At 32.8% G+C, this 144,179-nt stretch overlaps 6 protein-coding genes across 12 annotated transcripts; 1 reads left to right on the forward strand and 5 right to left on the reverse strand.

The window, feature by feature from the left end:
* Positions 1–410: 410 nt before the first annotated feature.
* On the reverse strand, positions 411–16,616 carry LOC146527805 (sorting nexin-13-like). Of its 3 annotated transcripts, XM_085204761.1 has the most exons (24): positions 16,369–16,616; positions 16,160–16,271; positions 15,838–16,052; positions 15,137–15,357; positions 14,741–14,893; positions 14,261–14,433; positions 13,729–13,845; positions 13,265–13,379; positions 12,859–12,987; positions 12,119–12,339; positions 11,442–11,509; positions 11,318–11,361; positions 10,820–10,981; positions 10,097–10,189; positions 9,845–9,958; positions 9,359–9,492; positions 9,054–9,266; positions 8,347–8,443; positions 7,745–7,824; positions 6,362–6,480; positions 6,118–6,186; positions 5,316–5,422; positions 2,937–3,050; positions 411–2,800 (listed from the first exon to the last, which is right to left on the reverse strand). In XM_085204761.1, exons 1-24 carry the CDS (start codon positions 16,482–16,484, stop codon positions 2,694–2,696), a joined length of 3,093 nt encoding a protein of 1,030 aa, XP_085060887.1. In that variant the 5' UTR covers positions 16,485–16,616; the 3' UTR covers positions 411–2,693. The 3 variants fall into 3 exon arrangements, with proteins under 3 accessions (XP_085060887.1, XP_085060888.1, XP_085060889.1); XM_085204762.1 differs by lacking the exon at positions 10,820–10,981; XM_085204763.1 differs by lacking the exon at positions 16,160–16,271 and having other exon boundaries at positions 16,369–16,536.
* Positions 16,617–17,116: 500 nt separating this feature from the next.
* On the reverse strand, positions 17,117–26,379 carry rogdi (rogdi atypical leucine zipper). Of its 3 annotated transcripts, none has more exons than XM_085205406.1 (7): positions 26,218–26,378; positions 26,053–26,124; positions 25,725–25,856; positions 25,490–25,647; positions 24,714–24,834; positions 24,071–24,277; positions 17,117–20,896 (listed from the first exon to the last, which is right to left on the reverse strand). In XM_085205406.1, exons 1-7 carry the CDS (start codon positions 26,251–26,253, stop codon positions 20,828–20,830), a joined length of 795 nt encoding a protein of 264 aa, XP_085061532.1. In that variant the 5' UTR covers positions 26,254–26,378; the 3' UTR covers positions 17,117–20,827. The 3 variants fall into 3 exon arrangements, with proteins under 3 accessions (XP_085061532.1, XP_085061531.1, XP_085061534.1); XM_085205405.1 differs by having other exon boundaries at positions 24,071–24,280; positions 26,218–26,377; XM_085205408.1 differs by lacking the exon at positions 25,725–25,856 and having other exon boundaries at positions 24,071–24,280; positions 26,218–26,379.
* Positions 26,380–28,386: 2,007 nt separating this feature from the next.
* On the forward strand, positions 28,387–47,328 carry Tbc1d8-9 (TBC1 domain family member 8/9). Of its 2 annotated transcripts, none has more exons than XM_085205409.1 (20): positions 28,387–28,577; positions 28,691–28,857; positions 28,958–29,125; positions 29,240–29,336; positions 29,624–29,887; positions 30,588–30,852; positions 32,073–32,272; positions 32,734–32,866; positions 32,965–33,244; positions 33,547–33,740; positions 34,408–34,602; positions 35,189–35,338; positions 36,084–36,272; positions 36,573–36,752; positions 37,192–37,394; positions 38,068–38,174; positions 42,158–42,316; positions 42,654–42,760; positions 42,948–43,180; positions 43,966–47,328. In XM_085205409.1, the coding sequence occupies exons 1-19, from the start codon at positions 28,534–28,536 to the stop codon at positions 43,164–43,166; spliced, it is 3,321 nt and encodes a 1,106-aa protein (XP_085061535.1). In that variant the 5' UTR covers positions 28,387–28,533; the 3' UTR covers positions 43,167–43,180; positions 43,966–47,328. The 2 variants fall into 2 exon arrangements, with proteins under 2 accessions (XP_085061535.1, XP_085061536.1); XM_085205410.1 differs by having other exon boundaries at positions 32,746–32,866.
* Fuca (alpha-L-fucosidase) lies at positions 47,319–50,794 on the reverse strand. Of its 2 annotated transcripts, none has more exons than XM_085205412.1 (7): positions 50,621–50,794; positions 49,885–50,142; positions 49,670–49,808; positions 49,118–49,584; positions 48,806–48,946; positions 47,975–48,333; positions 47,319–47,682 (listed from the first exon to the last, which is right to left on the reverse strand). In XM_085205412.1, exons 2-7 carry the CDS (start codon positions 50,126–50,128, stop codon positions 47,587–47,589), a joined length of 1,446 nt encoding a protein of 481 aa, XP_085061538.1. In that variant the 5' UTR covers positions 50,129–50,142; positions 50,621–50,794; the 3' UTR covers positions 47,319–47,586. The 2 variants fall into 2 exon arrangements, with proteins under 2 accessions (XP_085061538.1, XP_085061537.1); XM_085205411.1 differs by lacking the exon at positions 50,621–50,794 and adding an exon at positions 50,231–50,370.
* A 631-nt stretch (positions 50,795–51,425) lies between these two features.
* Positions 51,426–53,133, reverse strand: LOC146527809 (uncharacterized). Its single transcript, XM_085205413.1, has 2 exons — positions 52,622–53,133; positions 51,426–52,536 (listed from the first exon to the last, which is right to left on the reverse strand). The coding sequence occupies exons 1-2, from the start codon at positions 52,946–52,948 to the stop codon at positions 52,021–52,023; spliced, it is 843 nt and encodes a 280-aa protein (XP_085061539.1). The 5' UTR covers positions 52,949–53,133; the 3' UTR covers positions 51,426–52,020.
* Positions 53,134–53,954: 821 nt separating this feature from the next.
* Positions 53,955–76,547, reverse strand: Pc (chromodomain protein polycomb). The gene is made up of 3 exons (XM_085204931.1): positions 76,388–76,547; positions 75,383–75,784; positions 53,955–56,404 (listed from the first exon to the last, which is right to left on the reverse strand). The coding sequence occupies exons 2-3, from the start codon at positions 75,449–75,451 to the stop codon at positions 55,637–55,639; spliced, it is 837 nt and encodes a 278-aa protein (XP_085061057.1). The 5' UTR covers positions 75,452–75,784; positions 76,388–76,547; the 3' UTR covers positions 53,955–55,636.
* Between the last annotated feature and the right edge of the window lie 67,632 nt (positions 76,548–144,179).

Here is a 144,179-nt window from a genome sequence, read left to right on the forward strand (position 1 = left end):
TAAATATTGTCCACGCTCCCAAGTTAAACTTGGGAAGGCCGTGTTAGTCGTTACAACTTTATTTTTTCATTTTTATAGAAACATTTTGACTAAGCTATTCTGGTTTAATGTGAATGATGTTTTTATATAAATCTATAATTTACTCAATTATTTGCTTTACTTTAAATTTTTACTCGCACATTTATTTAGTGCTTTCTATAAACATACTGAAATTTGAACGTAATAGCATTTGAACCATCCAAGAATTTTAACGAAATAACAATTCGAAATGTGAATAATATAACCATGGATTGATATCAAATATAACAAATATGTAAAATATATAAAATATTATTCTCATCTGCTTAAACAGATTTTTGTATTTAATTAATTATAACTAAAAGAAAGGGATCGTAATAATAAAAACAATATTCAATTTGACATTTAATTATTATAAAAACCTAAAAATTAAGTCAATAAATAGTCATCTCAATCGGAATGTTACCTACAAAAAAATTGTCTAACTATTAACAAATTTTATATTCTACTTTTATAATCTTTATGTAAATACTAGTCACAATAAAATTTTAAATATAATTAATATTAACCGCTACATCCTAACTCACAATATCGATACTGACGGATAGAAAATGCTAGTAACAACTCATATAAGTAAAAATATTTTAATATTAAAATATAAATTAAGTATGTAGTGAAATAAAAGAAATGCAGCGAAATTACAATGAGTGAAACAACCATTTAGCACGGTATACATTTAAAATAGCTAAATTAAATGGCTTTAGAGCATTTTAGAACGTCTCTTATGTGTATTTTATATTTTTACAAAACAAGCTAATGTAAATTTACTATACGTTGTTTCTATTTTGTATTCAGTTTTATATTAGACGTGCATAAATAATGAAATAGCCTGTAAATCGCTTTCACTTGAAACAATTACGGATTATGGATGGAAAAACAAACATAAAAAAAGAAGGAACTGAAAGAAGTTAAGTTTTCAGTATACAAATTAGGGAAAGCTAACACAGTCAATAATATAAATAAATATTAACATAAATATAAATCGTGGTATACATACATTCCTAACAACCAAGGTACAGTCATAATAAGTTCAAGTTCTGTTTATAATAAATCCTCTTTATCATGATCTAATGACTGTTTTAGTTTCTTATAAACGATATTCGATGAGACAAGGTCAATATAATTCTCCTAATATTTCCAATACAAATAGGCACTATGAGAATAACATGATAGTTTATTCGATGCCTTTTTATTATTTAGTATGGATTATATAATTTATCCACTTAAAATAATACAAATTTGCGGTTCTAACCAAAACATTTAAGTTAATTTAAGTCGATTATTAAAAAAGCTGCAAAGCAAATGTTAAAAACAATTGTTTTTTTCGAGTTTAACACAATATGTATAATGTATGCGAATATAAAACGATTTTTATGTGATCTTTTTAACCATCACTAAAACTGTACTCTTTTTATCTAAAAATACATATTATTAAGTCAAACGAAGTCATTATAAATTAAAAGTCATTAAATATTTGTAGATATCATCATTACTGTTTAATATATTTATTGAGACCGAGCTTTGTGACAATATAAATATATTTGTTATGATAATTATGATAGCATTAAAATTCCGTGTAATAGTTATAATATTACTAAAACAAAATATTTAACTAAACTAAGGTCTAGTTATTTTTTATTAAATTTTTACAATTTATTTACAAAATTTTGACACATTAGAAAACTTTACTTTAAATCTTTTAATACGATTCAGGTATTCCAAATGCAATTAAGGTACGATGTATCACATACTTATACTAATTATTAATAGCGAATTACAGTTATTTACCGTTGTTTAGCACTATTTATGAATATAAATAAATTAAGTGAAGCAAGGCATAATGTTGATATATATTAAAACATATAAACTTTAAATATTTAATTAACAAATTATATAAAAATATTTTGATTTATAAGTTAAATTTACTAATAATATACATACATTATTAGAAAGTAAGATATAGCCAAATATATTTTATTCAAATCAACCACCATTTATGTATACGTACTACGTCATACCTGATGTCAATTCCGTACCTTTATTGAGATTATTCTAAATAATAATAATACTAAGTCGTCGGCACTAAAAATATAAATTCTAATTGGTCTAATTTTGTTACAATTAAGTAAAGCTACAATATAAAAAACTATTTTATACATGAACCAACAATTTTATATATTATATATACTATATAGCAACACATTGTATCCCGCGTAAGCAAGGTACGTAGAGGGAAACTAGTGTTAAGACACTCCGTTCTCCACGCACCAACCAATTAAGGAGACATTGTATACCGAGTGGCAGAACTCAACCCCGCGCTTCGTCTTCTAATTCATTTCCGGAATCAAACCGACAACCGTCGGATATACAGTAAAGCGCTGTTCTACTGCGCCACAACAACCTACATTTATATATTAAAATCGCCCATTTAAATTCACGATTACTACAATTACATTATATAGTAAAAACATGTTCATTTAATAAATTATTAAGAAAATAATTTAATAATTACAACATAAATAATATTGTTTTTAACATTAAGGCAGTTAAATAACATTTGTTATAACAAAACTATGATATCTAGTCTATATTTAATTACAACCAAAATATATTTTTCATACATTAACCGATTTCTTAACAACGGGGACACGTGGTGAATGAGAATATAACTTTTTGAACATATCTTGCATTTTATTATCCGGAAATAGGTTGCACAGCGTCGCTGTAACAAAAAGAAACATTATGATTAATAATACTTTTATTAACAAAAATAAAAAATACGTTTTTAATGTCTATTAATATAAAATATTAAACACTTAAAACATCCGAGACACCAAAATATTAATTATAATAATTACCTTCAAGCAATACTAAAAGCAAACGTCTATTTATTTCCTGAGTTTGGAACAAGTCGAATACAGTGAGAAGTCCTCGTCTTGCCGCGTCCGTACCAACTATGTGTCGAAGATCATCTGTAAGAAATTGTGTTATTATATTACAAAAGAAGCGAAAGCTTCCGAAACTTATAGGGAATATTGTATAAACAAAAAATAAAGTATGTAAAACATTATATTAAAATAAAATAAAAACTCTATATAAGCCTCCAATTATGAGAAACTGAAACTAAACAGAAGATCTATAAAAAAAATCAAAATCATTGTTATCGACAAAGTTACAATCGAGTAACAAGAAGCGAGTCAAAATCTTGCAAAGCCCGATTTTATTGCATTCATTTATCCTAAAATATAATATAAACAGATAGATAGAGCGAGGCGAACATAATAAAATTTCTAAAACTTAACAAAATATAATAAATTTAGTAATTAGGCATGTCTAATGTTATCTAAACATTTCGAATAGACCACAGCATATAGCTAAAGTGGATAGATACATAACATGGAGGCTATATAGAAGCCAATATTTTAAAAACACAGTAAATTAGTATCAACCGCACAATGGCGTGTCTCATATCGCATTGATAAAGCCGAAACATTTGGCCGACGGCCAAATTAAGAATCGCGTAACTCAACCATAGTTCAACCTCAAAATTCTATATTCGGCCATTTTCATTGAATTAACGAAATGAATTTTTGTGCTTAATCTACACTGTTGGACATTTCTCTCTTGACACAAGTGAGGATGCATTTTCGGTGGTAAATGTATTATTACGCTTATTGCAACGTTTTGGGAAATTTAATTAATGTGAATTATTATGGACTAGTGGGCCCGGACGCGGCTACGCCCGCGAAAATATAAGCCTAAATCATTAAAATAAGTTAAAAAATAATAATAAGTGGAGATTTATTATTAGAAAAAATATCTGAGTAACCGAAATGAACAAACCAAAGAAGTAAAAGTAACTAAAGGAAATTCTTAATATTAGAAAAAAAAACCTAAAGTTTGCTGTGCGCGCGTACTAAACATTTTTCTATATTAAAAAATTATTAATTTTTGCGAACAATATTAAATAAAATCTCAAATGATTAAAATTATGATATTTTAAGTGTATAACATTGGTATAGATAACCGAACTGAGATAAATTAATTATAAGCAGCAAATAATTACATAAAAAATAATAGTAATTCGACAATCTATAAAAATTTACAAAATCATCAAAGTCATCCGCCCGTTCGCGTCGGTCATACTCATATTATGCCGCCCGAAGGCTAGGTCATTTGGAATCAGTCACATCTTAATTATTTATTAGAATGTTATACAGTAAATTATAATTTCCATCTAGATGAAATGCTAAAAGTGACTATTATATTTATTTTCATAAGGATGAATATCAAATTATAGAAATCATCTAATTTTTGTTAATGACAAATCTCTTTATACAAAATAAAGAGATTTGTATAAATCTATATCGGCGCGCACCATGTATGCATTAAGCAAAGTCACTGTGGGTGACGTTTTCTTAAAACAGCAAACTTTGCAAGCCGTTGCTTAGCAACGCGTAGCGACGATTGTTATTAACATGGCGGAATAAATTCATTGTCAAATTAATTATTTTAAAATATTGGTATATAACGAAAATATTACAAATATGAGAAAAAAAAGTATCCTATGTTCATCCCGGGACCCTCAAGTATCTCTATATGAGTATTTTATCACAATTAAATTAGCGGTTTGGCCCTGATTGCGGAAAAGACAGACAGACAGACAGACAGACAGAGTTACTTTCGAATTTATAATATAGGTATGGATAAGTTGGTGTGTTATATTTATGAGATTTGTAACATTTTAAAAATATTATTCGACAATTAGGAAAAGAAAAATACTTTTGTATACTAATAAATACTAATATTAACATCGTAAAGGATCGGTGTATGTACCTATATAGAAGATATATAAAAAACAATGTTATTGTTGGAAAATATTGGTAACTTATAGATAGTATAGGCAGTGTTAGAACTTTTAAGTTTCTATTTGTCTTTCATATTTCTTTATAATGTGACATCACACACCTCATTGAATATAATAATTTTAAGATTTCTAGACAGAATCATTTTAAGATTTTTTCAATTTAATAGATCACGACTAGCATATTATAAATGAGTGCGGCGTGTCGTCTAGACGTGTTTAAAATTTCGAAATAATCTTGATTCTTGGTGGACTCTTGACTAGTTTTTTGATCACTTTGTGTTTTATAATTTTTTTTTTATATAATGTTAAAAATAAATATAAAAAAATCTACTGTTAAAAATAAATATATAAATATAAATTTTGTAATTACCAGACGCAGCTGAGAGCAAGGCGACCTTCGCCGCCACTCTCGTCCTCGCCTTAGTTGCGGAATCCCTCGATACAGTACTTGGATTGTTTCGATTAGTCAGCCATTGTCTATAAACATTTAAATATGTTGATATTTTTTTTAGTTTCTTGAATTATCCCAGCATGATATAAGAATAGACAGAAGAAACCGAGTACAAAGACTCCGTTCTACACATTCCTAATTAAGGTACAAATTAAACCTACAACGATCATTTTTACAGTACCACTGAGCCCACTGGGCTATATTTACATAAATATTTATAAAGTAAATCAATGATTAATCAATCATCATAATATATATACTATACTAGTGGACCCGGACGCGGCTACGCCCGCTTGAACTATACGAATATTTATTAAATATATTTATGAAATTATTTTCAATTTTCAATTGAGAGGTGCGTTAAGCAAGCTCATTTTGGGTGACGTTTTCTAACAACAAACTTTGCAAATCGTTGCTTAGCAACGGCGGTTGTTATAAACATGGCGGAATAAATTGCATGTCAAATTAATAAGTATTTTAATATATTGCTACATATCGAAAAAATTACAAATATGAGAAGAAAAGGTATCCTATGTTCATCCCGAGATCCTCAAGTATCTCTATATGAGTATTTTATCACAATTAAATTAGCGGTTTGGCCCTGATTGCGTAAAAGACAGACAGACAGACAGACAGAGTTACTTTCGAATTTATAATATAGGTATGGATGGATATTTTTTTCTATACATTAGTGTACACTTTTAAAAAGATTCATACTCACTTAAAAGTTTTCAAATACTGCACAACATTTCTCGGTGATGTCAATGATGAAACAAATTCTAATACCTTCCTGTAAACAACCATTTTTTATATATTTTTTGTTACGGAAAACAACGCTGAAAGTTTGTCTAGTCTATACATTGCTTTTCCAATGTCTTTTATAAATAAAACAATTACTAAACGCCATGTACAACCAGGCTACTCCCAATTGTGCTAGCAATAACATATTACAATTAAATACATACTTGTTAACTCTATCCGCTATAATAGTTCTAAGCGGCGCCAAGAGCCGCCGTCTCAACCATAGGCCTCGTATCCCAAGCACTTCTTCTAACAATCGCAAAGGCACGCTTTCATCGCCGTCCTATTGATAATATTTCACAACATATAAAATTAATGTCCAGGATAACTTAACTAGTCGATGCCAGTATTGGCGCAGGGGCACTAAATGTAAATCGACTGGTTGTGGGTTCAAACCCTACTCGAAGAAATGAATATTTATTCAAATGTATATTAACATGTCTTCGCTCCGGTGGCGAGGCAAAGCGCGACTTTGAGTTCGGCCACTCAACACGCAATGCCTCCAGAATTCGGCGGACAGTGGGGAAAGGAGTTTCTTAACACCAGTTTCTCTTTGCCTACCCTGCTACGTGCGGGATACAACGTGAAGCTGCTAAAAAATCTCTGAAAAGAAATGATTAACCTGATAGGTACATCAATTTACGTATTATCAACGATAAAAAATAATATTCTGATAAAAAAAAACATTATTGGGAGGGTTTTTTTTTAAGTAAATAATGCAAAACTAGACATAAATATATAGATAGATAGATCAAAGCGCATTAAAAAAGCTAGTAGTTCCCTAGAGACATTAAAAATCGTTTTCAAAATATTTTTCTTAAAATAATTTAAGAAAAAAAAATTAAAAACTATACCCGACTATAACGCTGTTTTTGTATACTAATGCTTTTTTATAAAGTTGGCCAGAGTATATTACCAAACGATTCTCATTCTAAGTCATGCGAATATAATCTTCGAGATAGATATTTCTAGCCAGGTCCAATTTCGATGTTATGCACGAAAATTAAATCGTTTCTTCAATATCGTATTCAGAAATCGGAATGTAATCCATAACAGATTTACTGAACATGAAAATCGTGTTTTTATACGAGCCGTAAAAAAGAATAGATAAATTTCGAATCGCGAAAAAACATATTTTATACAACTGATATCTTAACTTGTGACTGTAACGCGACGGTTGTGAGTTCGGCTCCCTCTCGAGGGAAGTTTTTCCTTCTTATTGGCCCGGCATTGAATTCCGCCACTCAACACGCAATGCCTCGAAAAATCGCCGAAAAGTGGGGAACGGAGTGTTTTACACTAGATTCTCTCTGTCTACCCTACCATATGCGGGAGACAAGGTGATGCTGGATACCTTAATCGCACTAGGAAACACGTTAATACAAAAAAGAATATTTAACATTCAAATAAAATAAGCCGATCTTAATCGATCCATTTTTATTTGTGTATCGTACCTAATAAAACTACTGTTTTATTTGCTAGCCAGTTATAAAAAAACACTTTATTACAATTTTTACAAAACAAAAGATCATAGAGTAGATACTTACGTCTTGTACATCTGAAGAATTTCCAGGCTTCAAATTTTCATAGCTCTCACTATTCTTTCCTTGAAAAACTTTCGATATACCTGGACATAACATTAAACAGTTCAGTATATTAACTAATACCGTATGGTATACATATTATGTATATGTATACCATATGGTAGGGAGAAACATCCATTTTACAATAATTCTTTATGTATAAAAATCTTGTGTAAAATATTGTATACATTACTTAGAAATACAAATGTATTACAAAATACTGTAATTACTTTAATTAAACACGAATAAATCTCTTCAGCATTCATACTGCATTGGTATACTATTTCTATGCCTTCTGAGTGTAATCGCGATGTTTGTGGGTTCGGAAATGATTATTGTTAAAATAATATTTTCATTTGCGCGTTCCGCTAGAGCTAAGAGCTTCTAGACACCAAGACTAAGAGGTCCTTTAACTCAGATCGCAACTTCTCGAAAATTGCTTGGAACAGTGCCTGGGGAACGCAGTATTTTGACACTAAGTTTCGTCTGTATACTCTGCTTGTTATATGGAAAAGAGCGTGAAGCTGTTTTATTTTAAAAAAGATGCAACCCCTAAACATCCTTACCGTCCATCACTCCATCAACTGTGTTCGCGAATTGATCGGGCATGCTTTTCAAGGTCCTCATGCCGGCTTTTATGGAATTTACTAGAAGGGCGTCGATCTAGAATATTTTTAAAAAGTTTTTTTTATGGAAGGACAAGGCAACGAACGTACGGGTCACCTAATGGTAAATTATCACCGCCACCCACGATCCCGTGTAACACCAGAGGAGCTACAGGTGCGTTGCCGGCCTTTACGGCAGATATAGTATGCATGGAATTGAGAACTTTCTCCACTTGTTTCTTAGGTTAAAAATTATGAAAACGTTGCTTTTCTTAGTTATGGGCCAACAACTTTGTTTTTTGCATGATATTATTATAGTCTGAGAGCGAGCGCCAATTTTTGCATAGGTATTTGAGGCAAGCCTAAAACTTATCACATATTTCTCCTATTAAACCCTATTATAGATTTTTTTAAAACACACTTTTTTTTAAATACTGAGCATGATATAGTGAAACGAAGTTACTAAATAAAATGTAATAGCTACCACTCCCAGGGCTGTGAATCATATTTATTTTGCCACTCTGTCTATACTATACCTAAATTGAATGTAAGGTTTTATGTAGGGTAATTGTAAGGTTACAAAGTGTTCTTACACTACCAACCCTACTATACGCGAAATAAGGAATGAAGCTGATTAATAAAAATAAAAAAACACATAATAAACTCACCGAATTCCCATGTCTCTCAGTCTGTATCTCCGGACTGAGGAATCCGCCTAAATACTGCGGCGACAATAGAGCCAAGTACCTTGTATCTCGAGCAATACTTGTTAGACTTTGCAAATAACTGTTCAGCATTCTCTTCCTATTTTCTAGAACACTCCGCGATGTATTTTGAAATGTTTTTTTGGCTGGAAACGGTAAGTGACCCAGTTCTGGCCACTGGAAGAAAAATTATAAATATGGTTTTATCTAGACCAAATTCCAACTGAGCTACGATGGCTTCTATGTAGATATAAAATTTGAAAAAATACCTTTTCTTTTATAGATATATGTAGATCGTAGAAATCGCTATATCGCCTGTAAATGTGCCACACTTCGTTGTCTGACGCTCTAGTAACTGCTATTGCGTATATACCAAACGTCCGACCCTTATCTTGGACTAAAGCTAAAAAATTATAACTATAATAAATACACCTTTGCTGCTATTATTCAATTAATGATAAATTACTATTTTTTACCCGACTACGCGATATAAAGATAATGTGTATATAATAAGTATGTATATACATTTGTATATACATACTTATTAACACATTATTTGTATAAGGACCCAATGGACCCAGAGACCAAATGTAGACAGATTTTGATGATTGTTATGTCATAAAAAATCCTGTAAAATCATCTTGAATGTGATTCATCTAAATAAATATGTGACTGCGTTGAAAATGGTATTTTTTTTTAATATATTATTAGAATACTCTACAAAAAAATTACGCTGTTTGACTCATAATATTTACCTGTCTCTATAATGTACGCTGACAATGGCGACATCATATTCTTGGCATTTTGACTTATGGCTGAGTGGGATAAGGACAAGCTACTTGTATTAGCTGATTTTAAATTAGATGGACCTGAAACAAAAATTTTTTTTGAAACATTAAAGCATATAATAATATTAACATGGTTCTATATGAAAACCTTAAATTTATAACAATTTATATATAATTTATATGTTTGTATAAATATTGGTTTGCTAACTTTCAACTTACCCGCATTATCATTTACATTTTTTTGGGCAAAACTACCTACGATATCTGACCTCGACCGATTATGCCTCGCAGTCACCGGCGTCACCGCATCACCTGTCGTACAAATAAACACACAAATGACAACAAAATTGCATATACTTAGAGGGCCTGTCCACATATTACATTATTTTGGTACAATAAAAATTGGCACATCACTCAAGTATGTTTTTCATAAAAACAATATTTAACTAAACTAAATACAAAATATCTAAATCACACACAAAACAATATGGACAGTCCCCGTCCATAATAAATAATTACACTACGGGAAGAAAACCTACTTCATACCAAACAGGGATGTTATGGATCACGATAACAGTAACTAGCGGGTATACGAAATAGACAATCCTATATAATTGTCAAATAATTTCTCGATATAGGCGGAGTCTAAATTTTGAGATTTCTTATAGCAGATAATTGATTAAACGGAAGTGTCACACACCGACTTAGCTGACATCATTATAAGACTGTAAAAAGAACGAGTTACATCCGTAATATCCCTGATATGAAACAAACAAAAAACAGAATATAAATAAATCGACCTAATAGTGTTATTCAAGCGAGGACTGATATATTAAGCTGAAGGTTGGGTTGGGTTTTAAAATACATAATATAATATAAGAAAAACAAAATAATTCGAGAAAATTCTAGCCAGTTCTAGAAATATAATATACAACTACCCACAGTTACATTTGGGTATAGTATGGTTCCTGCTCGTTTGTACACGCCGAGTCAGAGAACGGGGGAAAGTTGATGACTTGTTCGCTAAAGTATGTTTATACTTCGTTTTATTAAATAATTTTGGCAACTGGCTGAGACATGTCTTCATTATTTTCTTGCATTTTTCTGTTGATGATATTACGTTTGTTAGTATGCAATGATTTTTAATCTGTTAATATGTAGTTTGTCACTAACTGTGGTAATTGTTATGCCAGTTTGGAAATAATTTGTGATTAATCAAAATCAAAATTTTACTATAATACTTAAAATATATAGTTCTATAAGTAAGAGTAATGTGTTAAATGTTTGGTGATTGTATAAACATTCTAACATTTTCGTTAAACAAACAACATGACATTTCAGTTTAATAAGCAATCTACTGGAATATGCCAAATTAACATCAATAAATCTGATAATGCAATATAATATATTAGAATACGAAAATAATGAAATACAACTTACCACTATATTTCGGATTGTCTAATTTGATGTCTCGGTTAAATTCGCTGAAAAATAAAGTAAATTTAAATGTAAATAACTAATATAAATATAAAAATTTACCGCAATTCTACAATAAATATATTACCTGTTTATTTTATCGCTAACATCTTTTTCATTGTCCATCATAAAATCTGCCTGCCATGATGGATCGTCCTAGAAATCATTTTAAGTGTTTAACCAAGTTCAACAAAATTAACGTTTTGGTTTATAAACATTTCTTAAATATAATTAAAATTCCGGAAATGATTAATCATATAAAGATAATATAAGGATACGTAATAATTTATCTATAATTGAAACAACGGAACTTAATAATTAAGTCTGAATAAACACACCTCTTAAAAATGAAATTGCATCTATTATTTCATAATTTAACGCGAAGAAAAAAAGCATTTATTTCTATAATAGATTTTTCAGTACTATTGTTATGTTTTTTGACATACAAAAAATACTTAGATTATATTTAGTTCAGAATTACCATATATTGTGTAATTAGTTCATGAAAAGTATTCGATAGGCTTAGCAAAAGTACACTTTTTTTACAGATTTTTGCTAGATCTTTGCAAAATTCCTTGTGAGCCATCTTCATGGCTTGGTCGTAACCGCCATTTCCTTCATCTATATTGCACATCAATCTTGATGACTTCGACCCGGCAACAGTGTCATGATTACCATATTTGAAACTGCTCAAAAAGCCGCACTTTAATAACTCGATAAAGCATTCACGCTCGCTCAGAAAACCATAACTAAAGAAGCACCCACCTCCAAAGCGTCACACACGCACTTCTGCACGTCGTCGAAGCACGCCACCGGGTTGTTGCAGAACTCTTCGCCTTCAGTGGTTATCTTGCGCACCATCTCAGCATGACAGTGGTCAGGAGTTCCCAGGACAGGGGGACGGTTGGGAGCTAGATAAGTATCGCAGAGCTCTAGGGCGGATGAACGGAGATTGTCAATTACGGCTTTGGATGTTTGAGGGGCATCTGTAAACATTAGTTTATATTATTGTTATGTATCATGTATTAATTTTGATTACTGTTTTTATATATTATAAAAAAATATTCTGAAAACTAGACAATGTTTATAAATTTTAAAAAATATATTTATCAAGGAAACTTCAATTAAACTACAAAAGTTTTATCAAGTCTAATCACATTAGTAGGTATAATATTATTTGCATTAATTAGCTTTTTTTCTAGACATAACATTTATTTTTAACCGACTTCCGTAAGGAAGAGTATAATGATTTTTTTTTTTATTTTAAAGCTGTTGCTTTCTGTGTCACATTTTAATTTCGTTCATTCCTGACAATTATCCATGAGGATATTACATGTTTTAAATTTGCATTGGGTTGGACGTTTCGGTCTTTTGGCGTGACGGATTATAGATATTGTACTATATTTATAATTCTTAATTGTTATACTTGTCAATTGTCACGATAAAAAAATAAAAGTTGCTGTATCCTATTAGGTTAAGAAGATTATATTTTTATTACTTTTTACCTGTTTCATTTAACTCTATTTCGAGTAAATATTGAGCATTGGATTTCCAAGCTGCGATAGCTCTTATGAATTTTAATGTCCTTAAAACTTCCTCGGATACTTTTTCGGTAGCTGTGTTAGTTGAAGCGCCTAAAAATTAAAAATTATCACATATTATTATCGATCACTGTGACGCAGTGAGATAATATCTGACTATAAACAGTTGTGAGTTCGATCGCAACTCGAGAAAATAATTATTGTCTTTTCTCTCCTGTTAGGACAGAGTATGGTGATAGGTTACACAAATTAACACAGTGTTTCAATTCCAAAAAATATCTTGGGACGATCGAATCCACAACCAAAGTGAAATCAGTCAATGACTTCAAGATTAACATGTACTATATTTAAATGATAATAAGCAAAATACCTTCCTGGGGTCCCAAAGTCGCACGTCTAGCTTGAATTATTCTACAAACATATTGTAAAGACGAGAGCTTTTGTCTGTCTTGCAAATCCCATTCTCCGGCACTGTCTTTGGAATGCTGCAAAATATTAATATTAATTAAATAATAATTCTCTTCTACTCTACTACTCAACTCTATCTGCTTAACAAACATGTCAAAACTGAATATATATTATAACACAACTACATATGTTTTAGCTTGCCAAGGGCTCAAAAATACAATCCCACAAACAGGCAGGGTAAGCTGAGAGAACCTAGCGTCAAGACACTTCGTTATACGTCTGAATGAGAAAAATGGCGTTGAGTGACGGAACGTAACACGTCTTACCATCGGTGTATTTACAGTCTGATGCGTAACCACTGCGTCTCATGTCATATGATAAAATAAATACAAAAAAAAACGAAAACTTAAATGCCAACAACATTACCAGTTTCTGTATATCTTTCTGTACTAGTTCAAGAGTAGCGTCCAGTTCCTCTGCGTCACTGCACGACCGTATTACTAATAGAAATAATTCCGACGACAAGCAGGAATCTTTACAACACTGTAAAAATACATAGGAACATTTTAATGATTCGGCACCATATAAAACCACGGTGTAACACAGGGTAACAAGAGACAATCTAGTGGCAAGACTCTCGGTTTTTCACTTCACGCCTATATCCGAGACCGGCCGTATTCAAGGTCACACTTTATTTTAACAGAGCGGGTAAAAGAAAAACACATTCAATCCCCAAGTGGACATCAAATCCACAGCCATCACGTTTACGGCCAGTCGCTATTCCACTGTGCCACAATTACATAAAGCTAATATTAATAATAAAACAATGTATATTAAAGCAAATATAAATTAATTAGCTTTAATACTTAGACCAAGTGGTGCTTGGTAATATTTGTTAAGTTTGTTGGTAATAGTTGATAAAAATTGTTAAGAAAACCATTATTTCAATTACACTTACAGATCTAATAATAGTTCTATTTATGTTATCTGGATCACTTAAAATATTTATCAATGGCTTCAGTACAACTGATGATAAAAGATCTATAAGAATAAGTTTTAATGCATGACACTTCCACACTTCCTCTGCTGCTATTAAATATAATATTGCTTCTGAAATTTCATTAAGTAAGGCTGAAAATAATAAGTTTTAATTAGTTAATAATAATAAAGTTTTTAATTAGTAATTGGAATAATGTTATTGTGGTACAGCAGCACAGCGTCAGACAGTAAAATGGATGGTTAGTGGGTTCGATTCTCACTTGAGGGAATGAATTAGTTAATATTTCTTTGTTCTAGTAACAAGAATCCCGGTGTTGAGTTTCGCAGTTTTGCCACTTGAGATGGTACTGAATGCACCAATATCATGTTTATAATCAGACATTAAATTAAATTAATTAGATAAAGAAAATTATAATACATAATAAAAAAATATCCTTACCAGTTTCTTTTTCAGGGTCACTACAATAAATATCTCTACACATCTGTTTGTTTTCTACAGAACATTCTAGATCAAAAAATAAATCTTTTAAACTATTTCCACTTATATTTTCTGAGCTGCTGTAGAATTTTGATTTACCAAATGTTTGTGCATCTGAAAAAATACATATTATATGTATTTTCACTTGTATTTGGAGTAAAAAAATGTATTAATTTTAATTAACATTTTTCTTGGACATCTACAATATTCACACACAGAAAGAACCTTGTATCAAAACATTCATATCTCCACATTCTGCCAGAATTTGAGACACTGTCTCATAAGTGATAGAGACAACACCACACTTTATCTTAGAGAATCTTAGAAAATCGGTTATAGAATTGATATCAAATTTACCAGGCAGCCAATTCAAATCAGTTTCACTCTTATTCCTTCTATGAGTTTTCTTATCATCCTGCTTTTTGGGACTTAACTTGGAAGTTCCATTTACTTCTTTGGCACTTAATAATTGTATGTGTTTCAATCTAACTCTTGATTGCTTATATAATTTCAAGTGAGTTGTTAATTCTTCAGGAAACCTTGTTGATAACAAGTTAATCCAGTCTACAGTTTTAACTCTGAAAAATAAAAGTTAAATTACTAGTAAACTGAATTAACAATAAAAAAAAATTGTTTAATGTGAATATGTTTAAAAAATCAACAATATTTTTCTTAATCTTTATTTTGTACCACTTAGTAGTAATTAAATATGCATACAAAGTAGTTTATCAAGAGTGTCAATAACATTTTCTTTTATCTGTTTACAATAAAATATTCCACTGTGTACACACTCACTAGTAATTAAATAAAATTGTACCATAGCCATAGCTGATTATGAAAGCAACATTGTTGATTAGATTCAAACTTATTGAATAATTTCCTTATTCCGCCGTGGTAACAAGACAAACAACATTGATCTCCCCAACTTGGCACACTGTAGTGGGGAATGGAGTGTCTTAATTCTAAATTCTCTGTGCCTACCCTACAATATGCTGGCTTCAACTACAATATGCTGGTTTATGATGGATTCAGCATGAATCTGAAAAAAAATATCTTACCTGTTAGATACATTTGCTCCTGCAGATATTACAATTTTTTTAATGGCATGAGAAGTAAACTCTTGATCATCAGTTATTATTTCATACCATGTTGTCACATAGTCATTAATTATTATAGATATGATTTCATTTAGAAATGAATCTACTGTTTCACTACCTGTTATTCTATTGTCAAATTTTGGCAATGGTTTCTCACTTCTAAATAGTTCTAAAATCTGTAATAAGAAAGCATATATAAAAAAAATATTTCTTCCAAATTATTAATTAAATGTTTACATTTGTATATGTTTAATTTATTGATATATATTTTAAGCATACATACCTTTGGAGATTGTATAGAAAAATTAGTTTGTTGTAGTGGATCATCCAAGCAATCAATGTCAGTCGTAAATATTTTTTTATTATCATAACTTAAATACAATATTGTTAATACACTGAAAGTAACATACAAAAAATTTACGACAAAATGAGGGATATATCCATATTTTACGATGGAGACCTGTGTTTACATGAACTTAATTAAGAACTCACCCAATTAGAAATGAAACAATACATGTTAATAAAGATATATACAATCCAAATCCAAGCAGCGCAATAGTAATAACGGATACTAAGCTAAACCATCCTGCAAATCTATAGAGGATCATGATATAAAATATAAGACTACAATTTATAATAATAACGAGAAATAAATTAACAATAAGAAAAACAAAACTGCAATCCACAAACACGTCAAAAATACGAGTCAACTGTCATTTGTCAAAATATAAATAACAAAATAAGCGAATGACGTTTACGATTCCTTATTAGCAGTAATTTTTGTTTATGGAATGTAGTGAAATACTCGTAACTATAAAAGTCCGTTTAGAAATCATAGACTAAAAATAATATTAAATAGAGTGATGGATACTCCTAAATACACTTATAAGTGTTACATTTATTTTGTGTTAAGTATTTTTTTTAAAGATTTCACGTAATGTAAAAAAACAATTTTAACTGGAGTAAATCTACTGTAGTGTTCGTACACTAATATCGTTAAACTAGTTTATGTAAAAATATGTGTATATATAGCAATATAACATAGTATTAAAGTATTTGTGAACTTCTGACATTTTACAGTGTGATATTTTGTTTTTTTTGTTGCAGGAATTAAACAGAATATTCTTTATAATTGTTGAGGCTTTTCACTGCTTTCTATTATGTATATACATTGTTGAAAATGTATTAACTTAAGTCTTATTTGACAAAGAACGGAAGATGTAACATAAAAATAAAACTATTTTTAACAGCGTTTCACTTTATTGAAATACAACACGACCACAAGAATTGTTATGTAATAATATATTTTTTTAAACTACTTACTTAGTAATACTACACAATTATTTTATTGTCAAACATGTCAAATAAATAGTTTCCTTTACTGGCCTTAACATAAGTTTGTGTGAGATGCATACAAGCGCGATTCCACCATTGCGGGTGTAATAAGCATTAAAACAAGTCATAAAAGACTATTAAAGTCAAGAGTAAAGAAAAAAATAATTGTGCTTAATTGTTTTTTAGATAACAAAATCTTGGACATAGAACAAACAATCTCTTGTGAAAAATACTTGTATAAATTTATTTTAAAAAAATTGGGTAATATGCCCACAATTTTGTTTTGAGGGATGCATTCGCACCTGTATGCAAATCAGATGAAAGCTGCATAAAGATGATATTGACATGAGATGACCAATATAATAAATTAAGTGGAATTTCCATGGAAAGGAAACCATAGAATCGTTGACTTGTGAATAAACCTACCTACTAGTATGATATCAGAATGTGCTTAACCAAATATAATTAATATCCGTGTTTCAGTTTAAATAAATATTTAAGATGTGCCAATTCCTTATATACTTTAAAATAACAGTATATTTTTAATAATAATTTAAACAATTGCATTTTTAAATTTAGATGCTTATCAAACAATAAAAATTGTTATGTTATTTGCTGAAGTTATCAATATAAGCAGTAATAGATTAATTATTGATATAGATAAAGGACAATTACCAAATGTTTCATCATCACTTACAAATATTATCACATTTTTATCCACCATCACTATAATTTAAAAAATGCAATATTTTACTTGTTTCTGGTATTTCACTTACAGTAGAGCATCGTTATTTTTGTTTTGAATATATAATATTTTGAATATTGCATATAATAATTTGCAAACTATTAATAAACATGTGAGGCCATCCATAAATTTCATCACAAGCTATCGGGGATGGAGGGGGTCAACAAACTATGACACTGTGTGACAACGGACGGGGAGGGGTCCTAAGTTTAGACATAAGATTTTAAAATGAAAATACATACAATTTCAGAACTACTGTTATAATATTAGATTTTTTTAGCTTCATTATTCCAGGAATCTAGTGTTAATACACTCCATTCCCATTAAGACATTTTCATTTCCCACTTTCCACCGAATTCACGAGACCTAGCGTGTTGAATGGCGGTACTCAACGCCATGCTTTGTCTCGTAAAATGTCTGACGACACGACAGTATGATTCAATTTATAGATGGCTATGTAACTAAATGCAACTAGACATAAATTATTAAGGGCCTTTTATGACAATAAGACAGGACAGACATATTTTCGTTGACATGGAAGGCCCTTGATGAATACATACACATATAAGGAAAAGATTTAAAAATTAAAATGTGCGCCACAATCTTAATACACTATAATTTAATAAATATAGAAGGAGAAGAAGTTTATCATTGAATAGTTATTTTTTTTTAATAATTATACAGATAATAAATTATGTAAGATATTAATGCTAACATTGACATCTCATGAGATTATATTACTATTAAAATTCAAACAGACGGCAGTTACAATTCATTTTTTATATATGGAACTCACATTACGTTACATATCTATGTATATATTGTATATGAATATATTTTATTATATTTTTTTATATTCTGTTATCAGCTTATATATTTAAGCAGACAATTCCATTTTATAAATATATACATTATATTTTGCGTTATAATTAACCAGTATTGTTTTTATCTCGAAAATCGTAAACGCAAGTGTAAATAAAGAAATGGTAAAATAATAGGTATTTTATTGGATAGAAATGTTGATAGCACCAAGCTAAGCTGATATGTAAGATACACCAATATATATGTATTTGTGACGTTAAGCACAGCTCTAAACAACCATATCAGATATTTAAAGTAAATATGAGAACATAAATATCTTTGCATAAGTGCTTTAAGAATAGACATATAAATATATAAAATATTTTGACATTTCTTCACACACTCATTATGGTATTTCACCATATTAATCTTAACAATTATAATCAGATCTAAAAAAACTCATAAACTGTATTTTACACAACTAAGCTGTATATTCCTTAGTTAAGATTAGATGCACTCTAGTTTCTTATACACAAAATAAATTACTGAATTACACAAAACATATTTTTTCACACTTTATAAGGATTATTACAACTAAAAAAGGTAATTTACTTGGAATATTAGATTGCTTAATTATATATTTTGGTATGGCTGCCTGTTACTTTAATAGAACAATTATAATGCTATGCTCAAAGCCTTTATTTAAATATAAAAACGGGAAAAACAACACTGTTTTTTATTTAAAGATATATTTTATTTCTGTGCCTTATTCTTCATTTCTTATAAACTACGTTAATAAAAGAATTCATAATTCACACTTTACTTTGGGTTACCAATTTAGTAAAGCAACTTAAATTGATTGAATTAAATCAAAACTATGAATAATTTCTAAATGTGTAATATATGGTACATCTTACATCACAAGCCTCGTTTCAAGCATGAGGTGGGACCCGTAGATTAAGTCACACGAATCTCAGGGTTCTTTGACCCCTCCCCTGTCCTTGTCACCTCGGGGCCATATTTTTGACTCACTTTGCTTAGAGTGAAGTCACATATTTTAAAATTTTGCACTCAATAATATGTTTATATATCATATTTTGAACGACGTCGATTGCGAAATTTAGGTAGGTCCCCTCCACTATAGTGTGACGTAATTTAGGGATATAAACCCTTATATAAATTTGGTTATCGTTACATTTCTGTTCATCATTTGTTAATTTATTTTCTTAAAAATCTACAGAGATTAATTATTTTATTAATACTAATCATAGAAAATAGGAAAATTCATATAGATAAGATGTTAAATATTTTAACAGCTTTTAAAGTAGTAACAGTTAAACATATAAATATGTTAAATATGAAGAAGGTAATATAATAGACTTTTGGAAATATTTTTCAAACACGTGAATAGTATAGGATCATCAGGAAGTATTTATCATTTACACAATGAAACAAAAAGTAAAATTACACATTTCTCATTAGGAAAATTCAGGCATTTTGACTACATTTTCATATTATACAGGTCGGTGATACAATATATAATAATTAATATATTATATATATTCTGGAAAGTTACATAAAAGCAATTATAAATTAAATCAATGTATGAATACTAATATTTTTGTTGCAAATTAAAATAATATATGAAAATTCCATTTTTCCTCATATCCTTCATATGCTATCATAATAATATAATCTTACATTATCTAAAATATACATTATGGTACAAATATTACAACAAAGTCAACAAGAATATCAACAATGGACTCGATAACTTTATTAAATAAATACGAGCGAACGTTACACTTGTCAATACAGTTTGATATTGGACTTTTCTAGTAAGACATCTAATAAGGACATCTAAGATTCTAACGTGTTTAATGCTATATATGAAAAAAAAAAAAACTTGGATAGCTGTCTATTTATTATACTTTCATATTTTTCTATTACATTAGCAAATTTTAAAAAAAAAGTATGCCTAATAATGAATAAAGTCTATTGAAGAAACTCCATAATTTAGCCAAATGTAACTTTATTGACAAGTGTATTAAAGTAGATAAGAATATATTTTTAATTTAATACCATAGAAGCAGATCTTGATCCAACAGTGAAGTCTTTGTATTGAGAGAAGACACAAAGCTGCAAATAATAAAAATTATCAAATTAACTCAAGTGTCATGTAATAAATATTAAAATATAATAATTATTCTGACTCAACTGATTGTATATTATCATTATAATATAATATGATCGTATAAAGTTATTAAATATGAAGTATTATCGAGGATTATCCAATATCTATATATTATGATAGAAAATAAGACTTGTCAACACACCAATAGAAAAGAAAAGAAATAACTAAAAAATTATATGACTCATAGTACAGTAGAAATATTATCAATTACAGAAATGAGGGGTTTTTTTAGGAAAAATTACAGTTACATAATTGTAGGGCCACTATTATTTAATTTTTAAGACTAAAAGAAACACATCGTGAAATAAAAAAACTATTTACAACAATATAACTAAGGAAAACTAAAACATTTAAATAATAAGGCGTAGTAAACTTGCCCCATGGCTCATTGATTCTAATTTCACAGTAGATTAAACTTATCTAAAATGTATGAAGGCATATATATTATTGCCTATTATCGAAGAGGTCATCTATACTAATCTATACTAATATAATAAAGCAGAAGAGTTTGTTTGTTTGTTTGAACGCTAAGATCTCTGGATCTACTGGTCCGATTTACTATGTTTTTGTTTTGTATGAAAGCTGCATTCTTCAGTAGTGCTATAGGCTATATAATATAACATTACACATATGTACTAATAAATTAAAATACTTTCTAATTTGACATGCAATTTATTCTGCCATGTTAATAACAACCGTCGTTGCTAAGCACCGGTTTGAAAAGTTTCTTTGTTGTTTAAAGAAAACGTCACCCAAAATTAACTTATATTTTGCTATTCATCCTTATAAAAATAAATATATTATATAATATTTAATAAATATTCTTATAGTTCAAGCAGGCGTAGCCGCGTCCGGCTCCACTAGTGTTTATATAATAGCTTAGACACTTATATAAAATGCATATGAATGATTAGATTCAATGCTACTGCTAGATAATAAACAAATTAGCTGATCGTTATTGCCGCTGTCCTCTTTAACATCATTTGAAATTGAATAAGTACTTATATAATTTGTAGTTGTATACTTCAAAATGTAAGGTTTATTTTAAGTACGTACATTAATTTATAATTAATTGCACATTTGTTTTTGTTTAAATTATAGTTTTCTTTTTTCTTTTAATGTTTTTATACTATTTAGGATTACAGTTTTATATATCTCGATCGATCTAAAAGATTATTATCAAATAGACTCGCAAAAAGATCTTATTTTCCTTTTCAATGCGACCAAGTAATTTTTAAGGCTTCATGGAACTTTAAAACGAGATAACACAAACGAGTCATCACTATTGCCCTATTTAACATTACAATGTAACCTATTTATTATTTTTCTTTAAAATTTATATACCTGTAAAAAGATATAAAAACATATCGTGAAAATATTACTTAATGTTTATTTTATGTTGTAAATCCACCTAATATATTATTTTTCTATAACGTTCTTAGTTACGTGCAATGGTCCGATAAAGTATTTCCGGATGTGGAAACTCTTTCTGAAGGTACCTACAGAAACTTATTGAAATACTAGGTTAAAAATATAAAAGACAGCACACACACAGCTTCTTGATATTTTAATAAAATATTACCTAGTCTATGTTTAAAAATAAAATGTTAAGAAAAACATAAATAAACTTTTACCAAGTTCCATTAATACGATTAAACGCGTATACAAAAATTCAAAAACTGCCAACTTATAACAGATAATCTCAACTAAGTATTTCCTATAGAATACAATTAATTACTAAAAAAAAATTCATTAATTTATTATTATTTCGTAGTATTTTATAATTTACTTATATAGTACCTATTTAGATAATATTATGCCAATCGGTATAATAAATACGTCACAGACCATTTTTAATGATATACCTACCTACCTACTTTTATCTTCACGAAAGATGGCACGTTATTGATAATACTAAACGTAGGTTATATCAATTATTGGAATCTTATCGTGTTTGTAATAAAAAAATTAGGTACATCATCGCCATACAACCAATATTCCCATTAAACAAATTTCCGGTATTTATTTTCATTGTACTGATGAAAAATATGTTATTTTATTTTAAATTATATAATTTTATTTAATATGAAATTATATTATATTTCAATAAATTTCTTAGATCCGGTACAAATTGGGAAATATATTCTCTCCCAACCTTTTAGTTCAATGGTATTGTATATATTTGTTTTTGTTCTTACAAAAACAAACATATCAAAAACAATCCTATGATCAAACAAACAGTTTCTACGTAAGGAGTTATCTATTATTCGCTGCACTCTTCATTATTTAAGATGGACAAGTCACGATTATTCACTTACAAGAACCTACTGACTTAAGTTCATATCTAGGTTTTTCACTAAATCTTATTCGATTTTCACATGTCATATTTTATTTTACATATTTTAATGTCAGTTATATAAAATATATCAATAATGCGAATTATGACAATAAAAAATAACTATATATTATAATGCCTTTATACTCAAAAGGTATATATATCGAATAGTCGGGCGTTTGCTCTAGATGAAGTGATCTTGACCGATATATTCAAGGTGCTATCACCTTATCTTTTAGTTTTACTTGTAAGTAGAATATACATATTATAATAAAGAAATATCTTACATAAGTTTGTTATCAATAGATATTTATGAGCGGCCATTTATATTATTGGGAATTGGAACTAACACATACTATTTGTTATAACAGCAATAAATTATTCATAGTATAATTATATAAGTAATTTTGAGGATTCAACTAATACCATATCGTCATTACGAAATATATGTAAAGAAATTAAGTGTTTTTTTATTTCATTTTTAGCTTCAGCATGTTTTATAAACATTATTTTATAAACGAAAATCTAGTGTTAAGACACTTCCGCTTCCCACTTCCCGCCAAATTATTGAGGCATTGCGTGTTGAGTTTAGTGAACTCTACACCACTCTTTGCCTCGTCACGAAAGCCATGAATTGAAAATTAAATTAAATATTTTCTCTACCTAACCTGCTACGCACCCTTTGTCTGGCCTTCTTAGTTCCCTCTTCCTAACCTGCTCTATACCGAATATATGTATTTGAAGCCTAAACAAAACATAAGAAAAGTAAACAATATACACTAACCTTATCCTTGAGTTGCTGACACATATGCAGGGCAGCTGTCAACATGAACAGCACATCACTCAACCACGGCACCGCACAGTCAGCCTGACAGGAGTCTATACGCATTGTTCCATGCACTGAGCTGAGTTGGTATGCAACAAATATCAGCTTATGAGACTGTATGTAGAAGGATATCGCTAGATCTTCTGGTAGGTTTGGTGATAGAGCCTTCTGGAAGGGAATTTGTTATTATTGTTTTAATAAATACTGATCTATTATTGTAATTCTTTTGAAGATGACATTAACTGGATAGTTGGGGTAGATATGAGACACAAAATGTTAATTTTTTTATCAAATATAAATAAATAATTAATACAAAATAAATATTTTTATATTAGGCCTTAGAGTAGATTTATTAATAGAACTTATTTTAAAAAGGTTGTCAAAATATGAATACATAATTTATAAAGTTGCTTTTAGTTTATGGAAGCATGAATTAACTATTTTAAAATTTTAAAAAAATTGGAAGATGTATTTAACATATTTAAAAGAAAGAAAAATACTTTTCCAACATTCCAACCATTGGAGTGATTCCAAGAGGCACGGGTTCAAATCCCACTACATTAAAATTTTTATGTTTGTAAAAAAATGGAAGATATCTTACCATATTTCTACTCTTCATGAGTTCATCGATTGCTTTCTTTTTAGGTAAAACTAATGCTGTGCGAGCTCTTTGCAATGAACCTATTAAACACTGTATGATGTGTAATACTTCTTCTGAAGATCTATGGAAAAACATAAATTTAACTATATATTTTTATTAGTTTTTCATTGTCTCCCACTTGTACATACTGAGTGGTGGAACTCAAGCCACACTTTGTCTTTTTACCAGAGCGAGGAAATGCAATAATTTATTTACCTAAGTGGGAATCAAACCAAAAACCTTTTACATTCAGATAGCCCTAACTAGAATCTAAATAAAAAAATAATAATAGGCTTATCTTATTAGATTAAATATATGAGTAGTATTTCTAAAATACTATAGTATTTTAATGTAAAATAATTTTATCACAAAATTTTTTTTCTTCTAGTTTATATTTATATTTCAAAATTATAAATATAAACTAAAAGAAAAAGTAAAATCTTTGCACTTTCATTATCAATGATAAGCAATCACATGAGAAAAGAATTTTCAATATTTGATTTAATTTGATAAAGAGTAAACGTAAGAAAACCAAATAGTATATTTTTTATAATATTAATAATATAATTTTCTTTTCACAAGGATATACTAGATCTATATATTTAGAAGATATATATTTTTTGATAATTTATTGTTACGCACAGCAAAATATTTTAGCATTATATTAAATAAATTTAATGTGTGTAATAGTGCAATAAGCATGTACATTTAAAAAATTAATACTTAAAATTGCTTACCTAAAAACATAATGCTTATCTACATTATCAATATAACCAATAGCCTGTTGTAAATGATTAGCAGCATCTTGGATTTGTTGAAGTTTCCAAGGTCCATCCTGATTGATTGATGTCCTGCATATTGTATGCATCTGCCTTAAGACTTTAAAGCTAATATCCTGTAAATAAAATAAATATAAGTACTTGAAGAAGTGTAATTAAGTATTTCAGTGTGTTAAAGGAGGCTGTAACTTACAGCATGTGTTATACTATCGCCAGTCAATGTAACAATACATTTCAGTTGCTCAGGCTGTGAAGACAGTATAAATTTATCCTGCTTCTGGCCTTCATTCCCATATAAAGGTACAGGAAATCTATGAGCACATTCCTATAAATAAAAAAAAACTTTACTAGAACCATTCATTACAATATTTAAAATACATATTTCAGATTGCATGTAATATTTATTATTTATATATTTTCAATGTTAAATACAATAAGCACAATATTATTCGTATGATATGGAGAAGATCAAAAACTAGTAAAGCTTTTTAAAATATTTTACTAGTTTTGTTACCACTTACCACTAATACTGAATGAAGCTGATGTAATATAGCATGAACTTCCTCACGAAGGACCCATTCAAACTCCTCTTTCTAAAATAAATTTATATTGTATGAGTAACAGCACAATCATTAAGCTAAACTTAACATTATAATGGATGACGTATGAATAAAAATAATATTAACCAAATTTGCAGCCTCTTCTTTTTCGTTGTCATTCATTTCAATGAGTTATTTTGTATTTTATTAATTAAAATTTCGTAATTTTAAATATACGAAATATTGCTAATGTAAATGTCTCCGTATTCACTTACTTTACTCAGCAACAGGGTTGCCAATCCTAATATGATAAAATACCCTTAACATCACTACTATAATCCCTAATTGTGGGCAAAGGAGACGCAATTTGTTTTAAATTCATAATCTAGTCTATTTGATTAAAAATTACATCAATTTAAATAGAATAGAAACTTAAATCTAAAAAAGCCATTAATTGGAGTCGAAGCATTTATTGATAAATGTACTAAACACACTGGTGTCAGTAAAAAATATAGTACGGTAACTAAGTATTTATTAAATTTTAAATATTTTACAAACAAAGAAAATCATTTTTTTAAAAAAAATAACGAAATACATATTTTGAGATCAAGTGAGGCTTAATTAAATTAATTATGGTAATTTTATAATAATTATAACTTTATAATAATAATATATGCTGAATAGTGTCCTCTAGGGTCAAAATTTACTCCACGAATGTAGTTAAGTTTTATTTATACAGAGTTAAATTAATATTTTATTTCAATTCAATACTGCCTTCTACGATTAATATTTAATTAACAAAATATAAAAACGATTTGCATATATACTTTTTTGTAAATAAGTATAAGTATTTAAAATAAATATATTTATCAGTAAGCAAAGAAAACGTCATTGTATTTTATATACTTAAACCAAGTTTTAAGCCATTCATAAACATTATAATTCGTGGAAGTACTTAAGCCTATAAATAACTAGTTCTTTTTAAATATTATATTATTGAAATTGCATAATGGTTTTTCCAAAAGTCATGCAAGCCTTATATACTAAGCTAGAGGAAATTTTTCGTGAACGTGGTTATATAGCAGGGTGAGAATATGTAAATTATTATGCATTATTTATAATTGCGCACAGCAAAGTATTTCAAATGGATCAGACACTTTTTTAGCGCAAACCACTTGTAAACTTGACACCATCAAAACGTTCTGTTGTGATTATCCTGTATTACTATTCGAGCACTTATTCTTTGATAATATATTATGGTAATAGTCAAACCGCAAATACTAGTCATAACATATTTTTTCTACAGAAAATCTGGACGGCATATGAAGTTTCCCTATACGTTTTCAGCAAAAGTAGCACAGTTTCCTTATTTCTTTTATATGAAAAATAATAACATATGGATGTATTACCCACTGGGCTTCATAGTGTCACTATATGTGTTTAAGCAAATACATGATTTAGCAAATTCAGAAGGAAATATTAGATCTTGGGCAGAAACTCAGAGAAGAGCAGCCGAAAAAGAACATCACTAATATTAATATAACAAATTACAAATTATTACATAAATACAAAATAAAATGTGTTTATTTCTTCCAATTTCCAAGTTAAAAGTTAATTTTCATTTAATCTATCTTAATTTAAATTCGGATCGAAATAATCGTTCATTTAAATTCTGATGTATATTGTGGCGCTAGCTAGCAACTATACACGTAATAAAATATATGATATTTTCAATTTCACTTCCGCGTTCTGGTAACGATTGCCTCGTAGCACGGCGCTAAGCTCCGCCAATACAACGCAATGCCTCCATAAGTTGGCTAAAATTTGGAAAAGGAAGTGTCTTAATGGGAATGAGGTGTCTTATTGGACAGTTTCTTTGTTTCAATTATTTTTTTTCCTTCTATCCAAGATACTGATGGGTTTGTAACTAGAGAGAAGGTCGGCAGGTTTCTTCGGTTTCTGAATATCTTTACCTATTGCTGATTTCCACTAGGAAAGGAGCAAACTACTAATATAATAGCTTCACACAGTATCCTGTACATAGCAGAGTAGTCAGAGAGAACCTGGGAACCTTCTGTTAAGACACTATCGTTTCCCGTTATCCTTCGCATTAAGACACTTTCGTATCCAGTCACACTAGGCATTCCAGTTACTGCTAGTCTGCTGTTATCGAATTTCAATATACATGTAGGAACCCGTTATGCTTTAAGAGATGAAAACGTCTGCCTATACTGTGGCTAGTGCCCAACCTGATTTTTCACTTTAAATATCTATATAAACTAGCAACACTTAATTTTACTGTCATTTTGTCAATTGTCAAACGTACGAGAAAATTTGTCATTCCTTCGAATATAATCCTGTTTATTTTATTTTGATTAATTCTATTTGAAAGAGTTAAAGTTTTAAAATATTAAGAGTTATGTGTAGCTATGTTTGGTTTTTATCTAGTTAATAATAGATAAAATGTGGGTAAAACCTCAAGAAGTATTTGTGAAAACTCCTCTGTGGTAATACGAATGTTTATTTATTTGTTGCTTATCTTTTACGTGTACTAATATGCGTTACAATAGAAACTAGCTGTTGTTCTTGGTAAAGTGATTAAATATTTATTATTGTTTAGGGACAACGATGAAAATACCTTATATTTTGTTCTCCAAAGAAGAAAGGGTCATGGTAAATCAAAGGGTTTTTCGTCACTTCTTGTGGGTACATTAGATAGTGTACGTGACACGAAACCAGCACCATTCAGAATTTTACATCAAACGCCAAATTCTGAAATATACTATGGTAACTATAAAATATTGAATGAAACCTAATGAATAAATATTTTACATTTATAATATGCTAAAAAATCATATTATATTTATATAAATATATTTATTTCTAGTAATAGCTACAGCTCTAACTGAGCAAGAAATTCGACAAGATTGGCAATGGCTCTTTGAAAATGTATCTCCGACTCTACACTCCTTTGACACTGAGGAAGAAGTTACAGAGTTTGTTTGCTGCAAAATTAACTCAGTTATTGCAACTGAACAAGAAAATTTTACAGAAGGTAGAATATGTTTGCTAATTTTGATACACACAATTTTATGAAAATATAGTATTTTTTACATTAAAATTAAATTGTGTGATAATGGTGTGATTGAAAAAGTGATTTCATTTTCAGATGAAGATACTATTATGTATAAAAATGTTGATTATGAATTTCACCAAAGATTTTCTATGCCAAAAGATGAGAAATTGGTGTGTTACTATTCTTGCAGGTAACTTACCATAAAAATATTAAAAAATATCCCCAGATTTAAATAACAAATATAGTTTTACTTTATATGATGAATGATGAATGATTGTGATTTCAATTTCCACTTGGGCAAATAAATTATTTTCATTTTATCTCTGTAATAATCTCTGCCTACCCTGGCCTAATATATGTGGGATACAGTAGAATAAGCTAAAATAAATTTTCAAATCATTCTCTACTAGCTGCAAAAGAACTTGTAAATCTAGTATTTTATAGTAACAAATATTAATATGAAATATTTTTTTATAGTTACTGGAAGGGCAGAATGCCACGTCAAGGCTGGATGTATCTATCAGTACATTACATGTGCTTCTATTCATTGATTTTTGGGCGTAAAACTGCCTTAAAGATTCGTTGGGCCGAAGTAACTGAACTCACTAAGACAAATGGCATATTGTTTCCTGATTCCATAAAAGTAGTGACTAGAGATAGTGAGCATTATTTCACTATGTTTCTGAAGAAGAATGAAACATTTACTCTAATGCAACAACTGGCTAATATAGCTATGAAACAGTATGTATTTGTTTTTATTTTGAAGTTTATTGATAATTTAAGTTTATTTCAAGAAACAACACTTAACACTTCTTAATTACTTATGACATTATATACAAGAAAAGTTATCTGTATTATTTTTAGGGCATGACTATATGATAATGGATGGAAACCAACAAAAATATTATATAACAAATGAATTTATGCCATTATGCTTTTTTTTAATTACTTACTAATAGGTTATATAGAACTTAAAAAAAATTAAACTTTTATTGTAGGTTTTATAACAGTATCAAAATAAAAAGTTTGATTTGGATTATTTGAAATCATGGCTAAGAATTATTTTCAGGCGGGTTATATTTAAAAGATGAGCATGTTTATTATTTAGGTTGGTAATTGATCCATTTACGTGAATTTATGTTATTAGTGGTCTTATCTTCAAAATATAGACTCTGCTTGTTTAGAGTTGACCTGCAAAATATTACTTACGCAAAGATATTGATAATAATATTATATTACACAAATAAGAGTGTACTGACTAAGCCATATTATTTTTTATAAATATTATTTAACCCTTAACATTTTTAAAGTATTATCTCATACTTCAGTAAGAAAAATACTTCTTTAGAAAAAATATAAAACGGTTTCCAAGAGGCAATTCAAATTTTAATATTTTTATTCATTTCATTTATAACGTTTTGTACAATTCCATTTTCAACAGGCTCATCGACGACAAGTCGGGCACTTTTAACATAGACAAGGATTTATTGACGAAACTGAGCAAAAATGTGCCCAAAAAACCATCCTTTCTAAAGAGAGATTTAGATGCGAGAAAACAATCTAATATGTACACGCTAAGGTTCCGTTTGCCGCATACTGAGAAACTCGACGGTTCTGAAGAATGCACTTTGTGGACACCCTACAATAAGAAACATAATTGGGGTCGGTTGTATTTGTCGCAGAACTTCATATGTTTCGATAGTAGGGTAAGTTATATTGTTTTTATTTAATAAGGATTGTCATTTAATTACAAATGTAAATATTACTATTCCCCTAATCCACCCACCGTGCCAAAACAACCCAAACTATAAACTTTACAAAAGTTAACAGGATTAACATAAGATTTCATAATAGAAACATATAAAATGATAATATTCATTTGATCAATTTGTTTTTAAATTTACTGAAAACAAAAAAAAAATTGTAAACCACTGCAGAATCAATTTTAAACAATTTATTTATTTAGTCATAGAAGACTGTAAACGCGACAGGTTGTGGGTTCGATTCCCACTCGAGGAACTGAAATATTTAATATTTTAATATCTTCGCTCTGTTGTCGAGGCAAAACGTGGAGTTGAGATCTGCAATTCCTCTAAAATTCGAGGGAAATAAAGAACGAAGTATCTTTAAACTGGGTTCCCTCTGCCTACCCTGCTGTGTGCGGGGAGTACAGCGTGTACAATAAAATTACATTATTCTTTGTTTACATTTATTTGGTAAAATGTTTACGTACTATTATAATACATGACTTCAAAGTAGTAATAGCGGTCGCGTGATATCTGCTATCATTATTTTGATAGTGAGCCCGTTATGTTAGTCACTGAACAGACCTAATGATTCTAGTTCTGTCATTTAATACATTCCATTTTATTCCATTATTCCACACCTTTAGATAAAATATTAACTTCATGTATATTTGTTTTGCCTCACTAGATTCAAAATAGGGTTGAGAATTAATAACAATAAGAATTAGTTGGCTTTTTCCTACTATATCTAATTCAGCGGGAAAAAAGATCTGTAATAATAGTGCTCAGATAGCGTGTTCGAATTTTAATCACACACGAACTCCAAAGACTTGTGGTAACAAGTCTTTAATTTAGGAACCATTTTCCGTTCCTCCGCTCCCCACTTTCTGCCGAATTCTGGAGGCATTAACTAAACTAACTTAAAACTTTAATAGATTTCTCACAGTTCGTGGAATATGTACCCGTGAAAAGCGGGACCGTCTGTCCGATCGGGACATTTAATTTTGGGTTAACAATCAGGACGTCTCGCCAAAATGGCGACATCTGGCAACGCTGATGTGAAAATGTATAATGTCGTCTTATGTGAATGTGCAATCACGTTCAAGTCCTTGAAAATAAATAGTAATCAAAATTTGTATGAAAAACCAATAATAAAATGTGCATTTTACGTATTTTTATAGGTATCTCATCTTGTTCGACTAACAATACCTCTCCGCAATGTCCATCAAGTAGAGCGTGCAGATGCAGGTGGAACTGGCAGTTCGGATTCTGGCAGTATATTGATCACAACTGCTCATCATGCCAGCTTCTTATTCGGAAATATTTCTGACAGAAACTTTCTTGTTCAGAAGATATCGGAACTACTCGCGAAGCTACCCAAGTAAGTGATTTATTTGATTTTATGCATGTTTTTTTTTATTTGTTTATATTTTCCAATTGTGGAATCTTTTAACAGGAATGTAGAATGCGGATGATGCGCTTGATTTTGTTTTTTGGCTTATTGTTTTTTTTAATGTAGATGCTTAAAATACATAAATTATATAAATAATGTCTATTTTACTTACTTTTATACTTAGTGACTCACTATTTATTTTACTTTTGGCTTGGAGGATTTATTAAATATTTTTATTGGCACGCACATTGTACATTTTTTGGACGCACTTACTAATCTAAACATGCATCTACTATAATAACATTTGCCAGTTCATCACGTTTTAACAGGTTATGTCATCAGGCCATCATCTAAAGTGGAATGTTCGTCGCGGATGCTACTAACTGCTGGGCAATATTTTAAATTTAAGTTTATAATAATCTATTATAACACTTTTCTTGAATTAACAGTGATGTGTACAGGGAGAAACCTACAAAAGCGGTGAATCGTAGTGAAGAAGGAGACTTCACACCGCAGCCACCTCTAATGATACTGTTCAGAACTCATCAAACTTCAAGCATTAAACAAATACAGCAAAAAAAGGTATTAAAAATTTTAGAAAATAGGGTTGTTTACACATTTATGCGCTCAAATACTAATTATTTATTTTACATTTCGTTATATTTTTAATTATAAATCAGGAGAAACAATGGGAAGATCACATGGCAGAAGTTGGCAGGGGAGTCAGTATGTATAGAACAACAGAAGGAAGTGAACTAGTAGTCAATGGCATTCCAGAATCTCTTAGAGGTGAACTATGGAGTGTATTCTCAGGTTCAATATTGCAAAAAGTACAAAATAAAGGTTCTTATGAAAGATGGGTCAAGGAAGCTCTGTCGTCCAAGAATACAGCAAATGATGAAATAGAAAGAGATCTACATAGATCTCTTCCTGAACATCCGGCGTTTCAGAATGATATTGGTATGTCTCTTTGCGATGATTGTCTTCCTTCTAGGGCAGTTGCAGATTGTCTAAATGTTGGAAATTAAGAACACAAATTATTTTTTAAAAATTACATAATTATTGCCCATGCCCATGTATTAAATTTTTAAAATATTCCTCATATTATAAATTTAATTATTCAGTCCTCATATTAAAAAATTACATATATTAAAAAAATACCACTTAGGTATGAAATTAATTAAAAGTAAAAAAAAATATATAATAGTTTTTTCGCTACGACATATTAATTTAAATTTCAAGACATGTTTTTTATTTTACAGGTATTTCAGCGTTACGTCGAGTATTATGCGCGTACGCACTAAAAAACCCCACAATAGGGTATTGTCAAGCCATGAACATAGTTGCGTCCGTCCTACTCATATATTGTCCGGAGGAACAAGCATTTTGGTTGTTAGCCACTATCTGTGAAACTTTGCTACCTGATTATTATAATACTAGAGTTGTCGGTGCTTTGGTAAGTATACTTTAATAGATTAACGCCCGATGTTAATAATGTATCTCCTATCTCCAGTTAACGATAACCTTGGATTGTTCGACATATCTATCCAATCTCTAACCTGCATGCCAATGAAAATAATAATATAATATAATATAATTTATTCATAAACAAAATTACAAAAAAAAACAATTTATAACGATAATAACCGCATTAGTTGTAAACTGTGTGGCAGTTATTAACGCCCGCCTCACAAGCATCCATTCATAAATTAGTATGATCAAAATGAGTTCAATTACAAAAAAAAAAGAAAAAACTTTAAAATATAACAAATGATAAAACTAATAATTAAAAAAGCATGCAATAATAGTATTAAAAATTAATTAATTAAAAGAAAAAATAAAATGAAGTACTTCAATAGGTTATTGGCAAGCTAAACTCAAAAAATGGATTGATATTTCAATCTATGGTTGCAATTTATGGATTAGGATTGATTATTAACATCGGGCGTAAACCAACACGTAATTGGTATAAAAAATAATTACATATATTTTTGAAAATTAAGTAAATAGCTATATAATTAATTCATTTACACTTCGATAATAGTTAAGCACCCACAATACCACTCACAGTATTACTAAACTTTGTAAATGCTTTTTTTTTTTAAATAACCATATTTTTAAAGGTCGACCAAGGTGTCCTAGAAGAGTTAACCAAAGCCCACCTACCAGAACTCCACGCCAAGCTGGACGAGCTCGGCATGATGAGGATGATATCGTTATCATGGTTCCTGACGCTGTTCATCAGTGTGATGCCGTACGAGTGTGCTGTGAACGTGATGGACTGCTTCTTTTATGATGGCGCAAAAGTTATATTTCAAGTATGTGATGATTATTTTTTCCCATCCTTAATTTTTGTCCAATTTTAGAGACATTGTGTGTTGAGTGAAAATAATGAAGAATCAGTCATTTAAACTAATGTTTAGCCAGTGTGAGAGTGTTACAGCAAAATGTAACACATTGAGATTAGAAAAAGTGCAAAACAAAGAGTTGCAAATTGAACATTTGATGTAGCCAACTTAAAATGAATATACATTCAGAATCAAAATTCGAATATCTAATTCGAATTTAATCTGTGATTAAAATATACTATCCGTTATTAAATAATTAATTTTTACGATATTCCGTATGATGCTGATAGACCGAAAAGAGTGAATTTTGTCTTATCACACCAGTGGATCGACTTTTTAGGAGAAGTAAGAGGAGAATCACAATACTTATCGTCGAAGGTACGTCGCAACTGTGCCATTAAAGCGTTGTTAATGTTCAGGCACATTGAAATTTCAGGGGAATGAACTGACTAGGTTTCTCTGCCTACCCTGCTATTCGCGGGGGGTGTAGCGTGAAGCTAAACAAATATTATAAATTTCTTTACATTTATAACATAAATTGAATGATTTTTTTCAGGTGACACTGACAATATTGGATATAAATCGTGAGAAACTACTTAAGTGTGTGGAGGACGGTCAAGCGATGCAAGTTCTAAGCGATTACCTCGAAGGTATATACAATGATGAAGCCATGGCATTGTCTACTGAACCTAGAACCGCGGAAAAGGTAGGATAAATAGTTTTTATTACGTAGTTTTAGTATTTTTTATATTATTTTGTTTGTCAATTTGTGCAATATTTGACTTAGTCGTAATTTTATCGAGTACCACCAGTCGTAACTACTGGGAGTTTCCCTTCCAATATATTTATTCATTCGCAGGTGTTATATTTTTCCCAATATAGACTACTGTAAAAATTGTCAATAACAGGTCTTGAGAGACAACGTAACGCTATAAAGGTTCCGTTTTTTTTCCTTTCGATGTACGGAACCCTAAAAATTACCAACACTTATTTCTCTAGTAATTAATTTACTTTGGACTTATTTTATTCAAACAATTTGTTTTCAATAAGAAGCATTCTTTCTTGCCTACTTTGCCATTTAACACATAATAGTTAGTTGTGCGATGATGTTGACCAAAGACTTCTAATCTTCTAAATATTCTTTGACGGCCAATATTTTTTTTTCATATATTTATTAAATTGTTATTTTATTTCTGGTTCAACGATGATTGTCATGTCATCCGTTATGTAGTTACATAACGGATGACATGACAATCATCATGTTATCCATCCGAAATATCTTCTTTTAAAATATTTTTTAAGTTCGTCAACAACTTTTTGGCTGAAGTACCAACGCGACCGTTAGCTTAAGACATTTTAATAACTATTTCTTTAACTCCACATTAACATACAATACTTAATATCTAAACAAATAAAAAAAATCATTGACCACAACAAAACGTCCCGTCCAGACAATCAAAATCCAAGAGCTGGTGTATCAAGCGTACCGCACGTACGGCGCGTCCGTGAGCACCGAGTGCATCGAGCACCTGCGCCTCAAGCACCGACTGCGCGTCGTGCGCCAGCTCGAGGACAGCCTCGAGAAGAACACGCTGCGGGCCCTCCTGCAGGACGACCTGCTGGACCAGACCGAGCTGCAGGTAAGATGAACTAGCCCGAGCTCCAGGTAAGGTGCTATTGTATTACGTGACATCATTTTTAATAAAATGTTATGTAACTTCGTAACCGCCAAGTAAAGAAGAAATAACGTTTTTTTAATAAAATTCCTCCAAGGGGAATCCTTCTCTAACCGTTATGTCGTTCTTAAAATGGTTGATTTTAATTACTTTATTTTTTTTATTTTTATATACTATACATTATACATTACACGTTACACTTTTTCACGCTGTATACCGCATATAGAGGCTAGATAGAAGGATTAATAATATTTGTGTTTTCAGGAATTGTTGAGTATAGTGCGAGAAGAATTATTTTGGGCCAAGCGTGTACCCTGTGAACGATTAGAAGCGCCATACGAGGCGTACAGACTCGAATATGGACAGTTCAAGACGCTATTTTCAGCCTTATCACCGTGGGGTAAAGGCGATTATACTGAAGCAATTACTGCAAGAATGTTTAAGGTACATATTATTTACTCATAATACTCTACAATGAGCTGCACTGTAAAAACAAAAAACATATCTTTTTATCGTTTTTAATGTCCACTTCCTGGAAATCTAATTAATTAATTTCGCGTTTTTTCAACAAAATAATTAACACAACATTAGTTTTGAGTCTATAAAAATAATATTTATATTAATAAAAAAAGGCCAGATGTGGCGCATGTGCACAAGCGTGTTACTGTGAGTGTGATAGCTTGTGGGTTCGTTTTTCTGTCTGTAAAATTAAATATTTAATATTTTCATTTCTTTGCTCTGGTGTCGAGGCAAAAGAGCGGCGTTGCGTCTTGCCGCTCAACACGCCTCCAGAATTGGGCAGAAAGTAGGGAACTGAGTGTCTTAAAACACTAAGCTCCCTTTGCCTACCGAGCTGATGTCGTGGTGGCGGTGACGTCCACAGCTGATGGACCACGACGGAGACGGGCTGGTATCTGTGCGCGGGCTGAGCGCGGCGGTGGGACTGAGCGCGCGCGCGGACGGGGCGCGGCGCCTGCGCGCGCTCTACTGCGCGCACGCGCCGCCTCTGCTGGACGCGCTCGACCTGCGCGCGCCCGCTGACGCCGGCGAGGAGCTGGCCGCCGACGCCATCTCATACTTTGACAGGTGCCTACCTACCTACTTCCTTGTTGTAATGACCAGGTAAGCAAAGGGAATCTCATGTTAAGACACTTCATTCCCCACGAACCGCTTAATCTTCGAGACATTACATGTTGTGTGGCAAAACTAAATACCGCGTTTTGACAATCATTCATTTGAAAATAATTCATTCCTCCGAGTGAGAATGAAACCCACATCGTTTCATTTCCAGTCATACGTTGAACCGTCGCACTGCCTTTAGAACGATATTAAATAAAAATAATATTTTTATGCAAGCTGCAGCTACACATGTATAAAATTAAATTGAAATATATATCTTTAATTTTAATTAGTGTCCCGCAAACAGCAGGGTAGGCAGAGAGAACCTAGTGTCAGAACACTCCGTTCCCCACTTTCCACCGCATTCGTGCGTGCGTGCATTGCGTGTGAATTGGCAGAACTCAACACCGAGCTTTGCCTCGACACCAGAGAAAAGAAAATATGAATCTTAAATATTTCATTTCCTCAAGTGGGATTGAACCCAAAATTTTCGATTGTACAGTCACACTTTGTGCCCCTGCACCACGGACTGGCCTCTGCAGAATTTGCTATGTAATTTTGTTGAATAATTTGACAAAATTACAAAGTGGGTATTTGCTTTTTCCTTTACTTTTTGATATAAGAAATATTTTATCTACAGTATAGAGAACCCATCATCACCCGAGCCTGGATTACAAAGATCTGGAAGTGAATCGTGCGATGGGCACGCCATGGATAAATCAACTGACAGTACTTACAGTCAGAGCGGTAAGTAATTTATTTAAAAATCCTGGTAGTCTTATTGCTTTAAATAGTCTTTTTAATAGAACTTTCAGATCTTTAGTACAAAAATAATAACTTATAGTACAAAAGAAATATTCAGGATAATGTTACAGTGCATAAAAAAAATTAAAAACAATTTTTAAAAATATGAACTAAAAGGAAAAACAAGATTAGGGACTTTTTAAGGTTTACAGATCTTTTAATCTAGCTACATAAAAAAACCTCTTAATCTGCATAAAATTTATAAAGATTTTATTGTTTTAAGAAACACAAAAGTATTTTTCCTAAGTGTGAAATACCACTTTAAAATAAATAATAAAAATATTTAGTGACTTTATTGTACTGATGAAAAATGTCTAAATAATCAGTTTTTCCTTGAATAACTTACCTATGATTTTTTTTTACTGTAACTCATATAATATGTTCACTAACTTATGTTACATGACTTTAGTCTTACTATAGAAAATTCCATCCAGAGGGTGCCCAGACTAATATCTGTCCGATATTGGTTTGTGGGCATACGGGTACGCGACCCCGGATCCTCGAGCCGCCACTCTTATATCCTCATCCAGTCCGTAAGAATGGTGTCCCCCCCCCCTCTCCTCCTTCCTTAGCTCCCTCCTTCCTTTTCCTATCCTACCCTTCTATTTTCCTCTCCCTTCGGTTTTCCCCACAAAGGGGTTTTGGAGGTCAGACGGCAGTCGCTCCATTTAAAAACCGCCAACCGCCACTTATATGGACCGCCAACGAAACAAAAGACTGGGTACGGCTAGGGCGTCGCCGCAAAACGACGCGCAGGCACATCGCCCTACACCTGTGACAAGTGGGCAAGGGCTACCGTGTCATGTACGGGCACGGCTAAAGACGCTAGTACCCAGAAGGAAACTCCGCTTTGCAACGTGGAATATTGGCTCTCTGACCGGACGATGCAGGGAACTCGCAGATGTACTCATGAGACGTCGGGTCCAGTGTGCCTTCCTCCAGGAAACACGCTGGAAGGGCAATAAGTCCCGTAACATCGGACAGGGTTACCGGCTTATATACACTGGGTCACCTTCGGGTAGAAACGGTGTAGCGGTAGTGCTTTCTGAAGAGCTTCAGAATGGGCTCCTTGAAGTTGACCGTCGCTCCGACCGCTTGATGCGAGTGAGGGTACTGATTGAGGGCGTTATCACAAACTTAATCAGTGCCTATGCTCCCCAGGCGGGATGTAGCGTGGCCGAAAAGGAGACATTCTGGGAGCAGTATGAAGGGGTGCTACTTGCTGTGCCGTCTACCGAAGTAGTCTTAGTTGGGGGGGACTTGAACGGGCACGTCGGTAAGGCTGCTGAGCCGTATGAACGTGTTCACGGGGGTTTTGGGCACGGTCTTCGCAATGCAGAGGGAGAAAACATTCTGAGAACCTGTATTGCGTCTGATCTGGCCGTCGTGAATACGTTTTTCCAAAAGAATTCTCAGCACCTTATCACGTATAAGAGCGGGTCCCACTCAACTCAAATAGACTACTTATTGACCAGACGGTGTCATATGGGCAGGGTAACTAACTGTAAGGTCATTCCAGGCGAAAGCCTAACGGCCCAACATCGTCTTCTTGTCATGGACTTTAACGTCACTCCGAAGAAGAAAGTAGCCGAGAAACGTAGGCCTCGGATCAAGTGGTGGTTGCTGAATGGACCGATGCAGACCGACTTCCTGGCAGAGGTGAAAAGTCACGATATTTCGACGAACACCGAGACTGCTCAGGATGCTTGGGATCGGGCTCAGTCGGCAATCATTGCGGCGGGCAGGCGAGTTCTTGGCCTTTCTAGGGGAGGACGTGTCATCGACAAGGAGACATGGTGGTGGAATGACGAGGTGCAGGAGGTGACTCGTGAAAAGAAGGCTGCCTTTAAGAAGTGGCAGGAATCCAACTCTCCTGAAGACAGACTGGAGTACACAGTAGCTAAACGTGCCTGTAAAAGAGCTGTAGCCAGAGCCCGCAGTGAAAGTTTGTCACCATTGTATGACAAACTTGAAACTGTGGAGGGGCAGAAGCTCATTTACAAACTGGCACGTTCCCGGGATAAAGTGACGCAAGATATCGCAAAATGTCTTTGCGTCAAAGATTCCCAGGGCACGCTGCTCTGTAGTCATGCCTCTGTGAAGGAGAGGTGGAGAAGCTACTTCCAGGAGTTGCTGAATACTCAGCACCCATGCAGTCTTCATCACGACCCACCGCCTAACATCGGACTTATTGCCCCAATAACCCTTGACGAAACACGTAATTGCCTTCGACGCATGAAGAACGGAAAAGCGGTGGGACCTGACGACATTCCGATCGAAGCGTGGAAATCGTTGGGCTCTCTTGGTGTGCTCATGCTTACTGACCTTTTTAACCATATCTTGAACACTGGTAAGATGCCGCATCAGTGGCGGCTTAGCTTCATTACCCCTATTTACAAAGGAAGGGGCAGTGTTCAAGATTGTGGTAGTTATAGGGGCATTAAGCTTATGAGTCATACCATGAAGCTCTTCGAGCGCATGATCGACCTCAGGCTCCGCCGAGAGTGTACTGTCTCTGAGTCTCAATATGGATTTCAGCCAGGATCGGGCACCATGGACGCCATTTTCGCCCTCAGAACTTTGATGGAGGCATACAGGGAAAAAAGGAGAGCTCTGCATGTGGCCTTTTTAGATCTGCAGAAGGCCTTTGACTGTGTGCCTCGTCAGTGTATCTGGTGGGCATTGCGATCCAAAGGGATCCCTGAGGCCTATATTGAGATTATCAGAGACATGTACCACGATTCCGCTTCTATGGTTAGGACTGCTGTTGGCGACACTAGACCCTTCCCGATTACGGTGGGGGTTCACCAGGGCTCGGCTCTTAGTCCGTTCTTATTCAATGTAGTGCTCGATACTGTCTCGGCTCACATCCAGGACCAGCCTCCATGGCTGATGATGTATGCCGACGACATAGCACTCATTGCCGAGAACCGACTGACGCTGGAGCGTAAAGTGAACCTCTGGAAGGGTACGCTTGAGAACGGCGGTCTTAAACTAAATGTGTCGAAGACAGAGTACATGGCCTGCGGGAGCCGGGACTCGAGCACCATCCATATAGGTCCTGAGCCAGCCGTTAAGTCGGAGAAGTTCAGGTACCTTGGATCCGTTATGCACGAGTCTGGAGGCATCGATCACGATGTCCATGGCCGGATAAGCGCTGCCTGGGCCAAATGGCGGGAGGTCACTGGTGTGGTCTGCGACCGCAGAATACCGCCCAAGCTCAAGGGGCTGATATACAAGAGCATCGTCCGACCGGTTCTTTTATACGGCAGCGAATGTTGGCCAGCACTATCTCGGCACACTCAGGAGCTTCACGTCACGGAAATGAAGATGCTGAGGTGGATGTGCGGCGTAACGCGGTCTGACCGCATACGCAACACATTCATTCGAGGTAGTCTTGGGGTCCGTGACGTAGCGGATAAGCTCCAAGAGAGTCGCTTGAGATGGTTTGGCCACGTTACGCGCCGGCCTAAGAACTATGTCGGACGCAAGTGCCTTGCTATACCAGTCCCTGGGGTGCGACCTCCCGGACGCCCAAGGAAGCGCTGGTTGGATGTCGTGATGCAGGACATGAGAGCCAATGGTCTAACCACCGAGGATGCAAAAGATCGTGCAAAGTGGAGTAGGTTGTGTAGGAAGGCAGACCCTGGCAATAGCCGGGATTAATGCCAGGATGAAGAAGAAGAAGAGTCTTACTATAGAAAAATCCTGCCTATTCTTGACACCCCACCAACTATACGCATAGATACGTTTAATGTAAAAAGAACTACAATTCACAACCATCGACTTTCTGTGGTTATTCTTTTTTAAGTGGCAACATTTGAAGTAACCTTTAAATAAATTTGGCGGTAAAACTTGGACAACGGCTGTGCACAATTTTGTTTCCAGAATTACTATAATTATTTAATGGTCATCCGACCTTCCAGACGCGCAGTCTGCAGGCGCGGCGGTGCGAGCGTGTGCGCTGGGCGCGGGAGGGGGCGGTGCGCCGCGACTGCCGCGCGCGCACTTCATGCGGCTGCTGGCCGCGCTGCACCACCTCACGCAGCACTCCACCGCGCTCTACGAGGCCGTGGCCAGGGCCGGTATGAAGCTGGGCATCCGAGCCCTGCAATCATTACACAAATTATTAATCAAATATAAAAAGAGAAAGACTATTTCTAACCGTAACTGACTTTGAAATTAATTATTTACATTTTCTCACTCTGGTAAAAAGACAAAGAGTGCATAGTACCCTACTATAACACCCCTCATCACAACACCATCCCGAAAATGAACAGAAAGTAGAGAATGAAGTGTTATAATTTTTTTTTAAAACTATTGTTCCATATATTTGGCAGTTATATTCTAATTACTTAAGTTCATTTACATGTATAAAGTTTAGGTTTTAATTTAGGTGTATTTAATTAAATTATTTCACAGGAACTATACTATTACAACTAGGAGAACTAAACCATAGGCCTATGCTTGGCCGTGAGGTTTCGCAAGACAGCTTGTACTTAGCTGCTGCTGCTCAACCTACTATAGAGGTGAACTAGAAATTGTTTATAATAGTTAATTATTGTAATTTATTCATTAGCGTCACACTGCATCCCGCATGTGGCAAGGAAGGTAGATCGTATTTAATGTTCCAGACTTGTGCCCCTGCGTCATAAGTGGCTTTGACTTTAAGTTTATAAAATTAGTATAAATTTGTATATTCTATCTCTATCCCAGATTGACCCCAACGGTAATCCAAGTATAGAGCCAGATCGTTTACAATCACCAACCAAAGAATACGATCCTTTAGATGCAACATGGTCGATAACTCTGGAACAGTTCCTTGCTACAATGTTAGCTGAAACGGAATTAGAGGAATTCTTCAATAAAAGGACGTCGCTATTACCAGCCTTGGAGGAGTTGCGACAGAGAGACAGATTGCATTCTGTTTCATAGTCTGTAACAAACAGGTAAGGGCCTCAGTTCGCATATTGATTCTTTTTACGTAGGAAAAGGAAATCTATTGTTAAGACACTCAGTTCCCGATTTTTCAGCCGATCGGCCGGAAAAGAAAATAATGCGTTTCGTAGTTGAAATCGAAGCCACCTTCTTTCTATCCTCAGATGCATTGCGATAGAAACAAACTGCATTTAATTTCATAGTTTTTTAATTTTATAAATAACTAGCGACCCGCTCGCGGTTACACCCGCGTGAACTATGTTATTATTAATTTCTGTCTCCATGACTACGTCCTAATGACGTCTATGCAAAATTTGAGACTCCTAGCATTTAGTAACGAATGACAAAGACAAATGTCATTAGTAACGAAGTTTCATACAAACTTTTAACCACAAAAACAACCCTTTAGGAGTCGAATATTGCAAATTCCTTCTTGTCTTAGCGAGCACCTACGTCCTATAAATAACTCCTATGCAAAATTTGAGATTCCTAGCACTTGTAGTTTCTGAGATTTCGTGATGAGTGAGTGACCTTTCGATTTTATATATATAGATAAAATTCGATTAAATAATAAAATGTAAATATATTATTTAAATTTAAAAAACACTACAGATGATATCTGCGAGTCAATGTAAAACGTTTAAAAGATGTTGTCTCAGTACAATAAACTTACTTAAAAATGTGCACATAAAAAATTACGATGCTGAAAATGAAATCTAAAATGGTTTTGCCTTTTAATTGTTTATGACTAAAATATTTTTTTTTTTCATTTAATGATGTTTTTTTATTATTTCAGATTGGTGTTGACTTTCTTAATTATATTACAAGATTATAAAAACCTCAACATTTCTATTGTAAAAACCAACTTTTTGAATGTAATAATTGTTGACTATGTTTTACTTTGAAAACATACTATGTGCAGATCTAAAAAAAAACTTTTAAAAATTATAGTGCATTAATAACAAAAAATGTAAATTAATCAAGAAAAAAGTTTACATTACTTTTGACAAAATTCTTGCATCATTTATTAGTTTCTTAAACTATTTTATTTTTAATTTGTTTTCTAATTTTATAATAATTTTGAATTAATGAATTTTTTATTCTCAAATGTATAATGTTTGTTTGTAATTATATCATCACGATTATATACTGTTTATTCCAAAATTTACGCAAGATTTAAATTAAATAGAAGTTAGTAATGGAACTAAAAATAGAGCTACTCCACTAATTAATATTCAATATTTCATTAACACTGCCTCGATATTGGCAATTGAACAGCTTGTTTTTGAACTACCGATGTGTTTAACATTGAAGTGACCCAGTCTTCACGGATTTTTAATTAATATTTTTTGCAAAATTGAGTGGCTGCCAAACGTTTGTTATTTTTGGAATATTGTTTATTAATTAAAACACGTTGTTGTATTGTATTATTATACCATAAACTCTCAACTACAGAATTGTTACAGTAGATTTAAATCTTGCACTAACTTTGGTAAACCAAGCAAAATTTATGATATTTTTTAATCAGAATTTTGATAATATGTGTATTACAGTTTGTATTGTATTGTTAATACAAATATATTTATATTTTAACAACGAAAAAACAGGTATTGTTGCTTTTATATAGATAATATTGTAATACTGCAGTGTTATATATTATATTTGCTTTAGAATTATATCATGATATTGTTTATTAATTGAAAATATCTGTCGTCATCTTTCCCATGTATTGTGATATAGTTATTTCCTAGGCAATGCGTGATTTATATATAAATATTGAAATAAAAAAGAAAATAGATGAAAAAACATTCCAAAAAAATATAATTGTAAGTATAAAGCTATCTAAGACTAACAATAATATTACCATTAATTTTATTTCTTATAATTAAACATAGCCATATTAATTTAAGTAATATAATTAAGTATGTCAAATAAATGTTATATTAACCAAATGTTTAATTCTTTAGTTATTATTATTGCACTTCGTTTATGTGTTAAAAGAAATATAATCATGATCAATTAATTTAAAAAATCTCCAACATCATAATTTCTTTCCATTTATATGTACAGTGTACACTCATTCATGTGTAAACACTCACTTGATTTAATGTCTCGCTCCGTTAAAATAACTACTTTGCTTAGTTTAGTTTGTTTTCTATACAAAGCAACCGTTTTTTGATCATCGCACGACTGAAACGCAGTTTGGCGTAATAAGCAGTACGTTCTAAGTTACCAAAATTTCTTAGAAGATCAGTTGTCATTTTCTTATTTACCTCCAAACCAGCGTTGCCAGATGCCCGATTTTTAGCCCAAATTTTAAATGTCCCGAGCAGTACAGACATCCCGCATTTCATAAATTATTCCACGCACTTTGAGAATTATTTTCTGATTACTTCCTTTTTTTAAGGCATTACTAACAATTCCAGGGATAAAAACCCGCTTTTCCCCGAAACAAACTAGAAATGCTGCTCTAAAATTATACGCAAAAACAAAATTATATTTAACGGCGACTCTTAAATAAAATATGCGATCCTTTGTTACAATATACAGATTATACTCTATTTAAGAAATACATCATATGCATGCATATATTGCTTACATCATATGCATCAATCATACAAATACAATTTTATAATCAGCGTCTTTTTTTTTTACATTATTATAATGTTATATATCAAAAAGAATTTCATTTGAAATATATGATACTTTAATACGTATTTTTTTAATATAGCTTTTTATTGCAGTTTAAATATTGTAAAGAAATAAAATAAACTAAATTAATTACTAGATTTGTAATGTATAAGCAATATTAATATTCATGTATTAATGAAATGAGTACAAATGTGTAAAACTTTTAACACTTGATAAAATATTATTACCAAAACATTTTTTTCTGAATTTCTACATTTATCGTAAAATCCATATTGTCTCATAAATGTTAAATTTATGTATATTTAGCAATGCGTAATAAAATGGTGCTTAGTAGTAAAATAGAATTTGTCAACTTCCAACATGGCTAGTTATGGCGGGAATTTTGCCTTTTTGACATTGTAAATTATTATAATAATTTTATAAAACTTATTTTAAATATTGCTTATATTTTGCACCTCGTTCTATTTAAAAATTGTGATTTAAAAGAATAATGTGCTTTAGCAATATATAAGTCTCGTTATAACTAGTCTTCCCTGTCAGAAAACTCTTTAAAAAATATTTGAATAAATAAATGTTTTCAATAAATTTTTGTATACTGCCGAATGCTATTATAAAAATATAATTAAGTATGAACACAACATGTCTGGAAGGCGATACCTTGGGAACGGGTGTCTTAATGCTAAATCCTCTCAAGGCTCTCTCACCATGAAGATAATAAAATATACAGAAGTATACAATAATGGAGTTTATGAAATTTGTGAAAAGCAATTTAGATTACAATAGGAATTTTCATAGTATATAGGCGGTTATAGTTAAGAGATGCTATATATTGGCAATAATTAACTATCAAAATTAAACGCTTAATTACAGTTTCTTAGTTAAGAATATTTTATATTAATAATGAAATTGTTTATTAAAGAAAAATAAAGTTAGTATGAGACATTTGAAGACAATATACTGATACAAATAGATTGCTTCATATAACTTTTTTCATATTGTTAAGTTCTTCCGGGTCCAAGGAATTTAACAAAATTGGTTTGTTATTGTGAATATAAACAACAAAATATATTTTTAGAATAGCTGCGCTTGTACTGTAATAGCCGTTTACCGCATTTGCTAAAAGTTGATGCTTTATAATTTTGTATGTAGTTTATTGCTAAGTAATATCTAACCAAAGTATGGAAATTTTTATAGGAATGTGTATGTTATAATGACAATTATATGCATATAAAACTAAGTTTAAAGTTGAATGTATTTAGAATAGTAAGAAAATAGTATATTTTTAATAAATCTAAAGCAAATTTCAATTACATGTAAACCTTTTACCCTGAAAATGTTAGCAATTTTGTTTACCAATGCTTGGCTTTTGCTAAAACTAAAATGTACCTTTATAATCCTTATAGTGAAATGTCTTATTATTTGCTAATACTTCCTTTAAATTCCGCACAATCATGTTCGGTTTGTATGTATACACTTAGTATGGACTAATAAAACACATTTTGTTCTATATTGTATTTTAATTTTATTTCCTTAACTATAAATAACTATTTTTGGTATAAAAAATTATATTTCCAAACAAAATTCACATATATAATCCTCTATAAAAGTATAAAACAAAACTATAACATAAACTCACGTCACGTAAATTATTAAAAAGAAGTGCTTTTTATTGAATCAGTATTTGTAAAATATTTACATTCCCTGTTCACATTAGTTATTAACTATACTATGATTTAATAGTAGTTTCTATTTATCATTTTATAGATTATTTTTGAGTAAACTTGAGTGCCCAAGCGTGTTTCGATTTCACTGTAGCTTTGTCGGGTAACAATATGAATGCTTTACCACTTTTAATATGCCACTGGAACAAAAATAATTAATTTTAAATTATAGTTTTTGAAAATATTCATTTACTCAATATTGTGGATATGGCAATGTAGAGGACATAGTTTAATTGAAAAGGCAATGGTTGTGTGGTCCCATTCAAGGATTGTCTTTGCCATCTTTCACATTTGTGTGTGGGGAATAAAGTGTCATAACACTAGGTCTCTTAAATTGTATACTATATATTTATGCTCTAGTATAAACATCCTTCATAATAATTATATATTTGCATTATATTTATATGAAAAAAACGAAACACTTGACCTCACCTTCAATGAGTCTCCATCGCCGAGCATCTTGATATCATAAGTGCCTGTGTGCAGATAAGGAGCTATATCTGCCATCTGAAGGATATTATTTTTAGGCCATTGCAGAAAAATTGCGTACACTGCTCTTATTGTATCAGATTCCTTTGGAGCAGACGCTGGGTGAAAGGCATTGTATTGTGATTTAGTGCAAGTGTACCATACATTCCCATTGAGTGTGTCATTTTGATGTATCCATGGGGAAGTGCCGTATATGGATTCACCGTTTATGGCTAACCATTCCCCAAGGGCTAAGAGTCGCTCTTGAAATATGGGAATGATGGTGCCTTCCTTTGTTGGCCCTATGTTGATTAGGGCATTACCTAAAATAGTAAACATTTTATTATGTTTATTTTTTGTTTAGAATTTGAGTTTATTAACCTTACTATGTTTATTAGGTGATAAGCATTTCATATACATAATTTTTTTATCATAGGTTGTTTACAATTGAAAGATTCGATTTTTTAATAGAATTATTGTTAAAATAAAAAATTTAACTCTACACAAGAAATATTATTTCATAATTATTGTTATTACATAGAATTAGATTAATAGATGATGGCCAGGCGCGAAACACGACTGGTTGTGGGTTCGGTCCCGAGTCAAGGTAGTGAAATATTTATTTAAATTTATATTTCCATTTCTTTGCCAGGCAGTGCGGCAATGAGTTCAAGAATTCGGCTGGAAGTGGGCACCGAAAATATATTCATGGGAAATGGAGCGTTTTAATACTAGGTCCCCAGCTTCCCTTTGTCTACACTAAATCTGAAAAAAATATGTATATAAGCATCTTACCTCCACAACTCACTGTGGATACAACTTCCTCCAGCAATCTATTTATTGATAGTATTTCACTGAGTTTCATATTCCTTCTGTAACCCCAAGACTTGGAATCTATTGTGAATGCATTCTCCCACTTGTGATTTTGTAGCTTTCCTATTATAAATAAATAATATTATAATTGTATGTATTTTTTTATTGTGATTTTTAAACATGATTTTTTGTTTTCTCTCTCTCTGGTAACTAGACAAGAAACCATTATGCATTCTGCTGGTCTTCACATATTATAATTACAAAATAAATAATCATAAATATTACTTTACATACCAGGGTTATACCTATCAGCACAATTATAAAAGTCTCCATGGTGGCAAGGTATACCAATACCCCATCTGTCATTCACCACCACCTCATTTTTAACAGGGCTGTCATTATATAACCAAGCGAGCAATTCTGTAGAATTCCAGTATGCATCGAAAGCTTCCCAATCTCCATCTGACCATATAACTGATGGCTTATAATCTTGTATTATTTGTTTTAAGTCTGGCCATAGCTTTGTATCAGGAAATTTGCGAGTTAAATATAAATTCTTTTTATCTTCCAAATATATTGGATTAAACCACTCATACAAGGAATGGTAGACACCAAATTTCAAATCCTTTTTGCGTACAGCAGAAGCCAGGTCCCCTACCAGGTCCCTTTTAGGTCCAACTTCCATAGCATTCCAACTGAATGATCGTTTTGATGGAAACAGTGTAAAACCATCGTGATGTTTACTTGTGAGTACTATATACCTGCAAAAATAAGTAAAAAATAGCTTAATGCATACTTAGAGCACTAAAAAATTAATTAACTTAAGGAAACACTATTTTCACTTACTTTGCGCCGGCTTTGGAAAATAAATTAGCCCATACATCAGGATCAAAGAATTCAGCTGTAAACTTTGGTGCAAATTCTTGATAGGTAAATCCTGGAGGGTAATTTTTTTGCATAAAATCTACGCTCTTATTGTCTCCAGCTATAAGTAAAATAAGTCATATGTAAACGTGAAAGTAATGAAATGTAATATTTATTTATTTATTTTTACTTCTTACATTTCCAATTACTCCAGAACCATTCTGATCCAAAGCTCGGTACTGCATACACTCCCCAGTGAAGGAAAATTCCTATTTTGGCCTTATCATACCATTCAGGTAAAGGACGCGAGTCCAGGTCCGACCATTTAGGAGAGTACCGTTTTGTGGGCTTATCATCCAAATTATTTTGTGAATATTCACTATCCAAGAGTATTTCAGCACTTGTAGTGTATAAGAGAAATAGTAGTAAAAAATTGATCATTTTTCAAGATATTTCTGCAATATTATTAAATAACTTTAATATTCTTATTTAAACCGAAAATTAAACAAGTACCTAAATGAAAAATAAATATATATTTCTTACTTTTTTCACATATCATTTTTCACCGTTTGTTTAATTATTAATTATTATATTATAAAGTAAATATTACAATCAGCGCGTTTAAGATTTTTTTATTTTGGCCGCTGAATTTAAAAATGCAAATATGTCATTGTCTGTTTTGTTTTCTTTTCATATAAATGTTGCAAGTATAAAGAAAGTTCTATCTTTTTTTATTATATTACAGAAACTAGACAATAGAAATTAGTTAATATTAGCTAGTATCATAGTAGTCAAACATTTAACCATATTTAACCGTGTAATTAAGATTTACTCACTATTATTTATTATTCTAATTCACGAAAGTAAGCAAACTAATCATATTAATAAAAAAAACATGATTTTAATTATTCAAAATTACATTATATAGCTTACCTATTTGAAGTAAGATATGATATGAAACGGAAAAAACACTGAATAGTAACTCATAAATAATATTTATAACGTGAAATATGGGCCGCAAAATATTTCTTTTGCACTATTAATATTTAATGACCTATTGTGAAATGCGGTCAGCGCTATCAATCCACAATGAAAAATAAAACGTTTTGCGGAGTGCGAACTATTAAAACAAGTTCGTATTGGTATAATAGATAAGATTGTATAATTGTTACATTCATTATGTTTAATATGATTTATAGAGAAATGTCTACTTTTATTGCTTTTTAAAAGTATTTTGCCATTTATAATCGATTTTTTTTGTTTTGATAATTTACGTTATCTACTAAATAGTTGATTTTTTAAAATAATTTTCAGAACCTTTATTATTGAGACCAAACACAATTTGGTTAATGGACTGCAGAATTAAAGATCACTAAACCAAGTATGTTCTTGGCACTTCGTTGCCCAGTACCCGCGAAATTTTTAAAACACTATGTGATGATTGTCGAAGTCAATGTCACGCTTTGCCTCGTTACCAGAGCGAGGAAATAAAAATAATTTATTCCTAATGGGAAGCGAATACACAACCATCGCGTTTACATTGCGTGCCACAACGCCGCCTCAGCCTCAAGTCATTCATTTTCGTAATTTAAGAAAAATATATTTTCTTTGAGCGATTAATGCTAAATACTATAATAAAATAAATTTATACTATAATCAATTTATGATAAAACATTTAGTGAATATTGTGAAATTTGTCCAAACAATACGAGTAGCTAGGGAGGTAAAGAATATAACATTTTTAATTTGTAATATTTTACTTAACTTACAGCTTACAAATACTTGCAATGAGATCAGTAACAACTTTCTTATAATATTTATAACATCAAACTAAATTAACAAAGAATATACTAATATAGAAAAATAAAAAATAAACTTATAGTTAATATGTATGTATACACTTTGAACATGTAAATTGTTTTCTTATATGTATTTATTACATATTTATAAATAAGAAGTTTTAAATTTTGCTTTATTTAGTAAAATTATACAGTCAATGTTTTTATACAAAATGTATTCAAGCACCTCTATGAATTATAATTATTTGTTCTTACATAATATGATGATGTATATATTTAAATAGATTAGGCCCTGACAAAATTCTTAAAAACAAAATAATAAAAAATATAAAATGACTTTTTAACTCAATAAGTAATGAAGGGAAATACAATGAATAATTGTCATGTATACTACAAACACCAACACTTTTTATATTTACAACATGTTTTTATATAATTTATATTCAGTTTTTCTTGCAAATTAATTGCCACTTAGTTTTGTATTGAAAAGTTTTCACCTTTATCCACTTCCACATTAGGAAGTGGTTGACACTGCTATTGTTCATCAACTTTAAATGTAGAGTAATGACAGGGACCATTGATAATGATCTCACTGATTCCAGTTGTCCGAGGAGGATGAGGTGTTGAGGATAAGGGCTCAATGCTAGTTATTGTGCTCATTACAGAAGTCGGATATATCTTCCCACTATGCATACCAGAAGACAGTGTTTGTGTGCTCGGTGTGTAAACAGCACAAGTAGCTTGTTCAACTCGGGGCTCACTTATCATGCCCATTTTCACTTCAAATATGACATCTTGAATTTTTTTCTTAGCCACTAGTAAATTTTTTTCACCTTTTAATGACCTCAGCTCGTTTGCTATATATTCACCAAACACAGAAAATTCATCTCTGTTGAGATTATTTGATGGGTAAAGTATTTCAGGTTTAAAAGAGTGCACTAATTCCGTACGAGGTATTTTAGCTGGTAAAGACAGACCATCGAGTTTATAGTCATTACCTGAACCTTCATTATGCGGTTGTATGGAATCACTAACATCTGAATTTCCCTCCTGAAAAAAAATACAAATAAATGAATCACATGTAATGTTTTTTTTAAATATTAAAAGTAATATAAGGCAAAGCTTATAAACTTACCAATTGTAATAGTCGGTACGGTTTATTTGAGTGCTTCATAAAGTGTAAATATTCATAAGCATACCAATTACTGAGATAAGTTTCGTTTGGCCCTTCAGAGTTCGCCCGAGCTTCCCGCGCCGCTTCTCTATTATATTGAGTGCGGAGATGCTGTATTTTCTTTGTAGCATCAGAAATTGTTATGCCTAATATATCAGATATTCCGCGAAGTTCTTCTTTCCGTTTCTGTTTATCTCTGCGAGTGTCGCAAAGTGACGTATTCCACAAATTAGCGTTCAACTGCAGCAATTCGATAAGTTTCAAAGTCTTCTCCTTGGACCACTCCATCTCGAGTCTCGTTTCCACCAATAGGATTACTTATAAACATTGGATTTATAACAAAACAGACAAGTAATATTTGACGATTGATCGTTGGACTATTTAGCAAACTATATGTTGACACTTGACAGTCGACGCGACGCCGACTCAACACTCGACTTCGACACCGATTGTCGATTTGCGATTGAGGATTCGGCAGTCCGCGCGCGCGCTGTGGTCGAGCTCGATATAGTGTTGCCACATTATTTTCAACTGTCAAAGTAGGTAAATAATTTAGATTAATTTAATACGGAACATAAACACGTGTAATGAATTTAAGTAATAGATTTAATGCATGAAATTTGTATTATACAGTGACATGTAATTAATGTCTTGGAACTAAAATTATAATGAAGCTTCTACAAACAGATATTTAATGTTTGTAATTAATCCTATATATTGTGTTAACAATAATTTATAAAAATATATATAGACTTGTGGCTGTTCGCAAATTCTTTTACATTGACTTTATGATCGTTGCTATCTTTCTTTTATTTAATACATGTTGAACGTAAGAAGTTTTAAAAGAAAACAATGATGCTTGTGAAGTAATGTATGCAATACTTCATTACTTTTAACGTTCCCTGGTAACATTTGTTATATTTAGGTAGGGACATATTTTTAGAGAGTTGAATTACGCAGCCTTCTTCCAATTCCTGAGGCTGAAGTTAACCTCAGCAGTTCTGGATGGTCAAAAGAATTTATAACTCATGTTGCTGAGGATTTATTTTAGATATAAGTGTAACAAAAAAAACTTCATCAAAATTTGTTTATTAGTTTATGTGTGCAAGCCAAACAAAAATAACACAAATCATATATTTATTAAGTAATATTTAGAATTATGATAAACTTGCTTATAATTATTATGAACCAACAGATTTTATTAAAAAAAAAAAAATCGTAATATTAGTGTATAAATAATTTAACTTTATTTTATCAAGCAAATAGCAACAGTGAAATGAAATAAAACACAAAGTCTAATTCATTCTCATTTATTTACATACTACATAAAATATGTGAGGACTATCACATTATAAAACAAGTGCTCTAACATTACAGTTTATTTACACTATGTACACTTCACCCAACTTTAAAATGCACTACTTAACTCAAAAATACTATAATAAAACAATTTTAGTAATTATTTTTCTATTTTATTGTTTTTAAATACAAATAGCACTGCTCTATCCAACAGATACTAGTCTAAAATCTCGTAGTTCTTCATTCTCTATTTTCGAAACATTGCATGTATATTGGTGTACCACCAGCTTGAATGAGCTTTGTCTTGTTATGAGAGTAAGGATATGAAAATAACACTTTTACCCCAAATAGGAATCGAACCTGTGCTGTTTCACAAAGGAATGAATATTGTATATATTATAAATATACAAAATTGTTTTATTAAGTATTAAATTATGCCAAACTTAAAAAATAAGAGTTCTCGCCTCCACTTGTTACTAAATAAGAGGAACTAAAAGATTTAACAAATAGTAATAAAAGAACATACTCCTTGCATTCTGATCTATTCTAGTCATTAAGAGTTACCAATTTTAAATAATATGTAGATATTTCTATTTTAAAAATATATAACGTTTATCAAGAGGGTGTAAGGGTTTGTGTCTCACTTTGAAATTTTTATATATTTTCTAAAATATTTTTCTATCCTTAGTGTGGAATTGAAATTGTTGGAATTGGAACACATTTGAAATGTTCAAAATATATTGGTATTCCTTATAATTCGATACAAATATAGAATGAACAAAAATTTAAATAAAGTAGTACTTTATATTGCATTTTATATGGTATGGTAACCCCAAACAAAGTCGTTACAAACATCTATATTTACAAAGTTTATTAGTTAATTTTATAAACCAACCATATTTAATTGGAAAAATAAATAAATAATGTTACTATTGACTTGAATTACAGAAATGTGTGCATGAATATTGAACTATTTAATATAAACTAAGTAATATCAGAGATAATTTTCGTTAAACATAAATTATATTCTAAAAATCACATAGTTTGAAATGGAACATTTAAAATGAAACACACATAAATAACAACAACAAAAATAAAACAAAAAAGTTTTAACTAGTTAAACTATATGCTAAAACGTGTGACACCTATTTACATTCTAAATACAAGTTCAGAATCACATTAAATGAACCTAAAATTGTCAGTATTACAAAAATAGGTAAGTATATGCAAGCATATAATGTCTGCTATTGGTAAATCAGCTATTTTCTTAAAGTTATTTAATAGAAAATTAACCTGAACCTATAGCCAGACATGTTATAAAAACTATATTTAAGTCAGTTACATATATTAAATTACATAGTAAAGCGGTACACTGAGAGGTACATGAACCAGTCAATATTGTTACTATCAATAAGTTAACAAACAATAGACATTCTATTTTTAACAATTGACAATACGCAGACAAGCGTCGTCTGTTCGTTCATAAATTGGTGGTTACACGGCCCATGAGGTTACACTGGCAACTGGGAACATACATACACTCTAGATTCCGAATGGCGCAAACTTCACTTTCATCATCTTTGTATGAAACATTTCTTGTAATAACTAAATAAATACTAGCTATCTATCGATCTGTACAATGTCCGTAATATTAATTTGTACGTGGAAACTCGAGGTTTACGTTATATCGAGCGGTCGGCATTCACGCGATCTAAAGAAGCCTTTCTCAGTGCGGCACTCTCTGATCGTTACCGTCTGGAGGTTGACTGTGACGTCAGTTATGAAGATTTGGTCGGCGACTGGAGAACGTTTCAACCAATAGGCGACGTCCCTCTTGGGGGGAGGTGGAGGGGGAGGGTTCGGTGCAGATACGGGTGCTTCGCCCCAGGAGTCCTCGTCCTCAGGTTGTGGTGCAGGTGGTGGCGGTCGAGCACCTTTGGGTTCCGCGGGTGCTGTGGCCGTGGGCTGTGTGTCTGTTCGTCGTTCTCTATCAGGAGGAGTGTGTGCGTCTGCCTCCTCTGGAGAGTGTGGCGCTCTTCTTGGCCCTGTTCTCGGGGCCGCTGCTTCAGCCGCAGGGGATGCCGGGGCGGCCGCTCCCCCGGGGGGTGCCGCAGCGGGCGGAGGTTGAGTATGGCTCCTACTTCCATTTAATTTCGTAGAGTCGTGTCTCTTTGCGGGTGGGCTCATAGTAATGGTGACTCCGATCCTGCCCGACTCTCTGAGCACTTCCGCCTTGCGTTTCCCGGGGGGCGGGTGGCGCTCCTCGGAGCCGCTGCGCGCTCGCTCGACGGGTGAGTGCTCTCGTTCCCGTTTGCGCCCCTGTCGGCGTCCCTCCTCGCGCTCGAAGCTCTGTATGAGTCGCGGGTCGAGAATGTTCTCTTCTGGCTCCCAGGTGTTGTGCTTGGGCTTCCAACCTTTCCATTTCACGTAATACTCGACTTTGTTCTGTAACGGAGAGAATTTCTTGGTTATTTAATGGACATTACAACGTGAAAGCGCGGGCGCGCCGGTGCGCTGGCGTGGCGTGACTAGCCGATGGCGTGCAGCGACCGGAGGGTTGCACATAGCCTCGCTGATTATTCGCGATTCCCACATTTTAAACGGATTAAAAACGGTTAGTGTTAATTTTGCTTTTTATCAGTTAGGTAGGTAGTAGGTAGTACTCAAGTTATCATACCTACAATGTATCTACCTAACGGTTATCAGAACGCTACGCTAACGCTTCTTTTATTTAGATTTCTAGCAATATCTACCTAAGTACATAAAAAGGGTAAAAGCTATTTAGGTATTATTGTTATTTTTGGTATAGACAATTAGTAAGTATTAGTCGTTAATCGACGTTTCGATTTAAAATTATCTATTATGAGTGAAGTTATTTAAATTCGTCAGGATTCATAATAATCTAGGTCCAAAAAAGGTAATTTCTACAAAAGTTAATATAAAACAGACACAGGTCGATCCGACTTTGCAATTTCGGGCGCACCTGCTCGAAACAGCTGTCGGCTATCTCCCCTGGGATCGAACCCAAAACTTACCCCGTAACACAAAACATGCCGTTACACACACACGAACAAATAACATGCACTACTAAGCTATAATGGAGGAAGCATGTGGTAAGCATATTATAATACATAAATAATGTAAAAATGCGTGTGACCTAACATGTGTAAACAAAGTAAGTAAAAATCTTTTTATTTTTACTAAAGGTAAGAGATTGCTGGAAGGAATAAAACCGCTTTTGGCTATTTACATGTTTTTTTCTATATCCCGCGAGTAGCGGGGTAGGCAGAGGGATCGTAGATTTAAGACACTCCTCACTTTCCGCCTAAATCTGAAGGAGCTTTGTGTTTTGGAACTCAACACTGTTCTTTGCCTCGACACCAATGGCGGGGCGAAGAAATGAAAATATTAAATATTTCATTTCCTCAAGTGGGAATTGAGTCCCAGCATTACGACTGGCGTCGACAAGTTTATATACTTATTTTTTTCTTTATTATATTATTTCAATTAATTTAAAGAATATCTGTACTCTATCTCTACTCTGTAAGTAGGCAGGCATAAATAATAAAGCCAGGTAGAGTATAATTGTATAGGTCCTTTAATAGGTATTACCTGTATCCTATTGACGAAAAAGTATTACCCTGCTAATCTACGATAATTAACTAACTCGAAGGCGACGCAAGCATTAATGAACAAGAAGTATAATTTATTTCTCTCCTTCAGTGACCAAGCCCGACACCAGATCTCATATCGAACACCTGTGGCGACACAAATGACTGCGGGTACGATCCAATATAAAATTCAATGTTTATTATGAACCTTTCTCTTCAATCCGTTTACGTACGATAATATAATATGGACTGTATTCAGTTGTAATAGAGACTGTTTTCATTTAACACTAAACGCACATAGGGCGTTTCTAAGTGTTTGATTTGCTTGAAACCCTCGCGTCTTATTGGTTTTAGTAATGAAGGGTGAGTCAGGAATTAGAGGACGTTGTAACTTTGTACAAACGTCCGATTGCTAGCATTTTTTTTATTAATCCCTAATTAATTTTATTACAGATTCACGCTTTTTCCCACATCGCATGTTAGGAAGGGGGGACCAAATGTTAAGACATTGTGTTCCCGACTTTCCGCCAAATTTTCGACACATTTCGTGTTAAGTGACGGACTAACGGAGCTTTGTGTGTCAGAATAGGTAAATGAAAATCATTTAAATATAATCATCTCCCCAAGTTGGAAGGTATCGTACCCACAACCGTCGCGTTTACATTCAGGCGCTCAGATTTTCCGTTTCACGCTGTATGTATCTCGCATATATGGAACAGGTCGGCAGAGGAACCTGAGAGTTACATTCCTTTCTCCACTTACCGCCGAATTCTCGAGGCATTGCCTTGTTAACAGAGCGAGCAACATGAAAATAAAATATTTACATTTCCCCGAGATTGACCGCCATAACCGTCGCATCTACTTCATAATCACAAGCTTGCAGCTTTACGCCACGATGGCATCATTTTATTATAAACACTAATAGGTTTATTTGCTGGATAACAGGTCACCAACAGGTTTTTAAATTGTGCTCTATTTAAATAGTAAGTTTCGTATACTCTATTATATAGGGTAAAACCCGGATAGTTGCCTCGGACGGATACATGCCTCAGTTTCAAATGCTCTATGTTAGACGTGTTGTCAGTGTTTCTTTTTGATCATAATAAGAAGCGTCCCCCGCGTAGGACTCGGTGCCGCATCAGCTGTCGATGTAGGTGCACGAGTTTTGTCCGTGTGAGTAAAAATCTTCCGCGACGATACTTTGACGATCGTCAGAATTATATTGGCAAGTAATCTCCGTTAAATATAATTATAAATAATTGTGGTTTCAGTAAATTAATTATTTCTTTGATTGCATTAGAGTTTAAATTGCACTGTAATAAACGTTTTGTTGTTAAATATGTTTTATTTATTTTGTAAATAAAAAGGGCAAGTATCCGTATCAAAAAGGATAGTTGCCCTACTGTCTTTTGCGGATTGTTGCCCTGGGGCAACTATCCGTAACTACACATTTTAACGAGCAAACAGGTTTTTTTTCTTAGTTATTTTTTTCATTTGGTTTTACCTTTTTTTCTTGGTGATATTTTTATTGGGTTTTATTATAGTTTATCTTAAATAAAATAAATTATCAACAGCAAAATGCCTTGCAAGTATAAACGAAAGCCAGGCGTGGTGCCGCGCCACAACGACTTAGCTTAGTACTTGCGCTCGAAGATCTAAATAAAAAACAAAAAAGTATCAACGAAATATCCCGGATTTATGGCATAACCTCTCGAACCTTAAGAAATTCAAAATAGCAAATTCAATAAAAGAAAATACCAACAACGAAGTTAAAGTTGATAATTATTGTGCAGAATGTTTTGAAAATTATAATTTAACTAAATCAAAATCAGATTGGATACAATGTGAGATGTGTCGAATGTGGTTCCATGAAACTTGTACAACATTCAAAAACCATTGCATGAGATGTGGCAAGTTGAAAACCTTGGCTTCTGGTGACAATCAATACTAATGCCAAAGTTATTCCCATAATTATTTTTAATATTTAAGATAAATACTAATATTTAATTCTTTTTTTTAATTAAAAAATTACATGTTCAAATTTAAAATTTTAAAACCTTAGTACTTTTAAGTGTTGTTTGGGTAATAATTTAACTTCTCTTAGAATTTAGTACTCAATAAACGATCTCAGTAAATAATTAGGACTGAATACTTATTTAATAGATGCTATGCCAAAGTTAATTCTTTTTTTTTTGTTGTTCTATCTTTAAAATAAATAGTAATATTTAATTATTATTTTGGATATTTAATTACCATTTTGGAGTCTATTTTGTGGTAATTTTATAATTATATTGACTTTGATTAATACTTAATGAAAGATTGTGTTCAATAACAAAAAGTGATTACTTAAATTAATATAAGTTCGTTTTTATTTGAAAAAAAAATAGAGAGGCAAGTATCCCCCGAACCATTTTTAACGTGAGGCTAGTATCCGCCATAGTAGGCAACTATCCTCTTTTTTGGAGGCCACTTAAAACAGGCTGTACTCAAAATGAATAATATTTATATTTGAAAAAATTGGCTAAGTTAGAAGATTAATATACTATGTTTAAGAATACACTTTGAATAGGTATTGTAGTGGTATACATTTCTAATAAAAGAGCTTTTTCAAAAAGTGTGGCAACTATCCGGGTTTTACCCTATAATTTTTACTTAAGATTCATCAATCGGTGGCAGAAAATCTTTGTTATTTGTATAACAGAATTCGTATATCTTAACTCAATTGAAACCAGTATTACTTATAATGTACTTCATTCTTTGATTATTATATAAGACGCAGCTATTTATTCTGTTAAAATAATTTTAATCATTTTTTAAGTTTGAGATTAAAACCGAACAAGACTTGGAACAGTACCTAAATGGACGTCCGCATTTAGTGCGTAACATTTGGTTTTTACGTACGAATATGATTCCATGATAAACTATATTATAACTAAACGTTAATATGAATTACATAAACGGACGAAGCTAATATTGTCACTATTGTTAAATAAAAAACAAATCTATACTAATATAATAAAGCTGAAGAGTTTGTTTGTTTGTTTGTTTGTTTGAACGCTAAGATCTCTGGATCTACTGGTCCGATTTTCATTGTTTTTGTTTTGTATGAAAGCTGCATTTTTCAGAAGTGCTATAGGCTATATAACATTACATTACACATATATACTAATAAATTTTAAAGTACATTCTAATTTGACATGCAATTTATTCTGCCATGTTAATAACAACCGTCGCGTCGCTACGCAACCGTTACCGCGACGTTTTGATATTCATCCTTATGAAAATAAATATAATAGTCACTTTTAGCATTTTATCTAGATTGAAATTATAGTTTACTGTATAACATTCTAATAAATAATTAAGGTGATTCCAAATGACCTAGCCACCTAGCGGGCGGCACAGTATGACCGACGCGAACGGGCAGATGACGTTGACGGTTTTATAAATTTTCATACATTTTCGAACTTTATTTTTTGTTTATAATTAATTTAAAATACACTTTGATTCTCTTCTTATTTTATTTGATATTGCCCGCTAAAATTATCATACTCAATAGAGAGAAATGTTTAGTTATTTCGTAGAGGCGATATCTATGTACGCACGTACGGAAAACTTTAGGTACTTTTTCTAATATTAAGAATACATATCTTTGTTACTTTTAATCCTTTTGTTAGTTCATTTCAATAACTCAGATAATTTTTTCTAATAATGTGTATCTACTTATTATTCTTTTTGATTATTTGAGCTTATATTTTCTTACTAATTCTATTTAGAATTGAAAATAATTTCATGAATATATTTAATAAATATTCTTATAGTTGAAGCAGGCGTAGCCGCGTCCGGGTCCACTAGTACGTAATAAAGCTTTGGCAAGCTATATTAAACGGTATTGTTTTAACTCTTGAAATGTTGTAGGCTAGAAAGTTAACTAGATCTTTAACAAATATACACAAGCTTACTCGATGGTCACGCTAGTAATATTTTTTTAATAAAATAAAAACTGTAAGCACCTGTAACGCTTACTAACAATCTACGCTTACTATCAACAACAATTAAGTATAAATAAAGTTATTGGTAAGTGAGATAAATATAGTAGCAACGCCCACGTAAACGAAAATTTACAAAAACAAGTTAGGATGAACATAAAATCTAATTGTTCTAACAAAATTGCCTAACAAATAATCATCACTGAAAAACAAAACAATCATAAATCAAAATAAAACTTGACGTTAATCAATGTTCAATGGCGAAGTACCAAACAGCATACATATAATTATACCATCAAAACTAATATCAGCTCGAAAACTAAACAAAAACGTGGACCCAGTGTAGAAAAAATAAAAAGGATCATTGGGACGTACGAGCAAGGTGAAGTCGTACGGCTGAGCGGTGATTGGACGGCGGGCGGGGCGAAGGGAGAGGGGGCCTCGCCCCCGCCCCGTCCGCTCCCACCCCGCAACGCCCGGCCCGAACCCATGCGGCCCGCCTACCTCTAATACAATGCTGTAGGGTACACATTCCATTGAACTGGGCGTATATATAAAATAGTCGTTTTGATGGTTGTAGTATTGCCATGGGCGGACCACGTCTCGGGATCATAGACGCCAATTAGAGTCGATTGCAGTAATTAACGAGTTAATCTACAATTATTAATTTATGTTTTACATTATGATGATATTAGATAACTCTCAGACCTGTGATAATAATCTGAAAATCTCGCGTTTTAATGAAGTTATGAACGAGTTATGAAGTCCAATTTTGTGATAATATATTTGAATACGGTACTTATTTTAGTTTATTTAATAACATATTATAGTAATTGTACGAAACAATCTATGTATGAGCCAAGATTACTTGCTAGGGACGAGTTATAAGAATAATCTACAGTGAAATCGATATAATTTAAAACTGTGGTCAAATTTGTACGCAGACTTCTTAACATCAATCCTGTGAGATTAAGTTCGAGAGTTAGATTTTAAAAGCTTTTTATGGGAATTAAATGCTATTAGCTTAATTAGGACGTGTAGAATCTCCTGTTTTGATTTAAGCTCAAAGCCTACCTGCATTTGGCCTCTATAGAAATATAGGCTAAATGCTGGTAGTTTTTGGGCATGGTGGAGTGGAGAAAGTGGAGAACATCCTCTTTTTACTCGCAACAACTCTTTTTATCCGGATGGACAAAAATAGGTCTAAAAACTAGAAAAGAATAAGTGAAGAATGGATTTATACCTTCCTTTACAGGAATAAAATTGTGGTATTGTTATTTAAGGGAAATAAGCAATAATAAAGGATAACTATGTAGGTAATTGATGTAGATACTTTCTATAGGCATTAGAAGCTTATTTCTGCCTCGACGTACTTAGGTACTCTGATATGAAACGTGCGTTAAAAACGTAAATGATCATGTGTTTAAGATTATAATAAGACACATTATAAAGTATTTCTTACCCGTGTATTTTATATTATTTAGATATTTAATTTCAACGTCTAATTCTTCGGTCTGACGAAGGTAGCTATAGTTTATGTTATTTTGCAAAAATCTATTTGGGCATACATTGAACTTTTGTAACTTTTATTTTAGATGTAATTATAGTTAGGGAGGCGAAGCAGCAAACTGTGGAGTCACTCGAGCGTCATGGAGACCTATTGGGTTGCGAAGCTTAGATGATAACAAGAAAAAAATGTCATATAAAAAATTTCGTTTCACCGGTGGGTTGAGGGGTTATAGATTTTCAAAAATGTAAAAAAAAAACTGTTCCATGGACATACTCGAGCGCGTCAGATATTGATATCATCAATTGCCTACGTCTTCTTAAGCATGAAAATATGTTAATCTGACAGTTTCCGTGGTGGAGGTGGTCGTACGTAAGAGTTAAAAATGGCAAAAAAAAAATATTATCGAGCGCGTCAGATTTTCTAAGGGGGTGTTAAGTGAACCTAAAAAAAAGCTCTTATGTAATAATCTGACGATTTGGATGTGACGCAAGCTCGTAATCGTTGTTTGAAAATGCAAAAAAAAATCGTCATCTTGAAATACTCGAGCGCGTCAGATTAAGATATATATGGTTCATCTTCATGCCCTAGACGTGATATCTCAAAATCAGACGATTATCTGAAGGGACTTGCTTAATCTGACAATTATTAATATTTTTTTAAACCAATACAAGAAACAAGTCAGCTTTACGCTGTATCCCGCACACAGCAGGGTAGGCAGAGGGAACCTAAGGTTAAGACACTCTGTTCCCCACTTTCTGCCAAATTTTGAAGGCATTGAGTGTTGAGTAGCAGCACTTAACGTCACTGTTTTGCCTCGACACCAGAGCGAAGAAATGGAAATATAAATTTCAATAAATATTTCATCTCCTGGAATGGAGATTGAACCCACAACCAGTCTGTTTTACTGTCACACTTTGTGCCACTGCGCCACGACTGGCCTCAATTTTTTTATTCATTGAAAGCAATCAATAGAAAAGCTCAAGGAATAGAATGTAACTAAAAGAATGTATGTTTGAAATAGAATACTTGTATTTATTAAAAAAAAATTACAAAAAAAATTTTTTTTTTCAAGTATTTTTTTAAATTTATCATCTTCATTGATGAGTTAGGGACCATTAATAAAAAAAGAGCCGCGCTCGAGAATGTCCAGATAACGTTTTTTTTTTACAACTTTGGAGCCCTCTCCCTCCTTTGCGTCACTCTCAAATTGTCAGATTAGTGGAATATACACGATTTAGCATGTAACTAACTTACCCTATCTTAATCTGACGCGCTCGAGAATGTCCGATGATCAATTTTTTTTTACTAATCTGATCCTTTATCCTAGACGTGCGGAGACATAGGAAGCTCATATTTGGTGGAAGTACGTAACCGAGTACAAGGAATCCCCAGTACCTTAATCTGATGCGCTCGAATGACTCCACAAAGTCCCCTCTTCGCCGCCTCTACTATTACCAGCTCACCTAATACTTAACATTTTTAGGTTAATTTTAAGCCTTTTCTTTTTCCCATACCAAAATCGCAAAGAGAAAATACAAGCATCAAGAAAACGTCGGCGAAAGGCGTGCGAAAAGGCGCAAAAGAGATAATTTGTTTTACGCAAACTGTATCCGTACCAAGGCAAAAGCGCGGCGTTGAGTTTCGCCACTAAACACGCAATGCCTCGAATATTTGGCGGAAAGTGGTAAACGGAGTGTTTTAACGCTACGCAACCCTGATCTATGTCGGATCCCACGGATGCCTTACAGCGTCAGGCATCTATAAAAAAATATAAAGTTTTAAGCTGTTTTATTACATAAACATTCATAAATAACAAATTATAACCGTTACATTCATAAGTGGCTCGTTAGAGAAGCCCGCATATTTGAATATTGTGCCTGATCCGCATTGAATGATTGCCACGATAAATCAGTTAGCGCGTGTTAAAGGTCCAATGTGAGCTTTCACGCTTGTCCTGTTCGCCGCCTAAATAACTATGATTGATTTCGTTTTATATTAAATTTGTTGAATATATCAAAAAGACTTTATTTTAGTGATTTGAATTATTTTTATAATTTGTTTGTATACCTATATATATAATTTAAAGCGTGAATAAATAAGAGTAATTACACACTTTTTTCACTACAGATATAATTGAACCTATAGGTAATGTATTTGTTTTCTCTCTTAGTATTTTTAGAATTTATGAGCACTAAGTCCACTAAGATTTTCATTTTGTACATTCAACGTTCACTAGATTTCGATGAGGCGATCACCGCTTTTTAGGGAACATTGGAAACCAGGGCCCCCCTGGAAAATATGTAGGAAACGTTACTTTTCATTTTTTTTAAATAATATAATATTTATTTATTTTAAAAGCTTTTGTTCCATACAAATCAAATAAATTTGTCGTAGTCACCGGCGACGCCACACATATTTTGAATTTTTAAAGGTATGGTAAACAATTTCTATCACAGGGAAAGAACTGTAAAGTATTATGTAATGGACAAAGTTTTAAGTTATAATATTATACTCTAAAAATATTAAGTGTTCTCGACTTAGAGAATAAAAAAATAATTATGCGTCGTATTACGTATACCATTGTTGAAGCAAAAACGAGGATAAAATAAAACCCATTAACTTCACAGCGCAAATCCAACGAAATTTCTTTGTCATAATGCATTGAAGAAGATTTGAGAACTCGTTATAAAACGGCCCTGTAGGATATTCTTTTTCCATTCATCTATTGTTTTCGTAAGGGGACTGTTATAGAGAGAAAGAAAGTCGATTTCGACCTCAATTTTCTATAAATTTTGTGATAATTAATAATTATCACAAAATTTATAATAATTTAATTTTCTTAACACTAGCCGAGTTTATGCATGTCACATTTTAATAAAAATGTTGTATTTATTCATCTAAGTTGGAATATTAAGAACTTCTATATAACACTTTCCTTGATTAGATTAGTAAGTTTGATATGAAATTAGATAACTTGCAAATGGATACTTTATCACATAATGGAAGATGGAAACTTTGATGGAAACTTATGGAAACTTTAGGAAGCTGCATCTCCATAATAACAGACATTGTAGACAAATTAGATTTTAATTTAATTATACTTTTAACTTAGTTTTGGTGGTTTCGGTAGATAAGAGGCTACCTACCTATAATATTATATGGAAAGCGTAACTAGTGAATTTATACCTGCTGTTTTGACGTAGGTAGATACGTAAAGATAATAGATATATTTATGTTTGTACATATATATCGATAACCTAATTATATGTTAGTTAGGTTTAGGACACGCTAACATATAATAGTGCTTATATTTATATTCCGAAATAAACGAAAGGTTTAAAATTAAAAGTAAAATACGGAATTTAATGATATAATCATAAAAACTAAGTTCCACGTACGGACATATCAATCATTTTAAAAGCTAAGAATTTCGTGTAGCGAAGATATTTTACGAGCGCTGTTATGTTTATGCTACTTTTAAGCGAGCGGCGTCGTTCAGAGCTCGCTTGGACGGATGCCAACTCTGGTGACGACACAATGGGCTGGTGAAGGATGGGATGATTATAGTACCTAATAGTCTTATTATGTAAATATTAACGAAGTATTTTATTATACCAGTGCTAGGTGCTGTATAAGTATTTAATGAAATGAAGTAGCTGGTAGTCAATTAAATAGTACATTTGGATGTTTGCCAGATACCCACGCTGCTTGTAACAATGCAGATAATTAAATAATTTATCTGGTTTGTGGTGTATAATACATCTACTGCGGTCACCATTTTAAAAATCTCGCGGCATCTCGCATTTATCAGGGTAAGAGAGAGAGCATAGTGTTAAGACACTAATCCCCACTCTGCTGAATTTTTCGAGGCATTGCGTGTTGAGTGGTAGAACTCAACGCCGGCATTTTTTACCTTGGTGCCAGAACGAAGAAATGAAAATATAAAAAATAATAATTCATTCTCTCGAGTGGGGATCGAATCCACAACCGTCTCGTTACAGTCACACTTTTGTGCCCCTGCACCACGACGTATTTTAATAGTTAAATATCTTGTTGTAAGGTTCCCTATACTGTTTATTATGTGTCGATTGCCCGTAACGGGTAAAAGTGATATTTTAGGCAAGCTTTACCGAGACAGGCATATTGTGTCGTCTATCAAGTCACAAATTGCTGTCCGACTCCAGGAGGGTCGGAGGGTGGCAGGAGGGTGAGATTAATGGCCCGGGAGCCGCCTAGCCCACGGGGACCGATCAGGCGTTTAAATACGAATCCTCTCAAATTGCTCGAATCTCAACTGTGAAATGTCCGTGAAAATGTTTGTTTTAGCGTTCTGAGAATAGAGATATGGGATTTATTTTTGTTTACTCTTTGAAGTAGCGAATTACCTACTAGTGAGAAGCTAGTACTAATATAATTTGCGGGATATTGATTTGTTACACATAGAAATCATTACATACAAAAATAAATCATTACTACATATATACCTAATAAATAAAAATACAATTCAATAACTATTCACATTATTGACGTCATTATTGTGTACAAAGAAAAACGCATCTTTTTACAATATTCCTAGGAATTAATTGTCTGTTGATTCGTTTCTAAAGCTATTTCTGTAAAACTATTAAAACTACCTTATAAGTTCTTACGTATATATTTCATGTAGGTAGGTATATCCAATATCCACTAAATTGGTAAGATAAGGCGCGTGACCGTGTCGGCGTCTATAACGTTGAAAGCATGGATGCCTCTACTCGGGGCCATCGACACTTCGTCCCTCAATTAACACTATCCTTTTTATTGCCACTTCAAATAACTACCTCTTTTAGAATACCGGCGTACATGGCTGGTTTTAGAAGCTTATATTAATTTTGATTTAAAACTCGTATTTATAAACTGCTATCAAGTCTGAGATCGATCTTGAGATGTCGTTTTCATTTATTTGTTATAATGTATGAATCGGTATCTACGACATCTCAAGATCGATTTCAATTGACATCAATTTTTTTTACTAATATTAGTTACTTTTAATAATATCAGGTAGGTATATGGTTATAAGTAGGTACAATTTTACCTACGTATTTTCATTATAATGCACAAAATATTTAAAATATTTAATTTTAAAGAGAAAAGAAGGGCTTAGCGACAAATTGCCATAAATGAAATGTGATAAGAATAATGAATTCAAGTTCTATATTGGAATGCTTAAGTTTAGTCGTCAAAGAATAATTATATTTAATTCTATAGACTTACAGTAGATATTTCTTTGAAAAACCAATGTTTAATTTCAAACCCTCCAGAGGCGCTAAAAGGATGGAGATAGGGAGGGAAAAGGGATGAGCTAAGCCCTGAGGCGAGTTGATGTAATGGTCGTATGATTAACGTTATATTTGATCCGATGACTCGGTAATAAATATTGATAATAAATCGTTCTATGCAAGCACTTTAATTTACGTCAAGATTTAAAGAAAAAAAAAGATATTCTTTCGATTGCTAAATGTTTTAACTTAAAATAAAATTGTTTATAGTAAAGCAAAATATATATGAAGTAGATATAGTAAAATACATTTAAAACTTAGTTAGGTGGGTATGTATGTACTAATTCTGTCATGTTAAATTTGTACTGAACCTAATCTATTCTGCCCACGTACGGACCTCCGTGGAGGCGCACGTGACATGTCTATCGGCCTCGGATTGTTACGTACAGTCATAAATGCCGCTACGTTAGAACATTTATCTTCTAAATAACAAAAGAAATAAAAAAGTTATTATAATTTGTAAGAATAAATAATATCTGCAATTACATAATTAATTCAGTTTAGGTTTTAATTAATTAATTTCGCATTAAAAACAAAATATACTGACGTTTATATATAATCATTATAAAGTAAGATTGTATAAGCAATCTAAATTGCTCAATGCCGTAATAAAAAACAATGCGTAATGTATTTCATTAATAATACCTCCAACCGTTCAATATAAATCTCACGGTCACGTGATGCGATTGAATCGATTCATTAAATCAATTTCAAAACAAAAAGTTCAGGAATGCCTACCTACCTACCTACCGTTCAATAAAAAAAAACTCTGCGGGCCAATATCCGCGTATTCTTTTGTAACATAAGTACTAGGAACGCAGAAACGGTGAGGAGTAAACGCGAATTGCGCTCACAAACGCTGAGTGGGCAAGAGAAAATTGATATGTCAGACAAGGTAAGCAAGTCTGTATTCTGTTGGCATTGCAGACGCGCGCACGTCAGTCTCTGCCCAGCTGTTACTGGGGAAGGATGTCTTATTTGTTATTCCTATTCTTTTATTAATGCACGCTTTGATTGTTTACGAATGAAGCGTGAATAGAATTAGTTACGCGTACAATTGATTACACTTTCTATATATTCGATCTAATTGAAGACTATTATAAACCACTGAACCGTATTGCATGGCATACTTGCGCTATTTTTGATAAGCATGTGACATGCCTGTGCCTTTTGGAATGAATCTTTTTATGTTTCCCGCAAAAGCTTACTTTAATGTTTAATTATAATTTTATAAGGTTTTAATGGTAAGGAGAAACTGTATCCATTTAGTGGCGGCACGGTAAGTGCACTTAGCGGTCCACGGTCATCGACTCTGCGACAATTAAATCGATGCACTGTCAAGCGACGCGCCTGGCTGATAGCCACTTGAGCTACTGAACTGTTGGGGACTATTGAGATTTAAACATAGAAAAGAATAGTTCACAAATTTAATAGATATGTTTTAATTCATATTAAAATTGAAAAATTTAAGCATGATAACTGGAAATATATTAAGGACACAATTAAAGTCTTATATGAAAACCTAGATTGTATGTAAATAAACCTTTTATTAAGAAGAATTTTAGGAAAAAAAATAGAATTCAGTATTTCCAATTTGCATAACTGCTTAGTGTAATCCCGAAATAAATACGTCAGTAATAACTCAATTAAGAGGATCACAACCCGCGGCGGGATGAGCACCGTAGTTGGGTTGGGGCTGATAAGAAAAAAAACACAATGCCGAACGGGTGGCTCTGACACGAGGGAAGGGGGAGATATAACAAATATTTTCTGATCCTCTGACCCTATACCGACCCTTCATAATAACTACACTGATTACATTCCATTGTAGCACAATGTTAAGCAATGTGCAAATATTGTGTTTATTATATAAATTACTGCAATCTTCCCTAAGCATCGCCATTAATTCGAAACATTAGATAAAGTTGAAAGCTATTTATTAACTTGAATAAATATTAGTGTTTTAGTTTTGGTTTCTGGACATAGTTAAAAAATTGAAACAAATTAACATCCTGCATCTAATGTGGGAATAAATCATTTTCGACGTCGTTTCTATAAAATACTCTAATTACAATTCTTATCTGGATCAGATAAGGCTGCAGTAAAAAAGTAACCATTCCTTTTTGTATTTACATAATAACGCAGGGGGCATAACGACCGCCCGCGCCGGTGCGGTGAGACGAGAGGCGCATTATTATAATGACGCCGCACCAACTCGCCTGATACTCCAGTTTTTACTTCGAGCTCCGGGAACGGCGTCAATTCTTTGATGTTGTAAAACGCATCGCTCCCAAAACGTTGAGAAAACAAAGCGCAATCTTGAAAAACGAGATCGCTATCGAGGATAAGGTGTCACGTTTCGTATGCAATACTTATTAAGGATTGTCTTTCAAATCGGTATTTACTATGAGATATCTAAAAGCGAGACTATCACGGTTGTGTCGATCATATGATCGTTAGTTCGTAGGTACAGTACGGTCGATGAGTTGTGGCCGCTCTAAAATTTGCTGCAGATGGCTGCATACATAAAATATTGGGATTTGTCTTACTTTTGATTATTTTGCTTCTTAAGCGAACAATGCGCAAATGTTCAACAATCCTAACTTCACAGCAGCCACAACTCGTTAACCGCACTCTGCTCCGCAGTAACGGAATGCGGTGCGCGAGTGTGCGTGACAGACAATGCCGTCTCCACTGTCATTGTGTGAGGACCGGGGACTGCAATATGACGTTTCCCCATTCACCATTTTAATATTCGGAGCGTACGTGTACGCGATTAAGTATGCTTTCTAAATATAGGGGGGACTGTTCACATAGAAAAAGTTTTTATATTAGAACAAGGGGTGGCGAACAACGGTACCTACGCAACGAGTATATAAGACCCTGTTATAATTGGTGACATGGTTGTGGACTGCGGAGTCTGTGGAATGTCTGTCTTTATGGAACATTTAAGATATCAAAATATTATTGCCTTCGAAAAATTTACCTACATCAAAACTTACTTTTTCTTTTTGCCATATACCCAGTTACCTTCAAAACTTTCAATTACCCTCAGTTTTTTGGTATCGGTAAAGTATTCCATTTGATTTGATAAGTTTACGATGTGAGCAAAAAAACCACCAATATAAAAAATCTGCATTGAAAAAAGTTCTCCATTGAATTTCACACAAGTTTCAAATTAGTAATAAAAAGTTCTCCATTGAATTTCACACAAGTTTCAAATTAGTAATAAAATATGCTAAAACTGTTTGAGCTATAAACAGAGACTTAATTGAATAATAAATAACTACGTATATCAACTACGAAACTAAATATTTATATAAAAAATGCAATACCACTGTGACTCTATAGATTTCTCTTTTCTCCTTTATCTTTTTTATTTCATTCAAATATAGGGATGGATAAAATTACGGCGAGGCATTGTCAAGCGATTATTTATAGAAAATTTGATCGCTTTGTGTTGCTTCCGAGTGCAGCTATTCGTATCAAATTGTTGATATCCTCGTCGCGCGTCACTGACGTTGTTTTTTTATACATCCAAAAAACGAGGACCGTTATTTTTGATAGACTCCAACTTTAATGCGAAACAGATCATGTGACTTTTCTCATGTGGAATTATGTAGTTTATCAGAAATATTGTTAAGACAATATTTTAAGCCTATCAGCCTTTTAAAGTCCACTGCTGGACATAGGCCTCCCTTAATCTTCGCCACTCCGCCCGGTCCTGCGCCCTTTGAATCCAGCGGGTTCCCGCCGTCTTCTTGTTCTTCTAGTAGATATACTAAGCCTAATATTTAGGTATGTTGTGCTTCATTTGCGAGAGAGGCATATTGAAGAAGTCATTCTGTTGTATGCCCAAAGATGTAATTTCTTAAGGGGATAGTTGATCTATACTGGATTGGACATAAGTTTGTTCTCGAAAGTTTACATAATCTAATAAGGCCATGGTTATTCTCCTATGTCTAACTAAAATAAAATATCTTTCTTAAAATGAGATATGCACTTAAACCACGTGCTATTAGAATTTATTGGCATGTGGTTAGCATTTCGATAAACTCGTATTCAATATTGAACACCGATGTTTATTTTTCTGTCTCATTTTTTTATTTATCAAAATATTTTATCATTTGTAAAATTTAGTAAATTTCGTGTGGATTAAAATAATTTTTAGTTTTTAAATATTTTTTTACGGTAAAACGTAGGATAGCGCCATCTAACCAATAATCACTGAATTATTTCGCCCAGTATTCATTCGGCTTAAGCAAAATACGGAATGAAATTAACAAGAAATTTAAATAATAATAAACAATAGCTAGTTCAATATGACTTCATTTGAGAAAGATCTTGTGAATACATTGTTATTATTTACGACATCGTAAATCATTTTTAACTTTGAGATGTTTACGAGCATGTCTCCAAGGGTCATGTTAGCGCGGCACAATGTGCTCGACGCTGATTGGCTGACGATAATGGCGGGGAGCATGCGCGCTTGACGTGGGTTCGGTCATTGCCGAATACTGGCGCGTTTGCTCCGAGATACCAGGACTACAGCGCTGTGAAGGAGTTTCTATACTAAGATAACGCATTTATTGCTATTTAAGCCCTATTGTCAAGGAATAAGAGTTATATTGACATGACGCGGCGGTCTCGTTTATGTTAAGCCATTCTGACAGATAGCGAGGTGTGCCAGCCGTATCGTAAAATGGCAGTTAAAGCGCTTACAGATAAGGTTTAATCCCGCATTTACAAGTGTTGCACGCTATTAAAGTTTCCGAAAATTGACGCGGCGCTAGAGAAGCCACTGGAATTTTTTTGGGATGGCAATGAATTATGAAGCAATGAATGGAACAACAAATGGAGGTTAATTAAACAATATTCCAAATCATTTTACAGTTACCTACTTTCTTTCAACATTGTTATTTTTTCACAGTTAATAATAGAGTTTATTGATCATATGTGCTTTAAATAAACACATTTTAGAAAATAAAGATAAATTCGGAGATTATGTAAATTGTAAAATTAAATAACATATATTTATATGTTAACGAATGACATTATCAGCAGACATAGAGGATAAAGTAAAGTTCATAATTATCATAAGCTTATTACTTAATTTTTAATTAATCTTATCAGAGATAAATTAGTTATTTTTAATTTTACTTTATCATTGTATAGCGCTATCTCCACAGTTTACTTTGCATTTGATAGATGGCGTTACACGTATCGCGCAATGAGTTCTTAGTTGTCACGAATGATTGTTAAGAGATTGTTTATTTTATTTTTTTCTATTTTAAGAATATATAATTGTACATAATAATCAACAAAGCAGACACTAAAGTCTAGAATCTATCAACTTTGTTCAAAATTGTCATACAGGAATACAAGTTACATTTTATCATTGGTACCCACCCACCCGAGTTCATATTACCAGTAGAAGTAAATATGTTATATGATTTTTTTATAACTGACAATGTACTGTACGTCATTTAAAAAAAATAATTAATTTTACATTTACAAGTTACGGCACTGTCAAAATATTTTTGCATGAAAAATAGTGACATTTGTTTTTATTAGTAAAAAATCACGTTGCTCTCATATATTAGGTTTACTGAAAAGTTAATTTAAACTTATACTTCAAAATAAATACTGTACAAAAATAACCAATTGACAAAATTTAGAATATACGCACATTTACAATGTATTACACAATACATTATGGCACAATTTAATTATGACTGTAACGCGACGGTTGTAGGTTCGATTCCCACTCGAGGAAATAAAATATTTCTCTAAATTCATATTTTCATTTCTTCGCTCTGGTTTCGAGGCAAAGCGCGGCGTTGAGTTCCGCCATTCAACACGCTATGCCTCCAAAATTGGCCAGAAAGTGGGAAACGGAGTGTCTTAACACTAGGTTCCCTCTGCCTACCCTGCTGTGTGCGGGACACAGCATGAAGCTGATTTAATTTAATTGTAAATTTATTCGAGACTTACTGTTGCAGTGTGTACTGTATTATGACAAAATTTTGTCATGTATTGGGAAAAAACATTTGTAGTTTATTAAACGATTGTAATAGGTCTATTTAAAACAAAAATAATATTTAAATGTTAAGTGTAAATCAAAATGATATTGTTGAGTTTACTCAATAATTTTCCAAAAATGGTATTGAATGTGAAAATTATAAAAAAAATTATACATATATACATAAAATATTGTATAACACTTGTTTTGTCGTCCATAATAGAAGTTAATTTACTCCTATAAATAACACTATTAAACTGCAATTTTCATATTGTTATAAAGTATATTGGTAACTAGTTAAAACATTATTTAGATCTTAAATCTACTTAGGTGTACTTCACTTACCTTGACAGTATCTATCCACAGAAGTGCCGGCACACTACCGTAATACCAGTATTTATACTAAGAATATAAATAATTAAAACCATGCGCAAAAATGCGAGACAAAAGTTATCTTGTATGTATTAAATGACAAGCAGGTTAGTAACAAAGCTACAAGTAAAACTAGTACACGGATACGGCTACCCCTTGCAGTGTTCAATGTAAGAAACTTGTTTACTATCAGAACCGAATATGATCTCAAGAACGGCATTATTCATAAGAAGAATTATGTTTCTCATTGCCCCAAGTCACCGAATATAAGCTGCGAGGGGAGCTATGATAATAATAAGGGACCAAAACATGCGTTGTAAAGGAACTCGAAAATCCTCGCGATAATTTTTTGAACAGCTGCTCTAAGTTCACAATGCACGGATTAGACAGACCAAATATGTATTAAATGTACGGAAGAAACATGCCTTTTGATATACGAGGTGTTAATTTGTTTATTTTTTCATGCAAACTAAGCGCGCAAATTGCAAAGTAAGCGATTTTCAATAAAGCGCACCGATGTGAGGCGGGCGATATGTGATCTCGATTGTTTCGCAAGTCAAAAACATGCACTGCTGTGTTCGCTTTCGCAAAGAAGTAAGCTCACCTTTCTAATTCTTTTCTTCATGATACGCTCAGCGGCGTACACGCTGTCGCCGAGCTCCATCTTGTGCATCCCCAGCTTGGATGGTTAAAACAGTCACAAAAATCCGTAAATCACTGCAATCCTATTAGTGTGATCCTCTCACTGCATCCAATTTGTATTGCACCGCAATCCGATACACATTTCTTTATCACAGTTCACACTCCGTACACAGTCAGCTTTCAAAGTTGCCGCGCAAATGCTCCTTGTATTTTGGCGCGCAGCGAAACGTCCTCACTCTGTGAACTCGCAGCAGTAACTGAAGAAGGGGGAGGAAGTCCCAGCGCCCCGTACGCCGCGCCCCGCACCGCACGCTCCTAAGCCCCGATAGAGTGCGCCACGCACTCACAAACACCCGCTCGATATCTGTAAACAAGTTTTATTTTCATCAGTGTTTTGAATTTTCAGAGCAAGCCGTCCTATTGTATTCCTTTATTATAAGACATGATTATTGTTTATTCATGGAATATTAACATTACAGTGTTGTTTTACTTATATTTACTAAATTATAGATAGTATATAAAGAAAGTATATAACAGATTACATAATGACTAATCAATTACTATAGCAAATGAAGACTAATTGATATTGGTAATTTTTCACAATTCTAGGCGCAATGTGAAGAAAAATATGAGCGTAATGTAAATGAAATAAGTGTCGGCGTAGTAGGTATATTGCGTCCCCGGTCCCCGCGTGGCGCGGTGGCGCGGTGGAGGCACGGTCCGCGCGGCGTTGCCGCTCCGCGCCAGCTGCGAGCGAGACCGAGCGCCTACCCTATTATTTACGCGCGCTGTTGCCGCTCCGCCCGGCCTACGTTGATTACGAGGACACCGCTTTTACGTTCGATCATCCGGCTCTAAAACGCGAGCGTATTGCACGACTTTTAGCTATCGTATCATGTAGATAGCGTTGTCATTTATTTTTTATCGATGTCTATATATAGGATAGTATAGTTGAACGTAGTTTTACCTGATTTTCAGGACTGGTATCCAATTTTCAACAGGAGTTACACACGAAGCTCATTGATGGAATGTAAACTTAGTTTCTGGTGAAAAACTTATTATTTACACATGCAACAGTACAAACGACGAAAACGTCAGGCCCTCGACGCGCGCGTTTAGTAACTAAGGCATTTTCGGTCGTATCGAATCGGGCCGGCATTCGTGAAAGGTCGGTGCTGGGGGTGCGCGGGGCGCGGGCGGGGGGCCGGCGCGCGCGAATAGTATGTAATATAGGCGGGCGACGAGAGCGCGCGGCCAATGGGAGCGCGCCGGGCCGCGCCCCGTGCGCTCTCGCTCTGGCCGGTGTCGCGCCGAGCTCGGGCCGCGCTCTTTTTTGTGATCGCACGACTCACATAGAAAAAATAAACGGACATTTTGTATTACGTGCGACGTGAAGGGCCCGGAGCCCGGAGCCAGGGCCGCGGCCGGGGTCCGGAGCCCGGATGCGGGCGCGCCTCGTATTTATTTATTCCTCCGGCACGCCGTGCAGAGATATGGTGCCATTAATGTACACGGTTTGCAGCGTGATGCGATTTGCAACGCGTCACGTTTGATTTATGATCGTATCGTTCGACGTGTCGCTTGAATTGTAATATATAAACGGAATACATTGTTGGCGCGACATGTGCGTGACAGACAGTGCTGAAGGTTTTAGACAACTATTGATAATTGTCTTGGCAATAAATAATTTATTTATTTATAGAGAGATGATCTGTTAAGTTTCAATTTACATAGGTTTATGTATTTAGTTACTGATTAACTACAACTTATTGTATTTATTTTCACGTGAAGGATGAAGTAGTATTTCGCGGTATTTCTTTTTCATTCAATTAATAGAGGACTAAATTTGACAAATATTTTAACATCCCAATTCGTTCTTAGTTTTTTCAAAATTTTTAGAGCCTATGTAAATATGTACGTTACTTTTTCGCTTCGACCATATTTACATAAAATTTGAGTAACACAGTCTAAAACATCAAAATAAATATATAGATTTCAAACGAAACGTGAAACGTTCATAGCAAGTTATTTTTGTTTAATTAACCTAAATGGAACAGCAAACAGTAGAGCCATTTCGATTTACGTAGAGACTTTATTAGCTAAATACGCCTAATAAATTTATTATCAGAAATATGAGTGATCTTCTTCATTATAATCGATCGCTTTACGCGAGCCGATTGTTGAAATCGGTAAACGTAGATCTACTAACAAATAAGTGCGGCTTGTTGGTTCTCACGATGTCGTTTTAAGAAATCAACATTAACGTTATTACATAGGTAGGTGATCCTATAGACTTACCTTTAAGTAATATAATAACTCCAGAGATCCCATAGACTTACCTATCCATACCTATACCTATTATAAATTCGGAAGTAACTCTGTCTGTCTGTCTGTCTGTCTTTTACGCAAACCGCTAATTTAATTGTGATAAAATACTCATATAGAGATACTTGAGGGTCTCGGGATGAACATAGGATACTTTTTTTTCTCATATTTGTAATATTATCGATATATACCAATATATTAAAATACTTATTAATTTGACATGCAATTTATTCCGCCATGTCAATAACAACCTTCGCTATTCGACCGTTGCTAAGCAACGGTTTGCAAAGTTTGTAATTAGAAAAGTCACCCAAAATGAGCTTGCTTAACGCATCTCTCTATTGAAAACTGAAAATAATTTCATAAATATATTTAATAAATATTCGTATAGTTCAAGCGGGCGTAGCCGCGTTCGGGTCCACTAGTAGGTAATATAATACTTATCGAAATCTAGTGGTTTGTAAAGTATTTAGGGGCCTAGGTAGATTAAGCCCCCTGATGCCTACATGTGCCCTAAGTACCTCTATGGTAATGGCGATGAAATCTTACTGTATAAATTCCTCAAAAACTCAACTGGCACCTTATAAATCGGCCATCACCTTTCATTACAATTAGCTAGATACTTGCGTGTATATAATATTGAAGGCCTGTAGAAGATAAACCTGAAACTTACGCAATAAATGTGAGCTACGGGCAAAACGTTCCTTCGTCCGTCTCTTCTGCTATATATCTAAGCTATGTTAATAGTTTAGGCACATGATTATACTATGCTACAAGACCAATGCAATTTTTTTGTATGCAATTTGATTTAACCTCTTTAAAATTTTATCTTTCTTATGTCTCTAAAAACCTCACTGTACAGTTTTTTCGCACTATCATCGATACTGTTTTCTCGGAAGTCAACCGAAGGATATCCCTCCCTGTCTTACCATAACTTTTTTGAGCCTTGACATCCTCGCTAGTACCTGCCGTTATATGTAGTGAAGGGATCGCATCTTCATAGCATTCATCTTCCGTTCCTTCTTCTATACCACCGTTTTGTTACCGGTGCCAGCACTGCGTTATGTACGGCCAGACGTGTAAATGACGTTTTGCCGTCTTATCAATGTAATGGAATTAAGGCACTGTTAACTCTGGTACCTGCAGCATTATGCCTTTTCGCGTCCATTTCATATCTTCCATCTCTACTTTCTAAATATACGACTTCATTCACTTGTGTGTTGATCTTGCATTCCGTTATTTCTTAATTTCTGACTCTCTATATAACATAGCTCTCCGTTTATGTCTTGACTCTAGGTTCTCTCTGGCTGCTGTGCTGTGAGAGAAGAAATATGAAAGAGATTTAAATAGGTATATAGGTATACATCGATAGATACCGTCAAGGTACAGCGGCATCGCATCTCGCTATAACCACGATGGTGGTAGATAAAATTTTTATTCGGAAGATTTTTAATAGAAAATGAAAAAAATATCTATAAGAAGACGAAGCGCGGCTGGTGGCGTTGAGTTCCTTCACTCTAATACGATGCCTCCCAGATTAGACTTAGCGAGAAACGGAATGTTTTAACACCAGGTTCCTTCTACCCTGCTATGTGGAAAAATAAGCAAAGTATAGAGAAATAACCAAGGTATGAGACGTCGAAATTAAGAACGATTCGTGCCCATTATGGTATCTTCGGGTTGTGTCACAATGCCTTGTCGCGTTGTACCGGTCGCTTTCTACATCGTCCATCTATGACTCATTTCTTCGTTTTATAGTAAAAGTAGGTACCTTCAAGCCCACAGGTATCTCCTTATCAGACTAGTAGGTACCTATGTGGCTGATGCGCTTTATTAACATATAAGCGGTTAAATATTATTTACTTCTTTAGATAGTCGTTTTTCTGTTTAGGTAATGTTGTTTGTCTGAAGTATAAATATGTTCATAGATTTTGCTAGCATTGAATTAAGTGATTTCGTATATTTAGATTCTCCACTGGCCTAATATCGAATATGTTTTCTTAGTTCAAGCGCCCGTATATTTCGCCATCGAATGTTTAGCAGAAGATTTGATGCGTTGGTATTCGGTAGTTTCCCAAATAGTAAGCATTAAAAATGTTGAATTAGCTTACTATCAATATAAATACCTTAATACCGATATAGTTACCGAATATTATTATCTCGACTGTCAAAATTAAAGGACAATTAAATTAATCAAAGAAAAATAAGCAAAAATTATTTTAATTTAACAATAACAGCAATATCACACAGAAAATAGCACTAAGTAGGTAGGAATCTCCTAAGGAATTTTAAAAAGATAACTCAAGAAAAAAACAAGCAATATTTCAGTTAACTATATTATTATAAATAATGACACAACAATCACCTACGAATAAAGCGGGATAATTTTTTTTACAAAAAACCGCCGGAGCCCTTTTGACCGCTCATCAGAAAGATCGTTATCTCGAGGCTTCGCCTTCGGACCCTCGTGTTAATGTATTCGTGAGAATTAATGGCTCAGAAAATTTGTAACGACTTGCTATCTATAGGTAGATGAAAATTTCATATCAGATGTTGTAATTAATATTAATGCTATTATTATTTCAATGGAAGAAAGGTATTATAATAATGGAATAGGAGATGAGCTTGCCTACGTGGTAATTGACCGAGATTGCGGAAAATTTCTTTCCATTATATTATTGACATTAATAAAATAGATTCATGTCATACGTAATTTTATTTTATTACTTTTTTTAATCCTTTTGGAAACAAAAGAATAAAAGATAGGTAAACCCATAGGCTATAGGTAAGTGAGAATTGTGTCTTTTTACGAATACCCTTGCCATATTATTTCTATTTCACATGCGCTGTCATTGCAATTAGCAATTGGGCAAAGAAATCCTATTAAGTAAATAATATAAATAAAGACACTTCTCTTTTTTTCCAGACATTTTGTGTTTAGCGGTAGGTAACTCAAGTACCTACCTATTCTAAATTTAAAAAATATATATAACAATGGAAGATGCTTTTTACGCTTTTTGTTTTTGTTGTGGCAGCATTTCATTATTTCTCATAATTCCGCTGGACTGCTATGGTTCCATTTAAGTAATGCCAGGCTTTATGCGAGTTAGATATGAAAATCTTAGTCAAGACTTGGAACTTTACAACAAGAAAATTTTATTGAAATATACGACCCGTAATCTATATATATAAAATCGAAAGGTCACTCACTCATCATGAAATCTCAGAAACTACATGTGCTAGGAATCTCAAATTTTGTATAGGAGTTACATATAGGACGTAGGTGCTCGCTAAGACGGGAATTTGCAATATTCGACTTCTAAGGGGTTGTTTATGGGGTTGAAAGTTTGTATGAAACTTCGTTACTACAAATGCTAGAAGTCTCAAATTTTACATGGACGTCACTTATAGGACGTAGGTACTCATGGAGACAGAAATTAATAATAACGTAGTTCACGCAGGCGAAGCCGCGAACGGGTCGCTAGTATCTATATATTTCTGTGTCCGTTCATCCAAATTTCACCGTTGATGTCTGCACTCCGCAGACGGACTCCACAATTCTAATATATCGAATACTAAGATGAGACGCTAGCGTGATAAGCCGCTTCTAATAGTGCATTCATAGTCTTCTCTAGTGTGGCAAGTAGTCTTGTCAAGATATCTCTTCTTATACTAGCTTAAGTTTAATTTAAAGCCAAAAATCTTTGATTTCTTCTTTTTATTATCCATACGCAATTACTTTTTAAAACGGGAAAGTACCTACAATATACGCCGTTGTCTACGTCATAAAATTGATAATGTTGTACCTTTATAGATAACTAGCGGCCCACTCGTGGCTTCGCTTGCATACCACATATAATACTTTTATTATTTTATTTTATTATTATTATACTGTATTTCCCAACCAACCAACATTCAAACATAAACAATTTATTTAAAAATTTCTGTAAAAGGTAAGTGCAAGAACTGTGTGGCTGCTGGAGAGAATGTCATCGGCGGCAAGGGCACCCCATGCGCGAGTCGAAATTAGGCTTGCGGAAGTAAGTAGAGCATTGAATTATTTTCATTTTATATTTTCTCGAAAAGCGTAAGTCCAAATTAAATACTATAAAAGCCAAAGCTTATCTTCACAAAATTTTCTTAATAATTCTTTCCATATCCAAGTCAAATGAAAACCTATGAAATATCACCTTGCTGTTTTCAAAATAGAGTTTTTTTGTCAGAAAATTCCTTATTGTGACTTATTTATACAATGTTGCAGATTTATTTAAGAACTAATTAAATTGAATGTTTTTGTACAATTTAATTAAAACTCAATATAGGCTTATCTATATATTATTTATAAAATGATATTATTATGGGAAAACGAAAGTAATGTAGATTAGTAGACGTTTATGCCTTTATACCTTTCATATTTCTTTGATTTTCGATTTTCAGGAAATTCTTTTAAAATCAAATTACTTATGTTTATTTCTTTAACATAAATAGGAAATGAAAAAAGTAGGTGAATTGTGTGATGACCATGTGATTTCCGCGAAAAGCGGATATATTATGGCAGTAATATAAGATACACGCCGGCGCGGTGCGATTGCGGTTACATCTTGTAATAGGAAATATCTTTGTCAAACATAAGGAAAATTGATAATATAAGATTTTGTTAGTCATAATTGATGTAGTATATACCTAAGTATATGCAGTTTCTAAATCTAATTGACGTCATCACGATGATATTTCAGAGGAACGTGAAGAAACAAATGATAGAGTTGTGAAATCGACTTTATTTTTAATACTTTGTTAAGAATTTATTTACATTTCTCTACATAATTTATTTATTTTCTTGATTGAAGTTATATACGTACCTACCTTTAATATTATTTTAATAGCCTAATTTTGTGATTATTCTATATTTAAGATGACTTTTTTTTTAATATAACCAAAAAAATATCAACCGTCAATACATTTTGACGTAGCGATATTAAAAAAAGGTTTATTACGTTAACGCAAGCAATATAATGAAACAATAGATCATTATTTGTAATTATCACTTATATTACACATCATAAATAAAATAACTGCCAACAAATACCATAAAAAAAAAATAACAATAGTACTAAGGAATTATAAAAAAGTGTACACGACAAATACTGGATGTGGTGTCGAATTCTAAATACTTACCTAATATTCGGTTTCAATGACGAAGGCAAGGGAAAAAGGTTTAACTAACAATGAAACTGAAAAGCACCCTGTCGACGAAAGGGCACCTTTCCATTTCTATACTTTAACGAAAAACAGCGCTTTACCATACAACTTTTAATAAACGTACAAACGCTTTACAGCTCTGTAGCGCCTGTTTGTTATAATCGTCCTGTCGGAGCCAGAGAAAATAACCGAGGGTCTGATATCCCGCATGGGGTTGTATATTATTTAAAATTGTATCCTACTCCCTTAATATAAGGTTGCTTTTGTATTAGTGCGTTAAACACTTTTGTTAAAGCCGGGCTTACATAGGGGATACGAGTCTAACAAAATTGCACGTCGTAATGATGCTGACAATAGGCGTTCTGGGAACGAGCCGGTTTTTGCAATGCCAGTGCAAATTTCTCAACGTTGGAAACCACCATTTGGTACCACCACCGCGCTACGCATAAATAGACTGACAAAACATTTAACGATTTTATGTGAAATTTTATGTAATAAATTATGTTAATCGTGAATTTGATCGACGGTTGCTGTTGTTGGAGTTGAAATAATTATATTAGAAAAAATATATTGTAATAATGTAATAGAGCAAGGTGGTATTAAATTGTATAATTTGAAGCTTATTGCTTAGCTAAAGTGTATTTATGAATATTTACAATACATTCTGAAGGCTTATTTATCTATAAATAAAGAGTAAATAGTATGGAAATCTAAATTAATTTTTATTTTACTTTTTGTCTGTAGGTTTTTACTGCAGGGATCGGCAATGGCCTGTATCGTAACTTTAACAGCATAAATTTAAATAAGGTCAGATCGTGTCCCTTGTAATCCTATCCGTGCCTACTTGTGTTATACTAACTGGTGGCTTGCAAATTTAAATGTAGCAGTGGGATTGTACGGGAAGAAATCTTTTTCATTTAATTTCTTTATAACACAATTTAATTTATTTATTTGCTGAAAGTAGGAAATTAAAATTAATTAAACTAATATGTTAGAACAACATTTTTATCTATGATATAATGTTTTTAAATAATACTTACCTACCCAGAATAAATAACTTCTTTGATTATATTTCTTGCACAATTCATTCCTCAATTAATATATATTTAAAACTATAAATATTAATAAATTTATATTATAAATTAAATTTAAAATCTTTAGAACGTTTACCTTTTAAACTTTAATTAGAAATGTAAAACTAAAACGCTTTACAAAGCGCCATATCTATCTCCACAAAATTTTAAACCCCTTTGAAACACCATGGAAATGGAATGCACCGACCTCGAACGGCAGATAAAAATTCAGACAGTGTCACGGACTGTCTTTTAATAAAATTACCCCGTAGAGGTACAGAGGGTTGGGGAGCGGAAATTGAAAAGCTGGCTTGATATCCACCCTCGGTTATCTGAACACGCACTCTTATGGGTGCAATGAAGTGTTACAGTGATTCATGGCCAACGGGTTTCCATGTTTGCACGCGTAATTGGTATATGCTTCTTATGACATGTGTACGATGGAAAATGTAGCCTTAATTATGTAGTACTTTTTTTTTAATAATGTTAGAGTCTGTTGCAAAACTTGTTTTTTTTTTATATAAAAAGCTGTTAAGCATTATTTATCTGTGGTACTTTTTTTTTAGTTTGTTTGTTTTACATTTTATGTTAATGCGACGCTATAATAATAAATTATAATATTTAATTATTGAATAGCATTCAATATACTTTATTAATTTTTATAGCCTTATAATAAATTGATTTCTTTATTTCATTGCAAATAAAATTAATGTTCTGTGAAGCTAATACAATTACTTTATTCCATTGTCTTTTATATACGGAAAATAAGTTACAACGGCAAAATTGTATGAGTCTTGAAATTATAATTGTGGGAAATATATCGGTTGAATTGAAATAAATAGGCGTTTATGGAATAAAAAGTCAATATTATAACAAAAGTTAATAGAGACTCCGTTATCTAAAATTATGATAAAATATACACATGCAACTAAATTCAGTGTTACAGTTTTCGATATTAAATTTGTATTGTAACCTACATTTTCAATTTTGGAGGATATCACGACATCACGTAGATTGCTTAATTATAATTATTCCTACTAAGCCGTACCGATACAGTAACCACAATTATAGTTTAATTTAGCTTTAGAGCGAAAAGTAGTATTGTTTTATTCCAATACATAAAGGCCTACTATACAAGTTAAAGAAACTCAAACACGCTTTCACTTCGACGAGGCTCTTTGTACCGACAATAAATGAAATGTGACAACTCGTCTCGTGACCTTAATATCTTTTATCTTTTGCATATTGTATTTTCTAAATGGTAAGTACTCATATGAAAGCTATAATATGTTACGTTACTAAGAGAATATGGTGTGGTGGTTTTAATATAAGATCTAAAATATAATGAATAATAAAAAATATATGTCTGTACTTTGAGTATGCTTATGATAAAACAATCTACAAGCGATTGTTTAAATTTTTGTCCGTCTGTCTGTTTGTTCACGCACATCTTAAGAACTACGGGATAGATTTGAATGATTTTTTTCTATTGCATATCTATTAGGGTAGGATGTAGGCTATACTAATTTGATTTTGAAGATTGTTACACCAGATGTAGACCATTGAGTGGCAAGTGGCAGTGGCATAACGTTCAATTTTGGTAGAAAGTGGAGAACGGAATGTCTTGATAAGTTTTGCTTTCTCTACTGCTGTTTTGCAAGCTTCTATAGCAATGGTAACGTGTGGCAAGGGGTCACAAGTGCAGTCATTCGAGCACAAGCGGCAACTATTATGCATTAAAAAAAATGGAATGGTTCCGTATGCTACATTAGAAATGATTTTGGTTTAAGATCAATAATTCAAAATATTGGTTCAAGAATTAAACGTCAAATTAAGGGTAGGTACATATCTTATCGAATCTAATATTACCTACCACTCTTAGCATCGTAATTTTTATTAATAATAGTATGAACTGCAACAATGAACTCTACAATAATTTTAACCTACGTTTCCTAAAAATAAAACCATAGGTTAAGTCGTTTATGAGAAAAGCATTGACAAAATTTTACGTTATTTGTGATACGTTTGATAAATGCGTCTCTATATTTTAACACGCATTCGGGAACTATAGTAAAATATAATTATAATTAAAAGTCTAAAAACCTAAGCTAATATACTTTAAAAAAATACAATATAATCTGTATGTATCTACATTATAACACATATATTTATATGTATGTTGCGGATTGCTACAGACGCCTGCCGCACTATATCAAGTAAACCGACGTATGTGACAGCCCGCGTTGCTACCCGCCGCCGCCGACATATCCATATTATAGCGCTCGCGTGAATGGTGAAAGCCGTAGATCCATTAAATATTACTTAGCAATTTAAAATAATAAAATAAATGGTTAATATATCTAAAGTATCGTTTATTGTTTCTGAGATAAAAAAAATTAAATCTTTTTCTGGGTTATATTAAAATTAAATCATTTTAATTTAGTTATTTTAATACACCACAAACTTAGAATAACATAATAGGTATGGTACTGGCGTTATTATCGTAATTAATTTAAATTACTTCTAGATAATCTCTTGTTTAAAGAGTAGGCTTCTTGTCAAAAAAGTAGGCTTCAAGCTTACTTGCAAATGCAATGTTTTTTTAATATACTAAACATGTTACCTATAAAAAATAAGTATAATTGCTACTATGCTATATAAATTATGACTTAACTATATAACCTACTAGCGGTCCGCCCGCGGCTTCGCCTGCGTGAACTACGGAATTATTAATTTCTGTCTCCATGAGTACCTACATCCTATAAGTGACGTCCATGCAAAATTTGAGACCCCTAGCATTTGTAGTAACGAAGTTTCATACAAACTTTCAACTCCAAAACCAACCGCTTAGAAGTCGAATATTGCAAATTCCCGTCTTAGCGAGCACCTACGTCCTATAAGTAACTCCTATGAAAAATTTGAGATTCCTAGCACATGTAGTTTCTCAGATTTCGTGATGAGTGAGTGACCTTTTAGATTTAGATGGATCTTAGTCTTAGTTTTAGACGAGCCTGTAAGATTAACAATAATGACAAAAGCACTCTACCATCAATTCAACTGTCATTAATTCGTTCAAACTCAAATTCAAAATTCAAAATATTCTTTATTCAAATAGACTATTATAAGCACTTTCGAAATAAATACAGTGCGTATAATATATATTATTGTACCTATTTCCAATATATAGATTTAATATCTGTTAAATAATAATTGACGTTTATGAGTGCCAATAAATATACATTTTTACATCATTATTCTTAACTACAACTCAATTACTAAATAATGGGCAGGCAAACTTCACATTATTTCATATAAAGCCTTCATTAATAACGTTATTACAAACAAACACGACATAAAAGTTTATACTGCAATTAACGAGCACATCACAAAGGAAGGTAACACCCACGATACCTCATATCTTGCGCCACATTCACAAATACTCGTTGTATGGTGCCTGGTGGGCACAAAGCCGTTAAGGGGTCGCGATCCATCACGTGCCCATTCAGATGTCAGGGCAGGGGCGTCGAGATTATTATTGTGTTTTGATTGAGCTGTTATTTCTTAATAGCCAAATAGGATTTGAGTAAAACCAGAATAACTTGTTTGACGAAAGAATTTTTATCACTTAGTTGCGAGCGTGTACGATACGGTTCGTGGTTATACCTATTAATTAGGTTCGTTGAGTGCTCGAAAATGTTTTTTTTAGAATTAATATTTTCGACGAGTATTACATTACTTTTATTGTATTTTATAAATAATAATTACTAGGAAAACTGTATAATATGTACATACAAAATTATCCCATTAATTAGAATATATTTTTTGCTTAATGCATCGAAACGGAAGAGAGCAAACAGAGATACATCCCTTTATTCTCCATTTTCTCTAGAACTACCGTGTGCTAGATGAAATAAATCGGATAATAGGCACTTTATATTTATATTTATATATTTCTCCTTGTTGTATTTGAACCTATTGTTATAATATTATATCCATGCCACGCCCGCATAATAAAGTACCTATTTTCTGGAAAGATCTGCATACCTTCTTTTTTAATATTTAGAATTTAAAGAAGCAATTGCCATAGACTTTATTCAATAACATAAGAGACAAATAGAAAACCACCTCGTTACACCACACTCACAAACAATCGTAGGCAAAAACGAAGAAAATTACATTAAATTATAATGAGTCCTCCCAAAGTTAGCAACAATAGGCACCTATTACCTCACCATAAACGGTGGTATTAGCAACAGCATATGTCTGCCGGCAGCATGTGGCGCGTGGCCAGCAATTAGATGTTCCACAGTTCACAATCATTCTCTATGCACCACTGCTTCAGATCAACAGCGGTTGAGAAACTCATTGTGCTGGACGAGGTACCGTGAATACTGACGCAATTCGTGTTACGAAATTGACACCTGTTCTTTAGGTAAAAGTGGGAACGGCGGCGATGAATGTCTATTGTTTCATCTAATCTACGTAACTAGTATGCCTAGATCCATATATTTGGACTTATATGGTTGTAAGATATAAGTTATCGATATAGCGCGGCGTCTCTTGTCGGTCAATATGTGAGTTTCTTTGAATTGTGGCAAGAACGGAGTGTTTTGACAATAGGTTCCCTTTGTCTACCCTGTTATATGTTGGAGACAGCGGGAATCTAAATCTATTGATATAGTTAAATATTTAGTGCTTTCCCTTAGAAGTGATTATTTTACTTTAATTTTCCTAATCTGATCTGAAGTTTAGGAAAATAAAAGAAAAATAATCAGTATAATATTAGCAGGTATATAGCTCAGATAGATTGTGATTACTATGATTTTTATAATTAGTTATAGTACGGTATGTGGAATATATTAAATCACACAAAAATGTCTAGACAGATATTGATAAAATTTATCGTACAGATGTCTAGAGCGCTTGGAGCTCTTATCTAAGAGGTGCGGACTTAAATCATGCTATCTTCAAATCTCTACTTACTGTGGAATTTACCTTTATATTTATAAATAAGTAAGACGCCTCCTGGCCGTGATGTTTATAGGTTCGATCTCCGTTCCGTGAAGTAATTATCTATCGGTGTATATAAAATATTTAATCTATTTGAGCTGGTAAGTATAAATACTTAGGTATTCAACTTGCAATTTCTTTAGATTGATGGATAAGATGCAGAAATAAACACTATTAGCGAAAGATGCAAGTTAAAAAAGATGACCATTTTTTCAGTAAATACTAATAATTTACAGTAAGCCACATTATGTAATTGTATTTTATTTATTTTATATAATTTTACATTTATTATATGATTTACTTCTTTTTACATTTTAACTATACACGAACATGAAAGCAGAAGCTAGTATAACATAATGACGTTTTACTGCTATACTTACATCAAGTAAGTATATTACGAGCGGACTCACGAGATTACGTACATTTACATACACATTACATACAATGTCTTGTTTACGATATATCATCACGGGACAGACAGCGCGCGTCGTTCATTTTATCACTCGCCATATATCTATCAATACAGATTTCTGAGTAACAATCTGGTTCGAGTAAAACTCTTAGTCATGTTATGTTATTGTATTATTATGGTTATTTACTATTAACTCCGTTTTTATTTACTTCTTGAGTAGTTTTAATGGCATTTAAATCTTTCTTATCTAGTGTAGGTATTTAAAACAATGTTGATAAGCGGTAGCCATACAATGTGTTCATTCGAACAAGGTTAAATAAATTTGTTTGAATTAAGGAAAATTACAATAATAGGTTTAGGTATGTACTGCGGAAGTATGGCGTTTATATTAAAAAGGAGAGAAGAGAGAGAGAGAGAGAGAGAGAGAGAGCTATCCTCAAAATAACAGAAAAAATATATCCGAAATATTAACTAAATATCTAAGTAAACTCTTACCTAGTAGCATATGTAAAAATAATAAGCTAATATATTCATTCAAAGTTATACAAATTAATTAAAGTAAATAAAAATTAACAAAGTAATACAAATATATGATTAAATTCACAGCATCTTACAAAATCACTGTCAGAACAAAGTCGGTAGTTACAGAGCACTACTGACGGTATCGGTTATAAATTATAGCCAATCAAAGTTTAATAGCGCATAAGGTAGACGTATTACCGTCGTGCAGGACCCAGGTATACATTATAAACCTGTAGACCTGGACGAGTAAAGGTTTCTTGTCGTGCATTGAAGCTTTTAAACTAGATCAAAATATCACTTGCCTTCAGCTATGTATCAGTTGGCGTGCTATTTTAGATTATGTTACACTGGGTGTTGTTTGTAAGATGTTTTTTTTTGTTTTGAGTTTATATTCTTTTTCCTTTTTTTTGTCAAAAGCAGAATATACAGAAGAAACATAGTGTTATGACGCCAATTACTCCAGTTTACACACAGAAGATTATAGGTTACATAGTGTTAAAATATTTCGTTCCCCCACTTTTTACCCTTCTTTTCTGACATTGCGTATTGAGTCCGCTACCTGTATTCTGTTAATTTACATCACTAATATGATTATATTATAATAGACGACGTATTATTTGATTTTTCTATGTTTTATACCTTTAAAATATTAAAAATTAAAAGAATATTCTACTGCATACAACGTTTTTGGTATACCTATAAACAGTTCATAGAATTACAACAATTAGCGCATATATGTAGGTTTAATTTATAAGAAAACTAACCTATTTAGATGATAAAAATTTAAAGTATTGGTAACATTAATTTTATTTCAATCTAATTAATATTATTTTAGCGTGTAATTTGATTTAAACAGTCACAGGATATCGGGCTTCGGCCATGCCTCAGAGTAGGGTACATAGGCAATTCCAAGTAAAGTCGGGTGTGGTCAAGTAATTTCAATCAACCGAAGGCCGAGCACTATGACAAGTATTTCTAAATTGGTCTGCACATATGGCTATAGCTAAATACGCTATACGCTATACGCAGGCTGACCGCTGACCGACTGGTTGTTTGTAGAGCGGAGCAGGATTCCGGCGACTCGTTAACGAGTTGCGCACACGCACCGAGACCGATTCGTAGAAATTGGATTATCGAAACAGTTCTTTCTGGAGTTACCCAGTTAGGTATTTTGCTTGGAGGTAGATTTTTGTGATGTAGGGTACCCTTGAGAAATATATAGGTACTTGCAGTACCTACGGGATAGTTACGTGGTAGGTTGCCTTATTCTGTACTGAAAGTTGATCTCTATTTAATTTTCCTAGGAGAGTTACAGATATTTTACAAATGATATATTTATTTCTAAACACCTGTACCCATATTCTCCAAAGGATTTTATGCCATGTGGAGTAGAACTAGTCTTTTGAGTTAAATTTATAGAATGGTTTTTATTTACAGCAACATTTAACGCCTCTTAATGCGTAGAAAATAAATTAACTTTCTAGTACATATTAGCTTAAATCATTCAAAATACTTGTAATACTTACATATTATATGAATATGTAAGTATTACATATATGACATGCTCTTAGGTACTCGCGGGGCCAGGGTTTGGGGCCTAGCTGCAAAAACAAAACAAACGATAAAAGATTACGTTTTAGTTGTTTACAGATCATTATGTGCCCTCGTTATGGCGGGGGCCTTAGGCACGGATATCGTATACACGTGGGGGTCTCTTGTTTAACATCAGTTCCTGCATGAAAATAAAATATGAAATTGTTATACGGTACTATAAAATTGTTATAACTGTACTCATCATTTGGTACAAAATATATGTGAAAATAAATATATGTATATCTATTTCTGAAAAACCAAATAAAAATAATTTCGTTTTGTATAAAAAGTTATTATACATATCTAATCAAAACAGAGAAAATCTTTAATTTTAATTTATTCAAGGCACGACGTAGTCCTAGCATGATAAAGTAATACATTATAAGTTTGAGGATATTTGTAAAGTTGTTTGGGGTGGGTAATAACGTAGGGTGGAAGGGACAGTCGCTTTGGTCCCCCAGTGTATGTTCAGTCTACTTGGTTACTTTGTTCCCTATATTATTTATTAAAACATAATTTCAAGATAAGTGTCTATAGTAATTAAACATTTATATATAACAGAATACAATATTATATTTAAATAAGCATCATCAACGCTGATTAAAACTTCAATCAATCATTTCAATTAACACAAAGCTTACAAATGTCACACACATATTGAACGTGAAAGCGTAGCCTGACAAACGCGGGATTAGATCTCGAATCATAAATAATAACTATAGTATAGTAAGCTGTTCCCACGTCACCTGGCAACGTCTTTATAAGCTGTATTCACGCACTTGACCCTTTCAGTGAGAAACCGGGACGCCGAATAAAAATATTAAAACGAACAAAACGATACCCTCTCACGGCTCACCCACACGAACATAAACAGACGCACACATGCGCAACAACCTCAATTGGACGTATCAAATGTTGGACACGCACACGCTCACACGTCTATACGTACGCGCTCGCTCTCTATACGTATGCACGCACACGCTCAAATAGTCACTCGTACGGGTTCGTTTAGTTTCGTCTAGAGGTGGGCGATTACAGATAAACTATATTTATAAGTCTGTCTCTCTGTCTGTTCATTGATAACTTGTGTCGGTCCAATTCTGATAATTTTATGGTTGTTTCTTTTTGTGTTTAAATGGTTTTTGTGTTTTCTTTATTGTGTGGTTGTTTTTTTTTGTAAAATAAAATGTAAAGGTATAGGCATTTTAAAATTTCGAAACGATCGTTATTAATGTAATTATTGTAAGGAAATGTTTAAATGAATATTGTGGGATCAAATACCACCATTCCATATAATGTTGAAAATACAGTTAGTTCACCTTAACATTAAACATAATAAGTCTTATTTGTTTTTATTTTTTGTAAACTTTTGGCAAAGGTTCTTCTATTTTAAATCTATAACTTTAAAATTGCGTCTAAAATATTACCAGGTTCAATATTGATAGCATCCTTTGTTAATTTAACACGTAGATTACCGGTCTACAAAGTTTTATCGTAATTAATTCAGTAAATTTTGCGTCATGAATGGTCAATATACTCTCTTACATGTATACAGTATGGAGGTTAATATCGATTTATCTTTTCGACGTGAACAGATATAAGATAATTTACCTACGTTCCAGTGAACCCAGTTGCAAGTTGAGGCGAGTCATTTCTTCGCTCTGGTGTCGAGGCAAAGCGCCGCGTTGAGTTCCATCACTCAACATGCAATGACTCCAGAATTAGGCGAAAAGTGGGGAACGGAGTTTCTTAACACGAGGTTCTGTCTGCCTACCCTGTTGTGTGCAGGATTCAGCGTGAAGCTGTTTTTGCTACCATTCAAGGAATTTTAAAATATTCATTCCATACAAATAAAGTGTTTTATACCTCCCTATATTTGGAGCTGCAGCCGGCAATTTCGTTTTATGGCATACAAAACAGAAATTTGGTTTTTCCGTAGCCGTAAGAATTTTAGGAAATCCTCTCTTTTTAACCAACGACTCTACATACCAAATTTTGAGGTTTCTAATTTGGTGGTGGTTTTAGCTTTGTAATTTCAGCTGCGCGTAGTCTGGCAGTCAAACATTTAGTAAGTTTTATAGAGGTATTTAAATTCACGCCGTATCTTGCGGACCTGGGTACGTAGTGTTAAAACATTCCGTTCCCTTTCCCCAGTTTCTGTCGAATTCTGGAGACATTGCTGAGTGACGGACTCAACGCCGCGCTCTGCTTCGACACCAGTGCGAAGAAATGGAAGTTTAGTTAAGAAATGAATGTTTAAATTATATATTTAATTTCCTCGAGTGGGATATTTATGCAGCCTACGTACCACCTACACTAGACAAATTTACTGGATATACTATGTAAGACTTACAGGCAAGTTAAAATGAAAACTTTTTAAAATGTCCATCTAAGTTTTCATTTATAAAAAAATATAGTAGATAAATACTTATAAAAAAGGGTTAATAAGCAAATAAATTTCACAATATGCGTACCTAGCTTACCACCTATCTAAACGTGAACACTTTAAATGAATTTAATCAAATGTTATTTACACTAAGCTTGTTTTTCAAATACCTACTTCCTTATTTAGAGATAAAAAATCTATGTTCACTGAAAAACTAGAAAAAAGTGCTTACTTATTAGGTACCTACCTACCTATAACTAATATTTTTTTTAAAACGAAATTTAAATCACTTATTATTAAATGAAATATTTAAATTTCTTTGCGGGAACGGAGTGTTTTATCACTATGTTGTATGTGGGATACAGCGTGAAGCTAATTTTTTAAAATTTCTTCGCTCTGATAACGAGGCAAAGCGTGAGCGTTCAGAATTCGGCGCAAAATGGAGAATGGAAGATCTTAATGGGAACAAAGTGTCTAATTCTAAATTCCTGCCTACTCTACTATTAGCGGGATACAGTGTGAAGCCATAAATAAACCTTTATACCCACCATATGACGCCAATGAATACTTATTTACTATCAAAAATAATCTCAGCTATAGGATTAAATTAACATTTATCAAGTTGGTAAAATATATTCCATATGTTATATTTACCAAGCATTACTATTAAATCTACGGAGTATTTTTAGATATGATGCAGTACCAACGTCGCGGCCATAGCTGTTCATATCTGCCGCTAGGTACACGCCGTATTTGGCCACGTTACTTACGAACAAAGGACTCTAACAGCTCATGAGACTCATGAGTCAGTCTACCGTGAAAATAATGATAGGAGTCAAGCAGTATTTCTAGACAATGTCTCATGTGAGCTTGGGACTGATTGCTTTTGTTTACAACTTAGTAATAGGCACAATTGAAATGGTGATAAATAAATTCTGTTATAGCGTTAGCGTGGAGAAAGAAATAATATTTTTTATGAGGTATCTTGTATCTCTTTTTGGGGATGATTTTTCATCAATTACTTTTTATTATTGCATAAATAACAGACTACCAGCAGTGAATCTTGTCTAACCAAATCGGCCCTTCCTGGCTGGCTGGTGAAAGGTGGAAGAGTTGACACTTCGAGCGCTAGGTAAAGAGAGTTATCAAGGTAATCTTTAGATCGTTGAGGTTGCTGGCGTGGCATATTATCTCGGTTAAAATTTTCAGTATTTTGACTGCCTATCAGAGGGGATGGGGGGCAATATCCCCCGGTGGGTAATAGCCAAGCTGCTTAATAAAACTGAACTGAGATGTTACAGCCCTCTTCTGTAAATCAATAAAAGATTGATAAGATTGAAAGAGAAGATGTAAATTGAAGAAGACGCATGAAAAAGATGTAACTTCAGCACTAATATAGGCGCTTTTGGGGACCATCATTTATTGTGAGAAAAAAGAAAAGATCTTTCTGTCAAAAATCGTTAACGACCCTCAGTAGGTGGCCGTTTCCAAAGATTCTTTGCATGCACAGGCGTTTCTGGGAATTCCCTTCTACGTGACAAGTTTTTAATAAATTTAACAAGTAGGATTGCGATTGACATCACTGGTCAGTCCCCAAGCAGTACATAGATATACAAAAGCAATCGTTAAGTGTAAAAAAACGTCTATAGTCTTGCCGTGGCTTCTCTTAATTCTTGTAATGTATATTTCAAGTAGGATACATTACAAGAATTGACAGAACTACAACTAGTTATTTTTTACAACTAGTATTACTTGTCATCTCTAACGTTTAACGTATGCAATTAACACTCTGGCCATTTGCGTTTCTAGAGGAAATAGGCTATTTCCATGAGACACGTTCAATAATAACTATCTCTTAACACTAGGTTCTCTTTGCCTATTCTCCTATGTGCGGGATACAGGTGAAGCGTATTTGAAAATATTATACACACTAACTGCTGTATAATCTAAATTCAGGACTGATACCGCCCTGACTTTAAATAATTAACGTTTCGCAAATCATCGTAATAATGTTTTTTTTTAACAAATTTTGTCTAAAAAATTTAAATTTTACATAGGCTTATTAATGTTTTATATAAAACGTATTATATGTTATATATGTATGTATATATAATTACTTCATATTATATAGAGTGAGTAGCAGAGTGAGAGACTCGTTGCACACCACAGACATAAAAGGAGAAAGATTATCATTTTTAAGATGTGGTCAATTAAATTTGTTTTGATTGATACCATTGCAATACCTTAGTGCAATAATAGGTACTCGTATATGCAAGAAAATTTATTTTGAATTATTTTATTGATGTTTTTGTATTCTCTTATGTAGCTTGTATATGTAAACGACGCGAGGCCGCCTGCATGTTGTTGTTTATAATTAATAGAGCTACGGAATGTGATAATATTTTGCACTCGCAGTTTCATAAAATATAATACCTACTTAAAATTTCCAAAAAAGAACATTTAATATTTCCTTTTTTAATCGATATGAAATAAATATTATTATAACTATTCATTTCCTCTAGATGGAGGATCAATTGATCAACTTTAAACCTAAGCAAAAGAACCTACATATATTATTTCTATCTCTGGTCGAGGTCGAGGTTAACTGTCAAAACTTGAGAGCACGAGCTACAGAACTCATTCGCCATTAACAACTTGCAGAGTTTTGCAGAGTCTTGCAGAACAAAAAGTTTTTAATAAGCGGGATGTAGAAATCTGACGCGGCTATTTGATTAAGAAGATCAGAGGTACAAAGATATTTTAAATAGGTTTGTTTTGACACTTACAACATCGCTACGTCCTTATTATTGCTTATTCTTTTCACTTATCCTTATATTTATCATTCTTTTCACTATCCTTTCACAATGTTTCATACGAGCATTAGCTATAATAAGTATAAATTGTTCAAGTCAAACCTATGAAAATAATCTATTTAGGTATATAAAAGGACTTGTCCTCACTGACTGAGGTAAGACGCACGCACAGCCGTAACCGCTGATGGTAGAAACATGAAATTTGGGCAGACGTTTACTTTCGTAATCTGGACATCCACTAAGAAGGGATTTTGAAAAATTTTAACCCTAAAGGGGTGATATAGGGGTTGAAAGTTTGTATGGAAAAAAAAATAAATCGGCACCGATTCTTATAAAATTTGAAATTCAGACTATTAAAAGTATTTAATTGAACACATGTTTCATGGTTTATTAGAAGTCACCCCTAAATACGCAAGCGAAGCTGCGCGCGTCCGCTAGTATTATATATTCTTAAGGCATTAGGTACAATTATATAAGTTTTGTAAAAAAAATATATATAGAAAAATAACAATTTCATGGATATTCTTGTTACCAAACAAAAAATATTAGTCAATCGACGTCAGCGTAATATAAATAACAGGCGATAATTAAAATAATATGCAACTGTCGACATTGCTTACCTACCTATAGGTAAATAGCGTTTCATTAAAATGGCCGTGATAATTGATTTAGCGACGACTTCCTTTGTCTTAGCTGTTGCTAATTGGTTTTAGTTGTTAGTGTTGTTAGAAAAAACCTACTAATGTCGCAATAAGCCGATTATTTTTTGTTGACATAGTTTAAAAGAAAAAATGGGCAAATTATATGCTAATTACTCGTTGACGTTTACAAAGAACTTATAGCTTAGTAATTATTGGTAGCTTTTTTTGTGAATGTTATACTTATTTATGCTTTTTATTATGTTTTTTCCGTTTCACATTCTTGTCATTTGTATGAGCATTTCAAATGCCTTTTGCTGTATCTTACGTAGATACGTATAATTTGCATTAAGATTGTAGAGCTTTTTTTATTATCAGAGCTTGAGATTAGATTATTAGCTTTGGATTTCCAATATTTCTATTACAAAATGTTTCGTATTTTTTCAAAATAAATGATGTAAATGTATCTACCATTTAGAAATTGTTTAATTGGCGTTTAGTTATTTACTCTATGTGATATTTGGTAAATGCAGGCAATATACGATGCTTGGTAACTGTAGGTAATACTTTTATAATTTTAAGTATTCTTAATGTTAATATGTTGGTAAAATATTGCTTATTTTTGTAAAAATTAGTAGAAATCCATCTATCACCATATTTAAATGAAGACCTATCACCATATTTATGAGACGAATATGTATAGCTTATTTATCCCATTTCAATTCTAAACTTTCTATGACTCGTTTATGATTTAATACAGTATGAGGATATTATTTAGTCTACTATAAATAAATAATTGTGTTCAAAAAGACAAAGAGATAAGTGTGATTAATGTTTGTTTTCCTTTGTTTTGTCATCGTTTACGTTTAGGTTTGAGTAATGGTTCAATATTATCAACAATAACGTACAAACGTGTAATATGTTCGGAATGACAATTGATCTGTCCGCTATCGACGCATGCTCATGGCCTCGTTCTCATTGAGTTTCCACGGGCGGCGATCACGAGCGACCGATCTGCATCCCGCATTTAAATTTATAATCTCATTCGGCGACCCTTCATCCATCATTCAACAAGCCCGACTCTATTAACATCTACGCCAACATTCTTTGTTACATCTAATCAATTAAAGGATGTACGAAAAAAGATGAAATCGCCGGTCTCGGCCCGACTTGCCAGTAACCGCTCATTATTTCTTCTCACACGTTTTTTTATTGCGGCAACATTATACGTGGGTGTGGTTGTAATTTCCTTTCACCGACGTAAGGGCACACACGCAATCCTTCACTTAGATAGATCATTTTCAACCTTATCTATTACAGAATTAGAATCTAATTTGGAATAGTGATAGAGTCCCTGCTAAGGAGATGACTGATAAAATATTGAGGCGTTCATCCCTTTCCTTCCCGTTGGGCAACGTTGTTCCGTCTCTGTCGCACTCGTTCGGCCGCCGTGGATGTTTTTACGCGCGCCGGGGGGCAAAATGTTCGTTGTTTTGGCGGCAAAACGCTTCGGGGACCGCGTAACTTAATAATGCGAATGCTTCGAAGGGTGATCGTTGCAACATGTTTTATTTACGGTATTTCAATCGAATCTTATATCTGTTTTTCCGCGGAGCTGTCTTTTTGTGTGTTGGTTTATGGCGGCTATATTTTATGTCGTTAGTTAATGTGACACAACATGTGTGGACGTTTAGTGGTGCTGATATTAGAAAATGTTTTATTTGTAGGTATATTTTCATAAAACTTTCGTAGTAGTAGTCATATAGAGGAAAGAAGAAAGTTGTCCAAATATAATAGACCCTTGATTATATGAGATTTTTCCATTTTCAGTATTTATTATTACATTTTTAAATAAAATAATAAACACTCCGATATCTCGAAAGAAATACGATAGAGTTCCACCAGTAGGCACAATGACTCATTGTACTCAAGATAGAGTTAAAATATCTAACATTCGAAACAATATTAATTAAACAACCCTTCATCAAAACCCAAACTTTAATAATACCCAAAATAGATACCCGGCAAAACTACAAAAAGGTAACCTGCTAACTAAAATAAATGGCCGCTCTGATCCCGCTCATACTTTATTAAAATCCTGAACGAATTCATGCATTACCCCAATTTAGGCGCGCAATTAGTGCACGCAATCCCTAAGGGGGTGGGGTGGCTTACCCCTTGCCCTCTCGCTAGGGGTGGGAGGGTGCCTACGATAGCCTTTGTGATCCCCTTTGTTCTGTTTCATATCCGAGCTCCCCGGACAGAGGAAATGAAATTGGAAAATGATTTTGCTTTTAGCTGATTGCGGTCTTTTTTGCTGAATGAACTAATGGATGCATCGGAAATAGTTGGAGAATGGCGATTGTAGTGGGTGAAAGACTGATTTACTGTTGACACTTGAATGTTTTGTTTTTTAAAGATACATATATATTATATAGTAAAAAATACCACCAGCCTAGGATTTACATATGCCAGATGCAAGTGCCATGCTACCTCTGACCCTGGAGTGAGACCTCCGGCATGCCCCTAAATTAACCACCTAAGACGCTCTAAGTCATACAAAGAAAAACAATAGACTGACAGGCCATGGCAAAAATCACCAGAATTTTTATGCCAAAAATAAAAATATATACTTATTATATAAAAAAAACCATAATTATTTCGAAACGATTCCCAAGAAACCCGAAAGAAGCTTCAAATAAATCAATTTCAAGAAGTCAGCATTGCGTAATTATACGATTGTTGTTTTTTTTTTTATAAATACCCTACAATATTATAAAGAAGTGTTATTCTTAATAATTTAATATGCCTTGTAAGCGAAATAATTGCGTACCTACGTAATTAGCACGCTTCGAGATATAATTAAGCTCCATTAAAAGAGTCAACGAGACGAGTTGTTCATATTGTTCGTGAAATGCTTGGCGGAGTTTTTATTGCTACGAATAATAATAATGTATGAAAAGCCGGAATATTAAGTAAATGTAAGATATCTTTGTATAATTAATTAGTTTTGATGAGTATTTAGCTTTATTAATTATCTTTAATAATTTAATTTGTATATTTATAATTGTTTTACCATAATCTAGTTTCCTGCTGTGAAGAATTATTTTTTATTTGTACCTACGGTCATTCTTATTTTTCTGTGTATAAAATGGTTCCTTTTGTAATTTTGCGTCTGCTATGTATCCAACACTTAGCAAGGTAACTAGGGGACATGAGAACCTCTTCTTAAAACGCTATGTTCTCATTAAGACACTTCCATTCCTCATTTCCCGTTAATTTCTCGCATTGCGTGTTGAGTTGCCGAACTCAACATAACGTTTTGTATGGTTACCAGAGTGAGAAAATGAAAATATTAAATATTTCCTCAAGTGGAAATCGAATCCACAACTTTTATCCAATTGCGCTACGACTAGCCTTTTCCATGTTTAATTATTATTTATATAAAAAAAATTGTTAAGATAATCGAACCCAAAATCGTGCCACCGCGTCACTATGCTCTCATTAAACTTATTTCTTGATAAAATAAATAAAACGATAACCGAAGTAGAACACCGGATATTTCTGTTTATACCGGTGCATTGTGAAAATAGTTTGACTTAGCTTTGAGAATATTGCAGTCTGAATATACTTTGTCTAAAGGATTTAGTTTTAATTACAAAAAATGCCCATAATTTATATGAATAAATTATTTACGGAGAACTTCCTTCGTAGAGAAGTTTGATGGTGTCTGTAAGCTCCGATGATTGTGGATTCGACACCCACTCAAGGCAAGAAAAGCGCGGACCTGAGCTCTACCATAACTAGTTGGTCTTGAAAATTAGGCGAAGCGTGGGAAACCATCTGTCTTGACACTGGTTCCTTCTATGTACCAGCAGAGTAGGCAGCATATCACCTATATATATATATATATATATATATATATATATATATATATATATATATATATATATATATATAAATTAACAGACACCGCTAATCACGAATTCGGTAATAACGAAAAAAATGTACCTAAAGATTATACAACGAATACTAACAGAAATGAAAACATAAATTATAATCTAACCTTACTAAGTATACCTACGTAGAAACTGCTTATACAAGACAGATTACAATTATTTTTAACCGAATCTAAGAAAAGGAGGTTATCAATTCGGCTGTATGTTTTTTTGTTGTTGAATTTGAAGCCACAACCATCTCACAACTGTATATTATCGATATTACACGCTATACTATTTCCAATACTTTATTTAATCTTCAAAGCTGCTACCGTCGCGATCCCACACGCACGTCTCTCGTACGTAATTTAGCGACATTAGTGCGGCGTTTTACGACGGCAAGTAACTGTAATAGCTTCATACAAATATCGACAGGACAGCTCGTGGACGTGTCGTAATGGAGTTCTCACGGGCTCTCGCTCCTAATGTCTCCGCTAAACGAAACGGTTGCTGTTTTTAGGTTTCTTTTAATTTATTTAAAGGAAATGTCGCTATAATTATGGTTGTATTATGGTCGGTATGGCGCATGGGCGGTTGTGGGTTCGATGCCGGGCGAGGACAGTGAAATATTTAATTTCCTCGCTCTGTCGATGAGGCAAAGCTGTATGAGTTGTTTGAGTGTTTTGAGTTCTGTCACTCAACATAAACCGCCTCAAAAATTCGACGAAAAGAGTGGAACGGAAGAGTTTTACTTAATAGGGAATGGGATGTCTTAATAATTGAACTTAATACTAGGTTCCTAGGTTCCTTCTACCTACTCTGCTATATACAGAATAGAATGCGAAGCTAAAAAAAGGAATGATTGTATTTTTTTCTCATTTCCTTGCTCTTGAACGACACTGCGGCTTTGAGTCTACCTCACTACATTCACATTCTACCGAAAAGTGAAAAACGGTATATCTTAACATAGAGCTAGAACATAGAGCTAGAAGCTGCTATATATTATAGAGGTATAAATTATAAAAAAATAAATAAATATTTTATTAATTATATCAAATACTCAATATTCCTATTTTATTTTGGTTTAGCGGTGAGAAAATAATTAATAGATCAATCAAATCTTTGACACTAATATTGAGACTGTTACGCTAGCTTGTGGCACAGTTGCGTTATGCCTGACTGCACACAATAGTTGACGGTTCGAATTCCATTCTGAGGAATGTTTAGCATTTTTTTCCGGTCTAGTTATAAGAAGCACGATGTCCTGCTATTCAATAAGTAATGCCAGCATTTTGGTTGAATGCAACAAAAATTCACCAGATTTTTTCAGCTTAACTCATTAAAGACTTACATAAAGATGAAAATAAACGTAAATAATTATTATGTAATTATAAAATGCGCATATAATAACAACAACGATAATTGTTATTAAAAGTTAAAGTTTAAAAAACATCCATACCTATATTATAAATTCGAAAGTAACTCTGTCTGTCTGACTGTCTGTCTGTCTGTCTTTTACGCAATCAGGACCAAACCGCTAATTTAATTGTGATAAAATACTCATATAGAGATACTTGAGGGTCTAGGGATGAACATAAAATAATACATATTAATTTGACATGCAATTTATTCCGCCATGTTAATAACAACCGTTGCTAAGCAACGATTTGCAAAGTTTGTTGTTAGAAAACGTCACCCAAAATGAGCTTGCTTAACGCATCTCTCTATTGAAAACTGAAAATAATTTCATAAATATATTTAACAAATATTCGTTTAAGCAGATTCGGGTCCACTAGTATGTTTATATATTATAATACATACATTATTATTCAATCAATTCTCTAGTCAATGATGACCTCCAATAATTTAAAATTAGTAGTGTTTTATGATATTTTTATGGTTTTTCGCATTCCATTATGCATATTTGATTGCTCTATAAACTGATGAGTCTATCAGCTCGGTTCCAAAGGCCAAGCGGATGTGGCCCGCTATCTGTCAAGGCGATCGTCCGTCTGTTGCATTCCGCCACATTATTGCCGTAGGAGAGGGAAATTAGCTCTTGTGAAGCAAATTACTGTAAATATAGGTATTTTTATTTAAATTAATACTTGAAATCTTGTAATCTTGTTGTAAAATAGTAATTTGAAGTTTTTAAATTATGGTTATTTATTAAAATAAAATTTAATATTCATAATTTAACTTATGTATTTGAATGTATATTATGTATTGTTTTATAATTAGCGGTAAAACAAATCTAACTCCCTATCCTATTCTCTAAAGATAAATAAAAAAAACGATAAAATATATGGCATTTACTTATTCTGACAGTAAAAAAAAATGTAACAATTTTTTTTTATCCAATTTAGTGCCTACCTACATAAATTTATAGGTGTCTTACTTATCTACAGATTTCTTAAACTTTTTAAATCATATAGGTATTTTGTATCATCATAATTTTCTTAATTCATTAGATAAAACATTTAGTTATTTTTAATTTAAGTTGGACAACTAATATATAAAATGTTTGAAGCTATGATACATACTTGATATATCGGTTATATATGCATAAGCATGTAGTCACATCTTATAAATAAATTTTATTAAAAGATACATAGGTATATCTAATACTCGGATCGAATGAATATACCTAATTAATATTTAAAAATCTGGCAATACACAACAACTATGCAAGCGGATTAAAAAAGGAGATTAATAGTTTAAACTAATTTTTAATGAGTTTGTTATGTGCTACAATGTTTTATTTTAATTATTTTATATTTCCTATATTGATTACGCTTTATCTCACTCAGTACTGTAGGCAGAAGACATCCCGCGTCCTAGTAGAAAAACCTCTGTTCTTCGCGTTTTCCACCCGAATTCATCGCGTCTCATGGCGTCTGTCAAGACAGATATAAAAAAAATTAGGAATTTTATATTTATTAATATTAATATACTACTTATGATTATTAATATAAATATAAATTTCTGATAAAAACTATTACAAACTTATTAATATATGTTCAGTAGTAGTACATGTTAGTTCATTTCAAACAAAAAAAATAATAGGTACTGCTGCAGACTTAATAATAACTTATATTAAGTTTTATCAATTTATATGAGATATATTCCCGGTTGACCTACATTCCTAAAATTAATATCTACGGAACCCCTAAAAGGTTCTATAGTGATTCTTTATTTATCTAAAACATTTTGAATCGGATGGTACTTGTGGTCGGTGGTCTTACAGTTCTCACACTAAAACGGGAAAAAAGTAATATTCTTAACAATCTTATTTATATGCGATTGATAATATTTCTCAATGTGAAACGAGTCACGTAACAGAACTAACAGACTATAAAGTAAGTTTAATGAAAACATTAGTATGCCACGGGCGGCCGTCAATTAGGCGAATGGCATATCAGTGCTAGGTCGTGCCGTACATGGATTTTGTTTTAGAGAAATCGTTTACTAACAGCCATACATTATTTAATTGAAATAATGTCAATACTAAAATGAAATAGTTCTACTAGAAAAACTTATTTATTAATAAGTATATTTTTAGATAAAAGGTATAATTAGCATAACCTGTCTGTTCCAATCCACAAATATATTATAAATTGTTATTTCTATATAGAAATTTACACATTTAATAGAATTTCAAGTAAGAATTTAATGAAACAGCACTCTGATCTTTTAATTTTAAACTGTCTGAATATAAGCGGAGAGTAGATATACCTATATAGTGTGTTATCATCCGTCTTATCGAATCATCTCAAAGGAAACGACTACCACTTTTTATACAATTTATTTACAAGCATATTACACATAATTAAAAACACCACATTACTATCAATAAATATAACAGGTTAGGAAGTGTTAATCGTCTAGTTAAAGGAATTGTTAAATCGCGCAGAATAGACGTTTTCACCTGTAACTTACACTAGGCATCTGTGGGAATCTATATCTATATGTTATTATATATGTAAATGATTCTTTGTTATAGTAATATAAATGGATTTTGGATTAATAAAACTTCTGTTCTGTTCTGTTATTTTATGTAGTTGAGGTATTTTCATGTCTTCATCCCCATCTCCGATGTAGGAAAAGTAACAGAAGGTGATTAACTTGCATAAAATTATTATACGAAACATTATAAATTTCAATTTAATAGTATAAATCAATTTACATGACCCCACAACGAATTAGTTCCAAGTAAAAAAATAAAAAAAGATTAAAAATTACCTTAAATTGACACTACTTTAAAAAAAAATTACACCAATCATTAATATAAAAAAAAACAAAAACCATAACAAATCCCATAAAATCTCCCAACAAATAAGTACCTACAACCTACCTACAATCAATAAAGAAATACCGCTTGCATTCAATGTGCGATCCGAACTTGTCCAAAAAACTCGTGCGCTTCTCGTCCAACCAGTTTGCGGGTTCGCAGAAGCGCGAGAAAAAAAGCGAATTGCCATTTAGCTTTGAGAATGTCGTCAAGGCTTTCAACATTACACGGCATGTGCTGAAACCACCAACTAGAGGATCCTAGGCTGGTTAAACTTCATATTAATTAGCTAGCATGGATAGTCGCTTCGCGTACTTTTGTGCTTCGGTTAGGTGCGGAACCCCTTTTTGTGTTATTATAGGATATTATTATTTTTTTAGATAAGTTAAGTTTTTATATATACAAGCTGATATACATAGATGGTAAATTCGTGATAGAAAAATAATGTCTTTGATGTAAGTTTCCACAACTTTTTACATAAAATAAGTCTTGCCGAATTATACTTTTTATTTTTTTTAATAAATTATTCAGGTGGCTGTAACTATAAATATAATTTCTTCGTCAATGGTAATAATATTATAACAATTATTAAAAAAAAACAGTATCGGGTGATTATAATTGCAAAGTTTTTAGCTCGATTGGAATGTAATATTGTTATCTTCGCTATGGCAACACAAAGCACAGTTTTGAGTTCCGTCACTCAACACGTAATGTCTCCAACTTCGAACTCGAATGGGTTCAAAGCGGACAATGGAGTGTCTTGACACTTGGTTCTTTCTACCTACCTTGCTCTACATATGCAAGATACAGTGAGAAAAAATAAACAAAATAAAAAATATAAGATATGAAATCCATATTAATATTATAATTTTTATAATACAAATAAAAAGAAACTAAATAATAAAGTTCCATTATTCAAAATAACTAAACGATACCCTAACAAAATTTCAAGTAACTGCAATAACGCTACAGAAGGGGACAAACATATCAAAAGACCTCACGTGTGACAGAGAAAGAACACACCAAAGTAAACAAGATACGAAATGACGGGATGCCGTAAACCCTTCTCGGGTTTATTAAACATGTTATACAAATTCAACAAAAAGCCGATCGCTTTTTCATATTACAATTAATGTGAAAGTTTTTTGTGGGGCAATAATGAGGATCTATTTACGTTGTCATCTCCGATAATGATCGATACGGATGATCTATAGGCGTTAATTATACTCAAGGTTGTACGACAGAGGATGGAAATTAGTTTTTTCCAAAGTTTTAATGCCACTATAACCTTGGTTGCCTTTCATTTTTTAAGGTTCAGTTAAAGTTTAATAAAATCATATATTATAATAAGTATTTATAAATTAAACCAAAATTTGAAATCAAGTCAAAGAAAGTAAAAAATCAAATCAAAGTATCGAGGCAAAAACGCGGCGTTGAGTTCTGCCACTCAACATCTACCTCCTAATACCACCAGAATTCAAAAAAAATCTTAAATATTGTCCTATTATTTCTTTCTGGGTTTTAACAACGAAATAAAATGTTATTTAATATTAATTTTTAAAGTATTAATTTTGCATAAATTTCCCAAATCAATATTTACGAATATGAATAGTAAATAAATAAACTTTCTACAATTTCTACTATAAGCTAACAAATATTAACAAATAGTTTTATAGCCACGTTAATTGACATAAAATTACAAGTTACAAGTCGTTAAGAATGCAGTTACTTGCATAATTAACTATGAGAATTTTGTATTAATTATAATAAGTATCACCTGCATCAATTTGTTAGTAGGTATAATTATAGAAGACAAGAAAAGTTTTAATATGAAATTACAATTTTTATTTGAATGTTAATAGAAGTGTAATTAATGGTTATATTGAAATCAGATATTATGAGTTTTTTATGTAAAGAAAGTGTGTTCGCTATCCAAAAAATACCTACTTGCTTGTGATATACAAGGTTATTTAATTTTTTTTTATTTTAGGTTCACGCATTTCATACGGCACTTCCGCGGGAGGGCTAAACCATGTGTTAGTACTTCCCGCAAAATTTTAGATAGGTACATTTCTTGTTGAGATTACTAAAAGAGAAGGAAAAATGAAAATAATTACAGCTTTACGCTTTTTCCCGCATATGACTGTGGATATTTCTCGTACACGAAAGGTTTTTTCTCGTACACAAACCGAGTGTCTAAACAAGAAAAAAAATGTTCTTGCATCTCGGGTAAAAATATACCCAGAATTGTCGCGTTTTAATTTTATAAGAATTAAGATTTTTTAATGTACTTAAAATTATGAAATAACAAAAAATCTCTATACAAACGTATCGATGTAATAGGTTAAGCTTTTACGGTAAATTTTATATGCAATTTTAATATGGTCATTATCCTAAGAGTGTGAATACAGTAAAACTAAAGTGTTTTTTTATGTACATATCTACATACATAGATATTTACGATAATTTGTACTTTCTTCTCGTATTTACGATATTTGTTACTTTCTCGTTTAGACGTCATTAAAATAACTATTAAGTTTTCAGGATTTAACTCTATAATTATATGATAATTATGAACAGAAGCCAGTCATGGGGCAGGGGCACAAGCGGTTGACTATAAACGCGCAAGGTTACGGGTTCCATTCCATTCCATTCCATTCAAGGATATAAAATATTTAAATAGCGAAAGGCTAAGTGCGGCGTTGAATTCCGCTACTCAACAAGTAATACCGTAAAGTGGGGAGCGGAGTGTCTTGACATTAGGTCCCTCTGTCTACCCTGCTACATATGGGATACAGCGTTAAGTTGAGCTACTACTAGGTAATACTACTTTAATTTTATACATACAATGGCTTTAGATTGTAGGAAAGAAATAAGACTAACCCAAATATATTAAATCCACAGTAAGGCATATATGGTTAGAAAATGTTGATTATTACAGTCATGACGCAATGAAATTGAAAACTCGAATGTAGTAGATAGAGTTTTCATCCGAAATACTTTTATTTTCATTGTCGCTGTTTTAGTTTATACGCTTCATATGCATTTGCTTATATATGTATAAACATACATGTGTGGAAAAATCTATATTGTGATCTAGCTAAAGCAAAATATAAATAAAAAATAGTCTTTTTTTACGGTTTTTCTATAGAAATTATCAAATTCAGTTTGAAACTTATCAAAAGTTTGAAAAACTTATTTAGGTATTTTATTTCTAGCAAATTGAGTCACTTTTACGAAGAATATTATATTAAAAATCCGTATGAAATAGGAAGTGAATCGAGGTTTTTGGATAACATCCAGTTTAGCTTATTAGGCACGTTATGCGTTCTCAAAATTGATTGTACGAGGCGTGGTGTACATGCTTATTACAACTTTTCATCATAAAAAACCAGAAATAGGATATTACATACATATAAAGCATATTTTAATTTACGGCGTTGAGTTCAGCGGCACTCAACACCCAATATCTTTAATTATTCGGATATTCCGAATTTCAGCGCAATATGAAGAATGGAAGTACTAAAGAATGAAGAATGGAAGACTTAAAAGAAACAGAATGTCTCAATACTAGGTTCCCATGTTCCTTTTGCGTACCCTGCTATGTGCGGAATACAGGATGAAGCTAAAAAATAATAAATTAATTAATAGCCATTGTTAGTTTTCGCAGGCGTTGTAACTTCTATCCAATTTAAATATCAAGTTTCCACCACGTGTGCTTGACTGTAAAATACGGTGGTACGTTAATAAAATTATATAAATATTTATATAATTTTATTAACAAAAATATTTTTCTTAAATCTTTATATTTCGTTATTTTTTGGCATAATATTTAACATGTCAATTCGGGATGGTGTGCCCTTCATATTTTTCAACATCTATAGCAATCTGAATCTGCTTAATTAGACCTGGTAGTTATATCTTCAATTCCCACTCGGACGAATTTCTTTACGTAGGGGAATTGTGCTTAAGATGACATACTTTTTGTTTGAAGACAAATATTTCAAATAAATAAAGTCATCTGAGAACAGAATATTGCGTATACTATTATATATTTAATAATCAACGGAATTATTTTAGTTTCAGAACAATCATCTTTCAAACATCATAAAAATAAACAAAAATCGCACTTAGGTCGACCAGTGTAAGACGACATATCTACAGGGTAAAATGACATACTTAGTATGTGGCATAAAAACGCCATCATTATTTGTCGAGCATAGTTCACAAATAAATAGTTTCTTCTTTGCCGGGGGGCTTTTAAACAGTATTAAAGCCAGATTCATACATGTTGCAAATTCTATGAGGTTGGATTCCGTTATCAGTCACTTCCTTTTCCAAAAGGGAAATAGGCTTCGTCACTTGCGGCTATTGAATGCCCTTGCTCTAGCAGCCTTATCCATGTCTTCTTGTGACCAATATATATTCATTTGTAATTGCCAGGCATTTTGTAGGTAAAGCAAAAAAATACATCGATTCTATTTATAAGGGTAAGATAGTATGCCATCTTATACTCACGTTTTGTATGTCATCTTACCCAATAGATATATGAATTTAATTTTAGCCGTTGTGACAAAAGTTTATAGGTTAGGATGCGCTTTTAGCGTTAGTTGTGTCATATAATAATCCTATTTTACATTTATAATTAGTTCAAATTGAAAATCTTTATCTTACTTGTCTTTTCACCATCAAGCAAAAGCGAAAGAAAAGTTTGTTGCAATTGAAAATAACGAAAACATGAATTACTTGCCCATCTGCATTCACTTTCAACCATACTGTATTTAAGCACTAGCTGCATCTACAGACACTCTCTAAAACGTCACAAGATCGCACTTAGCGCTAATAGTTTCATCAATATCGGTAGTGTGTCATCTTATCATAGTATGCCATCTTGAGCACAATTCCCCTATAATATAGAGACTTCTCCGATTTCTCCGACAAAAGTCTTAGGCGAGTGTACCATCGAATAAGCTGATAAGTTGAAGAAAGTTGACTTCTCAAATGGCACTTACACTCGATACACAAAGAACAAATGTTCATCCTGATAGTCTGATAAATAATTAATATTCTTAGGAAATAAATAAGTGTAATTCACTTAATAGTTTCAAACCTTATATTTTCCGTTTATAACTGTGTAATTTTAAATGATAACCTCAGTTGTTCATTTTAAATAATAAGTGTAATTCGTTTTTATGGACACCGACCGCCGTGTTTGGATGTAAATGACTGTTGCTCAGAAGCGATTGTCATTAAAGTTTATGTTTCACTTTACAAGAATGGCGGAATTTTAAAATTAAATTGTCTGATGCATCGATTGTTTTATTATTTGGCATGGCATTATAAAAAAAATATTGGTTAAAATATGCCGAGAAAACTTTCTGACTATATATAAATACGGGGGTTGCTGGTTCCATCCGCACTTGGTTCTGTGAAATATTTATACTTACTCGCTATAGCGAGACACGACGCGGCGTTAAGTTCCATTACATACATTTCACAATGTCTTGAATTCGGAAAAACTGAAAACGGAGTGTCTAAACACTATGTTCCTACTGAGAGCTGTGCTATGTGCAGGATACATGAAACTGAAGAAAAACTCTTATTTATTCTTATGCCATTAAAAAATTAGTCTAAATAAAATGATATTTTTTTAATAATTTATTATAGTCAAGTTTCGTCCCGGTCTGGTCATTCAAAGTAATCTCAAAAGGAATTTTGCCTTTTGCCGGTTGTTTTAAAAGGACGTAAACTAATTAGGTATGTTTCACCAACATCACTTAGATAAGCGCTTTTGGAACAGAATGGCTTGTGGATATCAAGATAATATCATTTTAGTATATTTTATGTTTTTATTTTTTTTAGTTGAGTTTTAAAGTCATTTCTTAAGTTCTTAGTTATTACATGATTTCAGGTTAATTATGTATATTAATATTGACATTAAAAATGCCAAGTAGGTAGTTATCTACTTTCCTAAGCATTTGAAAACTACCTAAAAGAATAAAACTAAGTAATTCATATTTATTGATTTGTTTTTCATTTTTTTTTTAATATTTCTATTTCTCCCTTATTTTAAGGGGAGAGCGATAAATCAATCCATTTTCAACTTTAATCATTTTTAAAATTATTGCGAATATCAAAACTATAAATTTAATATCATTAGTGTCGAAACTTAATGTCACCTTGCAATACTAATTTGGTACAAGATAAAGAAACAACAATATAAAGTAAATAACATTTATTTTATATACATAATGACGCAATTACATACACAAAAATAATATTCCAATACTAATTAATTCTATTTGCTTTACAAGTAATAATTTATACAGTGTACAGTGCAGTGCAGTATACAGTGCAGTGCAGTGCAGTATACAGTGCAGTGCAGTGCAGTGCAGTGCAGTATACAGTGCAGTGCAGGGAACACGACAGTGCCTAATGTTTGATTACATGAGTCACGGTGGAGTGTGGACTGCGATGTTACGTAAACAGTAGCATAGTGGCTTAGGGTTATGCTTACACGCTCGTTCTATTTCGCGTAGATTTTTATTTATTTTTTTATTTTTGGTTTATTCTATTCTTTGTTTATAGCGTTCTGAAAGTCCCATGTTTTTTTGTCAGCTTCACACTGTATCCCGCATATAGCCGGATTGATTAAAGGAATCTAGTCTCGTTTTCCACTTTTATTGCGCGTAAAGTACAGGAACTTCGCACTTTGCCTTGATACCAGATCGAAGAAATGAAAATGTTAATCAATATTAGGTTATTCCCTCGAGTGGGAATCGAACCCACAAACGTCGCGTTAACGGCCTTAAGTACTAAGTGTACATAGAAATACGTATACAGGAAGTAACTAAGGAAGTAACTAACTGAACTTAACAAAAAAAATAAACACAAAAAAGTAAGTTTTCAATATAATATAGACAGCAACAAGTCTAAGCCGACACCACAGTAATTACAAATAATAATAAAATTTTATTACTACCTCATAAATAAAAATATAATAAACATGTTACTAGCCTCGCGTCAACCCTATCGACCCCCGCTACCTGCAAACTGCGACAGCTACTTACTTTGTGTAGACGGTTTTCCACTCTCTAGTCTCTATAGAGACATTTTCTAACAATTTATATCTAGTATATTTTCTTTATGTTTTTATTTCGTATATTATGTTTTAAATAATACAATAACACACAATTATATATTTGTAGATGTGGAATGGAATCAATCACAATGTTAATTTTAGAAGGTACACTCATGATTTTCACGTTATAGGATGAAGATGCTGAGGTGGACGTTCAGCGTAACGCGGTCTGACAACTTCCGTATTTATCGAGGTGGTGTTGGAGTTTGTGACGTAGCGGATAAGCTTTGGAGCGTTGGCAATACACCAATAGAGTCGCCTGAGATGGTATGGCCATATTGCGCGCCGTCAAGGAAGCATTGGTTGGATCATGGATGTTATGACGAAGGTCATGACAGCCAGTGGGCTTACCATCAAAGACGTTAAAAACTGTGCAAAGTAAAACAGTGAGTAGGAAGGTAGACCTTAGCAACAAACGCCGGGATTCGTGCCAGGAGGAAGAAGAATGCAGATAATTTTTACAAAGTATTTTTTTAGAAACAATATAACGTGTTTTGGTGATAAAATGCCTCAAGCGATATTAAAGTTAAATATTATATTTAACTGAACCCACCATACTTACTAAAATAATTATAAATTAATAAAAAAATATATTAATTTAAGTAAATTTAAGTATTTACCTACCCAATTACCTCAAATCAATCAATGTTTTTAAGCAGAAAAAAAGTATAATAACTAACGAGATCAATAAAAACTTAATAAAATCCGCTGTAAATAAATTACAACTTATTTTCCACGGGTAACCTAATATCGTTATAGTGTCAATTATGTACTTACTTTTTACGATCCTCTCAGCGCGGTTGGCACTTTTTTCCAAGGTTTTATAGAGGCCACGCTGTAAATATTCATAAAAGTTGGATATTTCGCGTTGATTTGTCATTATCATTCAATACTCATTTTACGACGAGACAAAAACGTATTTCTCGTTATCGTATAAGGTCTTGGTTGCTTTTTAGGAAAAATTTAAGGTCTTATCGATTGACAGATTATTCAACCATTTAAAGCTCGGTCAGAGTAAAAACATTTGAATTTTTGCTGAAATGGTCTCGTTTTAATTAGTGATTTCCTATTTTAATTAAAGGTTTCCATTTATGTTATTCTTGTTTGGTTGTAGTCATTTTAATTAGGTAATAATCTTCTTTTAAGTGAGAAATAGATTATTAGCATATTTCCTAATTCATATAGTGCCTATATACATAAATGGTCAGTAGGTATCCGTACTGGAATTAATAGTAAAAAAGACTCTAAGACTGTATCTAATGAGTATTGTATCACAAAAATATACTTATATAGACTTGACAAAATGACGGAACTACAAAAATGGAAGGATACACTATCGGTTTTTAGGACCCAATTTCAAAGATAGAAAAAAAGATACACGAGTATGTGTACCTACTCGTGTCGGCCTTTAACTTGAAATCATCGTCAACTTTCAAATATTCATAATTTTAGGGTGACGATTTTTTTTAACTTCACGTTGTTTGTGTCGGCACATAGCACGGTTGGCTAAGGGAACATTGGAATCTAGTGTTAAGACACTCCGTTCCCATTAAGACACTTCCGTTCCTCACTATCCGCCAAATTCTCGAGGTATTGTGTGAAGAAATAGACGCCGCATTTTGCATCGGTCCCAGTAGGAGAAATTGAAAATATGAATTATTTAATTTCCCCGAGTTGGAATCGAATTCACAACCAAACAAGCACTATAAAGCATTATAAAATTCCTAATTCTATTCTATAACATTATATCTTCATCAATAATACAAACGTTAAAACACTACATAATCAGTTAACTCAATGGAATGACGTGTAAGTTTCTTCCACTACCAGCTACTCCAGCAAGTCACCAAGTGGCGGCCACCCGCATACCACTGACTCAACACACGCCGCAGTGACGAGGCGTATTGCATTCCAAGTGCACTTCCACCAGCATCTACCGTATAAATTAACGAGACGACGGGAATTTCGGTAGCTTGTAACGTGTTGAATATTTATTTTCTCTATACCTTATATGTCAATGTTAGGTTCCCGGAAGGAATAAAAAAACGTTAAGTGCGAGTCGGATACGCGTAGACAGGGTTCAGTGCGGTTATTTATCACGTTTTTTATGGGACAGAATAAAATGTAACATTTGCTGTCATAGCGGAAGGAGAATGACATGATCTGTAGAAATTTCAACTGTCCATCACAGTTCACAGTTCATGAGATACTGTATAGCCTGGTGACTGACGGACAGACGGACAGACAGACATACAGCAAAGTTTTAAGTCTTAATTTTAGTAATATATATGTTCCGTTTTATCCTTTCAATACGGAACCCTAAGAAGTTAACTAAATTAAACTTTTTGTCAGAATTGAATCAACTATTTGTCTCCAATTATTAAGAAAATAGAGAATTAAAAAGATTGTATAATTTATTTAATGTAAATTACCACTGGTGAAAATAAATAAATATATGGGTACTTTCTATCAAATTTAATTTCAATTAATTTCGATAATTATTATATAGGTATATATTTTATTATTTATATATATATTTTATTATTTTTTATATATTATTAAATTATTGTAGGTTGGTACGTAGTGTGGTGTCCACGAAGCCCATGACAAAGCTGTTTTAGAGGTCAAGATGCTTCTGAATCAGCTACTGTACGATAAGGCACCGTTTATGACGAGGCTATTTGTGGCCGCGGAACTACTTTCTAATATTTGATCGATACTTGCTCCTTTATTAAGTGTTTGACATTTGTTCCTTATTAAACTGATAATAATATATTTATTTTCCTTAGTTTTTGTATGATAGGCATGGAAATATCACTAATTTTATAATAGAGAAAGTAAATTAATTCTTATTATTAGTAACTATTAGTACAAGAATGTATTTATCCTATTTGGAAATAAAACTAATGTCTATATTATTTTTAATGAAGGCATTAAACGGTATCAGAAGATATTGAGAAAACGTTATAAAAATAAATACATCCCATATGAGATTGCTCCCACTGGGTAGAAAAATATCTGAAGGGCAACAGTAACAAATGCTCTGTAGGCTTATTCAATGCAAAATATGAATATTAAAGGAAAATTAAATAAGTGTGTTAATTACTTACTAATAGCTAAATTCGAACCTGCACTTTATATACGGTCGTATTAATATAGAATACTAATTAGTAATCGAAACTTATACTCGTATAAATCTAAAGATCTAATCTAAAGATATTTTAGTAATAATTATGAGAAAAAAAGTAATTTAAATAATTTTTCTATAACAGCTTTGTCTCAAGCGTTAATAATCCCATTAATCATTATATTTGGATAAGATAACAGTACAGTGTTTCGTGCGACTATTATCAGTTTGCGTCATTTATAATTATTGTTATCGTAGCTTTTGTGATGCCTTATTAATTATTTTTTAACCAAATATTCGGTCAAGACAATGTCAGATATTATTAAAGTCTATAGATTTAATGCGTTGATATATTTCGAAGGACTTGTTAAATTTTATATCTTGGGTAGTTTAAATTAAAATATGTGTGGATTTTTCTTTATTTTTTACTTAGCAAGTAACGTCTTGATAATAGAGATTGTTTTTATCTTGTTGGTGTCTTTTTTTCTCTGTTCTGGGAGACGGTGAACTTTCCGGTCATTACTTCTACACACATTATAGGTACAGGTATGTACCTACAAACCTTGAATGGGATTAAACCTATAACTATCGTATATACCGTAAAACACTTAAAAAGTATTTGAAGTCAATGTAAATCTAAAATCGACAAATGCATTTATTATTAAAACTAAAGATTACACAATCTAATAAAAGTAATAACAAAACAAAATCACTATTGTTAGTAACATATAAAGATTTTTTTTTCAATTTGCGGTAACCATGCTATAGAAAATCATAAATAATAGCAATAATAAAAGAAATAATACTGCAATATCTAACTTTACGAGCGCGGCGTTAGACAAAAACAAAACAATCGACGGCCGCTGCAACAATGGCTGCAACGTCAATGACTCTAACGTTCTAAATTTCTATTTTTCAAGTGCTAAATCACTTTTGAATGGATTTTAATTTATTGTTTTAGTGTTTCACGCAATAATGTGAACATTACGAATGTACTACTGGAATTGGGAGTGTTGATTTAGTGTTTTTTTAAGTTCTAGCTAAGTGTTTTTTGACCGACAACCGATGGGGAAGAAAGGTTCTCTAATGGCGACCACGTCTCGGCAAGAGTGCAGGCCGCCCTCCAACTAGGTGGACCGGCGATTTCAGGAAGACAGAGGGAATCCGCTGGATTCAAAGGGCACAGGACCGGATGGAGTGGCGGACATTAGGGGAGGCCTATGTCCAGAAGTGGACTTTGAAAGGCTGATGGATGAAGCATATATGTAAGTAACTGCTGTAAATTATTTTTCTAAACTAACAAGCTGTAAAGTATTTGCTTGTTTTGATGTCGAATTTTACTTACTTTTTTTCTTTCTTTCTGTCAATTTTTTAACTAGTCCGACGACGGGTGTAAATTGAAAATTATGCATTCATTGTGCCAACTTGTAATTTATTAGCCTTAAACGAATACTTTTTAAGTTACATTACAGATATTAGATATGTATCTATGACGAATATAGTTTTTTGTTTAAATTACATTATATTTATTATCATTATACGGTCGGTTAATTAGGCCTTATTAAGACCTGATTTACTATATATTTTTTGTTTAACATTAGCTATACGAGTACGCTATCGAATTCACTCCAATAGCTAAAATCCTTACGACGTTACGATAGTTACGCAAAATTATAAAACATTCATAAAATATTAATAATTAATATATTCCAATAGGACATACGGAGTGTCTAAACACTAGGTTCCCTCTGCTATGTGCGGGATACAGCGTGAAGCTGATTTATTTTTTATTTAAATTATTCGTAGCTTATATACGCATGTTAAATTAACTTCCAACTAAAAAAAATACAACCAATTTTTTTTTAGTAAAGATTTGAAGGTAAATAAAAAAATTAATTAAGGTATAATGTGAAACATTATAATACGGCCGCTTTCGAATAACCTTTCGTATAAAAACAACCGTAGCCTTGTGGCCAAGGTCCCGCCGCTTATCAGCGCACAGTGAGTAAATAGTCATTTAAATAACCAAACGTGATGAATGTTTTATGTTCTCGTAGATACGAGTATGTATGGATACGTGACACGGACGTGACGGAGGAATCGACTTATATATTTTTTTAAATATTATATTTGTATTTACTATTTGTTAATTTATCTGACTTTGCCTGGTTGTGATCTATTAAGCGCTAATTAGGAGCTGTTTATTAAGAAGTAGCTCTAAGTATCGGCATTTAAAATATTTTCTTATTATTTTGTATATATAAGGTCTTGTCATAAAAATATTATTTTAATTACAGTTAGTACGTATACCTATATGACTTTTTATAACCTATACTATCTTACTTCCTCCTGGCATTAATCCCGGCTATTGCCAGGGTCTGCCCCCCTACTCAACCTACTCCACTTTGCACGGTCTTTTGCGTCCTCGGTGGTTAGACCATTGGCTCTCATGTCCTGCATCACGACATCCAGCCAGCGCTTCCTTGGGCGTCCAGGAGGTCTCACTCCAGGGACTGATATAGCAAGGCACTTGCATCCGACATAGTTCTTAGGCCGGCGCGTAACGTGGCCAAACCATCTCAGGCGGCGCTCTTGGAGCTTATCCGCTACGTCACGGACCCCAAGACTACCTCGAATGAATGTGTTGCGTATGCGGTCAGACCGCGTTACGCCGCACATCCACCTCAGCATCTTCATTTCCGTGACGTGAAGCTCCTGAGTGTGCCGAGATAGTGCCGGCCAACATTCGCTGCCGTATAAAAGAACCGGTCGGATGATGCTCTTGTATATCAGCCCCTTGAGCTTGGGCGGTATTCTGCGGTCGCAGACCACACCAGTGACCTCCCGCCATTTGGCCCAGGCAGCGCTTATCCGCCCTTGGACATCGTGATCGATGCCTCCAGACTCGTGCATAACGGATCCAAGGTACCTGAACTTCTCCGACTTAACGGCTGGCTCAGGACCTATAAGGATGGTGCTCGAGTCCCGGCTCCCGCAGGCCATGTACTCTGTCTTCGACACATTTAGTTTAAGACCGCCGTTCTCAAGCGTACCCTTCCAGAGGTTCACTTTACGCTCCAGCGTCAGTCGGTTCTCGGCAATGAGTGCTATGTCGTCGGCATACATCATCAGCCATGGAGGCTGGTCCTGGATGTGAGCCGAGACAGTATCGAGCACTACATTGAATAAGAACGGACTAAGAGCCGAGCCCTGGTGAACCCCCACTGTAATCGGGAAGGGTCTAGTGTCGCCAACAGCAGTCCTAACCATAGAAGCGGAATCGTGGTACATGTCTCTGATAATCTCAATATAGGCCTCAGGGATCCCTTTGGATCGCAATGCCCACCAGATACATTGACGAGGCACACAGTCAAAGGCCTTCTGCAGATCTAAAAAGGCCACATGCAGAGCTCTCCTTTTTTCCCTGTATGCCTCCATCAAAGTTCTGAGGGCGAAAATGGCGTTCATGGTGCCCGATCCTGGCTGATATCCATATTGAGACTCAGAGATAGTACACTCTCGGCGGAGCCTGAGGTCGATCATGCGCTCGAAGAGCTTCATGGTATGACTCATAAGCTTAATGCCCCTATAACTACCACAATCTTGAACACTGCCCCTTCTTTTGTAAATAGGGGTAATGAAGCTAAGCCGCCACTGATGCGGCATCTTACCAGTGTTCAAGATATGGTTAAAAAGGTCAGTAAGCATGAGCACACCAAGAGAGCCCAACGATTTCCACGCTTCGATCGGAATGTCGTCAGGTCCCACCGCTTTTCCGTTCTTCATGCGTCGAAGGCAATTACGTGTTTCGTCAAGGGTTATTGGGGCAATAAGTCCGAGGTTAGGCGGTGGGTCGTGATGAAGACTGCATGGGTGCTGAGTATTCAGCAACTCCTGGAAGTAGCTTCTCCACCTCTCCTTCACAGAGGCATGACTACAGAGCAGCGTGCCCTGGGAATCTTTGACGCAAAGACATTTTGCAATATCTTGCGTCACTTTATCCCGGGAACGTGCCAGTTTGTAAATGAGCTTCTGCCCCTCCACAGTTTCAAGTTTATCATACAATGGTGACAAACTTTCACTGCGGGCTCTGGCTACAGCTCTTTTACAGGCACGTTTAGCTAACCTATACTATCTATACTAGTCTATACTCTATACTAATATAATAAAGCGGAAGAGTTTGTTTGTTTGTTTGTTTGAACGCTAAGATCTCTGGATCTACTGGATCGATTTACTTTGTTTTTGTTTTGTATGAAAGCTGCATTCTTCAGAAGTGCTATAGGCTATATAATATTACATTACACATATATACTAATAAATTAAAATACTTTCTAATTTGACATGCAATTTATTCTGCCATGTTAATAACAACCTTCGTCGCTACGCGACCGCGTGCGTTACCGCGTCATTTTGATATTCATCCTTATGAAAATAAATATAATAGTCAATTTTAGCATTTTATCTAGATTGAAATTATATTTCTATAGTAATTATATTCTTATATTTCAAGCAGGCGTAGCCGCGTCCGGGTTCGCTAGTTTAGCTATATTAACAAAAAATCATATAATCTATTTTTCATTACTTATTATTTTTTTATAATAGGCAGGTATGTTTTTTAGTTTCAGATTAAATTTTGACTACTGAACGGAAGTTTATTTTTACGAGCATTTAATTAATGATGAATGTTCCTTCGCCTAAGAGCTACCACTAACACCGCTAATTGATGGTTATTAATTACCACATCTGTTTCACGCCTGTTCTTAAGATATTTATTGATTTTATTAACTTTTACAAGTTAAATTTAGATAATATATCATATGCAAGATATAGCACGGCTTCTGATTGTAAATGCGAAGGTTGTGGGTTTGATTCCCACTCAGGGGAATGATTTACATTTCCTAATCAAAAGATCTAAGTAAGTATTTGTATTATTAACGACGACGACAACCATACTCGTACCGTTTTTATTTATAATTCAGTAACATTTTATTTATGTTTATTGGCCTTAACTACGTCGTAAAGGTAGATAGACACTGAAGACAAGAAGGAAATGTAACATTTTAGACTGTTTCCAAAAGGCAGACATTAAAATTCCGATATTTTTTATAGGCTTTCTAAAAAAAGTATTCCTTTTTTAATATTTAATGTTGACATATAATAATAATAATAATAGTTAATTAAACTTACATAAATATTGATTAAAAATCATTCCCATACAAGAATTAAATTGAAAATAATTTCTACAACACCTAAACGTTACCGCAATATTAATATAAATACGTACATTTGTCTAATTGAGTTGTTTCAATGTAAATACAAATGTGTATGTGTATATGAAATTACGAATTCGGTACATTAAAGCGAATCGGCAGCTGCGTGCAGCGGAAATGATAACTGATAACATATCAGCGATCGTTATCAATAACGCTACTTGATTTTTAAACTCTAATTACGCATCTAATTACCTAACCTATAGTTATTTATTTAATTATGTCATTTGTTTATTATTATTATTGTTTTTTTTTAATGTATTGGAAATTATACTTATTTGGAACTGCTTAATAATAGTAAAGGGTTGTGTTTAAAAACTGACTTGGTTGTAGTAGTTGTGGATGTGGAATTTATATAAATCTTAAGAGTAAGGATATTTCAGAAAGTTATTTGTTTATATACTTTTTGAACTGTCATTGAGTAATAAATGATGTTTGTTTAAAACTATGTAATTAGGAGTCGAATGAAAGAGATATGAATACGGATGAGATTTTTATTCATTTAGGTAAGTCCGGTAGACTTGGTAAATAAAAAATAAAGATGAAAATAGTAATATATTATAGTAACTAAATAACGAATATTGTACTTCAACGATTGGAATATAATAAAATGTTTAATTTCAGTAAAAAATAAACTTGTAAGTAGGTACCTACTGTGCCCGATGTAGATACAAGAATATTTAGTAGAGGAAGACTAGTTAAGCTATAAAAATTAATTGTCGTCGATATTGACAAAAAGTCACGTAGCAGTAGGTCGACGTAAATATGGCGCAGTAACTTTTGGCGTTTCCTTTCTCCCTATTTCTGATGTCAATAACTTTTTCTATTTAGCTTCATTCTTTATTCCTAGCAGACTAGCCAGAGGGACGGGGGCGTCCGGACCGGCCATATGTATGAACATGTTCTCCCCAAGAGATCTTTATGATTTTTTGGTGACCTTCCTCCAGTATCATCAGCATGTTTTCGAAAGTCAACCAAAACCTCCCCCTATCAGTGGTAATAGTAGGTATATCCCTGTCTTGCTCCTTAATTTTTTTTACCATTCTCCAGTCAGTCATTCTCTTAACAGGCCCGAAGCACGCCAGCATTTTCTTTTTCATTTTCCCTGATGACATCCTTGCTGGCTTCAAAACGTAAAGATTTACATATAAAATAACAACGTTATTTAAATACGTGTAGTGTCTGTTTTATCTGTGTCTCCGGAAGACAGTGCTTAAGCCCTAATACGAGCAATATTTACTGTCATCATGATAAATGTAGAATGACACACTTCCGACACAGAGTTGGCACTTTACTAATTGTTATCTAATATTGTTTGCTCGTCTCTTCAGCTATCTTATATTCTACGATATAGGCAGAAAAGGTATAATTTTCATATTAATAATAGTAGATATTATTAATTTATTATTTACTTAATTAGTAGTATTTAAATGTGAGCGATAAAAGCTTATTTAAATGTGAATGAGCGATAAAAAAAGAGAGGTAGAGGGAGATATCAGTTGATCATCGAAAACACAATATCAAAAATACTGGAGGAACGTAACGTAAAATGAAAGAATGGGGACACCCCGGAGGGCATGTATGAAGCGGTTGATGACAGTGGACGAGGCGAAAGAGATAAGAGTAGAGATAGTAGATACTTGGTAGTCGAAACCACTCCAATATTTGATTTTATCAGATTTCTTTTATATTTAAGACTTGATTTGAATCCATAATATTTGCAGTAAGAGGCATATTTCAAATTAATGCTTTTATTTCTTAAAAGAACAAAAAAATCTAAATAAAAGATCTCAAAAAATATGTAGGCTAAAATTAAAGTGCGAAACTGTCATGGCAAAAGACGCATCGACTAAAGCGCCAGCAGCAGCTGCGTGCAGCGGATGTGATAAGCTGATAGCTTATCACTGATAGCTCTGTCATAAGCGCCACCTGGATCCGTATATGAGTATTGAAATTTTATTTTTGTCTTATATTTTTTTTTTTTCCTTTCCTTTAACACAATTTCTTTATAATTAGTATGATAAATGAGAAATCATATTTAATTAGCACGAATAAAAAAAAATTAAACGGGCAAAGTAATTGTTTTGGAGTAATTTAAATAAAACCATATCTTAAATTTTATAATATCAATTCTTACAAGAAAACATTACAATAATCTTTTTGCCAATTGTAAAATTCCGGCTATAAATCGATTTTTCTCTGCTTATTATCTTAATTTTCCCTGCCTAGCCTCAAAAATATAATTGACGCGATATAAAGATAAGATATATATTAATAACTAAAAAAACCCAACTGAATAAAATAAATTAATGTATTCAGTAACATTCGCGCTATCAAGACAAACCCAACGACGTGTCATTTATCAAAATCGGTTTACTGGTTTAACAGTTACAAGGGAACTAAAGAACCAACATACATGCATACATACGCTCTAAAAATATTCCTCCTGATAGGATTTTCCACAGTCGGGTAAAATTTGTAAAAATTGGTACCAACATTAGAAAATTATATTTTTACATAGCTATAATACAATTGATAATGATAGACGAATTATCTATATCTATAGCTGATAGACACTCTTTTTGTAATAAATGATTAGTGAGTTATGTAAAATAATATATAAATAGATAATAGTTCTCGTTAGATAGATTGAAGGAATGAAATGTCACTATAAAATAGCTTTGTAGTGGTATAGTGTTCTACCAATTCAGTGAATATATTTTATAAAAAAAAAGTTTTTATTAGATGAGTCTCTTTTACAAAAACAAGACATTCGTGAATAATAATTATGTGAGTTTCCTTATAGTATTTATACTGTTTGTTTTTTTTACATAATCTATCGATGGATAGATATCGATGAAAAGCAAAAGAAAGACGCTGAGAAGGGGCCGTTAAATTAGGGCTTTCTTCCTCAATGTAGACAAGTATGGTGTTAACTATGCCTCTCTTTTGATATATATGCGAAAGAGTGATAAAAAGGGGAATGATTATAAACAGACAGAAAAAAATACTATGTGGTATGTACTTCATAACAATTTTAAATAATATTGGCGACTAGGTAAGCGAGGCAGTACTGGCTTGATTTTGTCTCTTGTAGATTGGAGTTCTAATTATTAGTGATTATTTTTGTTTTGGAAATCTGATTACGAAAGTATTCGAGGCAAATACTCAAAATGACAAATATTATTTAAGTTATTTTTCTTTGGCGTAATGCTAATTTATATAGGTATCATAAGATTGTTTGGTTGATGGTTCTTTAGTGTTGTTGATTTCTCCAAGGACTTTTTTCAATTTTAATTTTTATCCTAAGTACACAGATATTAAACCGGATTTTAATTAAATAACTAAGTAAAATACAATTAATGGACTTTAAGAACTCAACATCTCAATTAGCTACTTTGTAACGCAAGCCGACTGAGCGATTGTTTTTTCTTAGGTCATTATCATATCTACCTAGGTACATATACAAAAAATAGATTAGATTAGATATTTGAAAATTGTAAAAACCTTTTTTTAAATTTATTTTTATTAATATAAGAAATACACAAGATAATAGATTTGAAAAAATCTAGTTTTCTTTGTTAATACCGTATGTTGTCCTGATAATATAATATAAGGCTGTCGAATAATTTTCTCCCTCTCAGCTTTACGTTGTATTCTGCGTAGCTTAACGCTGCACCTAGCCATAGTGTAGAAATGCTAATATTTTATTCCCAATAGTTGAAATCGAACCAACAACGACTGTATATACCGTCAGGTGGTTTTCCACCGCACGACAACGACTATCAATATAATCCAGCTTAAAATTGATAGGTACTTTACTTTCTATGTTGAAATTACAAATATATCAAATATTTATCAGTAGGTATCGTTTATATGTCTGCCGCGGACGATAAATGATAATTATGATCGATGAAGCTACATATAGCTTACGTATTACATAGTATATGCACGTGGTGTTTGAATGAGTGTATATTATATATATATATATTTGTATGATTTAATGAATTTTTTTTAAAGTATGGTAGGTACGCAAGAGAATAGAGTGGCATTATTGTTAAATTCTAAGTAAGGTATAAATTTATTGTACTTTCACTTATCTCTTATAACGTAACATCAGTACATTGTCTTTTTCTTACTAATTTTTACTCAAAAAACTTATACTAGGGGGAACTTAACGTTATGAACGGTTATCTGTTATCCGTAATTCATTACGTTAAGTTTCGCCTAATCACATTATTGTGATAATGTGATGTTCTTTTTGGTAAAAGATAGTACAAATCTGTAGGCCAAGCAAGTGATATTATAAACAACACCATTAATGAATCCGTACCTATATTATAAATTCGAAAGTAACTCTGTCTGTCTTTTACGCAATCAGGGCCAAACCGTTAATTTAATTGTGATAAAATACTCATATAGAGATACTTGAGGGTTTCGGGATGAACATAGGATACTTTTTTTCTCACATTATTAATTTGACATGCAATTTATTCGGCCATGTTAATAACAACCGTCGCTATGCGACCGTTGCTAAGCAACGATTTTCAAAGTTTGTTATTAGAAAACGTCACCCAAAATGAGCTTGCTTAACGCATCTTTCTGTTGAGAACTGAAAATAATTTCATAAATATATTTAATAAATATTCGTATAGTTCAAGCGGGCGTAGCCGCGTTCGGGTCCACTAGTACTTACATAAATATAAAGCTCAGCTCAGTCTTCGCGGATGGAACTTTTTCGAAACGTTTTTTTGTTTCACATTGAGCTTACTCATATAGGTATTACAGTCAATATGTATTTTTTTAAATTGTACTTCTCAATATTTATATAATTATAATAAAAGGGTGAAATGTCATTCATGATGACATGATGACATGACTTACTTATATTGCCATTATTTTGAAGCTATCAAGCCTAGCCTCTATATTTTTTTCTGTTTTACATTCCATCCCGCATATAGCAGAATAGGCAGAGGGAACCTGGGAACGTAGTTAAAGATACTTCATTTCCATTAAGATACTTCTGTTCCGCACTTTCTGTCGGATTCTCGAGGCATTGCGTATTAAGAGTGGAACTCAACGCTGCCTCAACACCTAATGGAAGAACATGAAAATAATAAATATTTAATTATAATAAATATTAATTTCTTTGGGTGGGAATCGTACCCACAAGCTGTTTGAAGTCACAAGCGAGTGCCCCTGCGCCACGACTGGCCTCTATATACTTTCGTATTACTAATGTTTCTATGCAGAATAATATTATTTCAATATTCATTAAATTCAATTCTAAATATAAAAGACAATAGTGAATGAAATTATGTACTTTTAACTATGGATTTGAACGTTTTTTGGTAAAAACTTGCATCGAATCCCCTAAACTTGCTGCCTAAAGAAATGTAAAGAACTAACTGACGAAAACCAAACTGCACTTTGTATAATAAGATCAAGACAAATTTAGGGCCAAGGTAAGTCATGGATTGTTATTTAGGCACAAATCAACGAATGATAGAATTTTGGAAAATTTTTAAGTAAAACCACAAAGATATACCTATGCCGTACCTGAAAAGACGTTTAGGTAGAGTACCAATAAGGCATATTTTTTCCGGTATAAATATTACTTTCTAGTTGTAATCCGTGATTCCGTTTGCGAGAACTACAAAAGGGAAAATATCATTTTTCCCGTTTACATAGAAATTTCGGGAAATCCGTTTTTTATGTTCTCCCACGGACCTACAAGCAAAATTTCAACCCTCTATGGCATAGAGTCTATGCCGTGTTATTTAGAATCGTTCAGTATTAGAAAAGTTTTAGATATATACCTACAATATCTTCCTATCTTACGAATATAATAAATGTGAAAGTTTGTCGAGATTGATGGCTTGTTTTACTTTCACGCTAAAACTACTGAACGGATTTAGATGAAACTTTACAGTATAATAGATTATACATCACTAGCGGACGCGCGCAGCTTCGCTTGCGTATTTAAGGGTGAATTCTGATAACCCATGAAACATGTGTTCAATGAAATGTTTTAAGAGTCTAAATTTCAAATTTTATAAAAATCGGTGGCGATTTAAGAATTTTCCCATACAAACTTTCAACCCCTTATTTGCACCCTTAGGGGGTGAATTCTAGAAAACCATGAAACATGTGTTTAATTATATACGTTTAAGAGTGTGAATTTCGAATTTTATAAAAATTGGTGACAATTTAAAAAAAACCTATACAAACTTTCAACCCCTTATTTGCACCCTTAGGGGGAGAATTCTAGAAAACGATGAAACACGTGTTCAATTAAATACTTTTAAAAATCTAAATTTCAAATTTTATAAAAATCGGTGCCGATTTAATTTTTTTTCCATACAAACTTTGAACCCCTATTTCACCCCTTTAGGGTTAAAATTTTTCAAAATCCCTTCTTAGTGGATGTCCAGATTACGAAAGTAAACTTTTGTCCAAATTTCACGTTTCTACGCACAGCGGTTACGGCTGTGCGTGCGTCTTACCTCAGTCAGTGAGGACAAGTCCTTTTATATATATAGATAATAGCATATATATTGAAATTTATGTGAAGAATTAGTATAATTCGGCTTCATTAACTTATTATGTCGCCGGTAGACTACTTTATCAGACGCTATTTCTAGAAAAATGATTATCAGCTTTTTTTTTTAAATTAAACTAGTGTCTATCTATATAGATTTAGATTTCTATAAACAGATAAGTTTATATTTTTATCGCATTAGTAGCATTAAAGCTTTAACAAATATTTTATTTAGACATTGAAATATTCGTCTTAATATTTTAAGGAACTCCCACAGTTACACACTCACCATAGGAAAAAACTTAGTGACACATCACTCTACACATTTGTTTTTTAGAGACCTTGCATCATGAATTATAGAATCGATAGGTATAGTACCTAGTCAAAGATAATTAGAATTTATGCAAATCGAGTAATCAATACCAGGGACACAGCGTCTGACTGAAAACATGATGGTTGTAGGTTTAATATCCACTTGATAATTTAGTTATTTTCATTTTCTATCTCTGCGGCCATTCAACTTGCAATGTCTCCAAAACGCAGAAAATGGAGAACGTGATGTCTTAACACAAGGTTCCCTCTGTCTACCCTGTGTGCTAGATACATATCCAACGTACAGACTAATCTACATACATTACCCAACAAAAAACAACAAAATACCCAAAAGCAACAAAAACAAATGCAGATTGCATTTATATTTTAAAACGCGCGGAGTCAATGACTGAGTGCGCGACGCGACGCGAGCGCGAGCGCGGCCGAGAGGCGAGATTAGAAACGGCTTTCTCTAGCCTAAGTAAGCGAGCCTGGTGCGGCGTTGCCAGCTCGCGCGGAAAAACGATTGCGTCAACCGAATTGAATTGGATACCGTAATGCGATGTTTTTGTTGTTATATACTTATTTGTGTTTTATGTATTGTTGGTTGTGGGTGAGGGTGTTGTTGTTGTTGCTTTTTTTTTTAATTTTGATATGTTAGGGTATTGGGATTTTTAATGCGGCGTTGAGTTACGCTACTTAATTTGTTGTCTTGATTTTGTCTTGATTTTGGGTGGAACATGAACGGAGTCTTTTGGTATTGACACTAGGTAGAATTATAGTAGGAGTAGTTGTAGTCGTTGAGAGTGTAAGATCACTCTGTGCTTTTCTTTCAAGAAATATAATATCTTATAAGTATATAAAAATCCAATAAATTACAAAATATGTTCTCATAAATTAAATTGAATATCAATTATTGTTTTAAATTTAAACACAATACTATAGCTATGTATAGCTTATTTACAGTTTATTGTATTTAAAACTCAATCAGGTATTATTATACCAATATTATAATTACAGTATAACAATAGTCAGCTGTCAGTCAGGCTTACGGAAAATCGTAATGATAATTTAACAATTGTACTGGCAATTAAACAATTTCTGTGACTTAATTAATATCCATAAATTTGTACTACGTTATTAATATCAATAGCTAAACGAAAAGAAATTTGCAACTATTTAGTAAAATAATTCACCTAATTTAAGAATGGCAGTCTAATTGCTTAGTTGCTTAGTAACTCGAACTTTAAACTGGTTGGGTTTAACAGTGGCTAACTATGCATAGATAGAGATATGTTAATAGTTAATATTTTAAAAATATTTGTTTTTATTTTAAATGAATAAAATATTCATACATAGAATTTTAGGAGTTTCATAAAGGAAGGCAGATTAACCGTGTGAATCTTGTTTAAAAGTAAAAATACTTAGTTATCTATTATAAAAGAGCTTCTAAAAGTATCAAGACGATTCTAATAATAATAGAATAACAATAATGTTGATATTATTATTCGATATAGAATATACATCTAAATACGTATTTAAATTTATATTTCTTCACATTCAATGATGTTGTGGCAAAGCGCGGCGTTGAGTTCCGCCCTTCAACACGAATACATTCAGAATTCAGCGAAAAATGGGAAACGGAACTTAAGACCAGGTTTTTCTCTGCCTCCTCTGCTGAGTGTCAGCTAAAAAAAAAGAAATAACAATGGTAGTAAGATGCCTACATTTAGCTGTGTAAATAGAAAATACACTTAAAGGAAGGAGGGACCTGAAGAAAGTAGGAGGAGAGGGGGGAGGACCACCATTCTTACGGACTGGATGAGGATATAAGAGTGGCGGCTCGATGATCCGGGGACGCCCAAGGAAGCGCTGGCTGGATGTCGTGATGCAGGACATGAGAGCCAATGGTCTAACCACCGAGGACGCAAAAGACCGTGCAAAGTGGAGTAGGTTGAGTAGGAAGGCAGACCCTGGCAATAGCCGGGATTAATGCCAGGAGGAAGAAGAAATAGAAAATACACTAAAAAGGTGTTGAATTGAATAACAAGAAATATTAACAGAATATAATATTTAAAAATACGTAATTAAATAATATATTTTACGATATACGAACCGTATTACGTCATTTATTTTAATTAAAGTATAAAAACAAACGTGACCGCTGGCAGCTGTAATAGGCTAATATTTGCTGTGGCCATTAAAGAATACCTACCTATTAGTGAATTTTAATGGATTTCATATGTTTAAGAATATTAAATTACACGTGAGACTATGGATATTTCTTATCTATTTCTTATTTTATTTGAGCTGTATCCCTAGCAGGGAAACAGGGAACCTAATGTTAAAATATTCCGTTCTCTATTTTCCGCCGAATTTTCGAGGCATTGCGAGGCGGAATTAAATTATAGTGACATATCTGTATAGGCTATAGAAGAAAATCTTACAAATATTTTCATATTATGCTATTTTCATATATTAGTAATCATTCGATTTGCTTGAAAATAATTTCAAACCGTGAACCCGACAACTTTGTAAGAAGGGGTAAGATGACTAGGATTATAGAAAGAAGTTGTTTTCTTAGAGCGTGTCTTTTTTAGTCATATAAGTACTATTTGGGCATTGTTTTGAATTAGTAAATAGTTAGATGATTAAATATAAACGCGACTACACAGACAATAATAATATGAAATGTAGATATTCTAGGCAAAATAAGACAAATATTGGTTTCTTCCTTTCGTGTTTCCTACTCTATCTTCAAAACTACTAGAGTTTCTAAATCAGATTTTATTAAATTTTAGTTATATGTTTTTTAAATTGTAGTGTACTTTTAAAACACTAAGGTACTTGTAAAACACTCAGTTCTCCACGCATCGCCTAATTTCCAAGACGTTGTGTGATATATCGCTGGTTTCTGATTAGACAAATTCACGGCGTTGTATTTACTTTTAATTTAATTACTTATTAGTAGTTAATAATTTAAAACGGTAGAGAGTGAAAAGTATAGAGCTGGAAGTCTTCTCTACCTATTTCAAATGAAAAAAAATATTATGTAAATAAAAAGTAGCGTTAGAGATAATTAACACGTAATCTGTGTCCCTATTTATTAAAAATAACGAATTAAAGATTACCTTCGTACGTTTTTTATTTGTTAAATGTATTATTTGAGGCTTATATAAGGGTATTAGAAGTATCTATAGGTACATAGCTATTTTATAAAAACCGATTATCTTGCTGCGCGGTTTTCCAAGGTTTTCTTTAAATAGTTTCTAGACCTATGTAGTGTTTGTTAAATAATTGTGTTGCATATGAGGTTTAATTGATAATTCATCATTGTTATTATTAATTTACGTGTGCTTTAAACCTTTTGTTTTCCAACAAGTCAACATGTTGTGTAAGATATTAAATAATTTTCTTCCATGTACCTAACTCGTATTTTTTGTGTAAAACAGAGAAAATATTCTATTTTATCATATTTTCATTACATCGAACTTATGAGATTGATAGAGCTAAGTGTCTCTATATCTTTTTGTTAGAGTTGGTTTAAATTTCTCTTCTGTAGGGAATGTCAAGATGTGCCGTAGTGTAGACGAAGTAGGTACGGCATTCATTTTCACCACTAAGATCAAACTGTTATTATCTGGCGTGGAACCTTTTTTTAATAGGTATATGAATTTAATTTATCCTAGGTAATTGCTAGACCTGATGAGCGTCAAATATCCGAATCTGTCCTTGGCTTTGTCGCTCGCTTAGATTAATTTCAATCGCATTCAGATCTCGGCTCCGTGGTTTTCCACGAATGGGTTTCCTTTCAAGAACCAAGATCTGAATTATGAGGTAGGTCAAGATATTATACACAATCGTTTAGATGTCCAGACGATGTACCTATAACAGATGAATATATCTTTGCCAGACGTCTTAAAATTGTGAGATTAAATTCCTGTACGAATCGTCTGAGTTATCAATTTTACTAAGTACATACTTAGGTAAAGAAATATCATTAAATTATAGCTGTGTATTGTATTGTCGATTGATTTATACCGCGGCCGTTGTACCCGAGGGAATATTACATTTAACTAATTAATTAGCTGATGTAATTGAAGCTCTATTCACGTGGTTGCAATATGCTTTTAACATCATAGCTAGCCTAGGCTACCTAGGCTACCTAGGTTACCGAGTGGTTACCTAAATAGAAAATTGACTTAGGATCTCTATGTGATGCGAATTTGCGGCCTCTGTAGAAGGGATTCATGGACGGCAGATGGGGAAGCTGCCGTCGTCATAAGTAAAAATCCCTAAGAGGAGACGCGTGTCAGTCCTGGCGCGTGATCAATAATATAGAAAGGTATAAAAAGAAGAAGTGCTTAGCAAGGTAAGCAACTGCTTCGAAGTCACGGTAGAGTATGAAAGTGTACCCGCGGCTTCGAAAAAATGCAGAGCGATGGAACTTCGTGGGGTTTTAGTGAGTAGGATGCAGTAGCATGAGTCTCACATAATCCGCATCGCATTTTACCCGGCATGCGGATACCCGTAACAGGGTTTCCCCACGGGAAAAAAAAGGATCTATGTGAAACTTATGTTTTAGTATCTACCTATATCTTGTCATTTTTAAATAGGAAAAGAGAACCTCACCTTAAAAGATTATTTCGTTTTCTCCTGAACTAACAAATATTTCAATTTATCGTTAATTTAAAATAGTAACTGTTATTATATAGTTCAAACCATGAATTCAAAGAACCATCCAGTCGATACAAGCATGAAAAATATATTTTCTAAGAATTTTCATTAATGGAACCACAAAGTACTAGAGCTGAAAATACATATCTTTTATATAACTAGTAGAGAAGAGTTTATTGACATTATTTGGGTAAATTCCAGCTATTTTGTCGCTGATGAAAATTGAAATAATCATTTTATCTTTATTTATCATAGTTACGTATATTATATATCTATTATATTTAAGTTAGTAAGTATTATTAAGATATAAGGCCATAATTCTACATGAAAACGTCTGAATAGTAAGTTGCGCTGAGATAAATTTTACAAATAAATAGGAAAAAAATTGACATTAAATAAAATATTTCGTTCTTTTTAACCATATATATATACACGTATATGTAATAATATACAAATATATGTTTTAAGATACACTTGTTATATATGTAATTGGTATTTGACACCAGTAAATTGTGGATTCCCGCAGTTTTACGAGGAATGTCCGCTTGGTTTTTTACCGATTTCAATGGAAGATTATTGTTTTAAAAAAAACGCGATATCGATATCGTTTCGGCGAATTTGTAGCTATGCTTATTGATAGTGATGGCCTTGAATATTTTATTTTTGAAGCGCTTGTAACACGATTGGAATAACATTTCGTAGTGAATTTCTTTGTAAGTTTTTGACTAAATTATTTGATTGTAATTTTAAGCATGTTTTTGTTGAGATTTTGACTATACTATACTATTATAAAGAGCATAACTTTTTGTAATATTATAAAGATTTGTGCAGATATAAACTAAAAATGTAAAATGATTGTATTTAGTGAAATGAATTTAGTGAACCTACTATAATATTTAGTTTTAATTAACTAATAATTACTGGAAATGACTATCAATTCTGACTATAATTACATATTATAGTAATAAGTCCTACAAACTAAGATTGATGGACAACTAGATTACACCACATCTAGATTAACGTTCAGTCAAAGCTATACATAGCCACCTGGACGGTCACATAGACCACCCGCTCACTACAACAAGATCGTAACAAACGAACATTTGCAACAAAATGAACTTTATATCATTACATTAAGGTATATTTTGTCGAGCCCTACGCAGTATAGAACCCTGTCGCCCTAAGCGCGCGTCAGTATTCTGTTAGTATACAATAAATATTCGGCGCCAGTTGTGCCAGAACACACATATACATAGAAGTGGTCGCGCACGGTGTGGCAACGCCGCGCGACCACTGCGGATTCCAAGCTCGCTTCAATTTACTATCACACAGTTCTCTATAAAACTGCTTTTATAAAATATATTTTATTATCAAGTTAATAGAGTTGTGTTTGATGGAATGGGTTGTAGATAGAACGTTATCACAATAGAGCGGTAGTCAGTCGGCGCGAGGGTAGCGGGACGCGTGGCGTTCTCGACGCATTGTTCTTTTTTTACGAGACCGATAGAATCGATGTCAGTTGGCAGATTTTTTATTTTACCGTTTTTTGGCCTTGTTCGTCGCTTAGATCTGTAACAATAGACGCTGATAGAGAGCTGATGCTGTGTTTGAGATGAATAGAGATTTACTGGCGTTATTTGAGCATGCCATTAGCATATGCTAATTTATCCAATTCGAAAACTTTAGCCGACAAACTTAAACGAGACGAAATACTCTGGTAAAACGAAAACTTTGTTCTTTACCCAGAAATAAGTGTAGATTTGTAACTAATTTGAGGTTTTTGCGTGTAATAATAAAACTAATATATGCAAATGCATGCATATTGAAATTTTACAGGCAAAAACTAATGTAAACTAATGTATTTTATTAATAGTACTGTAAATCACTGTTTTAATTAACGCTTATTAAAGTTTCCAGCATATTAATTAACATTGATATCATGGAAACAATTAGCTCGTTGTTAGTTCTTGCCTTTACGCAAATATATAAGGAGGGGAACGTAGAGCAACAACTCTACCATTGTTGATCATAATAACCGTAAAAAAAAAAAATGTTCGCTATACGAGCTGTTCTCTATATTCTAATATATTCTATAATTCGAAATGATTTTACTAGTGCCGCCCTCGAACTATGTTCCAGAAATGTATCGATAATAGACAAGCCGAATTCTTCAAATCTTAAAAATTTTACCGTCATACCACTCGTGCTAATACACAGTATTATCAAAAATACATAAATACGAAGATTGAAGAATAAACAAACAAGAAAAAATTACATATTTAATATCATGTTTAATAGATAGATATAAAAGAACAGAAACGTAAAACGATCATACGATTATTTGCACATCAGAGTTAGACCTAAAAAAGATAACGAAATAAATATCGTCTGTCGAAAGAATTAATTTTGTAACACAATAACTATTACTATCATTATATTTAATTTTTTAGCTAGCTTTTATATCGTAAAAAGTGGCTAATTTTAGTGAAATATCTGTTATTTCCGCTTAAGTTTAAGTTAATCCCTATTTATATGATATTTCATAAATCGCTTAACGAGTTCTATTAGTAAACTAAAGAACAACCATTAGGTAATATTTAAAAATAACAGAATAATATATTCGATTTAATGGTAAACGCGAACTACAAACGTTACACGATGAAAGTCTTTCAGACGATTTATATAAAAACTTTGAAATATACAAACAATATTTAATCATCATCATCAGCCAGTCGTCGTCCACTGCTGGACATAGGTCTTTCCAATGGCACGCCACTGAGCTCGATCTTCAGCTCTTCGCATCCAGCTGCTGCCCGCCACTTTGCGAATATCGTCACCCCATCTAGCTGGAGGACGTCCTACATTAATATTTAATGCCAGGCATCAAATAAGGGCTATTTACATTTATACCTATGTAAAACACATTTTATATGCATCGTTATCTCAGCATAGTACGAAACAACGTCGTTTTCCATCGCCGTTTCTGTTTAGATCATAATTATCATTTAATTATATAGGATAGGTAATATATGTATATTCTAATGTAGGTACTGTAAGCGAGTGAAGCTGCGAACAGTATACTAGTTAAAAAATATTAATTAAAATTGCTTACAATGATTATCTAGTACTTTTTTAAACTTTTTGGCTTATGGTCGCTTAACTTATCAATTTTCGCTAGTTTCTTTTGCTCTATCTTCAAAAGATAACGATATCATTTTGACTCTTTAGTGCTCGCTCTCTCTCTAATTCAGACATAATTACTAGCTCATACAAGGCAGATAAAAACCAGATACAAACGCTTACGCGTGACAATCTATATAAATTCAGTTTTTTCATTCAATCAGTATTTGGATATGTATAAGTTACTTAAAATATAAATAGATAAAAATACTTAAAAAGATAAAAATAGGAAATAGCTTATTAATTTTCAATTTTAAAAACTACGTCTCGTAATTAATGATTTGAATCAATATAGGCATTTAAAATTTAACATCGGTAGTGAGAAAACTTTGAATCCATACATACTTAATTATATGCTACTCATTAAGTAAGTTATAGGTATCTTAATTATAATAAAAGTGATTTCGATGAATCAACGACTATATAATGCTGCATCCTTAAATTGCATCTATTTAGCGAAGAAATAAAATGGCAGTAGACGAAACTATAACACCTTCCACCGAATTCTGAAGGCATTGCGTGTTAAGTGGCAGAAGTCAACGCTGTGCTTTACCTGGTTTGAATGCCAGATCGAGGAAGTGAAAATATTAAATATTACATTTCCTCGAGTGGGAATTGAACTCACAACTTGTCGTATATACCAGCAATCGCATACTGGCTGGCTGCTGTCTCTGCGCCACTGTCGTCCTCAAATTTAATTATATTGTCTTAAAAACATAATGAAGCCTTAATTCTTGAAAATAAAGTGGGGAAAAACAAGAAATAATATTAAATGGCCACATAGAAAATATATTTTATGGTCAAAAGTCAATCGCGGTCGGTGCGTCGTAAAACTCTCACAATGCCTCGTAAAACTGTTTTACGGCATCCTTGACTGTTGGAAAACTACTCCCGTTTTCAATCTCGAACATGACTAGAAGGGTTTGACTTATTTGTATATTAATTATTATTTTTTATGTTTGTTAATAGTTTTAGATTTTATTCTAGATTGATACTAAAGTTGATAAGTTTATATTATCTAAATGATGATATTTCTTTAGATAGGTTGGATATTAAATTAATTGTTAGGCGCCTCATATTATATTCGTCTCATATTTCCTTATTTCCATCTCTTAAATTCGATAACGTGCTAATCTTGCCCTAGTTTTCCTTAACGTTGTTAACACTTCTTGCATTTTCGCTATAATTGAGCAATTAATAATAGCAAAAATATTCTACAGCCATGTTTTTTGTTGTTGCAACCAGTAGGTAACAGAATATGTATTTTATTATAATTCATAACAATAACATAAATAAAAAATAATAAATAAAATTTCAAGGTATAAAATTTAATTAATAGCATTTTACGTAGGTAGGTTAGATATAAAATATTTCTCATTTACCCTTCTAAGGACACACTGTCCGTAGTAGGGGCAATGACCACCCGCTGAAAGAAATATTAACTTGAACAATGACAACTCATGTAATAGAAAATGAAGGGCGCTCGTAAACTACGTCGTTTAACAGACCTTAATTAACTCTCCCCGTATAGTACATTGTGTTTTAAGATTAAATTCGTTAACTATACTATTTTATGTTCGTTAAGTTTCATAATAACTAGGGGCGCCAACCGGACCTCGATTTCGTTCACTTGTTGAGCGAAGCGAGAAATATTTTTTTTAATTTTTTAAAAATTTTTTTCGCCTAAGACCATCTACGTGGTCATATCTATATAATTGGAAATTTTCATCTCAATCGGTCAAACCCTTTGGGAGCCTGTTTTTTTTATGGACAAAGAACAAGGCAAACGAACGTTCGGGTCACCTGATGGTGATCACCGCCGCCCACGACCCTGTGCAACACCAGAGGAGCTACAGGTGCGTTGCCGCGTTATTGGTGACAAAGAGTGTAAAAAGTCTCCAGTAGAGCGCTCCGCTCGCTTCGCTCAATTAATTAGGTAGAGGATATTAGAAATATGTATATGATTTATGATTTTAAAGTGAAGTAGGTTTGTAGCACAATAGTTCGTGCCTTCGAATACTAGTAGACTTTTAGCTTCCCAATGTATTCTGCGTACCTATAACAGGTTTAACAGAAGGAGCCTAGCGGTAATATACTCCGCACGCATCACCCAATACTCAATTCAAGATATTGCGAGTAGCATGATGGAGCTTAACGCCGTGTTTTGTCCTGTTATCAGGGGTAGGAAATGAAAATGATAAATTCCCTGTATAGGGATCGCATTATAACTATCGCGCTTACAGCCAGGCTGTGCTGCTGTCAGGGATTCGAAAGTCTTATTGATATTTAGAATAGATTTACGAAACCTGTCGTGCGTAGAGCGGCGTCAAATTCCAGCATTGCAATGTCTTCATTTGAAATGAAACAGAAGAACAATGATTATTATCCACGCTTATAAAATTCAGAGAATTAATCCTATACCTATTAACTTTTAGTGTCCACTCGACGGCCGTAAGCCGAGGTTCGAGTCCTGCAGGGGACGTTCTACAGTCGTCGACTTCCTCACAGGCAGCCACATAATGCTTGCATTTTTTCAGGGATAGAGTACCCTCTTTCCTCCTCCCCGGTGTCACTGGCTATATACCTATAATAGGGCTTGTTAACCCTATGCTGTTGCATTAACTTCATGATCGAAAAGAAAAAATCTATTACTTTTGTTACAAAGTAAAATTGGGGAGATAGAAATTCAATTTTTCATCATAAATGTGGATTCGATGTCGATCTACACTCGAGGAAATTAAGTACCTACGTTATTTGTTCGTTTCTATTTATAAAAATGTAATTTCACACTGCATTTAATAATTACTTACATATATTATTATCGGTCACCATACAAAAGCAAAAAAAATAATTGTAATAACTTAATCAAACATTAAATTAAATTACAAAATTACGCTTGTATTGATTGCAACAAAAAAGTTACTTATTTATTCAACCTCCAAGTACCAACGCTTAATTGAAGGTGAATTTGAGAAGGTCGTGAGTACAGTGTATTGTAATTTAGAGCTGCTGGTAAGTAAATATATATTTTTTTAGCTTAATGCCGTATTCTGCATATAGCAGGGTATGCAGAAGGAATCTAATGTTGAGACACTTCAGCATCTTCCTCATTTTCTGTGTAATTTTCAAGATATTAAGTAGCGGAACTCTACCGTACCCTTCTTTGTGGTTCGCAGGCGTGAACACCGCCTGGCAGGGTTGTGCCATGTTATGATGGGGCGTTCGGGACGTGTAATGAAAGATTTCTCTTCTTGAATACTGGTTATTACTGAATTTTAAATACTAAAGATAGATTGTTAGGCTATACACACACGTACACTACTGAACTATTAAAAGATTATAAGTATTGTCTCTACATTTCTACAAGTATATGCCAGAAAAACCAGTACACTAGGTAAATATAGATTTTTTATTCTCTTTTAAAATATTTTATATTTGGGGGATACAGGGTGAAGCTAATAAAAATCTGGAATCTAGTGTTAAGAGACTCCTTTTCCCGTTAAGATACTTTAGTTCTCCACTTTCCGCTGAATCTTGAGGTATTGAGTGTAGGAATTTATAGTCTAGGATATTGTTCATAAGCAACTTTGTGGGCGGCAATTAGATCTTACACATTTTTTACATAACTTCGCCCGAAGAAATAAAAAAAAATATACTATATAATTTCCACGGCACTAAAAGTAAACTTGTATTGTATTGCATTATTATGTAACCTCGTCACCGAAACCGATAAAGAAATTAGCCAGGCCAGGCTTGCGGAGTCACGAACCACGTTGAATATGACTGTGTAGGCAAGATACAGCGTCGTTGTTCTGATAGCCCTTGACATTATAATCTAAACTGTATAATAAAATTATAATAAAGGTTAAAGAGATAGATATAAATTTGAATTGATAGGTCATGATTTCTTTCCGTCACTCAACTGCTTGTCTCCAGAATTCGCCAGAAAATAGGGGACGCAATGTCTTAACATTAGGTTCTTTGCCTACTCTGCTGTGTTCGGGTTACAGCATGACGCTGTTTTTTTGTTGTTGTGCGTAATGTAATTGTTTTCTTTGAATATTTTGAACTGGCTGTCCATTTCGATTTTATCGAGATGTTTTGTAATGATTAAAGATGCTGAAGTTAATAGGATAAGAATAATTTTAAATATTTATTTAGGTAGGTACTAATACCAACCAACTAAGTATTTGTTTTAGTCGATCTAATATATAGTGGGAAAACCTGAAAATGTAGACGATCTTCTTTTGTTTTCCACAGAGTTATCTAGCTTGTTTTTTTTAAGAAATCATTTTTTTTATGATTTGGAAGTTTTTCTTAGATGGTCGATCATTGTACAAGAGTCATAAATGTATTTAATGTTTATACATTATATTTAATTTTACTGTATGTAGATTTATCTTATGGGATACCTTAAACACTACTTCTCGCTTTGTAGTGTGTTAATTTAATATTTCTATATTAATATGACATTATAATTTCAATTGCTTGATTTTAATGTAATACCTAAATATTAGTAATTTTATACATATGGAGTAATTTAAGAATCCATCACAACCGTCGTGTTTTAAATCAGATATTTTTAAATATTGTCATTTCTATAATTTATTTAAAAATGTTTATTTAAAAAGCAAAAAACAAAAAATCCTTACATCAGTATCTACCTACCCTGCTTTGTCTATGTAAGAGTAAGCTTAAAAAAACAATATTACACATAAATAAAGAACTTTCTTAGTAAGTAAATAAAACAATTAAGTAGTTTTATCATTTCTAGTAACGCGATGACGTCGCTCCCAACCAATGCTTGTATCGCAAGTGCCTATTGATAACGGTAATTACTGATAATGACTCTAATTATAGAATCAACAGACACTTTCGTTTAGCCTTGGACTTAATGGGAGCTAGATATGTATTATTTATAAGACAATGTAATATATAGCTCGGCTATGTACGACGAAAGCTGGTAATGTGAAGTTATTTACCTTATTTGTGGCAATAATGGTGTAGATTGATTCTATGAGAAACGTGGACAGCATCACGACTTTATCTGACGAGAATGATCTGCCTCCAGCCTCTGCCAGTCGTTTCGTATCTTACGTCTCTATTAAACATACTTCCTTTATTCAAATGTTTTAGTGAGTGATTAGTAATAAAAAAGTAGAGTTCTGTTTTAAATACGAGTTAGGTATATTTAAACACTAGCGGACCCGGACGCGGCTATAGCGCGTAGCGACGACGGTTGTTATTAACATGGCAGAATAAATTGCATGTCAAATTAGAAAGTATTTTAATTTATTAGTATATAGGTATGTGTAATGTAATATTATATAGCCTATAGCACTTCTGAAGAATGCAGCTTTCATACAAAACAAAAACAAAGTAAATCGATCCAGTAGATCCAGAGATCTTAGCGTTCAAACAAACAAACAAACAAACAAACTCTTCCGCTTTATTATATTAGTATAGATATTCCACAACAAGACTAAACATGAGAATAATAAAAAAGAAATATTATTTTTTGACAAATTTAGGTTTTTAATACGGAAGAATTATATCATTTGTTCTTTTAAAAGAAGTTGATTAAATTGCTTATGGCTCGCAGATAATAGTGTAAAGAAATATGGTTAATAGTTTCACAAGACATATTATAATGAAATATTCTTAGTATACCTACAGAAGAATGAATCATCATCATCATCATTATCATCAGCCTGTCCTCGTCCACTGCTGGACATAGGCGTCTCCAATGACACGTCACTAAAGAATGAATAAGGAACAGATATTTCTCACCTTGTCACCTTAGAGACAACTAAGAGATATCCTGACATTTATAATCCTTTGTTTTGAGTAATTTTTCATCCATTTTACAAATTATTGTCCATTGTTCTTCTATTCTAGACTTCAATGATTTTTAAATCAAGTAACATAATATCAACTTCAGAACAGAAAATTTACGCTACAGAAATTATAAGTAATTTGTATCTATACGGATTTTCCGTTTTTCTGCAAGTGATTTTGTTTATTCTTTTTTCTTTTGTTTATGAAATGTAAATGAAGATGTCTTTTAATAATATACCGATTATACTATATATTATTAGCATTATCTTAATTTACATAACAATATATCAAACATAAACATATAGTGCAACGACAGACAATCAATAATGCTATCTTCTGGCATACACACAAAAGAGCACTATTGTTATTCAAATAGCAGTTCGCGTCAGAGATTACACAGTCACGTACATGCTACCATATTTGCGAAACGAGTCCGCCATGTAGATTGCATATTCAAATTATACTCCATTGCTAAATTAAATAAGAGAGAAACAAAAAACTGAGTGCCCCACCCGCAGGACTTGAATAGACGCCAAAGGGCGAGTCACCCTTCGCAATCAATTGGAACCCTCGTCTATTACTATTGGCTCTCTCTCTTTCTAACGTATCAAACAATTGTATCGCCGTCCCTTTCTGAAATACGAAACGAGTGGCGCGAAGTACTCCGAGCGACGCCTTGGGCGACTTTGTGATTTTCAAAGATAGAATTTTTGTATGCTATGCCAATTATTTTGAAGTAGTTAGTTTGTTAAAGCTGACTCTTATTACGTAGTAATAAGGTTCAATATATATTTTTGTAGAGACACTGTTATTGTGGTGATACGAAGATTAATGTATAAATCGCGGCAAGTGATGAAAACCAGATTACATTGCGTTGACGCTTTGGGCGGGAAAATGGAAATAACTTGGAAAATTTATCGGCGGAGTGATGACGTTATATTTATAAAAAATAAACGTTTCTTTAAAATCATTGCAATATTAATATAAAAATATCTACTGACTTCGAAATTTATATTATAGAAATTATTTGTAAAATATTTTAAACCAATACAAGTGCCTGCTTAGTGCACAAAAGATTTATTTTTTAGGTAGAGCAAGGACTAAGAAAAAAACAGTTATCCAAAGCTACAAAGCCTTTAGTCAACAAGCTAATTCATATTATGATGATTTTTTTATCAAGCTTAGCAGGATAGAAAGAAAAATTATTGGGTCCATTTCAACCAAGACACTTCGCTCTCCCTTTTCCGATCTCTAGACAGTGCTCGTTCACTAAAAGGGCACTAAAACAAACACTAACAAATGTGAACAAATTATTATTTTTTAATATCATTTTAGTACCATCCTGAAACGATTTGAATCTGAAACATTGGATTACAAGAACATAATATTAGCGCTTATCTTAATACTTAAAGTTACTTAAACGTCTCTAAAACGAATACGTCTTTACGCCGAGATTGACATTAGATTAAATAAACATTTTATATACTAAAGTAAATATAAACATAGCTTTGCACGAAATAGGGAGCATATTACAGGAACGGACTACATTTTAGGTCTAAAAAATTATTATTACGAAAATCTTATAATTTAATCGGATCGTATAAAAGTGCAGACAGCTAAATTAGAGGGTAGACTTTAAATAAATGTAATAAATATCCTAATTCAGAAGGTTTTCGCTCAGAAAAGTACAGATAGAGATACCTATACTTACCGGAGACTCCTGATTCTCTTCTGACTCCTGACGGAACTCCTTTGTGTTGAACCAGTGTTTATTTCAAAATATTCAAGATATATTATGTTATTTCAAGATATTTATTATACTTATTTTATATATTCTCACAACTAGACATGTATGTTCAAAACACGTCACGAGGCCTGTAAATAAATGTCTTTATGTAAATAGAGCGGACAAGACGAGCTATGTAAATACCTTCTCACTATATAAATAATATGTGACCTTAACTTATTGATTATTTGTAATAGACAAACGTCTATAAAGAAACGGTGGACATAAAGGAATGGAATATTTTTTTATTTAATTATCATTATTACCTTTAAGATGTATCCCGCACATAGGGTAGGCAAAGGGAACCTGGGAACCTAGAGCTAAGACAGTTTCCACTAAGATACTCCCGTTCCCGCTTTCCGCCGGATTCTGGAGGCATTGCGTGTTTAGTAGTGGAACTCGAAGTAATTATTACAAAAATACAAACGAATTTGTAGTGTTAAATTAAATAGTAAATATTACAAGTGCTGGTAAAAGTACATAAATCTATTATTTTTATAGCTTCGGTGTAGGTATTACGTATATCGCAGAGTAATTACAGGGAACGTATTGGTAAAACACTCCGTTTTCAATGCACCGCCGAATTTTCGTCATATTGTGCGTTGAATGGCGGAGTTCAACGCTGTGTTTTATCTTGTTACCAAAGCACGGACAAGAATATAAGTTTCGCCTGAATGGAAAGTCTGT

The sequence above is a fragment of the Heliconius melpomene genome, chromosome 20 (assembly GCF_056956725.1).
Source record: "Heliconius melpomene rosina isolate 202511_hmr_F chromosome 20, ASM5695672v1, whole genome shotgun sequence".
Lineage (NCBI taxonomy): Eukaryota > Metazoa > Arthropoda > Insecta > Lepidoptera > Nymphalidae > Heliconius > Heliconius melpomene.

What these genes read in the sequence shown, in the direction of transcription:
- LOC146527805 (XM_085204761.1), bottom strand. Translation starts at nt 16,484, where the DNA reads ATGATCCTCTATAGATTTGCAGGATGGTTTAGCTTAGTATCCGTTATT. An exon ending in ATTGTTTCATTTCTAATTGG is followed by an intron (nt 16,272 to 16,368) that starts GTGAGTTCTTAA and finishes TGTTACTTTCAG; the next exon opens with TGTATTAACAATATTGTATT. An exon ending in ATATATCTATAAAAGAAAAG is followed by an intron (nt 9,267 to 9,358) that starts GTATTTTTTCAA and finishes TTTTTCTTCCAG; the next exon opens with TGGCCAGAACTGGGTCACTT.
- rogdi (XM_085205405.1), bottom strand. Translation starts at nt 26,253, where the DNA reads ATGAATGACAACGAAAAAGAAGAGGCTGCAAATTTG. An exon ending in AAGAAGAGGCTGCAAATTTG is followed by an intron (nt 26,125 to 26,217) that starts GTTAATATTATT and finishes AATTTATTTTAG; the next exon opens with AAAGAGGAGTTTGAATGGGT. An exon ending in GATAAGCATTATGTTTTTAG is followed by an intron (nt 24,835 to 25,489) that starts GTAAGCAATTTT and finishes GTTTTTCCATAG; the next exon opens with ATCTTCAGAAGAAGTATTAC.
- Tbc1d8-9 (XM_085205409.1), top strand. Translation starts at nt 28,534, where the DNA reads ATGTGGGTAAAACCTCAAGAAGTATTTGTGAAAACTCCTCTGTG. An exon ending in AAATTCTGAAATATACTATG is followed by an intron (nt 28,858 to 28,957) that starts GTAACTATAAAA and finishes ATTTATTTCTAG; the next exon opens with TAATAGCTACAGCTCTAACT. An exon ending in ACAAGAAAATTTTACAGAAG is followed by an intron (nt 29,126 to 29,239) that starts GTAGAATATGTT and finishes TTTCATTTTCAG; the next exon opens with ATGAAGATACTATTATGTAT.
- Fuca (XM_085205412.1), bottom strand. Translation starts at nt 50,128, where the DNA reads ATGATCAATTTTTTACTACTATTTCTCTTATACACTACAAGTGCTGAA. An exon ending in TTTTCCAAAGCCGGCGCAAA is followed by an intron (nt 49,585 to 49,669) that starts GTAAGTGAAAAT and finishes TTATTTTTGCAG; the next exon opens with GTATATAGTACTCACAAGTA. An exon ending in TGCTGATAGGTATAACCCTG is followed by an intron (nt 48,947 to 49,117) that starts GTATGTAAAGTA and finishes TATTTATAATAG; the next exon opens with GAAAGCTACAAAATCACAAG.
- LOC146527809 (XM_085205413.1), bottom strand. Translation starts at nt 52,948, where the DNA reads ATGGAGTGGTCCAAGGAGAAGACTTTGAAACTTATCGAATTGCTGCAG. An exon ending in CGTACCGACTATTACAATTG is followed by an intron (nt 52,537 to 52,621) that starts GTAAGTTTATAA and finishes ATTTTTTTTCAG; the next exon opens with GAGGGAAATTCAGATGTTAG.
- Pc (XM_085204931.1), bottom strand. Translation starts at nt 75,451, where the DNA reads ATGCACAAGATGGAGCTCGGCGACAGCGTGTACGCCGCTGAGCGTATC. An exon ending in TGAAGAAAAGAATTAGAAAG is followed by an intron (nt 56,405 to 75,382) that starts GTGAGCTTACTT and finishes TCTCCGTTACAG; the next exon opens with AACAAAGTCGAGTATTACGT.